The sequence below is a fragment of the Perca flavescens genome, chromosome 11 (assembly GCF_004354835.1).
Source record: "Perca flavescens isolate YP-PL-M2 chromosome 11, PFLA_1.0, whole genome shotgun sequence".
Taxonomy (NCBI): Eukaryota; Metazoa; Chordata; class Actinopteri; order Perciformes; family Percidae; genus Perca; species Perca flavescens.
The window spans coordinates 33,218,814-33,340,709 of NC_041341.1; the positions used below are offsets into that span (position 1 = coordinate 33,218,814).

Below are 121,896 nucleotides of genomic sequence, written 5' to 3' on the forward strand. Positions count from 1 at the left end.
AAATCAGTCCCAGAGCACTAAAGTCAGGGGATCACCAAAGTCAGAGGGATTCATTAACAGGGAACCAAGAACAACATTTGATGCCAATCCATAACATAGATGTTGAGATAATCAATTGTCATCCTCTAGGGACCTTGAATATCTATACTTTTATTTTATTTTTTATCTTACAAATGCCAATCTCATTGTGGCAAGAGGAAAGGTCAAGAGATCACATAAGTCATTGGGCATCATCCTATGGGGACCATGAATGTCTGTATAACACTTCTTAGCAATCCATCCAATAGTAGATATGTTTGTCTGGACCAAAGTGGTGAACTTACAGACAGAACAACATTGCAATCCCTAGAGCCACGCCGTTAGCATGACTGAAAGGACAGTTTCAATACCAGAGTATGTGCAGCATAAAAACAACACGCATATCTCTCATAACATATCTGTCACTATTTAAAAGCCAAGAATACTCAGAATTCATAAAAAACAGATTTGCTAACCCAGAGTATGCACAGATAAAATAACAAAAAGAAAACTTTGCTATAGCGGACATTACTAATGTCATGAGCAACCAGTGAGGTGATAGATTGGAGAAATACTAAAATGTCCAAAACAAAATAACTACATAATAAACAAACTAATTGTGCCACGAACATACCCATCTAATTCAGTCCAATATTTGAAAGGGTTTTAATTTATCTGGTAAACATGTAAAATGTATGCATCCCTCTCTCCTTTCATTAGCACTCTCCTTTTATCAGGACTCCATAAATAGTCCTTGAGATGAGATATTTTTAGCACAAGGCTATTTTTTTATGCGTCCTTGATGTCGGAAAGGTTCCAACTCACTCTAATGCTGTTACCATTCTGTCGTTCGCAGTCTCTAATCTGGATCAGCAGCAAATCTTTATGAACAATCAAGTGCAATCTTTGATGAAGAGCTATTTATTACAGATTTCTTTTATTTATTCAGGGAATGATTCAGCTCTTTCTCAGCCCCACCGTGCTGAACACTCGAATTAGACTTAAACCCATATGATAGAGGCGGTCAGTAGTAATATTGATAGTTTTATAGTAGCTTTATCAGTAGAATATGTTTTGTGCTGGTCTTTTTTGATGCCACAGAATAGCAACATTTTAATATTTCATCAATTGTTCTCTCGTCGTTTTGGGAAGCCTACTAAAACAGTATTTTCTGACCAATAACTTTGAATATTGAATTTTTATAAACTGAATAAATCAAATATGCAAAGAACATTTAAAGTTGCACTAATCAGATGTATTTAAACTAATAGTTAATCTAAGGACACCATTATGTTAATGTGGTCCATCACATTGAAAAACGCACATATTAATCATCCAACTTTGCAGCACTACTGTCCTTTTTAGCCTTTTTTAGCTCATTGTTTTGGTTTTAAAGCCCAGAGATATACAGAATGGTTTAGTCTGAGTTAGTATCAAACAGGCAGCCATTTACAGCCAACAAAGCTGGTTCTATAGCTCACTAGTCCGACGTCCCGCTGGTGGTGAAATTACGAATCCCACTATGGCCACGCCAAGACCCGCCCTACGAGGCAGCTTGATTGGATGGGGTTAAGCATTTGACATCAAGTGTTAAGGTTAGGATAGCCGATTGGTCAGGAGACAGGACCTGTACAAATGGGGTTACGTTAACTTGCGTAAGCATGAACGCCTGGCTAATCAATGCTATTGAAGGGCGGGTCTTGGCGTGGCCATAGTGGGATTCGTAATATCGCTGGTGGACGTCTGACTAGTGGGCTGTAGGACCAAAGGGAATTCTTCAGATTATTGAGAGGTCGGAACAATGGAGCGTGGGAGAAATGACATGGCACCCACTTCTTGCCCAGCACCAACTGAGTAGCTGGTGAAGATGGTGTGGCATATCAGCTAAAGAGATATTTTCTAATTAGGTGGAGAGTTCAAAACTGACCTAAAAGGAGAAGGAAAATTGGACATAGAGAGAGCCAACTCCAAATAAATTAAATGTGTGTTTGTGTTTGCCGTATGTAGCAAGTTTTTGCTTTCTTTCCTCAAGTGGCCTGAAAAACAACAGTTTTTACAACAAACATTTTAACTTGTCATACTGTAGTAAGAAAAGCACAGGTGTTACTAATACCATTAACGATGGCTCTGTTTTATTAATGTGTCCCAGTTAGCCATGACATTGTGACAGTGAGCAGCTTGAACAATACCAAATGTGCTGTTTTAGTTATCATCTGTATATTCAGCAGTTTCTCGCCACTTGGGAGCAGAAAAACATCAAGTAAACACACAGCTAACACATACCTTCTAAAAGTGCTAGCAAACAATTGACCATTTCCATATCAAGCAGACACAGAGCAAATATTAAGAGTGGAATAGTGTTTTTGGTCACCTGACAAATCTAAGTACAAAAGCAATTCTTCTAGCTCTGGTTTGGTCTCCACCAATCTCAGAACCCTTTGGCTGATTCAGCCTCTGGGGGCAACGGCCAGTAGTTTTGAGGTTCCGGTGTAGCCAGCGTAAATCCGAGCCAAGACTCTAATGTGATTGGTCAATACTACTGGGACTACAAATGAAAACCAGAATGCTTCCAATACTAAAACCGTGTCCCATTGCCTACAGATTCTGTATTCATATGCAGATGTCTGTTTATAGAGATTATAACTTTTAGGAAAAATATCTTGGTGTTCATCTTTAAAGATGCTCAACTTCCTTTACCAGCTAGTTGCAAAGGTAGTCTGCCATTTGGTGTTGGCAGTGGGTTTGTCTGAGCTTTTTTTGTTGGAACGGCTATGAAAAAGAGGTTGATAAGAGCTAAGACCATACTGTATATTTGCATACATTAACACCAAAGCAATTAAAGCAGAACTACAAGGCCCCCCTTTGATATCATATGGAGTAATTTGAGTCTATGTTCATTTCAAAATTATTGATTTATACAGGTCTAAGGACTTCTCTACAATGGATTCTGAAAGAGCTCATTACCCACTCTTTAACCCAGTATGGAGACTCCAGCAACAGCCCTCCCTGTCCAAGCCTTTTTATTAACCTTAAGGCTACAACTGACCCCTTTTTATGCGGTTGCACAATGCCATCATCCAGCCTCCCAATCGAATGCATTAGACTATCTGCTTCAATGCACCAAACATGGAATAGATGCAGCAACAGACAATGGTTATCCCCTTGCCCTGAGCTACTGTACATTAACTCCTGTTTAAAGGCCTTTTTCTACATCGAGGTCAGGTCAGCCCCATTGCTACGATACTTGTCAGATGTCCCCTTGAATGAGGCAATTGACTCTTCAATATCTTCGTATGTTGACGAGATAAGTGAGGCTGGATGGAGTAATATAGCTCTCGCAGTGATAACAGAGGCAGGATTATGAGAACCGTTCTTTTTCAAGTTGATTGTCTTGTCAGTGGAGCAATTACAATAATGTGACAGGTCAGATTCTTCTTTGGTAATTATTTGCCAAGAGGGACTGGGCCTAGTTTTTCACTGTAATTCACAGCTCTCTGTTGAGCCACTTCTGTTTTTAACTCTTTCTGCTGGAGTTCTCTGTTGAGCTACAGAACCAGTGATTACCAGTCTGTTACAGCGGTGACCACTGGAACCACTGCTGTTTCTACTACTCTCATTAGAACTACACTTACACAAATTGTTAACTACAGATCTTTTTGTGACTACAGGACGATTCGTAGATGATTTGTAGACCACTTCTTGAGATGCTGTAAGTAAGCATTCTCTAAGTGGAGCTATGTTTGACATGACATGACATGACTGGGGAAGGAATATTTAGAACCAAACAAAAAAACTAATTGGCCCGCTGTGTGGAGGTGAGCAAAGAGCCCGGGTTTGAACATCTCTCTCTAGCAGCCCAGTTTTGTTTGTTTTTTAAATTACGTATCCTATACAACTAAACTGCATTCTTACGTTTGGAGGGGAAAAGTTTTTGAAGTATTGCAAATATGTTTCTTATCAATGTCCGCGTAGGGAGTAGGGGTGGGTGGATGGGTCGAACAAACACAGGACTTTCACCCAGGAGATAGTCTCGCATTACCACAGAGCTGCAGAGGAAGGTCTGGCAACAGGAGCATATACTCCTAGATAGGAGAAAAAAAGGGTCAGGGGTTGTTTGTATTTCTTTAAACCAATCACAATAGTCCTGGGAAGCGCTAAGCTCCGGACATAGCGACAGTGGCTCTGCAAAATTGCTTCGGGAAGGTACATGTTTTGGTGGAACTATTGCACCCCGCAAAAGAAAATGCCTCATACAATATTAACACAATACAGTAACATGAGCTATATAACTTAGCTGGATACATGGTTAAACGTCATTTGCTCTTATGTATCGCCTATGTATTTTGTCCATAGCAAATCCCCACCAATTGGTCCCAAAAAGACCCAGTTACGTTTTTTTTACAATTGCTTACACACTAAAATTAAAATTTCCCCACAATTCGCAAAACCTTACACTCAAGGAGCAAAACACTGGCCTAGATCTGCACAGCTGTAAGCACATTGTCAGCTTCACACTTTTTGCAAAACATCACACACATTGATTTGCAAAACACTAAACACACACTGCATTTGACACAGAAATGTATCATGATCTCATTTCCTTGAAATTTCAAAGCAAAGGCTTTCAAATGAACACACCCATGAACCAATTGGTTAAGACACACCAATCAGGTTTAAGCACTATATAAAATGCAGCAAGTAAGTTCACCTGCCTTCAACCAAAATGGAAGTCAGAAGAAGAAAACTGAGACTGAGAGTAAGAGGGAGAATCCAAAGAGGAGGAGAAGGAGGTAGAGGAAGAGGCCCAGCCAGAGGTAATGGCCGAGGTGGAGGTAGAGGAAGAGGGAGAGGGAGAGGAAGACCTGATGCCGGAGAATATGCTCAAAGAAGAAGAGGACCAAATTTATCAAATTAAAGTCGCGCAAGACATATGGACCATGTTGTGAACCACGGATTGATGCTAAGGGAGACTGGACTAAGAGTTCAGCCAAATCTTAGTAGATATACAGCGGCATCTGTCATAAGGACATTTCGACAAGGAAACAGGTCAAAAAAAATCTGTCTACAGTTACAGTAATCAGCTGCTCATTGGATGCACCATATCAGCACTTTTGATACCCCTCCCTGTGACATTTGAGGATTGAGGGTCGAGAACGACAAGAAGGAAGGGGGCCCATATTCAAACGAGGGTATACAATCTCCGGCCCCAGGCTCAGGTACCCCTCATTGAGGCCCCAGGCTCAGGTACCCCTCATTGAGGCCATGGAGGACACCTGTGACCAAGTCGACGCCGCAGCTGTGCAAGGATGGATTCGACATTCAAGACGGTTGTCTTGCCAATGAGGATATCACCTGTGATGTTGATGAAATTCTCTGGCCAGATCCTGCTAGGCGAAGAGATAATGTCTAGTATTTTCTGTACTTTTTCAGATAATTTTTTTGTTTGTTGTTGTTTTTTTGTGATTGCAACCTGTACCGGATACCGTATTTTATGTTTGTCTGTTGTTTGCTGAGCTAACAGTGTTATGCACACTACTGTAGTAGCATGAAAACTTTTGATTCTCCATGTTGACATGTTGACTGATTTGGGTATATGGAGAGGAATAAATTATATTTTCCTCAGTCTGCAGCATTGGTCTTGTGTAGTGTTTGGTGAACTTATTGTAAATGTGCACTTTCTCTGTGTACTTCATTTACAGTACTGATCACTGAGAAGTAGAGTTGCTAAAAGTGTTTTAGGTTAGCAACAGCAGTGTGTATCTGGTTCAAACATAATTAAGTCAAATGAAACGTGTGTTTCATATGGTAACAAAATATGTTTATTATAAATGAGGGTATAGTTTTTGCAAGAGTGTTTCATTTTGCAAAGGGTCTGAAGTGTTCTGCTGATTGAGTGTGTGGTTGTACTAATTGGGTGTAGTGTTTTGAAAAAGAAGGTCCCTGTTTTCAAAATTGTGCTTAAGCAATTGAAAAAAACTGTAAGAGAGTAAATGCCCTTAAACATATTCTTTGTAAATCTTTACAATCACTCCCAGATTGAACAAAGCAGGCCTGCCTTTTGCACAATCCAAATTTCCTTTAAATCGGTAAATAAACCGTCGTCGATCCAGACTACCCAGGTGACCGCTGTTTGTGTCCCCTGTGAAACCAAAAGTCAACTTATTTTAGCTTACGTCACATACATAATGTCCCTATTTCAACCTAAACCAAACCTTTTCCTCAACCTTATCAACCTAAGTAGTTTTGTATCAATTCACAACCATGTTTAAAACTGCGACCCTTTCACAACTTGCGCCTGTCGCTGGTACAAGCATATGTAAAAATATATTGATGTATAATATCTTTCCTGCAAAACATAATTTGAATGCAATTAAAATGCAGTTTAGTTGTAGGGGAACATAAATCTTTAGGAGACAGGGTTGCTCTAGCTTTCTTTTTTTCAGTCTTAACACAACTACTTCCGTCACATCTCACATGAACAACGAATGAAAATAAGATAAATGTCTATCTTTAAATGCGTGCCGTTATCCCTATATTTATACGGTGCCGCGGCTCTCCCCTCTCAATGACACACAGCTTTTCACCTTTCAGAATGTCGCAGTTTGGAACGACTATAAACACTACTGATTTCTTTTCTAGCATAACACGGCCCTAAGTGTGAACCCACTACTTATGCGCAATACATTACACATAAAACAACCTAACTTCAGCAGATTTACAATCCACTGTGATATATTCAACCTTTATTAGTTACATAACTCCACTGGAATTCTCAAGCTACTAAATCAACATCCAAGGGAAAACGTGAAATATGGAATTGCAAGTAAAAGGACTGAAGTCAGCATCCTACATTCACCATCATAAGACATGTGTAATCTCTAAATGAGATGAGACAGTTGTGCTCTTTGCTAACCTATTGACCTCTGTCTGATCTAAAAAGAGAGACATGCTCATCTGTGATGTGTCTGATTGACTTCTTTAAGGATGCTGGATTCATTTAAAATGGATTAACTGAACTGCACTGACCAGACTGAGGAGGAAGTGAATGGGCTGAATTTGTCATTAGTCAACTGGTTCAGATGTAGTCTCGCTTTGCAAGACCTTTCTCCACAGCGCTGCGGAGGAGGGTATGGCGCGCCACACAGCATTTCGGGATGGGAGGAAAACGTGCTCTGGTTTATTGGCATTTCTTTAAACCAATCACAATCATCTTGGGCGGTGCTAGGCATTGGGAAAAGCCGCAGTGCCTCTGCAAAACAGCCTCAGGAAGGCACTGGTTTTGGTGGAACGTGTACGATCAAAAGTTGTTTTAGTCGTGCCACAGAAAACTCAGATTGGACAGCAGAGCAATCCTGGTAGTAGAACATCAAGGATATAACTTCAAGGATGCAACTTCAGATGGGATCCAGCTGAATGAAATTGCTTTCTCTCTCCCAGTGTGAAGGGACACATTTTTAATGTCCATTTTTCCCTCAGAGCAGAATGAAGCCAAATGCTTTCAAAAACCAAAAGGACTTTAATGAATTTTTTATTCAGGTCCTGTCTGCCTGTGCCATCCTAGCCTATTCCTCTGTACTTTGGGGGAAGAGCAGTTACTTGTTGCTCACCATGTTATCTCCCAGGTCATATATTATAAATGGAGCTATTCTGCATAGTGCATGCATACTATATGGCATTTCAGTTCATCATCACAGCCACACTATGAAACTAGGGCTGAACAATTAATCGCATTTGCAATAATATCGCGATATGCTAAAACACGATTTCCTAATCGCAAAAGGCTGCGATTTGGTCACGCAACTCTCGAGAGCAAAGCAGTCTGCACTCCGCAGAGAAAGCATCAACTTGGCACGCTAACGCTACGCCGTGCCTTGACCTGTTGTACAATGGCCTCAGGCTCGACAGAAACTTTAGTCCCAAATAGGAACACTATGTCACTTGTGTGGGACTATTTTGGTTTAAAAAAAGAAGATGATGCACAGCTTCAGGTATTGTGCAAAACCTGTCTTGCTAACATTGCTACCTCCCGGGGTAACACTACGAACCTGTATCAGCACTTTTAAAAAAAAAAAAAACACAAAGCCATCTACGACAGTCGCATGGCTAAAATGCCGAACACCAGTTTGTCAAGTAAGCAAAATACCACCCGACAGGCATCACTCACCGAAATGTTTGAAAGCGCAACGTTAACTCCATATGAACGTACTTTAAAACGGAACGAGGAAATGACTCAAGCAGTAACGGAGTTTATCGCCAAAGACACAATGCCCCTTAGTAGGGTCACCAAGCCTGGGTACACGGCTACACCACAGAGCGTCTGTTAGCACCAGAGGGAACGCAGGGACTTGCACTCGCTCGTCATCTAAACCAGCAAAAATGGATATGCTGGTTTTCCTAGCAAAACAAAAGTGTGAGCTACTGAGAACAATACAGTAATAATAATAATAATAATAATAATAATAACTTATTTATATAGCACCTTTTAATGAAACCATATGAGGGTTTCTGCCACAGAGTCAGAGAGTGATGGCTGGAGTCTGAAGATGTTTTTAGGGCTGTGCTTGACTAAAGAAATTCTAAGTCGACTAACACTCATTCAATCGTATCGACTAATCAATTAGTTGATTTAATCGACAGATCTGTAAACCTGAGTTTCTCCGCAAAGAGTCATGCAAAAGCACCACTTTAATTCTTGTGTTTACCAGAGATGTGCTCGTATGTTTCTTGGAAATAAGTCATTCAGCATGAAAAAAGCATCAAACATGACTAATGGACTAAAGAAATCTAAGTTGACTAAGACCAAAACGACCGATTAGTCGACTAATCGCTTAAGAGGGAGCAGCCCTAGATGTTTTAAAGATGAAATAAGGCGGATTTGGTGATAGATTTGATGTGAGTATGAAGGACACTGACCGGAGCTGGAGTTGCTAATGGTGAGAAATTGCTTCCTGTGTGATCAGGATCACCATGGATGGTACTGCCGTACTCACTGCACTTTAGTCTGCGTTGTGTGTTGCTGTTACTGACTAGAGATAATCACGATTTATTTTTAAGATTATTATTTTTGGGCATTTTTAAGCCTTTATTTTCACAGGACAGCTGAAAACATGAAAAGGGGAGAGAGAGAGAAGGGGAATGACATGCAACAAAGGGCCGTAGGTCAGAGGTGAACCCGCGGCCGCTGCGTCGAGGAGTAAACCTCTATATATGCGCGCCTGCTCTACCAACTGAGCTAACCTGGCCACAAGACAGTGATTACATTTAACTTTGAGCTACCTTAATATTTTTAAACAGGTACAGGCAGATATTTCTCTCCTTTTATCTTCTGCATTTTGTTTTATATATATATATATATATATATATACACACACACACACACACACACACACTGTATTTTTACTTTTTTAACTGTCTAGTAAAGTTCAAAGACAGTGTTTAAAAAGGGCATTCCACATTAAATAATAATGTAAATACTACTAAGTGTGGTAAAGCCACATATTTTTTTTATATTTCTGCAATCTGCACTTTAGTTTGTGTGATTTGTTTCTGACTTTCACATGAATGTTTACACCAGGCTTGGTCAGTGCTCAATATACTACTGGGACTGAAGTAGTTCAATAAAAGATGTCATTCATATAAATCCATGCATCACCTAATGTCATCATCACATCCAGGCCTGGCCTCCGGTTTGTTTATTCCATCTAATCTTGTGTTGTTCATACTATACAATGATGTATTGCTCGTCTTTGTTAAATAATACAGAAGACAAAGAGCTTAAAAAAAAAATCGCATATTAAATCGCAATCGGTGAAAAAAAAGAAATCGCAATTAAGATTATTTTCCAAAATCGTTCAGCCCTATATGAAACGGTTTTAAACCCTTTGGAAGACGAAGGGGTTTATAATGTATTCATAGAACACACAGGCACGTGCACACACAAAATCCATCAGCCTTGACATTTGAGCGTCAAGGCAATCCAGAGCAGTTTGCATCCTTACCCTGCGTACCCGGCTGTGTGTATCCGCGGAGACAGTTGGTCAGCGGAGGCGGCGGGCTCAGCGGTCTCTGCCGGGGTGTGGAGCATTCCTCGTGCGCATCACATTCACAGACCACCGGAGGAGCAGTGCGCAGTGAAGAGCCACGACTCCACGATCTGGGTCGGCGGCGCAGGAGCCATCCTCATGGGGATAAGAAGGTATACAGCCACAGAGGGGAGTGCAGTCGTCACAGGTCCACAGGGATCCTAGCATCCAGCCGCGGTCGCATCCTCCGTCTGCAGTCGTTCTGGATCCAGATGCAGATGCAATGAATTCCACTGAGACTCAGTTGGGAGCCAATCCATGAGGTTCTCAAATCCACACACACACACACACACACACACACACAAGAGAGCTTTCCGCTACGAGAAAAATAACCTTGTCTGCACCAAGCATCAGCACCTCAGTGAAAGCCTCTGTTTCTCCTCCTCCTCCTCCTCCTCTCTGCCTCTGCCTAATTCACTGCTTTATCGCTCTATTTCTGTCGCTCTCTGATGCTCACACATATTTCCACTTCACTGCTCTCTCTCTCTCCCTCTCTCTCTCTCTCTCTCTCTCTCTCTCTCTCTCTCTCTCTGTCTTTAATTCTCAGCTGTGTCTCAGTGCTGTGCCCAGAGGATGTTGAACATGTGTTCAGGGTGGGGGTTGGGGACTGCTGACTTCATAGGTGGCACACGCTTTTACTTCCCACACTGATAGGTTAGGGAGGACGGCACTGGGCGCTCACATTTCGATAGCAGCAGCGTCTAAGCGACAGTTGCTTAAGATAAAATCAGCTTTTTTTTTCTTGTAAATGTTGCTATTCCTGAATCAAAGATCTGAGCGGGAGTAGAAGGGATTACGGGCTATGATTAACCCGCCACGCTGTAATCGATTGGTGGAAATCTGTGGGCTGGTAAAGTAAGGAAAAAAATAAAATAAAGGAGGAGATGACATGATAAAAATCACTGTCAGCTTACTAAATAGCCCTGCAGAATTGACAGACAGGGGGGGGGGCTCAGAAATGATATGCAGCACATTTTTTTGTTCCCACTTAACACTACGGCCTCTTTCTAGACAGAGAGACACATTCCTGTACATGACAGGAGCAGAGGGGAAAGGAGAATATGTGGGAGGCAGAGAGTGTGTAGGAGAAGAAAGAAAAAATGGACAAACAGAGATAGGGGGGAGAAATGGAGAGGAGGGGGGGGGGCAGAGAAAGCAGCACGAAAGAAAGGAGAAAGAGAGGGAGATGGAGAACAGAGAGCTTTGGAATATTTATAGAAGGCTGGAGACTGATGTAACGAAATAAGCTCCTCTATTTCTGTGCTGTGACACACAGTCACATCTTGGATGGTACGCTGTCAGGCTAAGTCATATCAAAGGCATCCTATGGTGCTTCTGCAGCAAGGATGCACTTAAACTGTAGCAGCATGCAGGGACATCCATTTTGTCTTTCTTGAACGCAGGCAAACACACACACACACACACACATATAGGCTTCAGCGGGAAAGCGTTTCTTGAATGAATTGATCGGCTGTAGAAAGTGCACTTAATGAAGGAAATGATGTTCCTTTGTAACAATCATGAGAGCCATTTAGACTGAGTCACATAACCAACGAGGCTGTTTGGGAGGGAGAGGAAGGAGACGAAAGATGGGGAGGGGATTTGGGGAAAATATGTAATTCACTGGATTTATTTATAGTCTTCTTTTCCTTGGGATGGGAGTCTGTTGCTGTCAAAATGAAAAGCAAAGGCTTTTCACTGTTAGGTGAGGGGAAAATAGTCGAAGCAAAATGGATTTTTATACCCGTGGACCTGAAGAAGTGATTTTGCTTGCAAATTTAACAACGTGTGTGCATACGAGCGCGTGTGTTTGCGGAGACCAGGATACCTCTGGGTTTATGCTGTGACCTAGATTAGGCCTTGATGCTCCCAAGCTTGGCAGGCTGAGTGTATGTGTGTGTGTGTGTGTGTGTGTGTGTGTGTTTGTGCCATACATGGAGGAATTGCATATGCACGTGTGTGTCTACATGCAGAAGAAAGAGGAAGACAGCAGAGAGGAGAGAGAAAGTGTGTGTGTGTGTGTGTGTGTAAAAGGGAGAGAGTTGTGTACGCACGCATGAAATAGGCAAAGCTGCATGGCTGCGTTGCTTGTGTGACTAAGAGCCTCAGCTGGATGACAAAGAGGTGAATGTTCACGCAGTAAGGGAGCTTATACAAAGAAGCGCACACATTGATGAAAATTGCACAGCTTCTGCCTCCAAGGGCAACTTTATGTAACTTCAAATGCAGAACAATTACACAATATAATGAAAGGATGGTAAATTCAGACATTGACGCCAAAGCATACCAACGTCACTGGAAGATTTTTACCTTGGTTTGTGCGTAAAGCTGAACAGATTAGCACCCACTCTGTGCATGTAGATTAGGCAGTTATTGGCTCTGGAATCACTAATGTCTCCTACATATGGCTTAAAATTAAACATCTGCTTTTTTTGGGGGGTGGGGGGGCTTTTAAAACTCCCCCTGTCGAAAATGGATATTTTCATGCAATATCTGTATAAGAATTTTACAATTCTTATTGTATTTCACTCTATTATCATATAATTTATTTTTATTTCTGTTCCTTTTCTCTCTCTCTATGTCAGGGAATGTTCTAAAAAAATAAAAAATAACTCACCCTGCCTTTTCTCTCTCTCTCTCTCAGGTCCAATGTCAGGGAATGTTCTAAAAAAATAACTCACCCTGCCTTTTTGCCACATCCATATAGCCCAATACATTATTACCTAATGACTCAAATCCATACCTCCTTATGAATGTGCTGCTATTCAATGCTTTATACTGGCCTTATGTAAGAAATGAGTGGAATCATCTCGCCCCAGTTAATTCCTGACCTGTCCTCTGGCCAAATTCGCCTCCGTGCTATTAAATGGTTAATCATGTGCGTCACAAGCTTACACTGTGTGTAGAATTGACAAGATGCTTCATTATATGAACTACAACAACAACAAAAAGCATACATTTTCAAATTGGGTTGCACAAGTTGGTAAGTTTAGACTGTAACATGCTGCCAAAGCGCTGGATGGTTCTAGAAGATTCAGTCCGTGACTTGTAATAAAAATAGCTGTTTCACACACAGATGGTGACTCTCCCACAGACTCATGTATGCTAAGGCTGATGGTGGAAAAGGATGGGAAAAGACTCATCAGCAGAGACCCAGCAGTAAACACAAGGGTCCCATTTGCTCCAAACAGGAAATGATGATGATGATGATGATGATATGCTGGGATTCCTGGGTTTGGCTTTGGGTTGGCTAGAGAAGAACTTCCAAAATAAAAACCAAAATCTTTCTGTGTCAGATTAGGAAGACATGGAGCAGGATGTGGGAATATTTGCCCCAGTTTAACTTGATAATAACTTAATATTAGTATAAAATAATTCTAAAAAGTTCTGCTTCTTCAACTCAAGAATTAGGTATAGTTTCAGAGGTTTTTAATTGACCATGAATTCCAAAAGTAAATGTAAAACTATAGTGGTAGTAAGTTGGTGTTAGTGGTGTTTATACATGGTAGTGAAAAGAAGTGTTAAAACGTAAAAAAAAAAAATTGATTTTCAGTTTTGACCCAGAAGCAACACAAGGGTTAATGTAATATTTAGGTATATTACATTAAATACATAAATACACACAATTGCTCATAAAAAAAAGAAATGTCTTAAAACAGTTATTAGTGATCCTACTCAATGCTAGTGATATTAAAGATCAGAAATATGAATCTATATGAGTAAATAAGTAAACCGGTAAATGGTTTTAGTTCAAACTGATTCCCAATTCTGTAAACAACCAAGGAGCATCTCCGCACCTATATCTCCCTGACTTTGGCTGTTAGAGCCAGAGACACACCGGGCCGATTAACGGCCGTTGGACAGTCCGTGACTCGAGTCTGTTCGGTGTGTTCCGGGTCAAATGACCCATCTGATTGGTAGAGTGCTAACCCGGAAACGGGGAGCAGAATGAGCGTGACTAGAGTCTCTCAAAATATGACGAAAATCTTTTAAACTGACTTTTGTCTTATCTGAAATAAAGACAGATTCAGCGACTGCACGGCAATTACAATTACAATGCAATATGAGATCGTATTCTGAACGATGACAGTCTGGCTTTGAATTTCTGGAGAAGCCAGACCCCACGTGACGCGTTCGTCCAATCAGCTGCCATCATCATTCATTTTTGGGCGACAATACAGATTAGCGCCGCCTGCTGTTATGGAGACCAATTACGTCTCGTGGCTTTGGTGTATTCCGCGGCATTTTTTTGACCAACCCGGGGAGACTGATCAGTCCGACTGGCTTTTCTGCCGACAGTCGGCCGTCTTGTCGGTGTGTCTGGGGCTTTAGAGCCAGAGGTGGGAGTGAGTCACGAGCGAGTCTCAAGTCACTGTAGGGAGAATCAAGCAAGTCACAAGTCAAGTCGTACACAATTCTGATGATCCCAGTTTATGATGATCCCACATTTAAATCAGTTTCAAAAGACAGATGTCATGAGAAGTTTTGTTTTATTTTCAATAGTACAACCTCATAAATCAAATACAAACTCTAATTAACTTCAGCGGCCCCTATTATGAGCTAGTTATTTAGCCAGCCGCAGCGCCACGTGTACCCTGTTTAGCATTGCTGGATTAAGACCGTGGTAAAGTTGGGTTTATATTGGACGTTGAATAGTCGAAACATTAGAAAAATCTATTATGCAGCTTGACCTTTTGACCGATTCTTGTCAAACTGCTTTTGGTGAACTCAGTTAACTCCCCTACAAAGCTTATTTTTTCAAAAAAACATCCTTTAATTTTAAAAATATTTTGTACTCTTGTCCAATAACCGGAGTTTCCCGCGACTTCAACCAATCCCAGCAGTCCCATGTGCCAGACTTTGTATCAGTATGCGACTCTGAGAGCCACTGACCAAGCAGAAGTGATAACGGGTTGACGTAACACGTGCGTCACCAAATGAATTTCCTTTTTTCTTCGTGTGTGACTCAAACTAGGGCAAAAAATGAATTTTTTTTCAATGTCGATTGACTCAAACTAGGGCTTGGTTGACTATTGGTGACAAATGGAGAAAATAATCATCAAATATCTAAGTGGGTAAAGGCAAATAATATTTTGAAAATGACCAAATGTAATGCAGCCTTTACAATGATGCCATTTTACGATATTACGCCAAAATCTAGGGATATCTGTCAATATCACAATATCGATATAATATCGATATATTGCCCATAGGGCTGCAACAACGAATCGATAAAATCGATAAAATTTGATTATTAAAAAAGTTGTATTGAGTTGATGTAAATGAATGCTTTTTTGTTTTTTTATCCAATTCATCGAAAAAATAATCGACAGATTAATCGATTATTAAAATATTTGTTAGTTGCAGCCCTAATTGCCCAGTTCTAACTTAAATGTCTCACATTTACCAAGAAAATGTACAGCGTCCTTCCAACCAGTATACATTTTAACAACAATATAAGCTGTGTAACGTTTTTTCACTCTGTCGCTCAAAGCTTCTGCTATTTCAATCCTGTCGGCTATCTGCAGCAGGCGGGGCTGCAGCTCAGATCCCCACACACACACACATAATAGATTTATAGCATTTTATTTACATAAAAAAATATTTAGAAAATCAAAGGATGGTTTGATTTTAAAAAGAAGCTTTGTGCAATGTGGAGGGGAGTTAGCTGAGTTCACCAAAAGTGGTTTGACGTGAATCGGTCAACAGATCAAGCTGCATAATAGATTTTTTGAATGTGTCAAATATTCAACGTCCAATATAAAACCAACTTTACCACATTTGGATTAAGTTAGCTTGCCCGTTCTCACAATTAACGATTAGCATTAGCATTGTTTGATTGAACAATAAACCAAATTTAACTTACATAAACGGTTCAGTTCTTCACGTAATCACACTTTGGACAGGCGTGCTGCATATGATTATAACACAGACAGTAATATTAATGTTAAACTAAATGGTTTTAGTAGTACAGTGCTCGAAAACTCTTACCTCGCGGAACATAAACAGAATCCAATTGTATAACCTCCGGTGGCTGCGGAGGGTCAAAAAGGCTCCACACTACGGCAAGCAAAAGGAGCATAGAAAAAGGGTTCTTAATATAATACAAGATCGCCATCTGCTGGCCAACATATAACACTCCCTTACATGTTGTATGATGATATATACGATACTGTACATTGAAGGACGGAAAGCACAGCAGCAGTTGACAGTAATCAACGGTACAAATCCCGCCCAAAGTGGGGCTTGAAGACATGATCCATACGTAACTTTTAGAACCTGGCTGGTGCTAGAGCAGTCGGTAGAGCATGAGACTCTCAATGTCAGGGTTGTGGGTTCGAGCCCCACGTTGGGTGCTAGTGTTTTTGACCAGCACTTAAATGGATAACACAGAATAATGCAAATATATATAAATGGGTTGGTAATAAAAAAAATGCCAGCTGTTGGTTCGGCGCTGTTACGGCTCTGTGACTAACAACCACACTCTGTCTCTCCATTGCATCTCTATAACTTTTTACACAGACGGCAAGGTGCCTTAAAGGTCCCATGGCATGAAAATTTCACTTTAACATTTTAACGTTTTTTAACATTAATATGCATTCCCCCAGCCTGCCTATGGTCCCCCAGTGGCTAGAAATGGTGATAGGTGTAAACAGAGCCCTGGGTATACTGCTCTGCCTTTGAGAAAATGAAAGCTCAGATGGGCCGATCTGGAATCTTCTCCTTATGAGGTCATAAGGAGCAAGGTTACCTCCTCTTTCTCTGCTTTGCCCGCCCAGAGAATTTGGCCCGCCCATGAGAGAGAGACATCATGGCTTTCAAACAAGCAAAGTGGCAGTTGGTCAAGGGTTGAGTTGGCCGAGCAGTATAAGGCGCCAGACGCAAGGGTTGACTCCTTCCTGAGCAAAAAGGGACTTCAGGTCTCCAAATGGAGGTGTGGGTTCAAATCCCACCTCTGACAAGAGCTTTTTAGGGGCAGGTTTGATGATATAGATACAGTAGTATGACTCCTGTAGAGGCTAAGCTGAGCTTTGAGCCACTGCAACGGTTGACATTTTTTGACACACTTATGGTGTCTGATGCATGTCTGATGAGTCATGAGTCCGAGACAAACTTTTCATTTGAACACTGTCCATTTATTGTTCCTCTTGACTTCTAGTGTCCATTAAGCTCAAACTTATTTTCAACAAAACACAAATAAACAGACCCCAATCCAAAACCACAAGTAACTAGACTACTGCATGGATGGATGTATTAAGGACTACTGCTACAATGAGCTGCCTCAGCGTGTGTGTGTGTGTGTGTGTGTGTGTGTAACTGTTTACCTTCTGGGCAGAACACCTGCCCAGACAAAGATTGGTTCCTCCGTATAGATTGAGTGCTAATTAGCTCCGAAATTTCCTTTTTTTCTGTGCAAAACAACTTCTCCTTGAATATGTACATGTAGCATACAGACTGAACAAAGTCATGATGAACACAGAAAACAGAATTGCTGTAAGGCGTGCAAAATGGACCTAAGTATGAGTTATACGTTTAAAAAATGTACTAAACTTTGTCAGAAGTAAGACATCAAATTAGTGTTGGACCCGTGATGGTTGGACACAGACTGACACCTTTTTGTACACCATGTATGTTATACTGTACCCTCCTCCAAAGCGCGCTGAACATGGACAAAGAAAAAAAAAAAACTCGATACCTGCCCAGGACAGTGATCACCAAATATCAGCCCAGCCCCCACACACCACTTAAAGTGATGGTTCGGAGTAATTTCACCCTAGGGTCCTTTGCACTATGACCTCGAGCCAAACAACCCCCCAGAAGATTTTTTCACCTGGGTCAAACATTGGGTGAGTTAGCGTGATCAGCTGAATAGCTTAGTGCAGGCGCTAATGGATCCAGGTTTGTATCTCGTAAGTTACCCCACTAATAATGCCCGAAATGATACCAAACTTCTACACTTGTACAAATAGGTTATGCACTCATAAAACGATGGATTGGAAAGTTTGTAAGTACACCAGGAGTTTCTTTTAAATAACACTTGCCTTCTGGCTTCTGCTCTCTGCTGCTACTGCTACCGGCAGTAAGACGAGTGGGGACATCTACAAATTACAACACTGAAAAGAGATGCAAAAAAAATATTTATTAATTTAATGATTAAATAAGGTAGTGTCTCCAAACTTACCTCAATTATAACTTGTCTCCTGCTAGTTGTACTACAGCACTTTTAAAAAATAAGTTAAATTAATAAATATTTTTGTTGCATGTCTTTTCGGTGTTGTAATTTGTAGACGTCCCTAAGCGCTCGTCTAACTGCTGGTAGCAGTAGCAGAAGAGAGCAGAAGCTAGCAGGCAAGTGTTATTTAAAATAAACTCCTGGTGTACTTGCAAACTTTGCCATATCGCCCATCCCTAATTTTGCATGAGTTTTCACTGGTTTTGGCAAGCATGCATTTTCACATACGGATCCTGCCCTGCACCTTCCAGAACTCAGCAATCTCTCGGGACAGTGCTAACTCGGCCAGGCCCCTGCACTCACAGGGGGTGAACCCCACCAGCGCCGTGCCCATGGCCCTGACCCCCTGCCTCTCTGCCAGCTCCGCCACCCTCGCTGTGATCAGGGAAGCCGGCGCGTGACAGTACAGCTGGCCGCCGATGCTGAAACACGGCCACGGTTCGCCTGCGCTCGTGTCACCAGTTGGGCTCCCCTTCACACTTTCCACATTACAGGCGATTTCCACGGCACCCTGATGTGGCAAAGCAAGCACCTGCACCCCAGGCAGCCCCCCCGGGGCCGACTCCCTGATGGCCGCGGCGATGCTGCGTCCCATGGCCATGTCCTGGGTGTCGATTGTGACATTGCAGTTCATGACGTATGGACTGGCCCCAACACCTGCAGGACATCAGCCAAAATCAGAACTAAAGAAACATTTTCCAAATGGTAGACATCCTCTGTCTTTTATTTTCTTTGTCAGAACCGGTTCACCTTAGTCTCATCTACTTTTACTTAAGTGAGAGTAAAAGGCCCACCTTAAAATAACCCAATATCAGTTTAAGTGTAGGCAATATTTAGAATATTTTAATCGCTTTACCTTGCTGTCACAAAGCCCTTTCCTCAGGCACTAGATTTGCTCAACCGTAGAACTTCTGCATTCCTATGCACAAGTGCAACTGTGCCTGCACACTGTATTACGCCGCAAATCTGCTGTTTGGGTCTGACTTTCAGTGGTTTATGGAAGAGCCACAAATACATGAAAACTGAGTGATTACACAACAGTGACAGTAACTTTTCCATAGTGAGGTTGAACGGGCCCCAAAAGGGAGAGAGGGGAAACTTCCGTGGAATGGGCTGTCTGACAGCAAGGTAAAGCAGTGAAAATATTCTAAATATAGCATACACTTAAACTGATTATAATTGATTTTTTGGTGGCTAAGTACACTGCCTGTGCTGCCCCTGTCCACAGCAGTACATTGCTCAGCTTCCGTGTCTGTACTCCTGTCTACGACCGCCATACACTGTAGCTAATACACTGTGTGCTAATACAACCCCACCAAAATATCCAACGATCCACAAATTTTTCAACATTGTAAACATTTTCTAGTAGAAACCCAAAATACAAGTATGATGAACCTGACAATGAGCAGAATACAGAATGTCCCCTTTAAAGGTCCCATGGCATGAACATTTCACTTTATGAGGTTTTTTAACATTAATATGAGTTCCCCCAGCCTGCCTATGGTCCCCCAGTGGCTAGAAATGGTGATAGGTGTAAACCGAGCCCTGGGTATCCTGCTCCACCTTTGAGAAAATGAAAGCTCAGATGGGCCGATCTGGAATCTTCTCCTTATGAGCTCATAAGGAGCAAGGTTACCGCCCCTTTCTCTGCTTTGCCCGCCCAGAGAATTTGGCCCACCCATGAGAGAGAGACATCATGGCTTTCAAACAAGAAAAGTGGCAGTTGGTCAAGGCCACCCCCCCACCCTCCACCTTGCCCCAGACTTCAGATACAGTATTAGGGGACCACTAAGGTCTATATAAAAGAGACTTCAGATACAGTATTAGGGGACCACTAAGGTCTATATAAAAGAGACGTCAGATACAGTATTAGGGGACCACTAAGGCTTATATAAAAGAGACTTCAGATAGAGTATTAGGGGACCACTAAGGTCTATATAAAAGAGACTTCAGATACAGTATTAGGGGACTATATAAAAGCCTATATAAAAGGCCTATATAAAAGCATCCAAAAAGCAGCATGTCATAGGACCTCTAAAAGAAGAGTGTTGTGGCCTGGTGGCCTGGGGTTGGGAACAGTTTTGTAAATACTGAGACAAAGTCACCTGCATTGTATAATCCTAGCAAAGAAACATTCTAACCTTCCTTACAGGCTCAAACATTTACCCACGGAAGCATGTCTGCCACATCAAATTTAGCGTAGACTTTCTAACAGCTCTGACTCACCTGTGAGACCGAATTGTTTCTGTGGCTGTGGCCCCATGTCGGGCCTGATTGCCTGCATGTCTGGCGTCTTTTTAAACCAGCCCATCTCCTTCCTTCTCTGTGCCAGCCCCCGCTGAAGGGGGGAGTCCGCCCAGCCAAACAGGAAAGCACTGGTGCCCTGGACCCGCTCTGTGAGTCCCTCAGCCAAAGCTGAGCCTCGGCAAGAACACAGACATGTTAGTTCACCAGCAAATGGAGCACATGTTTTCACATGCCCACAATTTCGGAAACACAAGAGCGATAAGAGTGCGACAGACAAAACACACCTGAGGGTGTGTAATTCAGTCAGAGGAGAATATGCAGACACATGGACCGTTCATTACGCGCATGCATAAATACAGTGCTTGTCCGTGAGTTTGCCAATTATGATTCTGCAATCAACACCACACACATTAGCATGCAGAGTGAACACATCGGGCATGCAGGCACACATGCTGGGTTACTGCTTATTATCAGCGAGACACGTGGCTGCTAAGTCAGCTGGGAAACTGTGAAAGTAACCAACAGCACAGGAAGCTAAAGATGTCCCATCAGCAGCCACGAGGGACATCACTATAAACACTATGGATCAACTCATTACACTATTACAGACATGTACAGATACTCAATTACCGTACTATAACTAAATTACTGTGGTATCATATGTATATATATATATCAACAAATAGCTAAAAAACAGGGTTACGTGTAAATTACAGCCGCCTACTGTAAAGGAGAAATTGCAGTTTCAAGTAGGGCTGCAACTAGTCTCGCATTATCAAAATAGTTGGCGATTATTTTAATGCATTTGCCATCCCTGTGTGCACACACTCTTGATGTCAGTTCTATTTAAGCCTCTGGGCAGAGTCATAACATGCTCATCTCATCCTCAGCAGGTGCTGGACTGAATACAAAGCAAGAGAGACACAAGCAATGACTGTGGCCTGAAAGCTAATAAATACAATACAGGATCAAGACACACACACACGCACACTCGCGGCACCTCACCCCGAGCCTCTGTAGCGCAGTCCTCCACCCCCACGTCCTCCCCCAGGGGGTAGATGGGTATGAGGTCGACAGCACCCATACATGGGTGCACCCCGCTGTGAGCGCGCATGTCGATCAGCCCGCAGGCTTTCTCGCATGCAGACAGAACCGCCTCCCCTGGAGTACGACAACATGACATCAAAAAAATACTACAAAGCTAAGCAGTCCATTTTTAAATTGAAAGATGTGTGTGTCCTTGAGCAAAACTACTGATCCAAGTCTGAAGTATTCAATATGACAAATAATTAGGGATGGAACGATGCATCGCGAGTCGGTTAAAATGGACATAAACGTGTAAAACAACCGGTGAGATAATAAATGAATCAGACTGTCAGACGTTCTTTTTTTCTATTTATTTAGTTATTTTGATGTGTTGGAGTTGTTTTAAAAATCTAATTATTCATTTTTTATTACGTTTTTGTTATTTTAGATCAAATACAATTTCAGTTTGCACTTTTGATAAGAGCGCACATCTGTTGTTTTGCACACTTTATATAGATAAAGGAATATTTGGTAATACTTTACTTGAAGGTATTGACATAATCGTGACATGACACTGTCAGGAACGTGTCATAAACGTTATAAACGAGTCATGAACGTTTAGGACTTCTGTCATTAAGTGTCATTCGGTTTTTGTCATGAGAAGATGACATTGTTGGGGTTGTCTTGATTATGACAACTGGACATTAAATTAGTTTGGGTTGTCTTGATTATGACAAGTTGACATTAAATTTGTTTGGGATGTCTTTGTAATGACAACTTGACATTAACCAGGATGGCATTACCAGAAGATGTCTTTGTCATGACAACTTGACATTACATTTCTTTGGAGTGTCCTTATTAAGACAACTTGACAGTAAACAGGATGCTATTATGTCAAGTTGTCATGACAAAGACATCTTCTGGTAATGTCATCCTGGTAAATGTCAAGCTGTCATTACAAAGACATCCCAAACTAATTTAATGTCAACTTGTCATGACCAAGACTACTTCTGGTAATGTCACTTTGATTAATGTCAAGTAAATAATCAAGACAACCCAAACAATGTCAACTTGTCACGACAAAAACCAAATGACACTTAATGACAGAAGTCATACCTTTATGACACGTTCATGACAGTGTCATGTCATAGTTATGCCAGTGTCATTTCACGATTATGTCAATACCTTCAAGTGTTACCAAATATTTTTTTTCAGTCATTTGTCTGCAGCTCATTCTGTTTAAAAATTAATTGTGAGAAAATCGTACAGTGAACATAAAATCATGACTCGACTCGTGAGTTGAGTGTGCCGTTATAATCATCCCCAATAAAAAACAAAGATTTGGTCAAATGAAGCTGATGTATCTCTCTTTAGGAGTGAGCGTAGGACAAACAACTATAAACCTCGACAGCTTTGGCTGCATTGTCAGAAGGTCATGTTCAGGATAAATATTCAATAAAATGTCACTGTGATCTTTGCCAGAAAAATGTTCATCCTGAATATATTTGTGTTTAAATCCCTGACAAAGCTTATTAAAGGATTTCATCCCCCCTCTCAGAGGATTGGAGTGTAAGTAGCTGACTCTGTTCTTCCCTGGAGTGGAGTAGGAGCATGAATGGAAAACCGTGATATTTCACCACAAATGTAAAGGCTCAACACTTACTGATGGAGTCGATACTGGCCACAATGGTGATGACAGAACGGTTGTAGTCATGGTCATTGAAGATGTTCAGCACTGTGGTCCCCTCGCGTCTAACACCTGGTGTGTAGTTGTATAAAAAATGGATGTTTTAGGTGATGTGCCTGAGTCTTCTCAGCTCACCAAACCAGAAACCATGTCTAACAGCATCACCAAGGACGGCTAGCATTGTGCTGGTGTGAATACGTAAATTCAGTAATGTGAAAAATGATGATGAGTAGCATGATAAGGAAAGCTTTGCCTCCAGACTGAGGTTAGCTGACTTATCATTGGCTTTTAGCCTGCTTTGGGTTGTAACGCAGTTTGAGAATAAACGTTTTTAGGGCTGCAACTAGCGATTATTATTATTATTTTCTCAATCAGTTGTCAGAAAATGGTGAAAAATGGATCGTGGATGGATCAGTGTTTCCCAAAGCCCGAGGTGACGTCTTCAGATGTCTAGTTTTGTCGTCAACTCAAAGATATTCAGTTTACTGTCACAGAGAAGTGAAAAAACTAGATCATATTCACATTTAAAAAGCTGCAATCAGAGAATGTTATTTTTTTTTTCGTAAAAAATGACTCAAGCTGATTAATCGATTATTAAAAAAGTTGGCGATAAATGTTGACAACTAGTAGATTCATCTTCGCAGCTCTGGTTGAGTTGATTCTGATTTGATCAGATTACTGATTATCGCCAGTCTCATTTGATTAAAGATGTGATACAAAACAAAAGCGCACTTGCCTTCAGCATTGTATAAGGCTGCCTTGGCCACAGTCTCCACCAGGTCTTTCCTGCGAGCCTCGGAAACGTTGAGAAGACACGCCACCAGTCTACTGCCCAGGGAAGATAAGGCCATGTTTCTGCCACAGCTGCTGCTGCTGCTTGAAAGTTCAGGACTGAAATATGAAGCAGACTAAAGATGAAGCAAAAACTGAAGAACAGCCAGTCATATACAATATTCCATGCACACCTAAATGATTCTGTACAGAAAACAAGTCAATTTTCAAATGAAAAGTTAAATTCATAAGCAACACAATAGCCTTACTTGTTCTTGTAGCAAACTTCAGATATATGTTGCTATATATATATATAAAAATAACTGTCACTTTGCTAACTTCTATCTAATTGTGCTATTGTTATAATTTTACCATTATCCTATACTGTATATTATTGTCAATTGTGGCCACCGTGGCTCCTGTTCAACAAAACTTAAGAGCTCACTTTCAAATTAATATAATTTTTTTGTTTTTGATGAGACTGCATCTTTAAATGTGTCACTATAAACATTATCTAATAATGTTATTCTTTTATTTATTTGTGTGTTATTTTAGATAGATAAGTGGAGTATTTCTTTCTTTCTCTCATAAACCGCTGAATGTCAACTGTTCCTTCTAGATTGCCTTAAAGACGATGATACCATCTGCACATATGAGCTGCTACGGTAACAATAACTTGTTATAACAAAATACTTGTTTTTGGCTTAAAAACATAAATGGAAAAGTTTACCATGATGACAACAGCTCAAAAAAAAAAACTGTGAGATGTGTTTGAGTCCATCACCTTGGCAATGCGAGACTACCTAAGTCTAGACTGAATATGACAGTTAAATAGTTTATAAAGTCGTCCAGTGCAGCCTGTGGGAATTAAGAAACTGAGTAGTGTTTCTTTATACGAGTGCTGACTGTCAGTAGTTACAGAACATGTTCAAAGTCCACGCTGGAGTAACTTGCTAACTATTGTCTGCAAGTCAAAGAAAAATGTAACGTTAGGCTAATAGTATTTAATTTCAGTCCATAAACTAATGGCATACCTGCGTTACACTGTATTCTCTTTCAGCATTGACATGCAGTCTGGTGTTGCACCACGGGGAAAATAAGCTATTCACTGATTTCTGTACGTAAACACCAACAGAGCACTAACTTTAGAGCAGCTGCTGTCAATCCGTGTAGGTCCACAGCCACCAAAATGTACACAAGTAGACTTTAGCATGTGTAGCTAAAGATGGTTCACTCCTGTTTTCACGCTACTGAAAACCTTGGGTTTCCTGAAGGACGCTAAATTATCAGCATGTGACGTATTTTGCCACATTTTGTAACTACTCTTCCTTGTGCGTGAATTTATTTATGTATGTGTTCCTTTCTGCATTTATTTCTCTATTTTATTTTGCCCATATGTCTTCATCCCCAGCCCTCGACTAAGCGAACGTTCTGGTGTAGTTGACTGACTGACTAGTCAAACGGAAGTAGATAGGAGTACACCATCTCGCTCGCCACACTCTCTGGAGTCAGAAGTGATTTTGGTTTCCTGGCAGCTATGGTAGTATGATAAACAGCGCCCCTACGTGGACAAAAAGACCCATAGCATAACTGTCAGAATTAAATATATGAGTTTATTCTGAAACTGCTACAATGAGATACTGACGACGGATATGTCACCGTGTGTAATGATAAGTATTTCGGCTATAGATCCATGTTTTGTCGTTAGCTGCAGATAATGTGATGCTGTGTTGCTAACAGAGACAGCTCATAGATAGCTACTAGCTAGCTAGGTGACAGCAGCAGTAGCATGGCGCGACTGCGTTGAGAAAGAAAACGCCAAATCATATTCTTATTTTAGAGTCCAGTCGATGCAAGCTGCTCGAGCAGAACTTCACTATAATAGCTGTGGCCAAAACGATGACCTCTGTGGCAGCGACGACATCCTCTGAACCTCCGGGGATGCACGCAGCAGCCAGCCGAGTTGTACGCTCTGGGAGCCCGCGGCAGAGGCTCCAGAAGCTGCTCGCCGTGCCCGGATGCGACCCGAGCCGAGTTAACGACCTGCTGCTCCTCCGGCCTGATACAGACGGTCAGACTGCTGCAGAACCCAAGGAGGAGAGCAGCAACGCGCATGTTGTGTTTTTCCACGGGGATATTCAGGTGAGTGCGATGGACGGTATAAACACGCATATATCATTATATGCGCCTTGTGTGGGGTCTCAGGTTATCCACGGTGTCAACAGAAGATGATTGATGATGACTGACCTAACTAAATGTTTTCAATCACTGGCAGTTGTTACTGTGATAGGGTTTCTATACTATTGCCATTCACTGACACCCAAATAAACACAGATGGGTAAATAAAATCCTGTCTGGGCTCAAAGCCACAATGGCTTTCAGATATATATATATATATATATATATTTTTTAAAGGGGATGTTGTGGAGAGGTGTAGATCACACCCATTTAACTTTTTCAAACTTTACAAAGACACACACTTTAAAAATATAACAAAATACAATGATGGTTTCTTTTATCGGAATCAGAAAAGGTTTTATTGCCACAGTTAGTAAACTTATGTGGAATTTGCCTTGGTGCATGGTGCATACATAAACAAACAAACAAACAAACATTAAACATTCATGAGAAATAAACAATAAATACAGAAAAAAATATATATACATACAACGTAACTGTTGCATGAGAAAAAGGAGGCTGAATGAAATTTGCAAAGAATATATAGTATGTGGAGATGTTAGTCCAGGATGAAGGTTAATGCAAAGTGTAGTGACTAGGGATGGGTGGGTGGGGGGGGGGGGGGTTAATAGTCAGTGTCAGTGGGGATCATGGACCGCAGGAAGTACATCCTGTGCTGGGATTTTGATGAGGGAACTGATGTTCAGCTCCCACTTGAGGTCCTGGGAGATGATGGAGCCCAGGACGCAGACGGACTCCACAATGTTGACCGTGGAGTCACCCAGGGTGATGGGGGTTGGTGGGGCTGCGTCCTTCCTAAAGTCCCCAACCATCTCCACTGTCTTCAGAGAGTTTAGCTCCAAGTTGTTCTAGGGCTGGGCGATATATCAATATTATATCGATATCGTGATATGAGACTAGATATTGTCTTAGATTTTGGATATCGTAATATCGTGATATGTATACCGGTTGGAAGGACGCTTTACATTTTCTTGGTAAATGTGAGACATTTAAGTTAGAACTGGGCAATTAGGGCTGCAACTAACGAATATTTTAATAATCGATTAATCTGTCGATTATTTTTTCGATGAATTGGATAAAAAAACAAAAAAGCATTCATTTACATCAACTCAATACAACTTTTTTAATAATCAAATTTTATTGATTTTATCGATTCGTTGTTGCAGCCCTATGGGCAATATATTGATATTATATCGATATTGTGATATTAGACTAGATATCGTCTTAGATTTTGGATATTGTAATATCGTAATATGGCATCAGTGTCTTTTCCTGGTTTTAAAGGCTGCATTACAGTGAAATGATATACTTTTCTGAACTTACCAGACTGTTCTAGCTGTTTTATTATTAATGATTATTTATCTAAAATCTAAGTGTGAAGATATTTTGCGAGACCACCAACTGTCAACTCTAGAATATCAATATCGAGGTATTTGGTCAAGAATATCATGATATCTGATTTTCTCTATATCGCCCAGCCCTATATCAGAAAATATGGGATGTAGAAATAAGCTCTGAAAATGTGTAGAAGAAAAATTTAACAATTTAAAACGTTGGAAAAAACTAAAACAAACCTTATAGAGCTTTGATTTCAAAAAAGGTACTCCTGTTGTTATACAGTATTTATGTTCACATTTTATTTTTATTTGAACAGCTGAGCATTGAACCAGGTGAAGAAACCTGTTTATTATTTATTCATTTGATTTTGCAATTGTTCACTATAATAGCCGGTTTCTATGAAACTACATGTGACATGTCATATTTGGCTTTGACTTTGACTGAACTGCTCTCACTTTGCGGAAAAAATATCGGGATATATATCGTATATCGATATTCAGCCAAAATATATCGGGATATGACTTTTGGTCCATATCGCCCAGCCCTAAATTGTTCTGACTGCACCAGGTCACCAGGTGGTCTGTAGGCGGTTGGTGAGGGTTTTGAGGTGAGCCAGAACAAGGCGCTCAAAAGACTTCATAACTACAGAGGTCAGGGCAGCGGGTCTGTAGTCAGTAAGTCCTGTGATCCTTGTTTTTTTGGGGACAGGGATGATGGTGGAGGACTTGAAGCAGGCTGGTGCGTGTCATGTCTCCAGTGAGTTGTTAAAGATGTCTGTGAACAACACTGGAGACAGCTGATCAGCGCAGTGCTTCAAGGTGGAGGGAGACACAGAGTCTGGTCCAGCTGCTTTGCGGGGGGTTTTGTTTTTTAAACAGTCTGTTGACTTGTCTTTCCTGAATAGGTTGTTGTTGTGGAGGAAGGGGGGGGGGAGGACTACGGTGGCCCTGAGAGGCCACAGCACGGCAATAAAAGAAAACGCACACAAATAAACCACAGCACGCAAATAAAAGAAAATGCACGCAAATAAAACACAACACGCAACAAAAAGAAAACGCACACAAATAAACCTCAGCACGCAACTAAAAGACAACACACGCAAATAAAACACAGCACGCAACTAAAAGACAAGACACGCAAATAAAACACAGCACGCAACTAAAAGACAACACACGCAAATAAACCACAGCACGCAACTAAAAGACAAGACACGCAAATAAAACACAGCACGCAACTAAAAGACAAGACACGCAAATAAAACACAGCACGCAACTAAAAGACAACACACGCAAATAAAACACAGCACGCAACTAAAAGACAACACACGCAACTAAAACACAGCACGCAACTAAAAGAAAACGCACGCAAATAAAACACAACACACAACTAAAAGACAACGCACGCAAATAAACCACAGCACGCAACTAAAAGACAACACACGCAAATAAACCACAGCACGCAACTTAAAGACAACACACGCAAATAAAACACAACACGCAACTAAAAGACAACACATGCAAATAAAACACAACACGCAACTAAAAGAAAACGCACGCAAATAAAACACAACACGCAACTAAAAGAAAACGCACGCAAATAAAACACAACACACAACACAACAACTAAAAGAAAACACAGCACGCAACTAAAAGAAAACGCACGCAAATAAACCACAGCACGCAACTAAAAGACAACACACGCAAATAAAACACAACACGCAACGCACGCAAATAAAACACAACACGCAACTAAAAGAAAACGCACGCAAATAAAACACAGCACGCAACTAAAAGACAACACACGCAAATAAAACACAACACACAACTAAAAGACAACACACGCAAATAAAACACAACACGCAACTAAAAGAAAACACATGCAAATAAAACACAACACGCAACTAAAAGACAACGCACGCAAATAAACCACAGCACGCAACTAAAAGAAAACATGCAAATAAAACACAGCACAACGGAAGTGTTTCCAGGGGACACATTTAAGTGATGCACACATGCCTCAACCATTGGTGTTTCCAGTACATAGACAGACCAACAACAGGACAATTTTAACCATTTTCTCCAATTTATTCATCACGAAATTCATTTCTGAGAACGTTTTAGGCGAGAAATAAACTGTTTACATTTCCAATATAGGCAGTCTTGTGAAAATCGTTGCCGAATTGACAATTTGCCTCAAAGTTTTCGGAGTTGAGACGCTCCATAAAGTGACGGGACAGCCAGCAGGCGCCTGCCGGGGATGGCAGCTCGTTGCTCGGCCAGGAATGCTCAGAGACCCCGCTCTAAGCTGGAGGTCTCTCAGACCGCTCTCGTAAATAAGAGGCTTTTATTTCGCCGTCGATGGATCGTTTGTTTAAATATCACAACACATGTCCATCATAAGATCAACGGGGACTTGTGGTTAACTGTCTTTTTGGAGTTAAACTTCACAAGCGCCTGCAGGCTTGACAACCTCACTTAAGCATAAGCCTAAGCATTGAACCCTGCCCATTTTAGTAGCAGAATATGTATGTAGCCTAGTTCATTCTGCACAAAGTATTGTTGACTGTCACTGCATAACACAAATCTGTAACTTAAAAAAATCAATCGGAGATTGAAGCTAGTAAATCTGAAAGAGGTTTCTAACAGATGAGGGCAGATATTTGACCCCGTCACACTTGGCTGCTCTTAGCTACATTGATATCAGGTTAAGTTTATTTATACTTAATAGGAGAGACTGTCTAGAGCTCAGTAATAATATTTCACAAAATAACTGAAAGAAGCACTACCAACAGAAAAGAATAGAGTGATTGGAGACTGCACTATCTGCAGAGATATGGTGCACTTCCTGTATTGATGCCACCTTCAGCTGTGAGTTGGATAAGCTTTGTGTAAGACGCACCGGGTGATTTGATAAAATTTAACATGGTTATCTGAGTAGGAGCTGAACCAGAATCCCACTGCGATATAACATCTTGCAGTGATTGTAACATCTTTTAAGTGACGGTATCGGGCATGTAATACAAAAATGATCAGTATATCAAAAAAACCTTTTAAACTAGAAAATGCATTTCCTGTACAAAATGCGTGCTAAAGCTGAAAAGCTAAATTGCTGAAAATGTTTTCGACATGCTATACTATGACTTTTTATACGTTTTTTCGACATATTATATACTATGACTATTTATCACTTTTTTTGACATGCTATACTATGACTTTTTATTATTTTTTCCAACATACTATACTATGACTTTTTATCACTATTCAACATACTATACTATGACTTTTTTAACACTTTTTTCGACATACTATGACTTTTTTATCGAAATGCAATATCACTTTTTTATTACTTTTTTCGACATACTATGACTTTCTTTTTACACTTTTTTTCAACATACTATACTATGACTCTTTTGACATGCTATACTATGATTTTTTTTATCACTTTTTTTGACATGCTATACATGACTTTATCAGTTTTTTCGACATACTATACTAGGGCTTTTTTTCCACATGCTATACTATGACTTTATTACTTTTTTCGACATACTATACATGACTTTATCAGTTTTTCGGCATACTATACTAGGGCTTTTTTCAACATACTATACATGACTTTATCAGTTTTTTCAACATACTATACTATGACTTTTTTTATCACCTTTTTCGACTTGCTATACTATGGCTTTATTTGAACATGTTATACTATGACATTTTTATCACTTTTTTCGACATACTATGACTTTTTTATCACTTTTTTCGACATACAATTACTTTTTATCACTTTTGTCGACCATACAAAATGTATTTTTTTTATCACCTTTCAACATACTATACTATGACGTTATCACTTTTTTGGACACACTATACTATGACTTTTTCTTATTTTTTTTCGACATACTATACTATGACTTTTTATAATTTCTTTTCAATATACTATTTTTTATCACCTTTTTTCGACATGCTATACTATGACTTGTTATCACTTTTCGACATACTATACCATGACTTTTTATCACTTTTTTTCGACATACTATACTATAACTTTTTATTATTTTTTCGACATACTATACTATGGCTTTTTTCAACATGACTTTTTTTATCACCTTTTTCGACATACTATACTATGACTTTATTACTTCTTTCAGCATACTATACTATGACTTTTTATCTTTTTTCGACATACTATACTATGAGTTATCACTTTTTTCGACATACTATGACTTTTTTTATCACTTTTTTCGACATACTGTACTATGACTTTTTATCACTTTTTTCGACATACTATAGTATGACTTTTTTACGACATACTATACTATGACTCTTTCAACATACTATACTATGACTTTTTATCACTTTTTTCGACATACTGTACTATCACTTTTTTATCACCTTTTTCAACTTGCTATACTATGGCTTTATTTGTTATACTATGATGTTTTTATCACTTTTTTCGACATATGACTTTTTTATCACTTTTTTCGACATACTATACTGTGACGTTTTTATCACTTTTTTCGATGGCTTTTTTATCACTTTTTTCAGCATACTATACTTTGACTTTTTATCACTTTTTTCGACATGCTATACTATGACTTTATGACTTTTTTTACGACATACTGTACTATGACTTTTTTCAACATACTATACTATGGCTTTTTTTACATTGTTTTCGACATACTATACTATGGCTTTTTTATCACTTTTTTTGACATACTATAGTATGACTTTTTTTTACGACATACTATACTATGACTTTTTTTGACATACTACACTATGACTCTTTCAACATGCTATACTATGACTTTTTTATCACTTTTTTCAACATAGTGTACTATGACATTATCACTTTTTTCGACCTACTATACTATGACTTTTTATCACTTTTTTTGACATACTATACTATGACTTTTTTATCACTTTTTTCGACATAGTATACTATGACTTCATTACTTTTTTCCACATGCTATACTTTGACTTTTTCGACATGCTATACTATAACTTTTTATCTTTTTTCGACATGCTATACTATGACTTTTTTTTCGAAATGCTATATCACTTTTTTATCACTTTTTTCGACATACTATGACTTTCTTTTTACACTTTTTTTCAACATACTATACTATGACTCTTTCGACATGCTATCCTATGATTTTTTTTATCACTTTTTTTGACATGCTATACATGACTTTATCAGTTTTTTCGACATACTATACTAGGGCTTTTTTCCACATGCTATACTATGACTTTATTACTTTTTTCGACATACTATACATGACTTTATCAGTTTTTCGGCATACTATACTAGGGCTTTTTTCAACATACTATACAAGACTTTTTCAGTTTTTTTGGCATACTATACTATGACTTATCTTTTTTTGACATACTATACTATGACTTTTTTATCACCTTTTTCGACATACTATGACTTTTTTTTATCACTTTTTTCGACATACTATTACTTTTTATCACTTTTGTCGACCATACTATACTATGGATTTTTTTTTATCACTTTTCAACATACTATACTATGACGTTTTTATCACTTTTTTGGACACACTATACTATGACTTTTTCTTATTTTTTTTCGACATACTATACTATGACTTTTTATAATTTCTTTTCAATATACTATGGCTTTTTTATCACCTTTTCGACATACTATACTATGACTTTATCAGTTTTTTCGGCATACTATACTATGGCTTTATTTGAGCATGTTATACTATGACGTTTTTATCACTTTTTTAGACATACTATACTATGAATTTTTTATCACCTTTTCGACATTCTATACTATGACTTCATTACTTTTTTCCACATGCTATACTATGACTCTTTCGACATGCTATACTATAACTTTTTTATCACCTTTTCGACATACTATCCTATGACTTTATCAGTTTTTTCGGCATACTATACTATGGCTTTTTTATCATTTTTCGACATACTATACTATGACTTTTTTTATCACTTTTTTCGACATACTATCTATGGCTTTTTTATCATTTTTTGACATACTATACTATGACTTTTTATCATTTTTCGACATGCTATACTATGACTTTTTTATCACTTTTGGACATACTATACTATGACTTTTTATCACATTTTTCAACATACTATACTATTACTTTTTTATCATTTTTTGACATACTATACTGGGACGTTTTATCACGTTTTTGGCATACTATACTATGACTTCATTACTTTTTTCAACATACTATACTATGACTTTTTATCACTTTTTTCGACATACTATAGTATGACTTTATGACTCTTTTGACATACTATACTATGACTTTTTTTTTCACTTTCCGACATACTATACTATGGCTTTTTTCGACATACTATACGATGACTTTTTTATCACTTTTTTCGACATACTATAGTATGACTTTATGACTCTTTTGACATGCTATACTATGACTTTTTTTCACTTTTTTCGACATACTATACTATGGGTTTTTTCGACATACTATGACTTTTTTATCACTTCTTTTGACATACTATACTATGATTTTTTTATCATTTTTTGACATACTATACTGGGACGTTTTTATCACGTTTTTGGCATACTATACTATGACTTCAATACTTTTTTCGACATACTATACTATGACTTTTTATCACTTTTTTCGACATACTATAGTATGACTTTATGACTCTTTTGACATACTATACTATGACTTTTTTTTTCACTTTCCGACATACTATGCTATGGCTTTTTTCGACATACTATACTATGACTTTTTTATCACTTTTTTCGACATACTATAGTATGACTTTATGACTCTTTTGACATGCTATACTATGACTTTTTTTCACTTTTTTCAACATACTATACTATGGCTTTTTTATCACTTTTTTCGACATACTATACTATTACTTTATCAGTTTTTTCGACATGCTATACTATGGCTTTTTTATCACTTTTTTCGACTTGCTATACTATGGCTTTATTTGAACATGTTATACTATGACTTTTTATCACTTTTTTCGACATACTATACTATGTTTTTTATCACTTTTTTCGACATACTATACTATGGCTTTTTTATAATTTTTCGACATACTATACTATGACTTTATTTGAACATGTTATACTATGACGTTTTTATCACTTTTTTCGACATACTATGACTTTTTTTAATCACTTTTTTCGACATACTATACTATGACTTTTTATCACTTTTTTCGACATACTATACTATGACTTTTTATCTTTTTTTCGACATACTATACTATGATTTTATCACTTTTTTCGACATACTATGACTTTTTTTATCACTTTTTTTGACATGCTATACTATGGCTTTTTTCTTTTTCCGACATACTACACTATGACTCTTTCGACATGCTATACTATGACTTTTTTATCACTTTTTTCAACATAGTATACTATGACTCTTTCGACATACTATACTATGGTTTTTTTTTAATCATTTTTCGACATACTATGACTTTTTTTATCACCTTTTTCGACTTTCTATACTATGGCTTTATTTGAGCATGTTATACTATGACGTTTTTATCACTTTTTTCGACATACTATACTATGGCTTTTTTTTTTTTTTTCGACATACTACACTATGACTCTTTCGACATGCTATACTATGACTTTTTTATCACTTTCCGACACACTATAGTATGGCTTTTTTTCAACATACTATACTATTACTTTTTTATCACCTTTTCGACATTCTATACTATGACTATCAATTTTTCGACATGCTATACTATGACTTTTTTATCACCTTTTTCGACTTGCTATACTATGGCTTTATTTGAACATGTTATACTGTGACTTTTTTATCACTTTTTTCGACATACTATACTATGACTTTTTATCACTTTTTTCAACATACTATACTATGGCTTTTTTATCATTTTTTCGACATACTATACTATGACTTTTTATCATTTTTCGACATACTATACTATGACTTTATCACTTTTTTCGACATACTATACTATGACTTTATCACTTTTTTCGACATACTATACTATGACTTTTTTTATCACCTTTTTCCGACTTGCTATACTATGGCTTAATTTGAACATGTTATACTATGACATTTTTATCACTTTTTTAGACATACTATGACTTTTTTTGACATACTATACTATGACTTTTTTTTCTGACATACTATGACTTTTTTATCACTTTTTTCGACATACTATACTATGACTTTTTATCTTTTTTTGACATACTTTACTATGACTTTTTTTAATCACTTTTTTCAACATCCTATACAATGACTTATTTCGACATGGTATACCATGATTTTTTTTATTACTGTTTTCGACCCAGTCAATCAAAATCACAATAACTTTATTTGTCCCGTGAGGGAACCTCATTTGTGGTCAGGCACATTCAGACACAACATACAACAATACATAGTCAACAGTCATACCAGAGAATATTTTATTTATAACTTTATTTACAGACTCAAGGTCTAGATATAAAAGTACACATAACATATTACGGGAAGGTTACACACAAACATACAAATATACAGACCTACTGTCTACCACATATTACATAAAGGGAACATACAAAACATACAGTACATACATACATATACAGACACAAAGATGGCTATGCACAATACTTAAAACATATACAGATGCGTGTTCCAGTGTTTCCAGAGTTTGGAAGTATATCTGGTATCACTAAAGTGCAGGGTTGGTTAAGGCAGTTCAAATTGTATTCTTTGACTCTTTTAATCAGCACATGAATCTGTACACAAATTCCTCATTCATGGAAGGCGGGAACATTACTCGTCACAAACAAATGACTAGCACTAGTCCATCTTGGACACTTCAACAAAATTCAAAGTGCATCATTGTATGCCGCCTTTATCTTATTTATCTTTGCTTTAATGTAGCTGCACCATAGGTGAGCCGTATAAAGTGGTGTACAGTATGCTCTGAAAAGAGACGTTTTAACTTCTTCAGTACACATATGAAATTTACGTCCCAACATATTTGCTCTTGCCCTGTCAAATAAAAAGACAGAAAGCATAGCTTCTTGTCCTCCTTAGTTCTGACAATCATTACAACACTCTTTTTTGCATTGAATTTGATGAGTTTGAACAGACTCTAAGCAGTTGCTGTAGGCCAGCACTATAACGAGACATAACAATTAAATCATCTGCATACATTAGATGATTAATACACCTATCCCCCACCATACAACCAGTCTTACACACTTCTAATGTCCTAGAAAGATCATCCATATACAAATTAAAAAGAACAGGGGACAATATTCCACCTTGGTAACTGGGAAAGGATCCGATGTAATCTTGCCCCATCTAGCTCGCATAGTTTGATGGGAGTACCAATAATGCAAGATACGTATTAGGTATTAACACGGTCAAAAGTTTTGGATGCATCAAGGAAACATAAATTAGAATAAATAATCCCGTAGCTTAGTTCAGTGATCTGATTACAAACTGATCATGTTGTTAGTAACCAAATACAGATATAGTACACAGTATACTATACTATACTATGCCTTTTTAATCACTTTTTTTGAAATAATGTACTATGACTTTTCATCCTTTTTTTTGGACATACTATAATATGGATTTTTGGACATTCTATACTCTGACTTTTTATCTCTTTTTTTCAACATGCTAAACTATGACTTTTTTTAATTTTTTGGAACATTCTATACTATGACTTTTTATCACTTTTTTCGACATACTATACTATACATTTTTTCGACATACTATTCTATCATTTCTCCTTGAACCATCACCTTATCGTGGTGGAGAGGTTTGTGTGTCTCTGTGAACCTGAGGGCTGTGTTGTCTGGAGCTTTGTGCTCCTGGTAGGGTCTCCCAAGGCAAAGTGGTCTCAGGTGAGGGGCCAGACAAAGAATGGTTCAAAAACCCCAATGAAGAAGCAAGGTAGAGATGGAGTGACCCTGCCCGGAGGAAGCCCGGGGCCCCCGTCTGGAGCCAGGCCCAGACGGCGGGCTCGTCGGCGAGCGCCTGGTGGCCGGGTTTGCCACGGAGCCCGGCCGGGCACAGCCCGAACAAGCTACGTGGCTCCCATCTCTCCAGCCCATGGGCCCACCACCTGTGGGAGGAACCGTTGGGGTCGGGTGCGATGCCACATGGGTGGCAGTGAAGGTCAGGGGCCTCGACGGACCAGACCCGGGCGGCAGACGCTGGCTCTGGGGACGTGGAACGTCACCTCTCTGTGGGGGGAAGGAGCCGGAACTGGTGCGGGAGGTGGAGCGCTACCGGTTAGATCTGGTGGGGCTTACCTCTACGCACAGTCTCGGTTCTGGAACCATACTCCTGGATAGGGGTTGGACTCTTTTCTTCTCCGGAGTTGCCCAGGGTGTGAGGCGCCCGGGCGGGTGTGGGGATACTCACAAGCCCCCGGCTGAGCGCCCGCTGTGTTGGAGTTTACCCGGTGGGACGAGAGGGTCGCCTCCCTCGCCTGCGGGTTGTGGGGGAAAACTCTGACTGTTGTTTGTGCATATGCACCAAACAGGAGTTCGGATATTCGGCCTTCTTGAGACCTTGACTGGAGTCCTGCATGGGGCTCCAGTGGGGGACTCCATTGTTATGCTGGGGACTTCAACGCAAATGGGCAATGATGGAGACACCTGGAGAGGCGTGATTGGGAGGAACGGCCTCCCTGATCTAAACCAGAGTGGTTGTTTGTTGTTGGACTTCTGTGCTAGTCATGGATTGTCTATAACGAACACCATGTTCGAACATAGGGATGCTCATAAGTGTACCTGGTACCAGAGCACCCTAGGCCGAAGGTCAATGATCGATTTCATAATTGTTTCATCTGATCTGAGGCCGTATGTTTTGGACACTCGGGTGAAGAGAGGGGCAGAGCTGTCAACCGATCACCATCTGGTGGTGAGTTGGGTCAGGGGTGGGGGAAGACTCTGGACAGACCTGGTAAGCCCAAACGTGTAGTGCGGGTAAATTGGGAACGCGTCTGGAGGCCCTGTCCGACAGACTTTCAACTCACACCTCCGGGCGGAGCTTTTCGTGCATCCCTGTGGAGGCTGGGGCATTGAACCCGAGTGGACAATGTTCAAAGTTTCCATTGCTGAAGCTGCGGCGAGGAGCTGTGGTCTTAGGATCTTAGGTGCCTCAAGGGGTAACCCACGAACACCGTGGTGGACACCAGTGGTCAGGGAAGCCGTCCGACTGAAGAAGGAGTCCTTCCGGGATATGTTATCTCGGAGGACTCCGGAGGCAGTTGCAGGGTACCGAAGGGCCCGAAGGGCTGCAGCCTCTGCCGTGAAAGAGGCAAAGCAGCGGGTGTGGGAGAAGTTTGGAGAAGACATGGAGAAGGACTTTCGGTCGGCACCAAAGTGTTTCTGGAAAACTGTTCGCCACCTCAGGAGGGGAAGGGAACCATCCAAGCTGTGTACAGTAAGGATGGGACACTGTTGACCTCCACTGAGGAGGTAATAGGGGCGGTGGAGGGAGCACTTTGAGGAACTCCTGAATCCGACTAATCCCTCTATGTTAGAGGCAGAGCTGGAGGATAACGGGGATTGTCGTCGATTTCCCAGGCGGAAGTCACTGATGTAGTCAAACAACTACACAGTGGCAAAGCCCCATTGATGAGATCCGTCCAGAAATGCTCAAGGCTCTGGGTGTGGAGGGGTTGTCCTGGTTGACACGCCTCTTCAACATTGCGTGGAAGTCTGGGACGGTGCCAAAGGAGTGGCAGACTGGGGTGGTGGTTCCTCTTTTTAAAAAGGGGGACCAGAGGGTGTGTGCCAATTATAGGGGTATCACACTTCTCAGCCTCCCTGGTAAAGTCTACTCAAGGTGCTGGAAAGGAGGGTTCGGCCGATAGTCGAACCTCGGGTTGAGGAGGAACAATGCGGATTCCGTCCTGGTCGTGGAACAACGGACCAGCTCTTCACTCTCGCAAGGATCCTGGAGGGAGCCTGGGAGTATGCCCAACCGGGTCTACATGTGTTTTGTGGATTTGGAGAAGGCGTATGACCGGGTCCCCGGAGATACTGTGGGAGGTGCTGGGGAGTATGGGGTGAGGGGGTCTCTCTACTCAGGGCCATCCAATCTCTGTATGACCAAAGTGAGAGCTGTGTCCGGGTTCTCGGTAGTAAGTCGGACTCGTTTCAGGTGAGGGTTGGCCTCCGCCAGGGCTGCGCTTTGTCACCAATCCTGTTTGTAATATTTATGGACAGGATATCGAGGCGTAGTCGGGGTGGGGAGGGGTTGCAGTTTGGTGGGCTGGGGATCTCATCGCTGCTCTTTGCAGATGATGTGGTCCTGATGGCATCATCGGCCTGCGACCTTCAGCACTCACTGGATCGGTTCGCAACCGAGTGTCAAGCGGTTGGGATGAGGATCAGCACCTCTAAATCGGAGGCCATGGTTCTCAGCAGGAAACCGATGGAATGCCTTCTCCAGGTAGGGAATGAGTCCTTACCCCAAGTGAAGGAGTTCAAGTACCTTGGGGTTTTGTTGTTCGCGAGTGAGGGGACAATGGAGCGGGAGATTGGTCGGAGAATAGGCGCAGCGGGTGCGGTGTTGCATTCAATCTATCGCACCGTTGTTTGAGCCAGAAGGCAAAGCTCTCGATCTACCGGTCAGTTTCGTTCCTACCCTCACCTATGGTCATGAAGGCTGGGTCATGACCGAAAGAACGAGATCCAGGGTACAAGCGGCGAAATGGGTTTCCTCAGGAGGGTGGCTGGCGTCTCCCTTAGAGATAGGGTGAGAAGCTCAGTCATCCGTGAGGAGCTTGGAACCGCTGCTCCTTTGCTCGAAAAGGAGCCAGTTGAGGTGGTTCGGGCATCTGGTAAGGATGCCCCTGGGCGCCTCCCTAGGGAGGTGTTCCAGGCACGCCCAGCTGGGAGGAGGCCTCGGGAAGACCCAGGACTAGGTGGAGGGATTATATCTCCAACCTGGCCTGGGAACGCCGATCCCCAGTCGGAGCTGATTAATGTTGCTCGGGAAAGGGAAGTTTGGGGTCCCCTGCTGGAGCTGCTCCCCCCGCGACCCGACACCGGATAAGCGGACGAAGATGGATGGATGGACTATTCTATCACTTTTTTCGACATGCTTATAATATGACTTTTTTATCACTTTTTTGACATACCTGTTTGGCAATGGCGGAGAAGATTTGGCAAATTTTTCATGGGCGTAACCCACATACTCAGCGCTGCTACTCATCCCACAAATGCATGTTCCTTACAAATGGGGCAATTTTTTTGACATACTATACTATGCCTTTTTTAATATACTGTAATATAATATTTTCTATGACCTTTTTTCAACATCTGTACTATGACTTTTTCAACATACTATACTATGACTTTTTTTTTTAAGATCATTTTTGTTGTTGCCTTTATTATGACAGGACTGCTTGGACATGAAAGGGGAGAGAGAGAAGGGAATGACATGCAGGAAAGGGCTGCTGTGTCAAGAACTGAGCCTTTGTATACAGTATAGGGGCGCACGCTCTATCAGGTGAGCTACCCAGGCGCCCATACTTTTTTTTGACATATTATGACTTTTTTTGATAAAAAAAAAAGAAGTCATAGTATACTATGACTTTTTTTTTAATCACTTTTTTCGACAGGGGCTGCATTAAATGTAGAAGTTATACAGTAATTGTGCAATATGTTTCAGTTTTAGTTTTCCCCTGAGATGTCAGTGTACTGTATGTTTGAATCTGCAGAGCTGACCAGCAGTGAAGCAGTGTGTGTGTGTTTGGGAACATGTGTGTGCAGTTGTGATTAAACCGCTTTGGGGAATAGGTAGGACATGGTAAGGTCTCTCCAGCCTGTGCCAAACATCTAATTGCTGCAGCTGTCAGATTATGCAAAACTGTCTCATCAGAGGCATATTGTTTCTTTTTTTTAAGTAAGTGGAAGGGACACTTACTAATCAAGTGTAAAAAAAAAATTGAAAAAATTTAAGATTAAACATCACCCATTTGTTTTCCTATTCTAATTGCTATCACGAATTCAAGAACTGGCCTCATGTCCTGAAGCTTTTCTTGTGCCCCATCCATCTATCTATTCAGTGTCCTCATTTGCAATTCAGTAGGCAAGTGTTAATATTCCCACAGTGTGCTGGTATTTGCCAGGAGACGTTTGTATGTGCAGGATGCTGTCACATGTTAATAAAATGAATGAAGTCATTGTGTTCAGGACCTCACAGTGTGACGGCAGACTGAAGAGATGCTGCTGATGGAACTAATTATGTGCGTCAAAGAGAGACTGGTGTGTGTGTGTGTGTGTGTGTGTGTGTGTGTGTGTGTGTGTGTGTGTGTGTGTGTGTGTGTGTGTGTGTGTGTGTGTGTGTGAGTGTGTGTGTGAGATGTTTTCAGTCAGGCTCACTGAAGAGGATGATTGGCTCACCGATCGAAGCTAACATTTGTCAGAGAAACAAATTAATAATTTTTGCAAACATCTTTGACTTTTAGAGTATTTTTTGAAAGATGTTTTTTTTTTTGCATTGTTCTCTCTGAATTTCATGTGTTTAAAGGCCCAATAACCCGGCCTAAGTCACCCCCTACTCCTTAGCAAGACACGTTTATGTTCCAACACATGGACTAAAAAGCTAATTTTAGTCAAAGTGGAATTTACCGAGAACAGATGCAGAGCGACAATAGGTATATGTCATATATTTCATGTTGTTCAAGTGCAAAGTGACATCATGACTTTGAGTAAACATACACGCCCACTTTCCTAAGCCATCTATACGCATTTATCTGTACGCATTTTGAGCTATCCGCGTGTATGTCTACAGCGGACGTAAACATACATTTCTACATTTTGACCACCGTATACAGCGGAGCAGTTGGGTTTAGGAAAAGAAGAACCGGTTGGGTTTAGGAAAATAACAACAGGGTTGGGTTTAGTAAAAAAGTTTATGGAAACGTGACACGCTGGACACGATACCCGCTCTCCTGGGTGAAAGTCCTGTGTTTGACCCATCCTCCACCCTGACCAACCTTCCTACGTGGATTTTCGCCCTTTCATACTACTCGCTACGGCGTAAATTCACACACAATCGCAAGGTAATTTAAGTCAATGGAGGCCAAACTGCATTAATAAACACGCTAAAAAGCAAGTATGCAATTCAATCAATAATGGCATACGAATTGGCGTGTCATACATACGCCACTTCATGAGATCAGTCTGTCCAGTGTGTAAAAGTAGTGTACTGCAGCTTTAAACAACCTCTGTGTGTGTGTGTGTGTGTGTGTGTGTGTGTGTGTGTGTGTGTGTTGTTGTTGTTGTCTGTGCAGAACTTTGAGGAGGAGATGGCCCTGCAGCCAGAAGGAGCCCAGTGGCTCTCCTGGAGTCTGGAGCAGGTGGCCCTCACCCTGGGCCGACGCTTCCCTCACCAACATGTTTGGGTGGTCCGAGCCTCCCGCATGTATCTCCACAAGTTCAGCTGCTACCAAAACTTTGTGGAGAGCAACATGTTCGGGGCCCCGGAGCACTCGCCCTACTCACCTGACACTGGAGTGTTCCACCAACTCAGGTTTCTTGTTGTTGTTTTTTTAACTCTTTTTCTTCCATGATCAGTTCATCCAACGTATAGCATCTGAATGATTGTTGTATGGGTTAAATCCCATTTAGTCACTTGGGGGCAGCAAACAAGCTTTGAACTCAGCACTTCTTACAGACATGTAACTTATATGGTGTAAGTCCAATATTCGTTCCTCCTGTAGCTCTGCTTTGGTCCCCACCACCTCTTGAGGGAAATATTTGACTAAATGCTCCACTATGTTCACCAGCTAGTCGCTAACTTTGTCCGTCTGCTGAGCAGGTAGTGTACAGCGTGTTCTAAAGGCACCAGATCCAACCACCCAAGGAGCGGGCCCAAAGCACGGTTATCGCAGCGGCGCGACAACAGAGGAGCGGGAATCCTCCAACCCGAGGTGTAGGACCCATTAAATAACTGTGTTACGGTTAAGTGGAGGCTGACACCTTTTTGTGGGCAATTTGAAGGTGCAGATGTCACCAGGCCTGGACTCTTATCCAGCATGTGAAATTTGAACTAATTGGGGGGCTGTTACGAGGCTAGCGGTTTGCCTTTTGCATTAACAGTCGGGTTTACTACAGCACTTTTACTAACACCGTTAACATAGAACTAGCCCAGAGGGACAAAGATTGGAGAATGATGAGGAATAAGCTGCTGCCAACATTAAGCCTTGGTGTAGACTCGCGACACAGGAAGTTAAATAGCCCAGCTTCCTAATCAGCCAATCAGCAGGGAGTGCATCAGTGGACACAGGACCAATCCGCGCTGCCATCTGTCAAAAGAAAGATGTTTGAGGACAAGAGACCTCTCACTTTCACATGATTACAAAATATGGCTAGGGACGCTATAGGGGTGTCGAGATAAGAGCTCCCACTACATTTTGTGAACATCAAAGGAACTTTATCCCAGCCCTGGGGCCTTATTTATAAAACTGAAAAACAAAATTCAGATTTATAACACATTTGTGGTGCACACCGGTACGCACTCTTCTCGTTATAAATACGGACGTGCGTTACCTTATGCGGTCCTGCACGAGCCTCACGCTCCTCCCAAGATCGTCCCATATTTTTCCTAATAAAGTCCATGTTAATCAGTCAGTGAATATTCCAGCCTTGAAAGGAGCCCTTGATCACCAATAACGAAACGGAAAAATGGGGAAAAAACACGATTCAGTGATTGTGAGATCGAGGTGCTCCTAACAGAGGTAGGACTGCGAAACTAAATCCTGTTTGGAAGCCTTAACTCTTGTGTGGTGTTTATATTTTTACACAGCCTTAATACTTGATCATATGATCATTTTTGTGAGAAAACAAGGAAATTCAATTATTAAAAAGGTAAAAAATAGAAACAAGATTTTTGATCATTATTGGTATTTATTTCTTAGAACTTAATCAAAACAGGTGAACGTGTTTGAAATGTAACAAGTTTATAACTTTGTGTGGGAATAGCAGGTGCAGAAAGACAGCATTCCCACACACAGATACCTACAATCAGACACGACAACATAAAGACACACACACACACACACATCAAACAAACAGCGTATTTCACGGGGAGAGCACGGTGTGGGAGGATCCCCAGCCTCTCCCCGTTGCTGGCAGCGCCTCGCCGGGCACCTGGGCTCTGGGTCGGCTTAGAAAGAACGGGATTGTTGGGTTCAGGAAAACAAAAACTGGGTTAGGTTCGGAAAACGGGCATACCATCAGAGTTCACTAAAACGCAGTCTACAAAACCTTGGGAGCATTACGCACGATCACACGCATGGTCAAAAGGTTGTGGAAAACTGGGAACATTTTTACGCATGGAAATTCTTTATAAATCCCGACTATTGCGAGGAATGTTGCGACGACAAATTTCACCCTGCTTCACGCAACCTTTTCAGGCGCAACAGGTTTTATAAATGAGGCCCCTGGTGTGCGTTTGGAGGCCGCTGGCCACGTCCGAGCCCAGTCTCTACAGAACTTTGCAATTTTCACTAGGTCTGACAAGTGTGCCAATTCTTGTGAGTTTTTGATTTAAAGCCGATTTAAAAAAAAAAAAAAAAAAAAAAAAAAAAAGTGATTGCGCAGCAGAAAAACAAAAGGTTCCTCGCATTTTCCCCAAACGATGGTGATAGTAGCTAGGTAGTCGTTGCTGAATTCTTAGTACATCAGTTGTAAAGACCTCTGCATTGCCAAAGTCTCAGGAATCCCACTACAGTATGAGCTTGAGCTGCGTTACAGTTGGTTGTCTAAAGCCTTTCTGCTCACAGGGCCCTGCTGAGCCACGGCATGGAGCGAGCCAACTTACCAAACCGCCTTCAGCCACAAGGAGGCGCCGACAGCGTCCCCCCAGGGTTTTCCCTGACCCTGGTGGGCTTCAGCAAAGGCTGCGTGGTGCTGAACCAGATGGTGCACGAGCTGGCCGGCGCCCGCGCAGACCTGCAGATGTCGCACTTTGTCAGCCGCGTCTCGGACATTTACTGGCTGGACGGTGGGCACCCGGGGGGCAGCGAGACCTGGGTGACCAGCAAGCAGGCGTTAAAGGAACTGGCTTCCTGCGGAGTGTCGATCCACGCCCACGTGACCCCGTACGAGGTGTGCGACCCGATGCGGGCCTGGGTGGGCCGTGAGCACGGACACTTCATTAAGACCCTGGAGGAGTTTGGGGCCTGTCCAAGAAAGAAGCTGCACTTTGAGGACGAGCCCCCCTCCATCGAAAACCACTTCAGGGTCATTCAGGAGTTTTGAGTTTGGTTTCGGTTGGTCCCAAGCACTTACCATTGAGTGTCTCGTTCGCTGGTCTTACCTCATGTGGTTTTTTTAAATGATTTAAGGGCTCAGACTTTAGAACATGCTGATGATGTAAAAGATGCTGGTGTGTTGCACGTCCTACTGCTAAATGAACTTGTCCTGAGTTTGATGACAATCTTGAAGATCTCGTTTTCGATGCCGATCGCAGGTGTGTTTTTGAATCTCACTTTCACTAGTTTCGCTCTTTTCTTTCTTTCTTTGGCCATAGTAACCGTTTACTCACAACGCCAGCAGAGACCGGGAAAAAAAAAAAAAAAACGCTGCTTTACACAAAAGTGAGTTGAAGGGTGAGTCTGTTGGGTTAAGCTCCGCCTACCGTCTCTGGACCAACCACTGCTGGCTGATGGGAAACGTGTCTCTGACTGTGCGCCGCTTGTGATTTTACCCGGGAATGTCGCCACAGATACGCCGTTCATAATACTGCAAACCCAAGGCCATAGGCTCCGTCACCATCGTGTTATCTCTCATTCAGCAATAGATAGTAACAGGCTTTTATTTCAGTGGAAATCTTCGAGATTACTTTATTCTATGTTCGGCTGAAGCAGAACAGCTTATTACATTGTGTTTACATGTGCACTACTTTAAGACATCTGAATGTCTGATGCTGAATTCTCGATTGTTTTCAAATGTTTGGCTAATTTACTTGGTTAACAACATAAAAAACCAACAAAAAAAAACGGGTCCTTTATTTTGATCCCAACAAAATCTCACCTCAAGGTTAATTTAATAGCTGTTCCGGAGCTTTCGGTCATATCACAAGTTCTTTTTCAGCAAATTGAGTTGATTAGCTTTGAATTTCATCTGCTGATGAAGATCATGTGGACCCTGAGGAGAGATTTTGTCATGCGCTGTTAAGAATATAACGTTGCTTTGACATACCGGCCCATTTCATAACATCATTTTTAAAATATTAACTGAGCATGTTAACTTTGGAGTAGTCCCTTTTGGTTGGCTCTTTTCCTCACGTTTTACAGTTTTAACACTATATCAAATTACCTTTATAGATAAACAATTGTTATAACTAGACAAACTGTAATGTTATGAGACAAGGCACATTTAAACTCTCGTGGTTTTTTTCCCCTCATGGTGGCAGAAATACTTTATATATACTGAACTTTTTGTTTATTGCAATATGTGAAAAATACACATGCCTGCTAGTTTTGTGCGAATGTATCAGCATGTGTTAATTTCTATATGATGAACTCCAGTCTGTATATCTCTATGTAAGCATCTTTGCACTATGCTGATGGCTGCAACTCACTTTGCTGAATGTAACTTTAAATCATTCCATTAAGTTAACTTCTTGTATGCTATGCTGATTAAAGATGACTTGCCTAATTTAAAATCCATCTGCCTGCTAATTGGTATACGTTGTCACCATGCTGTTTAGGCAATGAGAGAATGCAACAGAGACATTAGTTTGTACAACAGAGCGCTCTTGAATCAGCAGGTGGCAGCAAAAGATGCTGACCTACACTGGATCGAGTCAAGGCAACAAATAAAGACATGCAACACTCAGACGCATATTTTCTACAACCTTTAATGAGCTTTTTCAGTTTGCTTTATGATGCCTACATATTAGCCTGCAGTTGATCAGAATAAGATAAGGATTATGTCTTTTTTTGTCATTTCAGCTGCAATCAGAATGCTCATACATTAAAAAAACAAAACAAAAAAATAACAATATAAAATGCAATATAAACATACATCTCTGGAACATTTATTTGCTCGTGGCTGGTTTGACTGTAACCTACAGTATCCTTCAGTCTCGCTGTGCTCACACAGAACTAACAGGAATGTTGGGTGACATCAGTGGTGCTCCACCTTGTGAGGATGACGGCCTGACTGCCAGCTGAGCTCCGCTCAGACAATACGCACACACAAGGCTATGAGTGACTAGCTGATGAAAATAACGAAATCAACACCACAGCACAAGTCCTGTTCGAGTGGCGGACAGACAATGCCAGCTAACAGGAGCCACTCTGTCCGACCCATTTGAGCGTTCCGTCATCCTGCAAAGTGAGATCCCTGACATCACTGCACTGCAAAACCAGTCCAATGTGCTCTCAAGATCACGCTGCTCGTCAAGTCCTAAAATTGCCTTTTGAGAGACGCAACAGGAAAGCTTTACTCGTTTCTGTACAACTGAGCCAAGTCGCATCATCTCAGCCTGAATCGAGATTATTTCAAGACACCGCCACCTGTTTGGAGAGGTATTAGAAAAAGCAGAGTAGACTGACTGGAACGTACTTTACTCTTGAGATTCAAGCTTATTTCCTTATACAGTAGCAAAAGAGATGCTGGGACTTCTCTGGCTATACTTTCCTGCTGTTTAGAAGAAGAAAAAAAAAACATCTTACAACAAGCTCAAGTAGAATGTGCTAACTCGGTGAGATGAAATCACTCGTTGAGATGAAAAGCGTTTCCAGCGTGGTGTTCCAGTTTTTCTAAGTATGACAGCATGGCCGTGGCTGGAGACGCCCATCTCCCACACAAAGGCCATTGTACCAGCTGGTGACAACAACAAACAAACAACACAATGTGGTCTTATTTTCGGGTTTGGCACCTCAGAAACTTGTTTTGTTTTACTCGTTCAAGCGAACAAAAGATGGCAGATCCTGTGAATCAATAGCACCTCTATATTTCACATTATACAGTGGCTCGCTTCTCGGGACAAACATCCGTTTCTTTTTCAAAACCACACAAAAAAACAAAAAATCATCATTTCTACTTTCTCATCACCCAAAAAGCCTTTGACGCCTACATATCTTAACGCTCAACTTAAAAAAGGACTAGTTCGACATTTTCCTTTAAACGCTTCTTTCGAGACTGACAGATTTCCGACTCCACATTTTGCGGAGTAGTATTTCATCGTCTCCCTCCTGACCCCAAACCATCGGACTCCTCTCTGGCTCTACTTCCCGGTACCATCCATAAACTGCTCTTTGCTTTCATCTTCCCGATCCGCTGCAGTCAGACCTTCCCATTTCATAGTCCTTACACTAGAACCACACCAGCTGGTTTAAATAACACCGGAATCATCCTCTCCCACCGTCATCAACACTTCCTTATAATAAGACACATGAGCAAATTATTTACATAAAAATATAAAGTATAAGTCCAGCACATAAATAATAATAATAATAATAATAATAATAGGCCTTTAAGAATAACATTAGGAATACAATACAAAGTGAGCAGAGAGTGAGCAGCATGCCCTGAGATGAGAACACAGTATATATATATATATATATATATATATATATATATATATATATATATATATTTTATAGTTTGGGCACCCTGAGCCAACAGGACTGGAGGAGCGTTTAGAGAAAGGACAGTGAATGGCTTTGGAGAGGCCACCTCTCAGGAACAAGCACACAGACACTTTCATCAACAGCTCCCCCCTTTTTTTGCCTAGCGGTTCAACACGCGGGCTGATAGTAAGTGCTAAAGTTGTGTTTCTCTCTTTGTTCCGGCCAACAGAAGAGGAACTTTCAGCTCGGTGAGGAAATCATTTGAGTAAGCGTAGGTGTGGCATGTGAACGACTGCATGAGTCAACTTGGGTTGTGTTTTTTCTTCTTTTTTTTCAGCCGGTGGACAGTTTTAAGTTTCTATGAAGGGGATACAAGAACGCCGGAAAATACTGTGATTTGTTGCTCATGTTGGCATTGAAAAAATTCATAAGAAATGTGGGAGATGTTGAATTGTTTGGAAGGGGACTACACTAAGGTTGGAATTAATAAAATTAGTTTTATCTATATATAAAATCCTGAGCTGAATAGAAACCCTGGTGCTATTGCAGACATGGAGACACACATATAAGGAATGTTTTAGGCTTTCAGCCTCTCTGCTGGGTGTCTTCATGTCCACGTGCAGCTTGGATGTGAAATCCAGCCATGTTGCAGGTAGATAAGAGATAGAGCTGAGGCATAGGCAGCAGCCATGTTTTAGGAAATTTCCATGAAATGGTGACTGAATGACATGTACCCACGCACCGTGACGCGGCTGTCCAGCTGTCCCTCGGTCTCTTCTGCATGCAAATGAGGACATTTATCACACTTCCTCTTATCTCGATTCTCACACTCACACGTTTCCGCTGAAGCACAAGAACACTTAACTTCCGAGCTTAAGGCAGAGCGCTGCTAAACTTCTTTAAGGTTTTAGGAAAATAGATTTAAAATGTACAAGAGAAGCATTGCATAGATTTCCCCAGAAATACTCCACACTAGCCCTCTTCAGTACAGGATCAACGATGCCCGCCCCCCCCCCAAACACAGAGTGGATGAAAGGTATTGAACACTTCAGGTTAAACACACTGCATTCATTAAGACATACTGTACAATTTCCACACTTCTTAACAGCGCTGGATCACAGAAAGATCTCTAAATTTTAGCTGGTTATCTTTGGTCTGGAAGGTCGATCTTGGAATTTTGAAAAATTAGTGAAATATAAACACAACCTAAGTACTTTTGAGTGGTGACAGCGGACTGCTGGTTTTCTGGAGGCTTAAAAGAATTTAAAAGCTCACAGGAAGGAGTGAGCATCCCCTGCCCTTAAACTCCTCCCGTGTTTTTTATTTTTTTATTTTATTTTTTTAAACGTTTTCAAAAGTCACCGTCTCCAGCAGTGGGCCTCTCCTCGTCGAAGCGAAACCTTTTTGCGTGAGAGTGGGGCGAGTCCAGGAAGTTCTCCTTGTCTTCGGGGTCCTCGGGGGGGGCTGCCCACTTGGTGCCGCAGCTCCTGTCGCGGAAGGTGCGGGTGGCGGTGGCGTGGTCGGGGCTGAGGCACAGCTGCCACAGCCAGGGGTGGCTCATGCACTCTGCAGCGCTGGGCCGGTCCCTGTGGGCCGAGCACAGCGTTAAAACACTCCCACTCCGCCGCTAACAAACACTAGCATTCATGATTAGCAGTAGGGCCGCACCATATGAGGAACATATCTTAATTGCGATTATTTTGGCTGATACTGCGGTTGCGATATGATTCGTATCATTTCATATTGGAGGGAATGATCCTTTTGGTATCATTCTCATTTTCATTGAAAATTATTAAAATAAAAAACAAATGAAAATGATTATAGTGTGATTTTTGATGTTTCCTCTAGTCTGTAGGGAAGGATTTCTATATTGCACTAGTCCATATTTCAAAAAGATTCCAACTCTAATTCACATGCAGGTTATTTTGGCGACTATTCCATGAATTATTCAGTCTATAAAACAGCAGGAAATGTTCCTAGAGCCCAAGGTGAGCAGACTTACTAGTATATAGATTACGCCCTAAAATCTGATAAGAAAGGGAATAACTTAATATGACTGTTGGTGCCGTCTCGTGGAAACTCCTTTGGACCGGCTCCGTGCTATTGTTTGGAAATAAAAATAATCACTTGAGCGCGCTTCTGTTCTGGGCTGAATGGAGTCGGGGGTGTGTCTACTCACTCGGGGGTCTTGACCAGCAGCTTGCGGATGAAGTCCACAGCCAGCTCAGACACCCTGGAGAAGGCCTCCCTGCTGTAGTCCACGTTGACCTGGGACACGTTCAGATACGTCTCCTGCTTGTCGTCCCCGACAAACGGAGACTCGCCCGTCACCAGCATGTAGGCTATAACACCCACGCTCCTGAAGAACACACACACACACACACACACACACACGAGAACAGTCACAACATGTACAGGAGCCGAGTGGGCTGAGCTTATTTAGTCGATCATTCTGTGAAAACTAAATCCTATTTCCATAATTTTGACCACTACAAAAGTCAGAACAAAGGGGACCATTTAAATGATTAGCCAAACTGTAAACAGCTATTAGCTTTAGCAGGAGCTACTTTGTGGTCTGTGGCATCGCAACGGATCCCCTTCATTTTCATTTACAAAGGATTTAGTTTAGAGTAGAGATGATAGAAGTGACCACGTCCAAGCGACACATTTTACCGTCGCTGCCAGTTTCGCCAGATCGGACTCACCATAGGTCAGTGGCTGTCGTGATTGGCTCATAATTCAGGATCTCAGGAGCTGAGTGAAGAGAGACATGAGAGAAAAAAAAGTCTGTTGTCATTCGATATTGCAAGAATGCCTTCATGTAATTTCCTGCTGTAGCCTTTCACACCGCACCGCTGCTAAATTTCACCACTGCTGACGTTTTGCATTTCTGTTTGGGGCTCGGTTATTGTTGTGTTGAGTCATCCACTTATCTGTTTCAGGGAGAAGGTACAAAACATGGGAAGTGTGGGACAGCAGGGTTGCATTGATATCCATAAGTGTAGTGAGATCATGCTAATAATAATAATAATAATAATAATAATAATAATAATAATAACAGCCTAACGCTAAGGATTTCTCAATAACCATAAATGACCCACAAAGGCATTTCTATTAGCATTACACAAGAGCGGTTGGAGGATGTTTCCGGACTGAATGTGGGTATGCTGGTGACGGCGTCTCAACGTTGGATGTTTTGGAGTAATCAAAGCGCGTTTCATGAACACCACCTTACCCACATATTCAGGCGTGCCAAGAATCTCTCGGAGCTCTCCGACCGCGCCCAGTCTGCGTGCCAGGCCAAAGTCCACGATCTTGATGTCTCCTGGAGGACACAGGCTGGTCAGGAGAATATTCTGGGGCTGAGAGAGAAGCAAAAGCGGAAACACGGGCTGAACATCGTGCCGAGAGCAGAAGTACCTACTTCAAAAACTTATTACACAACACGAGTCAGGTTCTCTTTGAATACTTAGTCAGTAATAATAATAATTATTATCTTTGCCCTCCAAGGGAGAGGTGTTTACCTTCCTGTAAAATGATGATTTGTGTGCTGAAAAACACCCTGACCACCTGACACTGTTTAAACATTGCTGTAGTTAAACTATTGCAACATTCTCTACAAGAGAAGTTACTGTACATACAGTACAGCACAGCATGAGCTCCTTTTGTGTACACCAAAACACACACGTTTATTTGGTGTTTTTGAAAGCCGATCAGCATCTACTGTTTGTTGAAATACCACACAGTGGAATGTAACATTCTGGGGACGCCCGGTAACAAAGCCCTCATTTCACAGCCTTTTGTTAATGCTGCAGGAGTGTAAAAATCTTAAAATGTGTGTGTTTTTACACTGTGCTGTTGAGCTTTCCCACTTTACCCTGGCCAAAGGGTTCGGTTACCAACTAGAATCCTACTCCTGGGCTTGACTGTGTCATGAAAATGGGAAATTGGGGTTTTGAGTCCACAACTTCAAAAAAATTAAAAGGGAACACACAGCCAAGCACTTAAGTGGGTAGTTTGCGGTGAAGCGAGTGAACGTGTAAAAATAGATTCCCTCGACTCCAGCTACACTCATGCATGTGTGTGTGCGTGCTTGTACGGACCTTGAGGTCTAAGTGCACCAGGCTGCTCTGGTGGAGATGGTGGACTCCCTCCAGTGTTTGCCTGATCAGACGAGTGATCTGGGCCTCTGGCAGCAGCTCCTCAGACACGCAGTGGTCAAATATCTCTCCACCGGCCGCACTGGGCACAGAGAAAACACACAGTTAATACACAGTTAATACACAGTTAATACACAGGCACACACACACACACTGCATCAACCGCTCATCTACTGGAATGTCCAAGGAAGATTAAAATACCAGGCGGCCTTTATGACATTTAAATGCAGTTTTGTATGTGATGCACTTTCAACAAGAGGAACGGAAATATACTGTAGTCGTGGATTGCAGGGTGGCCTCGTGGTTTCAGTGGCCAACCCATCGCCAGAGGGCCACTGGTTTGATCCTACATGTCCTGGCAAAAATGGTAATCAGCAAAAAAATAAATAAATAAATAAAAAAAACTCAATCCTGCTCACTCACTGTAAAGCACTGCAAGTAAGAGTGTCAGCCAAAGCCTGATTTTACAACATTTCAAGTTATTCAGGTTCCTAATTTGTTATTTTCCTTAGCCCTTTAGGAGCTGTCCAGACAGTCTTAGATCAACTAAGTGGTGTCCTTGCTCTCGGGGAAGGGATTAACATGTCTCCAACAACAACACCAACAACACGTAATAGAGGTGTGGTTGGATAATCATAGCGATTCACTCAAGACAACCCCTGTGTATTCTTCTTTCTAATGCAGGCCTGACATCTAGTTTCTGTTTTGATGGTACACAGAAACAAGATGGATATCAGGCAGGGAAGGACGGTTCATTTGAAAACACGATTGAACGTGAAAGGTCAAGAGGTCAGAAGAACGTGATACCTAAGACCGTGTTCATTCAGGAGTTTCAGCTCTGAGCTGAACGGTAATTTAGCTATCCTGACAAACCTGTTAGGGAGAATGAGCATGTTTTTACTTGTTTGTGGAAGAATAATTTAGCCTAGTGTTAAGACAGGTTCAGAGATTGCTAAATATGATGTGCCACCATTATTAAATGGGAAAAAAGGTAAAAGAATATGCCACTGGTGCTGTTGGGAACTCACTATTCCAGCAGTAGGACGATGTCGTGATCGGTCTCGTAAGCCGCGTGCAGGTTGACCACTCGGGCGTTGTTACGGGCCGCCTCCAGGACGGCCATCTCGTGGATGACTTCGGCCCGGCTGTCACGGCCTCGCCTCCTCTTCCGTAGGAACTTGGCAGCAAACACTTTCCCCGTGGCCTTCTCCACACAGCGCTTGACCACCGCAAACTTCCCCCTAGGAAGCAGAAAGTCGGCATACGGTTTAGGTCATATTCATTTTAATATAGCCCAATATCACAAATCACAAGTTTGCCTCGGAGGGCTTTGCAATCTGCACGGCAAACGACACACTCTGTGCTTTGACCCCTCACATGAGATAACTAGAAAGTCTCCCATAAAAAACTAGTTCAGATGGAATTCATTTCATCCATTAAAAGATCGTTCGAACATTCTTCAATTAGTGAAGTTACAGGGCTTTGATTTCTAATGTCTTACACATCAGGTTAAGTGATATGAAATTTAAGAAAAAGTCCCATTTCAATATGGATCACAATACATGTTAAGGGTGGGAAATCACAGGCCAACTTGTCCAGCTGATGTCCCTCACATTACAGTGGATGGTAATGAGGAAAGCTAAAGGCAGTTTGGTGAAAATGATGTTCAGCATTTACTGAATTGTATCTCTTTAGAATGGTAACTTACACCACGACATGTTTCCACAACCCTTTTAAAAGAAAACCATACATGATATTAATGAATATATACTGGATATATTCTCAGGCTTAATGACATATGGCTAGTTGTAAATGATTGCAGCATTGGGACAATGGTGCTATTGGCATTAGATAACACCTGTGTGTTATCTAATTCCATGTCTTGATCACTGGGGCAATTGTTGACGTTACTCAAGACTGGGAAGATACAAGTGTCTATCTGCTTCTAGATGGGAGGGGAAAGCATTCATCACGTCCGAGCAACCTGAAAAGCAACAATCCAACAATACCGAATCATCCAAAACATGCCGTGCTTATTTGGTATTCATGAAACATAATAATAATAATATTCATTGGAGAGAAAAGTAGACTTTCCTTCCTCTAACTAAACAAACATTTGGCATTTAGCGGATACACTATTTTATGCCATTAGTGGAACCACTTCTCCCCATGGCCATGGAAAAGCTATTTCAATCCAAAAATAACTGCAATACACAAACCCAAGGGCAGTGACTGAAGGTCTCAGACCCACAAGGACTTTGACAGAACAATAGCGCTAAACTATGCTATTTCTCCTTTTACAAATCATGTTTTCATGCAGTTTTAGCATTTCATACACAACATTTTCAAAGTTGATAGTACAGCAGTGATACTCCATGCCATGTTATAAAGCCCTGCTTTCCTGTAGTATCTGGCAACCATTTATGAACTAAGCTGAAGAAATGTTGGACTCTTATCACACTAAATGAGCAATTTAAGACATGTGATGGCCATTTGTCATTATCCTTGACTTTTAATGATACAGTAGTAGTATACGGTTATAAAAGACGTTCAGTATTACACTTCAGTAAAGTCCTGGGACTCTACGCACCGATGATGTCATCAGGGGTATTTTCTCCTGACTAAACTTGTTGCTATTGTACAATATATAGCCTAACTTGCACTCCTCATGAAAAGGTAAACTCATCTTCATGTACATACAGTTGGTCGTACATTGAATTTCTCATTTTGGCTTGTGGTGTACTCAGTTCTGCATTTCTGCGGCTTTCAGTATTCTGCTTTAATACAAAAATTGCTTGTTGAATTTAAAACAAATGAAAAGAAATCATTTTCAACATTCTTGTATTGAACAAACTGAACATTGAATTGAATATAAAAGGCACTACTAAATTACATTATAATAAAGTGTCATCGGTGATGTGTCGCAGCCTTTCCCGATGTGTATGTTGCGATGACGATAAAAAATATATATATTGTGCAGCCCTAATAGATACACAGCCACCATGTGGTCTACACCAAACATTGATTAACTCTATAGCTTGCTGGATGCTATTCTAACCTGCTAGTCACTAACTTTGACAGTTGATGCTGCGCAGGTAACAGATTTTTATCAGGGCTTTAACTCAGCTGTGTACCATAGGCTGCCTACACGGGTTGAGAAGAACGCGCTTGCGGGCTGTAAAACCAAAACAATGCGCTAAAACAAAGCTGCAGACTGGGTTTTATAATTATTTCTGTCATTGTCTTTTACCCTTCTCACATTACACAACATACAATGGGAATAGAGAAAATACTGATTAATGCACAACCAATTCCAAAAAGAAATCTTGACAGATTGACAATGAAAGTTTCAACCTGACAAAGAAATACGTAAACGCGGTGAAACGGAATTGTTCCACTGTTAAATGTCACTGTTTATTAATTAAAGACTTTGCTGTACCGAAGCTGAGAATAAACATTCCTTAAAAGGACAAAAGCAGAACTAGAATTGCCCTTATGTTCTTAAAAAAAATATTGCACCTCAGAACTTCCTGGTTTGACAAATTGCACACACATAAGTGAACAGAAGTGGCCTGTACCATTTCTTCTTTCTAACGTCTGGTTTCCACATGTGCACGTTCCCCCCCGCTGTTTTGAAATCAGAATTATACAGTACATGCTTGCATGACACATCACTTTAAACACACCTCAGAGATCTTAGGGCACAATCATCCACCCTCAGCTGTTGCCATGGCTCACACACAGTGCCAAACACATGACAAAGGTCTACTGTAGCACCATCAGTCAGGTCATCTCTGGCACTGCTAGGCTTGTGTATTTACAGTGGTTAAGGCGCACAGTCCAAAGTCCAAATGCAGTTAAAGTTTCAATTACTTGATCTGTGCTATTCATGTATGAAAATACAGAAATTACAGACAATGCAGACTTGAATATATTATTATAATTGGTCAGATAAAATGCTTCTGTTGTCCATATGTGATAAGTGGCAGTTATTGCGTGTTTATTCTCATGTTTAAAGTTGTCTTCAATCTGTATGGACAGTATAACTTAGTTTAGTGACACAGTTTAGTCTCAATACTCGATTTCTAGAATACAGAAACCAGGGCCAGGACGATATGTCCCGATTGGATTATTTCACGATACGTGGGTACCGATTTGTATTGCAATTTTCATTTATTGCGAGTCTAGAGGTATTTCGATTCGATAGTATTGAGTATTGGGATTTTCTTTTTCTTCTTGAACAAAAACAAAAGTCGAATAATACACTTCTCGAGACAGTATATCATGAGACATTTCTAAAAACGGATTGTTTTCTAAAAAGAATGAAGTTCACATGTCAGTCAGTCAGTGTCTGACATTGATTTCATTTGTAAAGAAGTATAAAACGTGGATTTTCTGCATTTTCGGTACCGTATAAACACAAAATATTTAGGTGAATCATTGGTAAACAAATAAAAAGTATCCATTCTGGGGAAAAGAACTGATTTTAAAAGTCGGCGCAAAACAAATTATGATACATACGATTTTCTATTTTTTCTCATTTCTAACAATGTAATCATAAATTTTATGGTACTAGCACAAGTATCGATTATAAATAGTCATCAACATTAGAATACTTCACTGAGTTGAATGAAAATGGAAATGTATGACAGGCTCAGGCTCTCCTTGCTGTTGCATTGATAAGGCTTTCCTAAGCAGTGTCAGTCAATAGTTTCCAAAGTTTATGTTATACAATTGTAAACTGTGGTCTATATAGCTATACTGTGGTTATGAGCTTGTCAGAATGTTGTACTGCAATGATTATGTCTATACCAATTGGACTTCCTATTAACAATCCAGATCCATTTCAAATGCAAATTGTACAATTGATATACCTATGACAGCCTAGCATACTAGTGCATAACGGAACAACTTTTAACATTCTGCCCGGAGGAGACCCTCCGAACCTCCCTCAGGGACCCTGATAGTCCCGGGACAACAGTCATATAAAGTTGGACTCACCTTCCAAGCTCTCCAGTGATTTCATACACACTTTCCATCGGCTCCGTGCTGATTGGGGTCAGAATTTCGCCGAGCAGACCAGCTGCGAGCCCGCTGCGACTGTCCAGCCGCCTCCGAGACATCTTTCTCTCCGTAGGTCAGTCCTGCTTGCCAGCTGGATACGTTAACGTCACCGCGCTGAAAGCTAAATGAGAGACGAACGACCAAACTAACCAAAGTGGCTATTTTAACGTTTACACTGCCAGTTTCACATTAACTACATGGCAATGTTAAATAAGCCGGTTAACGGTACCATGCTAGCTACTGTTTAGTTTGGCTACTTCACCGAGTCCGGTTAGCTCGACTGTCGCTAACTAAGTTAGCTCGACGGTCAATGTCGCGGGTCCAAAAGTGAGTTAAACCTATTTCCTCAGTTCAACTGAAGAGGAGTGGTTAGTCTATCACATTTACAGCTACGGCTGACTCCAGGGGTTAAGTTATCCAAACTGCCGCTGTGGGCGACTACTAAATATCTTAGTAAGTTTATCTCGAGTGTTTTCAATCATTTTTACATCCTTCTGTTTGACACTTTCGCGACACGTCACGGCTTGGCGCATGCGCATTATTGTTGTGTTTGAAAAAAGCAATGAAAAAAAACGATGTCAGAGGATCTTTGATATTTCTTTTCCTAGGATGTCAAAGGCATGTCCCGCCCTACTCTGCCTCTGATTGGTTTACACTGGTGACCGGCTTTGCCCTGACCAAACCAAACTCCTTAATGCTTAAACCCAGAGTGATAGAGAAAGACATGGCTCTGCTTAAACCATTGACATATATAAAAGGCTTAAACCTAACCAATCCAAGCCAATCAGAAGCAGAGTAGGGCGGGTCATGCCGTCAACATCCATGGAAACGCACATTGAGTGATACGATCTTTATGAGTGTTTATCAGACCTTTCATTTAATCCGACCGCAGACTGAAATTAAACAATTCATATTTTCATTGTATTTCTTTTCCTTTTTTTGATTTATTTATTCTTTTTTTTTGTTATGGCTTTCATTGTATCTTCTTCACTTTCGTTTATATTGCACTGTTTCAAATTGTATCAATGTGAGAAATGTTGGCCATAAGATTTGTATTCTGAAATATTGTATAATAAAAAAAAAAAAAAAAAAATGGCGCTACATAGAATCGTTGACCATCTAAGTAATAAATATGACAAACTAAATAAAAGTTTGACTTATTATTCAAAGTTTTACTTTTAATCTCACACGACACTTAAGACTTATATTTTACTTTTTACATAGTGTTAGTTTCTCATCATTTTAACATACGCTACTATCTAAAAATGTGTCAAAACAAAAACAAGTCATAATTTTGAGATAGCACGTCCAAAATATGAGATATACTGCCTCAAATGTGTGAGATCAAAAGTCTAAATTATGAGATTGTCAAAAAAGCTCATATTCTATGTAGAAAGTCAAACATACTTAGTATGTTTTGATTTTAGCTTACCATTAGTTTTTATTTTTGTCTTTTCTGACGTGAGTTTCCACATACATTTGTCTAATGTGTAAATTCAATAGCATCTGGCAAATTATCTGCAGGGCACTGGCTCCATGCAGTTACACATGTATGAAGAATGTATAGGGATAGTTTTATTTTATATTTTTAAAATATACTTTTCTTCATATTGTCTTTAAGATTTTAATTTATTTAATTGCCCTTATTTTACTTTTCTATTCCTTTTAAGGACATATCTGTCTGGACAACTTTGGGTTTAGGAGAGGATTATTCAATCAAGGAGAGGTAGTGGTTACCTGATGATGAAGTGTTTTTCTAATTTCCTAACAGATCAAGTTTGTACTATAAAGATAATACATTTAGTTATTGTACTTGTTCAATTGGTACAAAACTCTTGTAAAAGATAAATAATCATCATGTATCATTAATCAAAATTTGCCATTTGTTCTCTTTTATTACAATCATTGGGGTGAAATGGAGACACACATACAGGAGCTTTGCATAGAGTGGAATTCTGAAAACCGGAGCCTGTCTTTATTTGGATGTGAAGCAAGCACTCAATCTTACCAATCTTCTGCAGCAGAAAAGCCTCATTATGGAAAACGTTAAAACTGTACTGTACTGTATATCCTAACGTGACGCGTTGTTGCCCATGCCACAAATCTGCCCCTCAAGCAAACATGAGGTGATGCTCTGTAAGGATTTGGCAGAAGCCAGAAGTGGGATGTGTTTGTTAGACAGAAATAGAGAGCAGGCCTAATGGTTGACTTTGCAAGCCCCAAACCTTTGGTACATTCGGTGCAAAATATATATTTATACACACACAACAGGACAGACATACATATACATTTATATACAAAGAGACAAACAGGACCACACACATGGTACACGCACATGTGCTCTCACGTTTCACAAAATCAAAACAGCCCTATTGATTCATGAGCAATGAACCATAACCATCGACCTATTACTAAGATAGGCAGACACGCACATGTGAAAGTAACATTTTTTTGAAACATGCTGCCGAGATACTCTTCATTACACTGTCATAGAGAAAACAAACTATTGCATTTGCACATTGTCCATTCCCAGAGTGTTCCCATGAGCTTAACACTCAAGGTATGACAGTGCCAGGTAAGCATAAGGCTGCATGCCTCAAGTGAGCACCACAACCAAAGTCACACAACCTAATTGTCTCCCTCACACCTTTTTCTGAATGGATAGCAATATCCTCATGCAAAAAAAGCTAGTAAGGACAGTGTGTTGCACTATTTCAGCATGCAATATCGAGCTATAACACAACGCCATCTAGGGGGGTTTCTGCTCCAGCACAGCTCACAGAGCTGACCGGGAGGATCCCGCATGCAGTATTGGACTGGGAGAGGGGGGGCTGGGATATGAAAGTCTGCCTCCACATCTCGCCGTCACATGTGGGGCTCACTAGCACTATTCCAGCCCCTGTGGTGTAGCTCCAACAGGACTCTGTACAGTAGGTGTAATCGTGCATGCACCCCATAGAAAACGAGTATGTGTGTATTTTCGTGTGCATGTAAGAAAGTGTGTGAGAGACTGAGTGAAAGGGTCCTCAGGGTTTGGGTCGTGCGCTTAAGAGTTAGAGAAATGTTTTATCACATGCTTTATAGACAGAACTATTGCCTGGCATGGACTTGTATGCCAAACGTTCTAAAGTATAATATCCATACAGCACTAAAGGCTGCTGCTTGTTCCTGACAACATCATCTTCATCACACCTGGTCAGGTCATTCACAAAGGAGGAAATCCCTGGCTCTTTGCTTTGAAGGTGCCAGAGTAATGACAGCACACCTTACTGCCCCCTTGTGTTGATATCTGTCTGGGGAATTTAAACCGCTATCTTTTTTACAAGGAAATAAAATCACTTCCCTTATGAAATTTCACTTTATGGTCAGGGGAACCCAAGAGGCACTAAAGAGATCCCAACACTGCTCCCTGACCAGGTATCTGGGTGACACCAGGCCAGTGTCTTTCAGTTTACAAGGCCTAATCCGGTGCCAACATCGAATGAAGCGCGTCCTCGTTCCTCAAGCTACCGTGTCACGTTTGATTTCCCTCCACCTCCAACTCTCCACTTTGTGTTTCCCTGGAATCTTCTTCAGGGCCCACGAACAGAGTTGCTTGAGGTCCATACATTCAGTCACTTATTTGGTACATTCATCACTTTCATAGGATGGAAAGAGGATTACATCAGTGATAAAGGACCTTGTGGGTCATACTTATAAGCTGATGTCATCGGCCTGTGTGAGAAAGTGCATCTATTGTCCATGATTAATGTGTGGAACAGTTTGGAAGACAGGGACCCTGCACATCCATCTGACTGAAGTGTGTCTGTAAATCTATCTGTATTAGTGGAGTGAGTGCATCTGTTACACTGTAAGAAAGTGCACCCACAGCATCAAGGCTAATGTTATAATATTGTGTGTGTGTGTGTGTGTGTGTGTGTGTGATACTGGATACCTTGTTGAGTGTATGCAGAAACAGGGCTGCATGTCTCAGATATGTCTTTACCTTTCGTGCTCATGTAAGAGCTCTGATGTCGCAATATTGAAGGTAACAGTCCTGACCAGAACCTGCCATCATTATCACGATGGGTCCGTAAGTGTCACTGATGAGTTGTGATTCATTGTCCAGCTTTTTCAGGAAACACAACTGTGAAAACAAGTGTATTTTCAGTCCTAGAACAACTTGTATTATGCATTTGTGTATAGTGTATCCCCTGTATAGTGTATCCCCTGTTCTCAGACAGACAAGGAGGACCAGCCAACATCCAGTTTCTAAGTCTAAAATCTCACATCTTTCCATGCTGATAAAAAAAAAATCTTGGGGGAAACACTGGTTTGCACCATCAATAAAAACAAAATGTGTCATGTTTGTGTGTGTTTTGTGCAAAGGTGATTGGTGTGTGTGTGTGTGTGTGTGTATGTATTATAGTTCATAATGTTGCAGCCCCAGTGCAGAAAGGACACAGTTTAGAGGTCCAGAGAGGGAGGGGGGGGGGACTTTGTGGTTTTTGAGTAGCTGTCTCTGAGGTGCAGGTTGGAGGAGGAGGACTGGGAGGGGGAGATGCTAGTAAGCCAGTACACAAAGGCCATAACTGAAGAAATAAGCACACACTTGGCTCAATGAGCAAAGGTAACCATGAAAACAAGAAATGGTACTGTGCAGCTTTCCAAGCCGTACTCTGATTCTCCGCCTTTCTTCCAGAAGATGTTTACTCGACTGACCTCTAGTAGACATGTGACAGAAAGGCAGAGAATCGGAACGAAGCCTGAGCACTGAGTGACTGAAAAGCCAGTCGAAAAAAACAGCAGAGTTGTTAGGGGGTGGGTGGGGAGGGGGTGTTAGTTGCCATTTGAGGATATTAGTTATTATTTTCCATGTCTCTCTTAAGTGAGAAAGGTGGATTTCCAGATGGTTCTGTCTCCCAAGTTAAACCTGGCCGTTTTGAGGCTACTCCAAACCGAACGTGCTGGTTTCTTCTACGGCGGTGACCAGCTTCTCGTACAGCATGGAGAAGGACGGGTACGGTGGAAGGTCCAGACGGTTAAAGCAAGTGTGAGCCCTATGGAAAGACAGAGACAGAGACAGAGACACACACACACACACACACACACACACACACACACACACACACACACACACACACACACACACACACACACACACACACACACACACACACACACACACACACACACGTCAGTGGGTAAACTGACACAATCCATTAGGATTAAAGGTTAACTATGTGTTCAGTTTGACTGATGATGGTAATGGAGGTGTTGGATGTGAGCAAAGCTACAGAGAGAGAGAGAGAGAGAGAAAGGGAAAATGAGGGAGAGAGATGGAGAGAAAGAGACCGAGAAAAGGAGGGAGGGAGAGAGAGAAAGGAAGAGAGAGAGAGAGACACACATCAAAACTATTATCAGATGGATGTATTAAAAAATATATTTTTAATAAATAATATATTTTTCAAAAGAAAAATTGGTTTAAATGGATCCCCTGCACCTTTATGCCAGCAGGGCTCTGTTGTTGTTGTTGTACACAAATGATTGCAATGGGAAGGGGGGGTCTAAATCTATGTAAGGTATTGTATTAATTCGTATGCTGAAGGGAGGATGGGCCTTTTATTTTCCTTCCTCAGCCCACATTTATATTTAAATCAATACTAGTGGATAACAAAGCAGTGTGCAGTATTTTGCGCATTCAAACACCATAGCAACATGTCCACAAATAAAAGATGGACAGTACTGTGTGTAGTACAAACATTAGACAGAAGAGCTTATAAGCAGTATATTCATACAGCTTAACTACTGTTGATGCCTGGAGTATTTAAGTTGGATTGGGATGTTGGGGTTGAAGAGGTTCTCCCCACTTTCGGAGTTGGAAATCCAACTTCAGGGGGGCCGTTTGAGTTTCCAAAATTTCCCAGTTCAACTGGAACGCACCATTAACCACCCCCGTAGCTGCCCATAACTCCTCAAATGCAAACGCATTAATTGAAGCCTGACAAGATGGACTTCCGCGTGGTCTTGTGATCCTACCATTCCGGGAATCCAGCTGCCGTGCAAGTTAGTTGGTTGTAATGGAAAAATACTAAAGCCCTGGGTGAGAGAAAGGATAGTTGTGCATTATGCAAAACACACCTTTATACTCTACTGTGCACACTGAGGCCACATTCATAACTGTTCAATCTTGTGTAATAATCCAAATTTAATATAGCAAGGGAAACCCGATATAAAATATAAATGTGGGGTAAGAATAGAAAAAGAAAGGTCAAACCTCATTTCAGCAAAAAAGAAAAAATACAGGCCCTCCACCTTTTGCATAGTTAATCATGTCTGTGCGGTCCCTAAAGGCTGCATGGTCATCCCATTAGGCATCGTACCTGGGTAAGGAGGTGATTTTCCCCCACTTCTCCACACAGAATCTGCGGGGTCCATTGCTGCCGCGTAGAGAGGCGAATCCCTCGTAGGGAATACTGGAGGTGCCTGTAACAAACTAGAGAAAAGAAGGCCACAAAAGTCACACAAAGTATAAAAACTCATTTACTGATGTAAATGACTCATTTGAGTTCTATTCAATATGAATTCAAACTAGTCTCTTTTAAACAGAGGATTTTCCAACTTCAATGAAAACAGAACATTTGCATGGAAATTGTTTAATCTAGCCTCAAACACATTAGCAAGCTACAAGTGAAACCACCATCATACACTAAAGTACATCTGTGCAACGCATTCTCGTGAATAGGTTTGTTAGCCTAGAAATCTAGACGCACCCTAGTGGCAGCGAGCTGGAAAAACCAAACTCTGGTCAGGCCAATCACATCGTGTATAGAGTCGGTGGGCGGGCTTAACATAATGACGGCAGAGTTGCGACGGTTCGGCGTGAATTCCCTGCTACTTGAAAACAAAGAAGATGGCTGCTGCTGCTGGGAACAGCGGCCTTTGGAATCGGCTTTGGCCGCGACTCTGGAAGACTCGGAGTTCAGCTTTTCTTTGAGAAAAGAACAAAGAACAGCACTGAAGTCATTCTTAAAAAAGGAAGATGTGTTAGGAGTTTTGCCGACCGGACACGGCAAAAGTTTAATCTATCAACTAGAGTTGCTCTGGTTGGCTATGAGTGCAGAGGGAATTTGAAAGACAACCGTTTATCCCGCCCCTCAGATTGAGCCCTGCCAATGGTGAGTTCCCAGACCCAACATCTTGATGTGGGTCTGGCTTGTCAGGCTACGAGTTTGTATCATATCCTACGAAAACATATGCACAACAATTTGTATGATATCCTACAAAATTGGGCTGGTGACAACTAGTCACATGACTAGCGGTCTTTACAGTTACATTTAGATAACAAAAAGGTGACTGGGAGCCGGCTGTAGAGCACCGTGAGGTGCCGGTTGTTTCAGGGGCCGTTACTAATTGAGTTTAGCCAACAAAAAGTGAGCGTCATGCGGCGACGACAGTTAAAGTTGACTCTAGTTAAGATTAGCAATAAGATTGTGGTTTGGATTAAAACACTCCCGGGACACGAACACGCGTTTCCTGGCTGAGTGGGTTTTGCAAACTCTGCTCCCTGGGCTTGACAGCCCTGTGTTTTAGGACCCGCCCGTCCTCCCCAACCTCCTCCCTACGCGGACCTGAGCGGTGCATACAGCGATACATACGTGGAATACGTGCAAACTACAGTGCTTTACTTTTCGGAGCTATATGTACGAATGGTTCATGAGAACAACCTGGTCTGTGATGTGTGGCGCCTGCACTGCACCCAGCCTCCACATGAGGGCAGCCTGTGTGCATGCGGTCCCCCCCATGCTGTACCTGCAGTAGTCTCAGCCTCTGCTCATTGTTGAACCTCTCCACAGCGGCCCAGAACCAGCGAATCACTATGTGGTTGTCATGGTAACCTGAAGGGAGATTGAGGATGACGATGATGAGTCAGATGAATAACAAATAAGGCCTCTGTAACCTGGTCCTCCCTCTGCTCCTCCTTCCACTATTTCCCCTGTGTGATCATTGAATGGGCTCTGCTGTTTAATGTTTAATGGCCGGAGCTGTTTGGTCCGTCTCAGTCGATTCCTCTATTAAAAGAGCCTCCCACTGAGTCATGGCCGATTGCCGTTGGACTTCTCTTGTCTCCCTGCTGCTGGCCGCTTTTCAACTGTATTGGCCAGACCCTCAAAAAGCCGTTTAATGTGATCTCTTATAAAGGGTTCGGACACTGGCGCTCGCATGCTCGTACTGTACACGATATGTATTACAATAATGAAATAGCAAGTGCTCATTATACAGTAATTTACAGTAGAGACTAATAAATAGGTAATGAAAATATTTCTCAAACCCAATAATCACTATTTATTGTATAGTAAGCAGTTACACATGATTACAGCAACGATGGCAGGAAGTAATATATAATTGACCTTTTAAGATTAAGTAACAGAAATCAGATTCAAATGAATTGATTTCAATTTTAAAATCCAGGTAGTTAGTTTGAACCCTTTGTGAAATTAACATAAAAATAATACGAAATGTTTGACATCTTTGTCACTGATCAGACATCGTCATGAGAAACATAAAAAATTCACTTATGCTACATTTAGGACTACATGTTGTACATATGTTGTAGTAAGTTATCTTACTATCTATCTATCTATCTATCTATCTATCTATCTATCTATCTATCTATCTAACTCGTCTTTCTGTTTGCACTTTTATTTAATAAATGGCAGTTTGCTAATACTAAGTTTGCTGAGCATCTCCCTCTCTTTTTGTTGTGGCCTGTGAGCCGGTTGTAACACATGCTCATGCATCCAGTGGAAATTGGCACATTAGCTGGAATGGCAGGGGATCACAGTTGTGATGGACCTTATTATGCGTGTACATTGGGTGTAGCTGTTTTAGCCAATGTAAAGTTGGTTTTGTCATTTCTTCCTAGTGGCCAGGTCAGATTTCTGGGTTCTGGCTCCTCATACTTTTACCCACTGTAGCAATAACTTACCGCTAGGCCCTTACGCAAGCCATCTACATATCTAATCCCCCCACTGCTCAAAACAGAGGGTTAGTGGTTGCAGCTTCCAAGTCGTTGGATAAATATGTCACTTGGAAATGAGCCAACGCTGACTTGGCAAGTTTTCTCACCTTGCTGTCAGTGTGCCCTCCCTCCAGCTTTACATACCTCCTCTGTACTCGGTGTTGTTTCTCCAGTCGGCCAGGTCGATCTCCGCAGTGCCTGCAATCACCAGCTCCAGCTCCCTGGCATCAAACACTGACACCAGTCGCACATCCACCACCTAACACACACACATTCACACACACACACACATTCACACACACACACACACACACACACACACACACACACACACACACACACACACACACACACACACACACACACACACACAGATGAACAAATTGTATCCATACTGTATGGTACAGCCTATTTATTTATCACAGTCTTCCCCACATACATCAGATAGTTTGAGGAATTTCAAATCAATCGATTAGTCGTCAACTTTTAAATCAAGCGCAAACTATTTCGATAATTGATTAATCGGTTTGAGTCATTCTTTTATGAAAAAATTGTAACAATTCTCTGATTTCAGCTTGTTAAATGTGAATATTTTCTGGTTTCTTCTCTCCTCTGTGACATTAAAGTGAATATCTATGAGTTGTGGACAAATCAAGACATCTGAGGACATCGTCTTGGGCTTTGAGGAACACTGATCCACATTTTTCACCCTTTTCTGACATTTTATAGACCAAACAACTAATGTATTTGCAGCCCTACACAGATGGCGGTAGGATAAACTGTATTGTGGGAAAGGTTTCCATCAGCTTGTTTACACTAGATGTTGGATTTGATTTGTTTAGAAAACCGAGGCCTGTAAACTGTGTGTACCAGTTATGAAGAAAACACACGAGAAAAAGCTGAATATGAGGACCAATCCAGATTACAGTCTACTCTTGGTTTACTTTGTCATACTGAGCTTCCACAGCTTGTAGGAATGTGTCAACATCCACCTTCTTACAGTTCTAAACTGGAATAAGTTCTTTCTTGTACAAATATTATATCTATATTGTAGAGAAATACACAGGTTTATCATTATCCAGAGTTTGAACAGACCACTCACACTTCACATCCCAACTGAGGTGCGCACAAAATCTATCCATTCTCTCTGTTACAAAAGTATAGAAACTATCTACTGTAGTGTAGGCTCTACCCACTGGAGTCACAAAAAGCATAACACAGGTCGGGCTAGGAATCGCTCAAAAATGTGCTGAGTGAGACCGAAGCAGAGGGAGAGAATTCATTAACTCTATCGGTTATCAGGCAAATAAAACACAGATACAGATCATCGGCAAACTGCCAAAAAAACTGCCAGATAATCGGCCAGGGCTGATAATTGGTCTATCCGTAGTAAGCTACAGTACATTCCCATGGTGATAGGTAATCTATATTTCCACGGTGATAGGTAAGCTAACTAACACAAGCAAATATCGAACACATGTCTGGTGAAGAGCTAATATGTCAAGATGTAGTTCACTGTGATGCTGCTTTGTCATTTGTTCGTTAGGCTGGATTTTAGCCTTCTAGTTAAAACATATTGTGACACCAGTTAGCTTGCTCAAAGCATACCCATCCAGCCCTGAATCAGTCCCAGATGTCAGAGGGTGGGTGTGAGTGGAAGGATGCTCCTGGGGTTTTTGAGTTTACACTGATAAAAAAAAGAAGCAATTCTCAGATTCTAAGGAACCAATGCAATGACGTCACCACTCTGCGTCTTTGGTATTGATCAACAATCCTGTCACAGAGTGTATTAGCCAATTGTGTGCTATAGAGAAGAACATCTTACTTATTGCCCTTTCAAGTGAAGCTCAAAGCCTCATTAATACCTCTAACGCTGATATTAAGTACTGTACCTCATAGAAGCCTCGGACCAGGCTCTCCGTCTGCTGGGCCACTCCTCGCTCTATACGCCACTTGACCATACGCTCGATGTACTCCTTTTTGTTCTTCTCGGACACGGGGATACCAGCCCCGCCTGGCTTCAGCTCCCTCTCTGTAATCTGCAGAAGCACATGCACACGTGGAAACGTCAATCTCAAAAGTAGATGTAGTTTTACCAGGCTGCAGTCACACATTGAACAAATGCATTTGGTGGAATGTAAAAACTAAGTACTTAGATACAAATTTTAGATACTTTAGGTACTTGACTAGAGTCTTTTCTTTTCATGCCACTTTCTACTTCTACTCCGCTACATGTCAGAGAGAAATACTGTACTTTTTACTCCACTACATTCATCTGACAGCTTTAGTTACTAGTTACTTTACACATGAAGATTTTTGCACACAAAACACATGTAGTTTATAAAATACAATGTTCAGCTGAAAGGATAAGACCATTAAACACTTAGTTGATTGACAGAACTGTTTGGATCGTTTCCAGTTTCTACAATGTGAGGATTTCTCTGTATTGAGTACTTTTACTTTGAATACTTTTACATTTTCCTGATGATTCTTACATATTTTTACTTAAGTAGCATTTTCAATGCAGGGCTTTTACTGTTAACAGAGTTATTTTAGTGTGGCATTAGTACTTTTGCTGAAGAATACTTCTTCCACCACTGAACAGATGCAGGAAGAGTCATGTTATCCAATCTCACACACACACACACACACACACACACACACACACACACACACACACACACACACACACACACACACACACACACACACACACACACACACACACACACACACACACACACACACACACACACACACACACACACACACACACACACACACACACACACACACACACACACACACACACACACACCTGTCCAAAGACCTCCTCATTGACAGTGAAGGTGAGGTCCAGCATGTCTTCGATGTCGTTGTCCTTCATCCACTGCAGGCTCTGGTGGAACTCCTCGTCCAGAAACTCCAGGTCGCTCAGGTCACAGGGGCTGCACGAGCACAGGCAGAGCTTAAACCACGGCCCATCGCAAGCAGGGAGGTTAAAGGTTAATTAGCTGATGTACAATAGCATAAGACAGCGTTCCTCAAAGATAGTAAAATACAAGACACAGCGTGATGCATGGCAGGATAATATGTTTGCTCAAATGTATTAGGTCTCAGGATAAACCCCTGGAGCATTTTAGCAATTTTTTCCCATTGCTAAAATGACAGTGGGCACAACTGAAGCCACATGTGCAAAACTCTGACTAGAGTCTGCCACAGCAGCAGTTCATGTGGACCAAACTCCTTGTTTTTCATTGCTTGAACACAGTTTTCAAAACTCTACACACTTATCCCATGGCTTTAACCACAACGTGCACAACACTGTGGATCTACAGCACTTTGTTCAAATGCTAACACACTGCTGTCAAAAGTGTAAACCACACATTCAAAAAATAATGGATTTCTGGGGCGCCCGGATAGCTCAGTTGGTAGAGCGGGCCGGGCGCCCATATATAGAGGTTTACTCCTCGATGCAGCAGGCCCAAAAAAAATGCCCAAAAATAATCTTAAGAAAAAGAAAAAAGAAAGAAACAATAGATTTCAGTCTGGTGCCTATCAAACACTGCTGATTGGAATTTTAGCTGAAAGCCTAAGCAGGTGTCTTGTTTCAGACTAGTTAGTGAACATATATGGTATTTATACAGAGAAAGCTCACAAAGCCTTTTTTGTATACAAACACCAAATAAGAATGAAACAATTATACCCTGTACTGTTTGAGAGAAACAGGTAAAAGAGCAAAGATACCAACATGTCAAGGTAAGATGTCTGAGGTTATATACACAGCTATAAAAAAAGAAAAACACTATATCTTTACTATAGTAAAACTGCGTTCTTACTATTTTTCAGAAAGTAACGGAGGTGAAAGCAATGGAAACACAACATTCATTTGTATTTAGAGATGATGCAGACATCCAATATGATGAAGAAAACATGATGCTGGAGAGAGGCAGGATTAGTCACACTATTCTTTGTTACTGTTACGTATGCACCTTTAGTTTTTTTCCCAGTAATTCCATAAATTACTAGAGACAAAACACTATATTGAAGCAAACTGCTGATTTTCATTCCTTCTTGTTTACCTTACGTAAAAGTGGTATATTTTAAAATCTATATCTTTTCTTTAAAGGTCCAGTGTGTAACGTGTTTATTTGTTCATTATCAAAATCTGTTGCCCGTTCAGTTTTGCACATGTGGCTTCAGTTGTGCCCAGTGTCCTTTAGCAATCAGAAAAAAAAGCTGTAAGGGAACATCTTGAACACCTTGGTCTGACTTTTACCTTTCATTTTCCAAATGTATGCCCTAAATGTACCTTCAACCCTTCATTTTATTTGGTTTTCAACACAATAAAGTATATAATAAAAGCACTATCCTAGTATTTTTTTGTTATATACTATCCCCATCATGCATTGACTAATGTAAACAGGAAGTATAGTGTTGCCATGGCGACAGTGAGTTAGCTATTTATAGCCATTTTATAGCTCATATTTATTAAGTGAACAGTCATGTGGATATTTTTTTATACTGAAAACAAAAAACATGAAAAATATGTTTTTTTTATACTTCACCATTACAACAAATACAAAATTCAAGGTATCTTTTTTTCCCTGTAATGCAGCATGAAATATTTGATGTCATTAGAAAATAGAAATTAGATTTTTACGCTCCGGAGGTTACACCTGATCCTGAATCAAACACAAAAGGTTTTTTGAAGAGCCACACACTTAACCTAAAGAGAGACTTCCCGTTCTGAGTAACAGGCTTTATTCCTTACATTTTTATCTAAATCGATGATCATTAAAGAGCACACCCCCCCAACAAAGCTCTTTGAGTAGAAATGGATAAAGAAAAAGGTCTTGTGTATGTCAAGTTGAGTTTCAAAGCCCTTCCAGATGGTTCTCTCCACGAGACTGAAGTTATTTGCGTGTACTGTCGATGTGAATTGAGTCACCACCGGAGTACGTCCAGTCTCAACTACAACTTGAGCATTAAAAACTTGAAAAATATCGCTTTTAAAGTGCATTTAGAACAGATAAAAAAGGTGTGATTTATTTGCGATTAATTGCAAGTTAACTAGGGACAATCATGTGATTAATTAGGATTAAATATTTGAATCGATTGACAGCCGTAGTAAACATCTGTCTTTAGTGCAGACATTTGGCAGGGTTTGAGGTTGTTTGGACAGAGCTATTAATAAGGATGCTGCTCCTACTGCCAGCTGCTGGCTGAGAGGACCTGACTCAAACACTTAGATTCTCAGCACGCTCTCATAGAGTTACTGAGGGGGATCTGATTGGAAGTGCTGGTGCCCTGCAGGCTGGCATGGAACGGGAAGTCAGAGGAAAGCAGGCTGAGGGTTAGGGTCTTACATGCGAAGAAGCCCCTTGTAGAAAGGTCGGGTAAAGAAGGCATCCAGCAGGTACTGATGGACCAGGGCCAGGCCCAGGATACGCCCACTGAAGCGAAACCTACAACAGAGAACATATACAGGTGAATCCAGGCATCAGAATTGAATTGAACAGTCCTTTGAAATTATTTTTTCAGATCCTCAGAAGCAACCATTTTCATAGTTTCCTATCAGGTCCCACAATTACACCTTTCTGGACTCATATCTTTAAAAACATCTCAGATATTATAAACACTCCATTAGAACCACAACCTTTACTGATTTGTCCCAACAACAATTCCTTTCTCACTGTCATGGAAAGGAACAACCGTTCCTACACCCAAAATGTTGCATCTGGAAAGGAAAGAATATGAATGAAAGGACAAACTAGCACAATGCTGTAAGATTTGGCAGCCCTTTATATCATACCTGACGCACTGTTGTATTTTGTTGGTGAGCTGAATGAGTAAGAGTAGTAAGTTGAGGAACGGGGGAAGGGTAATGGGGAAATGAGGGTCTCGTCTTGTGTTTTTTTTTATTTTTTTATTCTGTATTTTTGTTCCAAATGTTCTTTATATAGATTGATGATTGTACTCTTTTACTTTCCAACAAAAATGAGCTTCAATTACTGTTACTGTACAATAATCTTCAGCACAATAAAAACAGTCTGAAATGAAGGGTTTAGTAAGGCCAGCTCTGAGTACCAGATGGAGGGGGGGGGGGTTACTCTTTCAGATGTTGACAGTAGGAGCATAATTTAGCAGATTTTAAATTTCATTTTGTTAGTTAGTTGGCTGGTGTGTACTAGATTCTTCCATGAAGTGTTTCATGTAGTATTTAACGGGCTTAAAGGAACAGGCCACCATTTTTTAAAATAGGTTTATTCACCGTCTCCTCTATATTTTTATATAGGTGGGCAAATGTGTCTCTGTGCATGCATTGTCTTAGTCCGGTGGCGCCGCCGCTAGTGTAGCTTAGCATAGTGAATGGAATCCTTTGTTGCCGGATAGCATGTCGTGAGTAAAAGTGAGCCAACAACAACAACAAAAACAACCTAATTACTTCTTGTGGCCTGCGTATTCACAACAAGTAAAAATAGCAATGCAGATCAAGACTAGACGATTTCCTAGGCAGATATTGACTTGGGACTATATTGGGGCGAAGCACTGCTACTTGGGCGCAGAGATATCCCACAACACCAAAACAAAAAATGCGTTTGCCCACCTATCTTAATCTAGGGGAGACTGTGAATTACCCCTATTTCAAAAAACTGTGGCGTGTTCCTTTAAGTGAAATTTGAAGTCCACTTTCCAACTGAGGACGCACCAGATGGTGACATTGTTTATGACAATACATACAAAAACGGAGTCAGAACAGTGCTGAAGTGTGTAGAACAGGGCCCAGCAGAATCAGCAGGGCCGATGATTCAGACGATCTGTCTGGTTGTCAGACACATCTGTCTCTACGAGAACACAAGGATTGACTTGACATTCTTCAATTTATGCCACTAGATTTGTCCCGTGTGATAAACAAACCCCTGAAGACTTGAGTTTATCTTATGAGTCTTTCATCCATCCCTCCATCCATCCATCCATGCATAATGCGTCAATCCAATCACTGTCACTGACTGGTGAGCCAGAAATTGCTGTTCCAAATTTCCACACAGCAACCCGCAAATGACTTCTATTTTGGGGATCAGCACACAGCAGTAAGAGCATACGAGATAGACACTTTACAGTCAGCACAGCAGCAGACCGCCTTCAAACAAACAAACGTACATTAGACCGACGGACTGATACTGTAGATACACAGATATATAGAAACCTCACCATTCATGGTGGTTGTCGACAAAGGCAGACATGGGGCTGATCTGGACAGTGTATGTGTCGTTGGCCGAGTACTCAAACAGGCCGTAGTACGGGTTGAACAGTTCTCTGGACACCAGGAAGAAAAACTCTCTGGAGGGTCCGCTGTAGTCCAGCCTGCAATCATCACATGGTGAAATACACACACACACATCAGTCGGAAAAGTCATTTGGTGAATGTTGTCTTTGTTAGAATCATTTTATTAACAAATGATAGACAGAGACCACTGAAGATATATTAAAGTTCATTTTACTTGAGAACACGACAAGGAGGCCTTCTCCGCACAACAGAATAGTACAGACAATGACCTAACGAAAAGCTCTCTAGAGCTGCTTTTTATAATAAATGTAATAAATCATGATACACAGTAGATGTCGTCAATTGTTATCTTGTCAGAGTCTATGGCGTCTCCCCTATCTGGTCTGGGAGGGCACGTATGCCATCCGGAACACACCGTGCTCAGACAAGGACACGCAATGGCTCCATGTGATCTTGTTTAGAGTATTCAGTGTAATATTATTCTATGCAAACAGTTTAATAATAACAACAGGGAAAGTAAGCATCATAATTTCCCCAACAGTCTTGTTCTTCTGCAATTACCGGGGCCACGCGGAATCTGCGGACGCAAAGGATTTACCGCAGATTTCTGCAAATTTCCCGCAGATTCTAAACAAATTAAAATAATTCAATTAAACCTCAGAATGTTAACACATCTCCACCCAATGCAAAAAAAACATTACGCTAAATTCCGTAGATTTCTATTCTGGATCAACGCTGAAAACTAAAAATCTGCAGATTTCATTTGGGTCTGGCAATTACTGGTGTGGACAACAATCTACGCAAAAACCAAAGAACTGGCGGTTATTTCAGCAAAGATACAGTCCTAGGGCCCTATTTTAACGATCTAAGCGCACGGTGTGAAGCGCATGGCACAGGTGCATTAAGGGTCTGTGCGCCGGGCGCATGGTTCTAAAGGGTTGTACTTAGTGTCATTAATCATAGGTATGTTTTTGGCGTAACATGCAATCAACCAATCAGAGTGTCATCTCCCATTCCCTTTAAAAGCCAGGCGCGTTTGGATCTTGGAGCATTGCTATTATGATGGAGGATTTGCACCGTATTATTTTTATTTGTAATCTTCTGCATTTGTGTGCTGCTGCGCTTCCCTGTGTGTGTGTAACAAGCAGAGTGTGTGCGTGCTGTGCACGAGCCTAGGAGCATTTTACTAATGCGCTGTTAAAAGAACAATGAAATGCTGCGTTATTGACTTTTGACCAGCTTTTTGTTGGTCAATGGCGCGATCACTTCCCGCTGCCTCAAGATAGCAATATGCCCAGAATGCACCTGAACACACCTCCCTGTAAGACCAGCACGCCCATGGGCGCACAGATGGGCGCAGGTGCATTTGCTATTTAAACGATGTGGGCGCTGGACGGGAAATTGACAACTGCGTCGGTCTTAAAGGGGTGATAGAATGTAAAACAGATTTTACCTTGTTATAGTTGAATAACGAGAGTTTGGAGGGTAAATAGGACATACATAGAACCTCAAAATCCCATTGACACCTCTTTCCTCTGCAAATCTCACGATTTGAAACTGCCTCTGAAAACAAATCTCAACTAACCTCCTCATTTGGCTCTAGTCTCTACCTTTGTCACGCCCCAATATTTACATAGGCTACACCACTGACCTGAGATCAGGTAGTCTTCTGAATCTAGGTCACGCTCTGAAATGATCTCAGAAATGTTATACATTGTTTGTCCGCTTTTAAATTACTAAATTCACTTCTGAGACTGTTTTATGCGAGAAATCAACTATGTAGAGGTCAAATATGTGTGTCGCAGTTCAGCAGGAGCTCAGCAGGCTAACATGACAGCGGCCGGTGTTGCCTCGCCGCCCGGCGTGTCCTCCTTCACAGACCCCGGCTTGCTGTGAGCTAGATGGATCTCCGTCACGGCCGGAAGCCTGCGGCGCTCCGTACCCGCGCAAAGTCACCGTTTCTGGGTTACTGGACTACCAAATGCCAAGGCCCTGATGGAGCTCCAGGGCCTGCAGCCGGCCAGCTCCGCGGAGCCCCGAGCCCCGCTGTCTCGTCAGACAGTGTGGACCTCCTGAAGTCCGACACGTCTTACCAAATTTGAAATTAGACATCAATTTTTGTGAAACGGCCCATATTTGAGCTTTATAATAGTTGATTTCTCGCATAAAAAAAGTCTCAGAAGTTAATTTAGTAACGAAACCTTGCAGTGTCTGAAATATGAGACCTGCTGTCTCATCTCCAATGTATGTATGTCAACCAATCAGCACACAGCTCATCTAAATATTCATGAGCATACCATATTTGGAAGAAAAGCTCTCGTTCTAAATAGGGCCAAAACATAGGGATGCATAAGGGCCCATAAAATAGCAACCGGGCAATTTTCAGCCCAATCAATGTTACATACCCCATTAGGAGACCTTAAGGAACAGTGTGAAATACCCTACATAATCATTCTATCACCCTTTTAAACTAGCAAAGACACTTGCATTGGGCTGTGTGCTGCGCTGCGCTGGGTGCAAGATAGGGCCCCTACAATCATCGGCCCTTTTGCATTTGCAAAAAGAAAAAGATAATACAATTAACTGAGACCAACAGATATAATAGTCATTCAAAAACAGTGTAGATGCTGCCAATCAGCTATGTAATGAGCCTGATCTGTTTACAATAACAACCTATTGATGTTAAAATACTCCATGTAATTCTTTTCCCACCCACTTGCTCCAGCTGCTCATTCACCAGAAGACAGTGGATTTGCTGGGATGTTATCAGATATGTGTGTGTGTAATTGTACATGTTGAAACTAAAGATAAATTAATATCTATAATAAAATAAAATGAATGCTCATCAAAACTACCTTGAATCAATTACAGTTAGCAAATACACACACTTCACACTTGCACTGGTCTGAAGCATGATGAGGAAATCTCACCCGTCCTCGCCCACGAAGCTGACGTAAAGTTTACTCCGCTGCAGGTCTTTACGGGAGTAACACATGATCTGGTTAAAGGCGTCCTCCAGGAGGTGGTCTCTGCGTATGATGAGCCTGGGAGCACACACACACACACACGCACACACAACCACACACACACACACACACACACACACACACACACACACACACACACACACACATACATATAAGGCCAATGAAAGTGACTACACTGTAAAACCCAGCTGAGAGTTGAAACTTAAGCAAGAAGGATTATTCTAGAAATTTCCAACCAATAATGCCTTAGTCCGTCTCCCAATTCCCTACTCTGTCTGTGACACTTAACCCAAAAATGTCTTGGTTCCTACTAGTGATGGCCAAACGTAGCTTCATGAAGCATTTTCTTTATTTTCTAAACCCACTAGATGCAGCTCTCTGTTCAAAAAAAGGGTTGAAAGCACACCGAATTGCCATTCCATGAGCCTTTTTCTCAAGAGTTTCCATCTAGTGGGCTCAGAAAATAAAGAAAATGCTTCACTAAGCCCCATTTGGCCATGACTAGTTCCTACTGACCTGATCTTTACAGAATCACAAATGTGTTTGTTTAAAAGCCTCAGTAATTCCACAAAACAGCTAGTCACTGTAGCAAACGTTACTCAAACAGGAATAAATAGTGCATTTGTTGGGGACTATTTTCAGCTGCGGATTGATAGTGTGTACTCTAGTGAGTATTTCCAGCAGCAGGACAGTGTGTATAGGATTCAGTCTAAATAAACTACAGTGTGTGTGTGTGTGTGTGTGTGTGTCATGGTGATGAAGGACCATGTCAGCCTAGTACGTATCCTTTAACACCGGAAAGCCCAAATGAAGTGTCTTCCATCGTCAACATATTCATAAGATATTCATAATGTATTCATCATGTAACTCCATTTTTTTTGTATTACTGTTACTTGTACCTTTCAGAGAAACTAATCTCCCTTAAGTATGTCAATGTAATGACATGTTCTCAGTATGAGATGATGCTATAGATAAAGGAATTAGCACTGTTGCTCTCCCATCTCCCAACCCACTCCTGAAAAGACATCTCTTAGAACAGTAAATGCAGAAACCTTCATGAACTGGCCATAATGACTAGTTATTTTAGATGTTTATATAAATCAGTGCTACATTTAGACAATCCTTTACACAAATCTATTTCAACTGCTGGGTTTAAACCTACTTGACTTTTCCGGGTCCCTGTCCATAGCCCTTGGTCTCCAGCTTTCGATAGAAGTTTCTCAGTTTAGCCTCAAAATCTCGCTTATAGGGAGCAGGAGCGCGGGCATTAGCTCGCTGGGTGCCTGAGACATAAGAGAGAGAAAGAAGGCACGGGAAAAAAGACAGAGAAAATGGACAATGAAAGTGGGTAAACCAACAAAGAAAAGGTGGACAGAGATGGGTAAAAAAAGAAAAAGAAAATGGAAAACAGATGCAGGGATATTGAGATGAAATGAGATTTTAAATAGGCTTTAGCCTGAACGGGTGAGAAAGAACTGAAATCTGAGAGTCAGAGTAGTGCATGCAGGTCATTCCTGGATTGTGATTTCGTATCAGACTGTTGTGTCATTCATTTGAGAGACACCCAATGCACAGAGACACATCTCTTCATCCGTCTGTGTTCTGGTTCAACAGTTTAAGACTCCAGGTCGGCTCAGTGTAGAGAGAGAACAGACTAAACACCGACAGATGAGTGTGTGTTGGCATGTCAACTACTTAAACTACTACTACCACTACTTAAAAACTCACTGTTCCAGAAGACTTAATCATTTATTTTTATAAATTTTGTTATTGAATTAAAACGTATTAATATATGGCGACTTGATATGCACGTTCTGAATTAGGCAACTACTGGTTGTAGTTAATTGTACTAATTTAACTGTCAATCAATCAACAGGTAGTATTAAGTCTGTTGTACAACCTGTAGACTAGAGCCGAAGATCTTTGCCAGAACCCGACAGGACCCGGATTTCTATCATTTTACACGGGCTCGGGCCGGGCTCGGGCTTGCGCTCCGGGTTGTGTGGTAAATGAGCGGTCAGGTGAGGAGTTTCGATTAGCGCAAAAATGGATGCTGAGGAGGTGAAATGGAGGCTGGCCCGAGCCTCTGGCGATTACGTTTTGGTTGCACCGGCAAAGAAAGAAAAGTGTGAGGTGTGGAAAATGTTTGACCATGTGCATAATGAGAAATGACTCATTCTTAACAAAAGGCAAAAGAGCTGTGTGCGTAAACAGCTCTTCAGCTTGGGCCGACTTCTGTCGGGCTCGGGCATTGTCGGGCCGAACTTTTAAGGCCCGACTACAGCTCTACTGTAGACGTTTGATCATTCATTTATTAATGAGATTGTTTATGTCCATCAGATTATTATGGAAATGTTTAGGAATAAAAGACAGAAAACTAAGCATGCATGTATGTGTGTGTACAGGTTGGGGGGTTAAGAGGGAATGTGAGTGCACATGTAAAGTATGTTTTATTTTTTATTTTAAGATTATTTTTTGGGCATTTTAGGCCTTTATTTTTTGAAGGACAGCTGATGACGTGAAAGGGGAGAGAGAGGGGGAATGACATGCAGCAAAGGGCCGCAGGTCGGAGTCAAAGTCGCGGCCGCTGCGTCGAGGAGTAAACCTCCACATATGGGCGCGTGCTCTACAAGGTGAGCTACCCAGACCAAGTATGTTTTATATTAGCCTGACATCAGCCGGTGTTATATACAAAAACACTTTGAAATTGAGCCTTTTTATTTATTAAAACAGGGTGAACCAAACCTCACGGTGGTAGGCGTGAAATTTTAATCAAAAGAAAGTATTTAATAAAAGAGGAAAAGTTGTATGGTGCCAATAAAGTAGATGCAGACGCAGGGTGAGACAGACACTCACCAGGGGAGCTCTGAGGAGATGAGAGGCAGTGGCTCGGGTGGAGTAACGGCGGCACATACGACATCACCTCCTCCTTCAAACAAGCTGCAGACAAGAGAGAAGGGCACGCACACAGACACAGTCGGGAGGGGATAAGATAAGACTTCATTGAACAAAAAACACATAATAGGAAATAGAAAGTATTAGTAGAGAGTATTAACGGTGAATATGTACACTATAAACACTTCTTTTATATAAAGGTGGGAAGAATATATATAGATATACAGATGAATATGATACAGATGAATAGGGAACGCCATATTGCACAGTGGGCGGTGACACGGAGTAATAAATAAATAACTAGTGCAGAATATTGTTAAGTGATGGCTCATGTTACAAGGAAACATACATCTTAGAAGAGCATTGGCATTAGCATGCCGTAGGTGGATAAAGTGGCAATTACAGTAGACTTGTATTCCTGGAAGTGATGGAGCCAGCTGGTTATAATTTTCGCCCACCCCGACCCACAAACACACATGTACAGCTCTCACCTCAGCAGCATGACCAGGTCAGCATCGCTGGAGAGGCGAGCCAGCCCTGTGACTCCCTCGCTGCGAATAAACTGCACCTTCTCCCTGCACACGCACGCACGCACGCACACACACACACACACACACACACACACACACACACACACACACACACACACACACACACACACACACACACACACACACACACACACACACACACACACACACACACACACACACACAGACGTCAGGGGGTAAACTGACACAATCCATTAGGATTAAAGGTTAACTGTGTGTTCAGTTTGACTGATGATGATAATGGAGGTGTTGGATGTGAGCAAAGCTACAGAGAGAGAGAGAGAGAGAGAGAGAGAGAGAGAGAGAGAGAGAGAGAGAGAGAGAGAGAGAGGGGAAACTGTGAGCCAAAGATAGATGGAGGAAGTGAGAGGAAGACAGAGGAGTGAGAGGCGTACTTGAGCGAGTGATTCCTGGCGAGCTCCGGCTGCCTTTCCTGCAGGATCTCGACGATGTTGGGTTGCCGTAGAAACGCCACTATCTTGTCATTGTAGGCTGCAGAAAACGAGGAATGTGCATTTATATCTGTGTCTCTTTGTGTGTGTGTGTGTTTTTACACGTCATGCATGCTGACATTTGCTGGTGCCTGACCTACCCACAGGAACCACGTCGTGGTACTGACTTCGACTGGAGCCGCTGAAGGTGCTGGACGGTCGGGGCAGGATGGGCGGGTTGGCTTGGCGAGAGTCGTCCACCACCTGTGACAGGAGGAAGCACTAGGGTTCAGATCATATCCTAGTTCTGAGGCCGATCCACCTGCCAGTCAGCAGCCTGGCAGTTCTGCATGTTCTGGCCCACTGACTACAAATCTCGTATTTCTTATGTTTCTGCCAACCTTTCTCCATAGCATAACACTAGCATAGATCTACAATCTCCCAGTCAGTTCATTCCGCTATTGTATAAAATCAACTTAGCAGAGCAGTCAAAGCAGAGATTTGAATTGGTTTGAAAAAAGTAAAAATCACAGTAGGAATGTAGTCAGCCTTTCAGATAGCTGCTGTGTAAAATCAGAAAGCCAAACCTAGAAGACAAACTTGGTAATCCTAGACAGTTTCCTGTCAGCCTCTCAGATATCAGATATTCCACAAAGCCCTTGAATGCATCAGGTGAAAGATTTCTTTTTTTAAACATTCCCTGCTGCATCAGTATACAACGCACAGATTCTTTCCTAAAGGAACCGGTAAGGCCTATCCAAAATTCTTAGCTCAACCAGGTAATGTTGTAACTTCTATGGACTTAAAAGGCAACTAAGTGATGCTGTCCTATTCCTACATACAGCTGAGCTTTGGAAGAGATGAGTGGCAACAAGATGGGAGCAACCTGCCTCTCTTCCTTATTAAATCTACATATGTTTATGAAGATTCTTTTAGTTATTCCTGGGATAGATGTTAGCAATATTACACAGGAGGGTGTGATGTAACTATATTATTAGCAACACTGTGATGTGGCACTCGCCTCGGTACGTAAGCATCACTGAAGTGCCATTAACATGACGTCATATCACACCTTCGGGTGTAATAATGCGATTATATTTTTTATTAACGGTTACCAACAAAATGAAATTTATAATCACTGTTTTTGTATTGTGGGGCAATTCGCTCTCAAAATAAAATAAAGAAAATCAACAGAGACGATTTGTAGTCCCTCCTTCTTTCCCTCTAACACTAGCTTTGTAGAGATCGGGGGATTTCCCAAAATGAATAATTACTACACATATAAAAACAAAACTTTGAGCTCGTTCTGAATGTCTAGTTGACCAATCAGATGGCCTGGTCCGATCTACTCGTTGTATAATAGAATATCTAGAAAGACCAAGTCAAAGACAACAACATTTGATGATTTTAAAATGAGGTGATGTTTCACTGTACTAGGGATTGGGTCAAATTACTGCAATTAACTTTCTACTCTCTACATGACCTGACTGATGTCCTTGCTGGATGGCTCCACCCCCGGGACTACAGTAGCAGGAGAACTTCCCTGCCTGCGCCCACAGTGCAGAGACTCACAGAGCATTTCTCTCCTTCTTACTGGCATCTATAAACGTCTCTCCTAGCCTTGAGTTGACTCCAGGTGACAAGTGGTGCAGTGGCGGCTACTCTCTCACCTCCCCAGCACTGTGGCTGCGCTGGCGGCTCAGGTGCTGGCGGTGGGCCAGCAGCCCCGTGGAGCGAGAACTCTGGAGGGGTAGCCGAGGGTCGATGAAGGTTGTGGAGCGACAGTTGTGGTCCACAAAGAAGGGCTGAGGATTGAGATGCAAATAGCCACGGTCATGCATGGATAAACTCCACTACAGAGACACATCTTCACATACAGCGTGCTGAGACTACGGATTATAAAGAAGCAGCAGTAAAGACTACTGGACAGCTGAGCAGAGATTACAATCCCTTCATACACAGCAGTTTCAGGGTTGGGCTAATCCCAGGTCAAAAGTCAAAGGTTTGGGGTCAAAAAACACACTAGTCCGGATCAACACAAGTTCATTACCAGAATAAAGCCTGACATCTGGTGCGTGGCTCACACTCTCTGTGTGTCGCCGTTCTCAAACTCTGTTCTCTTCGGGAAACAACAACAAACTTTGAGCTAGCAACAAAAAATGGCAAGTTTTGAAGACAATTTGGATGGTGCAAAAAAGCAGGCCTGCTTGATTCTTTCTGGGAATGATTGTGAAGATTTACAAATATGTTTACGGCATTTCCTCTCTAACTGGGACGTTTTGGGACCGATTGGTGGGATTGCTGTGGACGAAGCACACACGGAGATACACTGTATGTATGTGGATTAACCATGTATCCAGTTAATTTAAATAGCTCACGTTACTGTATAGTGTCAACAGTTAACATCATTTAATATTGTATGTTTTCTTTGCGTTTGTGTGTTTTCTTTTGCAGGGTGCAAATGTTCCACAAAAACAAGTTCCTTCCCGAGACTATTTAGCAGAGCCACCGTCGTTGGAGCGTGCGGAGCTGATTGTGATTGGTTTAAAGAAATGCAAACAACCTAGAGCATTTTTTTTCTCCTATCCTGTATCCTGTACGTGTGTGTGTACGCACTGGAGGAGAGTCTGGCTAGTCCACGTAGCATTCGGGGATGGCAGGAAAACGTGCTCTGGTTTATTGCCATTTCTTTAAACCAATCACAATCGTCTTGGGCGGTGCTAAGAGCCCGAGAAAAGCCACGGTGCCGCTACAAAATAGTCTCAAGAAGGAACTTGTTTTGGGATAACATGTGTATGTTCAAAAGTAGTTTTAGTTGTGCAAAAGAAAACTCAGATTGGACAGATAGTCTAGCTAGCTGTCTGGATTTACCCTGCAGAGATCTGAGGAGCAGTTAACCATAGTCCTCACAAATCCACCGGAGGTTAGAATTACAACGCAAAGGAAGCCCAAGGCAACGGATCCCCAGCCTAAATGAGTGAAATCCGGTGGATTTTCCGGCGGGAACGGAGCAATCCTGGTAGTGGAACATCGAGGATATAGACTAGGTGTATCCAGACCTTCCTCCGCCGCGCTGTGGGAGAGAGGTCTGGCAACGCGAGACTCCGAACACACCCACCTTCCCAGTGTGGTCGTGCTTCATCTCCCAGCCGCGGGGAAGCTCCAGCTGCTTGTTGGAGAACATGTTGAGGAAGGTGACGAGGTCGCGGTTGTGCTGGTAGCGCTCAAAGTAATGAGCGTCCCGACGCACCTTACTGATCATGTGCTTCAGGCAGGTGTTGCTCGTAAACATGCGGTAGGCACTCTGGGCAGAGAGGGCAGAGAGGTGAGGTCATCAAAGAGGGACACGAGGCAGACTAGAGAACAGCTGGGAAGACATTTCATCACTTCATTTACATAAGATGGAAGACGATGTTAATAAGACTTCTCTAATGAGCCACGGAATGTCCTTAAATGAGCAAAGTAGAATTTAACTATGCAGTACTACGGGTCCTGCATAGTTAGTGCAGGATCAGTACTGCGTGTAGCATGGTGTCAGACCTCTGTTCAGAGACTTCAAATGTCACTTTGTTTTCCTAACTAAATTGAATACATTTTATTTTCAGTTACGAAAGCAAAGTGACATTTGAACTATTTTCATATGCTATCAAGATATCTTTTTATGTTTGCAGTTTTGGAAAAAAAACACTACTGCATCATACATCAAAATGCATCTCTTATTGATCTCATCCATAATTTCCATATGGCATATGGAGCTGGAGACTGAGATTTGATCAAACTAAGATTTGAAAGGGCAACTGCATATCACTGAAGCTGCAAATTATGAATCCAATTAGGCTATAGATTAATTTGTCTTCCATCAAATTATGTATTGCTTAGTCCAAAAGAATTCACAAATGGAGCAATGTCTTAATGGATAAAGTCACCAAATTTACAAAAAAAAACCAAATGTATAACTATATTTTAACATGTTTTAACACCCTATACTGCAACATATTTTGGCATTAAATGTCCAAAATGCTGAGTTTGAGTTTAAGAATACAGTATGTCTGCTTGTATGTAGCCAGATCTCTGTAAGAGGAATAGGGCTGTGCCATTAATTGAATTATGATTTTGATTCAATCTTGAATTGTGATTTTGGTTTCCGCTCCAAACGATTACGAAAACATTTTTTTAATCAAGAAACAAATATTTTGCACATTATATTTTGCAAGTAAACTCTTATTTTGTGTTGCGTTCTGAATGAAATAAATTCAATAAATGCAACATCTTTCCAAAAGACAATGAGACAATGTAATCATGATTATGATTTTTTCTTCATTATCGAGCAGCCTTAAAAAGGAGTGCAGAGTGAGAGGTGACAGAGGCGGTGAAGCCTGTAGGACTGACGGGGTTAGAATGCAGCACGGTGAAGAAGTCGGGGCTGCACAGGAACTTGGCGCTGGGCGACTGGAGCAGCAGGGAGAGACGCGAGCGACCACTGGAGTGAGCCACTGCACTGTCTCGCCGGTATTCTGCAACACAATCAACCCAGACGAGTCAAACCTTGAGACAGGGAGACACTGATGGAAGCAGTTTAGTCAGGAAACAAACAAAAATGCATCATCTCCACAGCACGGACCATCGCTATTCTGAGACATTTGTGTATAAAATAAAAGCTTTTTCAGACACGTGGCTTAACATAGTATTTCAAGAGATGAATCATCTTCAAGAGGTGAGTCATGTAATTGGGTGAAAATCGAGTACCGAGCTCTTGTGAATGAAACCTCTAATCCTTCTATTTGTGTGTTTTTTTTCTGTAATCGGTCTGTTGAAACCAACCCGAAATGGAGTGAGGCATCAGTTCACTTTCTGGTTCAGGAATCAGGTCAACGGGGGTTTCCTCTGAGCGGTCACTGTTGGTAATGGTCCTCCTGATGCTCTGGTACCTGGGATCAAGAGTAAACATTTTCACATTTTTCTCTCTTCATATTTGTAGTACCTTGTTTTCTATGATCATTTTAACGTATGTAAAGTGTCTTAGAGTACCTTCAAAAGTGCTCTATAAATAACATGTATTATTATTAAGATAAAGTTACTGTAGTGAAAGTATAGTTTACTCCTCGGGTCCCTCATGTGGTATTTCCCTTTAGTCAAGAGTGACAGAAGATAGACAGGAACGGGGGAGAGAAAGAGAGGGGATGACACGCAGCAAAGGGCCGCAGGTTGGATTAGAACCCGGGCCGCTGCAAAGGACAGCCTACATGGGGCGCACGCTCTTACTGGGTGAGCTAGAGGCCGCCCCTTTGTTTGTGATTTTCATGGACAGAATTTCAAGGGGCGGCCGGGGGGGCGGAGAGCGTCCGGTTTGGGGACCTCAGAATTGCTTCCCTCTAATTTTGTGGATGATGTGGTTCTGGGACTGGGAATTGGAGGTCTTCCAGGCACGTCTAACTGGGAGGAGACCCCGGGGGTAGACCCAGAACACGCTGGTGGGATAATGTAGCTCAACTGGCCTGGGAACGCCTTGGGAGGGACATCTGGGCTACCTGACCTGTTGCCACCGTGACCCCCAACCCGGATGACAATGGATGGATGGATGGATGGAATAAGTTCTCTGTCAAATCAAAGACTAAAAGGGAAGGCATTTTGAGCAAAGAGACAACATGTTGCATTAGTTCAAAAACCTCAAGATAAAGAGAAACAAAGATGAACCAAAAGGCAATGTCCCATTAAAGAGAATTCATAACAAGACAAATTGGAGAGGGGACAATTCAGTAAGCATCTTTCACACCTAACTATACTTCTCAATAAAGGCATTTACTGGTGAGACAATACATGTGTGGTCCCAAAGCCCACCTGCGGTTGAGTTGCTCCATCTGCTGGATGGAGCTGGAGCGGGTCAGACCCTGCGGCGCCGGGGGTCCGGTGGGACGCTGCCATGTGGTGGTCCTGTTCACGTGGTCCACGAAGAAGATCCTCCCGTGGCTGTCGATCCGAGCCTCCCAGTCTGAAAGGCAATTCATAATTAATACACAGTAGGTGGGTAATGCCTCAGAGGAGCATAACTGTATCGATAAATGCTAGCAAACAATAAATGACAGATAATAACATCAACAACTGAATATAAAGCATTCTGTTAAAAGACCTACTCCAGTTGTGAAGAGAGAGATAAAGAATCCTTTATTATGTATCTCTTTTACAATATACTGTATTTGTGCGTTTTGGGTCAACAGACATGTTAGTAACTCTGTGAGCCTAATGCTAACATCAGCATGCTAACATCCTCAAAATGACAATGTTAACATGCTGATGTTTAGCGAGTTTAATGTTTGCCATGGTAACCATCTCAGTTTGGCGTGTTAGCATGTTAAGGTATGCTAATTTGCACTAAACACAAAGTACAGCTGAGGCGGATAGGAATGCCATTACTTTTGTTCAGATATTAAGTTACTGAGTTATGAACCAACGTTTTGGACAGTTATTAGAGTTCATCCTGTGGGGAAACATGAATATCTGTACCAGATTTAATGGCAATCAATATGATAATTAGCCAGATATTTTACTCAAAGGCCTCCTGGTGGGACTAGATGAAAAGTCAACAGATAGAATAGACAAACAATACGGTGCATGCAGACACACACACTCACTGGGAGGAAGAGGCTCGTCAACACGTTGGTATCGGTGGATGTCGTGACGCACAGAAGGAAGTGAGCGAACAGGATGGCCGTTAACGTGAGTGCCTGAACACAGAAAACATACGACAGAGGAAATTTGTTTTAATGTGATAAGGGTCAAATATAAAAACATATTGTTTGAAATGGCACTGTTTTAAAGGTCCCATGACATGGTGCTCTTTGGATGCTTTTATATAGGCCTTAGTGGTCCCCTAATACTGTATCTGAAGTCTCTTTTATATAGGCCTTAGTGGTCCCCTAATACTGTATCTGAAGTCTCTTTTATATAGGCCTTAGTGGTCCCCTAATACTGTATCTGAAGTCTCTTTTATATAGACCTTAGTGGTCCCCTAATACTGTATCTGAAGTCTCTTTTATATAGACCTTAGTGGTCCCCTAATACTGTATCCGAAGTCTCTTTTATATAGACCTTAGTGGTCCCCTAATACTGTATCTGAAGTCTCTTTTATATAGGCCTTAGTGGTCCCCTAATACTGTATCTGAAGTCTCTTTTATATAGACCTTAGTGGTCCCCTAATACTGTATCTGAAGTCTCTTTCCCAAAATTCAGCTTTGGTGCAGAATTACAGCCACTAGAGCCAGTCCCACAATGAGCTTTCCTCAGGATGTGCCATTTCTGTGTCTGTAGCTGTTGAGGAGCCACTTTGCTCGTTTGAAACCATGTCTCTCTCTCATGGGTGGGCCAAATTCTCTGGGCGGGCAAAGCAGAGAAAGAGGAGGTAATCTTGCTCCTTATGACCTCATAAGGAGAAGATTCCTGATTGGTCCATCTGTGCTTTCATTTTCTCAAAATCAGAGCAGGATACCTAGGGCTCGGTTTACACCTATCACCATTTCTAGCCACTGGGGGACCATAGGCAGGCCAGGTGAACTCATATTAATGTTAAAAAACCTCATTAAGTGAAATGTTCATGCCATGGGACCTTTAAGCAAGTGGGACCCTTCCAAATCCAAACAAACTTTTTCATTTCAAAAAATGCATTTCTTGAAAAATGTGGCTTAAAAAAGTAATTCAAAGTCGAGTACCTTCCTCTCCATCTGTTTCTGTGGTGGCTTGCTCTGACTCAGCGGAGCCCGCCTCCTCGTGGGGCTTTGTCCCCGCCCCTTCCTGTTCTGCAGCCCCGCCCCCGGCAGCCTGCAGGCTCAGCCTCCTCACCGTGATCTCTGCGACCACCACCACTTGCTCGCTGGCTGGGGGAGCTTGTCCTGCGGCCTCAGTCACAGCCACCTGCCCTCCCCCTTCATCGTCTACGGCTTGATTAGTTGGTGGGGTTCCGGAGACTACGTCTCCCCCTGGATCTATGGCCGCCTCCGCTCCCTCCTCCGCTTCCTACAAAATATCCCACAAAATAAAACATGAGTGAAAACAATAGACAAAATGATAACCATTAAAGATGAGGATCTATAAAAAAAAAAATTACATGAAGTCGGTTAAAGGCCGATTTATGCTCCTGCGTTAAATCAACGCCCTGGGTATGTACATAGGTGCGTGTAGATACGGACCCTATGCCGTTGCCTGCCGTGCACCTCTCAAAAGATTTTACTACACCTCGCGGTGACGCAGATCGCAACAACTGTGATTGGTCCCCTTGGCCGTGGCTTGGTAGCTTCACATCCCCCCCCCGACTCATTTCCTGGTTCTCCTTCTCCATAAACAACATGAAATCAAGGGTTAACTTTTCCTGCTCCAGATTTCCCACTGTGTTCAGAAAACACAGGGGAGACTCACTATGACTCTAGAAGCTCCGAAGCTAATCGCTGTCACTCTCTCACTCGCTCTACCACACACTCCTCACGCGCACACACATGCCGGCCCTGCTGTTCTCTTCTCGCTCTGCGTGGTAGCCTCCACAGAAGCAAAAATCACGCTTAACACCCATGGCAGCTCTTAACATAAGGTAGCATTGGCTCCATCAGCAAGACAAACCAAAAAAAACCTGAGAAATGTTTGACCTCATGGAAACGTGCATTGGTGTGTAGCGCGACAGCTAAAAGGAAACAATTATTGATCTTTTGTCTAACAATCCCATTAAAGAAGGAGACACAGAACACTGGGTTCCACTCATGCTCTGTTCCTAGAAAATCTACTGGGTCAAGACAAGTCAGACAGAATGATCTTTCAATAACTCCTTGAGAATATGCATTTAACATCCTGTATTGAACGTGGAATTAACAGACTATCTATAAAGATGGACGACACGTCAACACTTCCTCCCGCGTGTTCAAGAGTGAAGCCAAAATCTCGCTCATACACCCGCCAGACAAATCGCGAGTCAATCCCAGCTGTCAATCATGACGTTTCATACCTTTCTTTATAGCATCAAATAACTAATAAAAACCAAACTCATCAGAAAAAATGAACACTTGAACATACATCAGCGTGATCAGAGCTACCTAAAATGGCAGAAACCATCTTTAGGAAAAATGTATTTGACCTGTTTTTTTATTATTTAGTTTGGCCCATAGCTCATCTGCTAACATTGAGGGGGGCGGGTTTTATGACCTAAACTGCAGGGGCGATCCAGTCAATGTGGCTACAGCAGTGTGATATAGTGCAGTGTCACAGGAATCCAGCTGGGACTAGGACCCAGTGGAGACTGCTGCTAAGTACAATGTGTGCACTGTGGGGACAGTAATGGCACTCAGCAGAGTGGACTGTGGCTACACATCCACTCAAACATAAAGAAGTTAAAGAAATGGCACAAAAGCAAAATATACAAAAGAAAAGATACATGACGCGAACCCAGAATTGAATCTTGGGTTCGTGACCGTAGAACACGTGTCAAACTAAAGGCTCGCAGTCCAACTCTGGTCCCTCGCAAGTTGTGATCCGGCCCGCATATCAATTTAAGTACACAATCAATTTTGGCCCGCCTGGTTGTGCGCCAAACCAAAAGCGGTCTTTGACACTCAGAACCAGAGAGTTTTCATATTCAGGCTGTGAAACAGGTTACTGTAAAATATGTAATCATTGTTTTGCCTGATTTGCAATACTCTATGACGGATAAGGAACATTTATGCTGACTTTTTAGGGCTTTATGTCGACCAAACTTTAAGTGAGAGAGCTATATGAGACATGGAATAATACAGTCAAAAATAATTTACTTTTTGATTAAATAAAAGCATGTCAATAAACATATACATGTTGGCCCTTAATGTGATTCTTATTTTACCCCTGCTGTAGAAGGATAATGAACTCACCACAGCAGCTGTCACTGTGATTGGACAGCTCTCTGATGACGAGAAGACTGTCTGCGGGGCTGTTGCCATGGAACAGGTGTCAATCTCTGAGGAGGGGTCCTCGCCAGGCTGCCTTCCTTCCTCAAGCACCTCACCCTCTGGCAAAGCATTATGGGACAACGCCTCTGTGAAAGGAGCCTCATCCACTTCGGAGAAGACGTCCAGCTCCAAAACATCCTCCAAGTCCAGACCTGCCCCCATCTCCAGGGCCACCTCTGCCTCAGGGGGCGCGTCTTCTGTCCCACGGCCTGCACCCTCGGCCTCCTCCTCCAGCTGCTCCGGCTCCTGGTGGAGCTCGGGAAACGGGTCGTCTTCATCTGGGCCGCCCACATCTGAAGGTTTGCCATTCATCAGCAGCGGTGACAGCGGCACCGGAACAATGTCATTTGCACCGGACCTTTCATCGTCCTCGTCCGAATCAATGTGCAACATGGCGCTGAGCCTTGTGTGTGTGGGAAAGCTGGAGCGCAGTTTCGGTGAGGCCGCTCCCAAGGGTCTCTCACCGGGGCCTTTGGGGGCCTCGATAGCAGCCAGGCCCTCACTGAGGGACCTCTGGAGCATTTCATGGCAAGACAGACTTTCATGCTCCACAAATCTGCCCTGGGCTCCAACGAGAGGCAGGTCCTTTTCTGGGTAGGCCATGGCCCCGCCTTCCCACATGCCTTGGGAGCCCTGGGAGCCGGTAGGAGAAGGGCCTGAAGAGACCACTCCTGGAAGATGATGGGGCAGGTCTTCATCATCGGATGGAGTCCCTGGAGCTCCGTTCAAGGATGAAATGCCAATGATAGACTCAGGAGAGGCACCTGCAGTGGGCAGAGCAAGTTGCATTTCGATGTTGAGAAAGACAAACGTAAAGAAAATAAATTCAGAAATACTGGCAATTACAATGAAGGACTTACCATCAGGCCCGGTCGAAGTGAGCTCCAATTTGAACTGCAAATGGCCGCTAACGTGTTCAGTAGGCAGGCGCCGACACAGGGGGAAGCTCACAGGCTGGACTCTGGACAGCAAAGAGAAAAACAGATGTACTAACACCATGATATCAGTGACATTGCACACATCAAGTTTAAAGGTGCCCTGCCACGTGTATTTCATGACTTTATGGTAATGTCTGAAGTTCTACCGTGGACTCTGTAACATTTTTTGTAGAAAAAATGCCTTGGTTACCTTGTTTAAAGCCATTCTAGCGTGGTATAGAAAGCCTACAGGAAGACTCAGCTCAATTTCTGCCAGTTCTCATTAATATTCAACAAGCTAAGCTGTTTGAATCTGATTGGCTAACAGCTAGCCAATGAGAGCCTGGCTGTCAGAATCCTTTACCCAGCCCAACTGGGCGAGCTAATGAATAGTAATAAGCTCAGGCAATATGATGTCAGACTGACCAGCTTTTGTAATTGGCCTGATTTCTCAGAGGTAGCAGTTCATTTTAACATTCACCACATAACACAATCATATATGGACCTAACATATTTCCAAAAATGCAAGTAAAAACGGTTTTGTATGGCAGGGCACCTTTAAGTAATAAAGTCATGAACTCTCTCTCATAATCACTGTCCTTCTGACTGAACTGAAGCTGACTTTTGTCACATGGAGCACACATAGAGTATGTTCTGTGTGTGTGTGAGCATGTTTTTTTACCCACCCGGGTATTTTCTCAATAAGTCGCTGCACAGGGATAGTGAGCTGACCGAGGAAGCGTTTGATGATCGGTCGGCTTTTCGCAAACTTGTCCTTTACCTCGATGTACAGGATGTCTGTCATTAGCGCTACAAACGTGTATTTCTGCAGAGAAGCAGACGAACATTTACAGTCAATACATTCTTGTGTAATTGTGCACTGATAATGTGTTGATCGAAAGAGAATGCATGCCAATGTGTGTTTGGATACATTCTCTGAGTATATTTGTATGTGAAAGATGCATGCTCAGTGGATAGACTGTAAATACTGTAAAGATGGACGATGCGTTTCCACTTCCTCCCACTGTACAAAATATATATATAATATGAAATGTATAATATATTTACAGAAGCCAAAATATCTCTTGGAGCCAGAGTCTGCAGTAATGATCGGGCGGTGGAGCCGTGGTATCAAAGTCCCACCCATACACCCGCCAGACCAATCGCGAGTCAATCACAGCTGTCAATCATGACGTTTCACCCCAGTTTTAATAGCATCAAATAACTAATAAAAAAACAACTTGGGCTCATGTCCCATCAGCTAACATGGGCCTATACCAGCCACCAGGGAGCGATCCAGATGTTTTGGCTTCACTTACAGTATACAGTCTATGCATGAACCCCTGGCTCAGTGTAGTGGTGTAGTGCAGTGTATAAAAGCCCTATAGAAAGGACCTCTCCATGCCAGACGGGGTTCGTGGTGTTAGCGATGATGGCTGATCGGCGTTCCTGTCCGTGGTGGCTGAAGATGGGGAAGACGCTCCTCTTCCCTGGGTGGATGGACATCTTCAGGTATGGGTCCGGATTGAAAAACATGCCCTTCTTTAGGCCAGTGGCACGCAGATCTGTGGCAAAGCGTTAGTGACAGCAGGCTTGTGAACAAGAGAGGGTTAAATACTAGGGGAAGTAAAAGACCAATGCACCTTCTCCCTAAACAAGATTTAAAGTCTACAGCCATGCCAGCAACTCTTTAAGACTGCACTTAGCCATGGACTTAGCCTTGCACTGACATGATTAACATGGTGATATTTGAGACCATGTTCACCATCTTAGTTTTGCATGTTAGCATGCTTACATTTGCTAATTAGCACTAAACACAAAGTACAGCTGAGGCGGAAGGGTCTGTCACTAGTTTTGCAGATAGATTATTTGGTCATAAACCAACTTTGACCTGATGATGGCACTAAATGAATTGTCAGGTGACCACCAACATGGTTACAATTCACCACGTGAGGATCACTGATGTCTGTGCCAAATGTCATGGTCATCTATCCAATAGCTGTTGTGACATTTGATTCTAATCTTCTGCAGATCCTTTGGGAACCATGAATATTTCTCCCAAGTGTTGTGGAAATCCATACAATATTTGTTGTAATGATCTTTCAGTTAGGACCAATGTGATGGACCAACCAACTGAGTGACTGATTACCATCTCTAGAGCCACACTAAACTATTCTAAAGTCGCCTGTTAGTTTAAAACTTCAGCTGTGGATGCATACACACACACACACACTTTTTACAGTCCAAAAACTAATGTTAACGTTATATTAAAAAACAGGAGAAAGTGTAAGCACTAGGACCACGTGGAAACAACGCCCAGCCCCCTCTCACAGCCATTTTGCTCATGAGCAAAAATGCTGAAAATATGATTATTAGCTGATTGTGATTTATGTTGATTTTTTTGCTAAGGAGTTGGAAGACACGCTGCATTTATTTTGGTATTGCCCGGCTGTTGTATGTTTTTGGCAGCAAGTGGCTGACTGGCTGACTGATCAAGGCATCTTTTTTTATTCAACACCGATTAATATAATTTGGGGTTTGCAGGATTATAATATATTACTTAATACTGTCGTTTTAATTGGAAAAAACTTTTATTTTCAACAATACAAAGACAATATTATTGAACCAATTTCTTTCTTATTTTAAGCATTATTTTTTACAGGAAAGAATTATTTTGATAGGTAGAGCTAAAGAATTTGATCTAAACAAATGGAAAACTATGGTAATAACAAAGACATGGGATTCTGAGCTGTAAACTGTTCTTTAGTATGATTAACTGGCCTTATATATATATATATATATATATATATATATATATATATATATATATATATTCCTTTCATGAATTACTTAATTTGTTTTTGGGTAAATTTGATTTTGTTCTAAAGATTCTGTAAATTCATGTATGCATGTTATGTCTTTATGTATGTATATGTGTGTTATGTTATGTTTAAATAAAAAAAAACAAAAAAACATTCCCTCTCTTTCTCTGTGTGGAAAGCACATTTTTTAAATAGCAAGACCACTGTGTTCCCTGGACACAGCTTTTAAAGTTAACTCTAGCTTCCCCCCCAAGGGACTGGAAGACAAACACGAGGAGCAGATTGCATCATTCAGCTAAAAACCAATACAGCATAGTATCGTGATATTTTCCGTGGCAATACTGTACGATACACGGACGCCAAGTATCAATCTATTATTATATATGGGTTGGTCAGTGTGTCTGTTTGACGACCCCATGTTGCAGCAATACGACTGAAGTGAGATGAACAAACAGAGAAATGTATCTTTTTAACCCATGTGTTGTCTTCCCGTCGACCGTGCAACTTTTTATTTTTCTGGGTCAAAATTTACTTATTTTTTAACGTTACAACTTTTTAGACACTCCTGTTGCTTTTCCCCAAAGGTTTTTAATACGTTTTTTTGTTACTTCTTACCGATGTTTTTGTCACATTTGACACGTTTTTTTTGTTTTTTTCTTCACGTTATTGAAGCTATTTCTGACATTTTTGTCACTCTTTAACGTTCTTTAATCATTTGTTTTCTCCAAATACTATAAAATTAAATAAAACACCCAAATTCAATGAAAGTACTGAGCTTGATCTTTTATTATACTTGTGAAGAGTAATGGTTGTATGGTATGGAACCATCCACGTTAATTTGGTTGAAAGAAACCCACATTTTCAGATATAGAAACATTTTGAATATGGGTCAGATATGACCCGAGGACAACAGGAGGGTTAAATAAAACAGATGTTGACAAAAATTTCCTTTTGGGGACATCATTTGAAATCGGGAAACATTTGAAGTTGGAAAAAAGGTAATGAATGGCAATATATCGCAGAATATTGCAATATGTTTCAAATTGCATATAGTACGGTATTGTGACATAAGTAGCATGAGGCTTACCTACAACTCACCTGTCAACGTGAAGCTGATCAGTTTCCGTGGATGTTCGATGCCTACCTGCTCTGACAGGCCCTCCACCTAAGAGGGAACACACAGCGTCACACTCCACACCACAGAGAGAAACACACACACTCTCACACCTGTGTTAGTCCTACTACAGTCACAGACATCTGAATGCTAATGCAGGAGAAAACCTGGCAGGTGGAGGATGTCCTGCTCACACATAGTCAAACCACTGGGGCTCCATGACTACTGACCATTTTTCAAAGAATACAATAAGATGATCTTAAAATAAGTGTAATCTATCATAATTATTTGATGTCATCTTTAGGGCTGCAAAGATATATCGATAAGTTGTCAACTATTAATTTAATGGCCCACAAATTTGATAATAGTTTAATCACTTTGAGTAATTACATTTTTTATTTTTTATAAATTTTTATATAAAGATTCTCCTATTCCAGCTTCTCGACTGGGAATATCTTGTAGTTTCTTCTCTCCACTGTGACAGTAAAGTGAATATCTTTGAGTTGTGGACAAAACAAGACATCTCAAGACTTCATCTTAGGCTTTGGGAAACACTGATTGACATTGTTCACCTTTTTCTGACATTTTATAGACCAAACTACTTATCAGTTAATGGAGAAAATAATCAACAGATTAATTGACTATGAAAATAATTGTTAGTTGCGGCCCTAGTAGCCCACATTTTAACCATAATGACAAAGCTAAGGCTGAGACTCAGAGTGTCTCAAACAGATTGACACACACACACACACACACACACAAAACACAAAAACAGACAGACACACAGACACAAAAACAGACAGACCAGGACTGCGGGATTCTTCACAGTGATGCAGGGGGTCGTGGCTCTCAGGGCTCCGCTCACTCCATGGTAGTATTTGAAACAGATCTTAGTCTCAGCTGCAGAGGAAGCAGCAAAGAGTTATGGGATGTGGAAGTAGTGCAAACATTATAACATTATCTGCCTGTTGTTGGCCACACAACTGTAAAGTTGTACTGTAGACCGTGATGACGTGTCATTTGTATATTTAATATGGTCTTAATTATAAACACATATATTTCTATAACATATATGCAGTTCATGTACATGAAACCTTTGATTAATAATAGGACTGTCAAAATGAACATGATTACAACGAGTTAACGCAAATTCCTTTTTTCGCTAGTTTGGGAAATCAGGAAGCGATGCAGCAGTAACGCTGTGGATGGTTAGCAGAAACAAAGCTCTTTGAGCAGAAATGGATAAATAAAAGAGTCTAAATGGAAAGTTGAGTTTCAAAGCTCTTCCAGATGGTTCTCTCCACAAGACTAAAGTTATCTGCATGTACTGTCGATGTGAACTGAGTTACCACTGGACTACGTCCAGTCTCAAATACCAGTTGAGCATTACAAACATGAAAAATATCCTTTTTGAAGTACATTTAGAACAGGGTTAGGGGGTTATTTGCAAATTTGAATTAATTTGCCACTAATTAGGTTAAAGGTTAAATATTTTCTTGATTGAGAGCCCTAATTATTAAATATTTTTGACTTGTACTAAGTGATAGCATGCAAAGAAAAACGTTCTCAAAGAAGTGAATGAAACTCTTCTCAGCTGCGACTGAGTTACTATGGTAACTTACGCTCCATAAAGTAGGCCCCGGCCTCCAGCCTCCAAACGATCTGACCCTTCTGGGTGCCATTCACCCCTCGGTTCTTACAGTCCCATACGTTGGACGGACTGGTTTCATCTGCAGAAGAGAACTGTTAGTAAGATGCGAGTGTGTGTGTGTGTGTGTGTGTGTGTGTGTGTTCATTCTTGGGGTTAGACAAATCCCGCTCATGCTGTGTTGACATTCCCCCTGATTTCAAACCAAAGAATGTTAAACACAACAGACAACAATGACAAAGTGCCCAAGCTCTGGATCCCATCTGTTCCGCCTTTCAGTATGTTTAGTCTGCAGACTCTGTCTCCCAAAAAAACAAGTTTGCCTTTAATCAGTGAAATCCATTCCCAAAATAGACTCCCTACAACCTCTAACCAGAAGGACAAACACCAAACTTCCTCGGAGTTAAAAACAGGGAGGGGGGGAATTCCGCTGTACGTAGCACTTTCACACACAGATTAATGAAGCACCCAACTCAGCTGACTGCTGGAGAGTCGAGAGAGGAGTGTTTGCTGAATGTGTGTGTGTGTGTGTGTTTGAAGGGGAGTGTGTGTGTGTTGTGTGTGTGTGTGTGTGTGTGTGTGTGTGGGGGGGGGGGGCAAGTTGCTTATCATTGAATGTCTGCTTAGTCGAGGAAAGCGGCAGCCCCTCGGGGGTATAAGACCCTGGAGCAGGTAATGAAGTCCTGGCGACCTTCTGATCGATAGCAAGTGACCTGATGCCCTGCCAGGCACCAGCACTTTCCACTATCTCTCTCCACCATACAGCACTCTCACCTACAAAGGGAAAGGTTGGGAACATGTAATTGACTCATCCAGTCCTGGAGGCAGGGTTTAAAATGTACTTTTTCGTCCGCCAACCAAATGGCGAGTGAATGTTAAATTTTTTACCAGCCACATAATAGATTACTTGTGTAGAGCTGTAGGCACCCACCATGTTTCTGTCCGTCATCAATATGGCCCGAAATAACCACTACTGCTGCTTTGTACTTGTTGTAAAAGTCCCCGATAAGTCGGAAAATAACGGCGTTACGTCTGGATTGACAACATCATGTGGAGGAGCAAAAAGCACGGTCATGTTTTGTAAAATAATGGCGTGAGGTTAAGCATCGGTTTGCTGTCTGCTGTACTGCAGGTTGGTCTGACCTCTCTGAAGTCAAAGACACCCACTGCTTTCAGAAATCCATTATCCATTACTGACACAATGCATCATGGTGAACAGCTTTCCTCCAGATGTCACTGCCATTATAGCACTAATTATCTGGTGTAAAGGGACAACCTTTGGTTACACTTTACTTGAAGGTATCTACATAAGAGTGACATGACACTGTCATGAACATGTCATAAACATTAGAAACAAGTCATAAATGTTCATGACATAACGCTTCTTTTAGTAAATGTCATTCGGTTTTTGACAAGTTCTGGTTAGGGTTAGAGTTCATGTCACTCTTATGTAGATACCTTCAAGTAAGTAAGTTTATTTGATTAGGACAACGTTTCAACATTTCTGTAAATGTGCCAGTGTTAGCCAGTCGGCTAATTTTCAACTGTAGTCCTAATATGCATGTCTTTATGGTGGGAAGAAACCGGAGGAAACCCACGCAAACACTGGGAAAACATGCAAACTCCACACAGAAAGGCCCAGAACGACCTGGACTCGAACCCAGAACCTTCTTGCTGTGAGGCAGAAGTGCTAACCATTGAGCCACCGTGCTTTTTTGGTTCACCGTATAATGTAATCCATATATGTTATGTACCCATCGTGACAGGTTATATGTAAGTTAACAATTACAGTGATTACTTTGACTGACAGGAACAACACTGATAGTACAGTTAAACAATCATACTATGAAAAATTATACTACGTTTTTTTTCTTTTGATCATTAATTATATTCTTCAGGGCAGCAGTATGTCTCCAGGAGCAAGTTTCAATATGTATTATGAAACTAGTGGAGGCATTAGAAATTTAGTAGGTCTGGTTTTTATCAACATGATTAGATCAAATGAAATGGAGAGCTCAAGTAAAACTCCTGTTCCAGTAGTAAGAAAACCTCATAAAATAAAATCACAATGCTGTATCCACGTTTGATCCACGTCGATTTTAACTCGAGTGATAAATCCGCACTACGCTGTGACGTGAAAGCCTATCAGTGTTTAGATCTTCCTGATGTCTTGACATTGTTGAATCAGAAATGGAGGAACAAATGATTGTAGCTGTATGTGGCACCCAGAGCTCTACAGTACTTCATTATTTGTACAGAGACCGGATGAAAAAGTAAGAGGGGATGTTGGACTACCTAGTAAGTTCTGAAATAGTCTATATCCGTGACGTTCCGCTTCCGGGATTGCTCCGGTGCCGCAAGAAATTCCTTCCTCTTTCTTTGTATTGGAATTTTAACCTCCGGTGGATTTCTGAGGACTATGGTTAACTGCTCCTCAGATCTCTGCAGGGTAAATCCAGACAGCTAGCTAGACTATCTGTCCAATCTGAGTTTTCTGTCGCACGACTAGGTTGCAGCGGCTCTGTGCGGAGTTTAGCACCGCCCATGTAGTGTTTACCACCCCCGTTTCTGATTGGTTTAAAGAAATGCCATTAAACCAGAGCACGTTTTCCTCCCATCCCGGAATGCTATGTGAAGTAGCCAGACCCTCCTTCAGCGCACTTTGGAGGAGGGTCTGGCAAAGCGAGGCTAGTTCTGAAATGATGGGTTATTGTGTTAATGGAGCAGCTACCATGTTACACAGCCCTGATGGATCCAAACTTCATTCAGAAAACACCCATTTCAAAAGTTGTTTCCTTGTCGTCTTGCGGACAGACATGAGGAAGTATGAATTCAGACTTTTTACAAAGCGGCATCATGATGTTATTTTGGCTTACTTTTTTCCCCCCGTTCACTGCAATTAAAAAACAGCTAAATCTGTACCTAAAGTAGCGCTGGCTAATCCAGACCTAACGTTTACTTCCCGGACAAGGCAGTAAACATGACCGTGCTTTTCGCTCCTCCAGATAATGTTATTAATCCACACATGACGCCGTTATTTTCCGATTTATCGGGGACTTTTACAACAGGTACAAAGCAGCAGTAGTGGTTATTTCGGCCATATTGATGACGGACAGAAACATGGTTGGTGCCTACAGCTCTACTCCGGCGGGTAACGCGAGAAGCGCGAGTAACGCGATTAAACACAAATGATCCTATGCTCCTATGATCCAACTCACGGGATTAAATCAACACAAATATTTGCTCTGCCTCAGTCTGAACACGCTATAGGAATGCTATTAATAATTCTGTTTATTTAAACGGTTACTCTAGTGATTTACAGTAGTATTACACATCCAAAAAATTAGAGACTCTCAAGTGACAGATAAAAAAAAAGGACTGGTCAAAATCAAAGCAACATAGGTCGAGGTATCCTGACTTTTGGTCCCTTGTATCAGTCAATCTCCAACAACCCTGGATTTTATACTATTCTGCCATGACGCCACCAATAGCATCATTTACCAAACCACTTATGTCTTTCATGCTACCTTTGTATGTTAAAGGTGCTGTAGATAGGATTGTGAAGATCCAGGACTTAGCCAAAAATTTTAACATTGACAACTTCTACGTCCCTCCCCCCTTTCTGCTAAAGCCCAAAACGGTTTCCTGAGCCCCTCCGCCCACAAGGGAGAATGAATGTGTGTCCATGAGCAGTGACTGACACGCAGTTACACACCCCCCCTGGCCCTGATTGGTGCATCTGAACAGGGAGCTGTGGATTTTTGCAAATCCCACTACAGGCTGTAGGTGGAGCCAGAGGAGCTGGATTTTTTTTATAAATGACCTGCTTCATGTAGTTCTACTGGAACATAGGGTCAGTTTCAGCAAATATGACATTGTTTAACTTTGTTAAGATCGCAAAGGTTTCAACTTGTTGTGTTGTGCTAGATACCCATGTCTTAGAATTTGGAGAGTGCACCACAGAAACACGCGTCCTTTTTTCAGAAAGGCAATGAAAGAAATGCTGAATGGAAGACGGAGTTACACAAACAGCGGCTAGCCCAGAGGAAACGTCTGGACTTCAGCTCTTTATTATGAGAGCAAAGCAGCACAGAAGTCAGAGATTCTTAATAACAAGTGTGCTGGCTGTACACTATTGCTCCTGTATTACTTTTCACCTGGATGGACAGATCTGTCTGACAGATAGCCATCCTCAGCACACAGGTCAATGCATTCCCCCCCTGTCAAATTCCTGTCTCTAAGCAGGATTAGCACACATTATTGGAGACCACCCTATTCGCCTCAGAGATGTGAAGCTTTCTGATGGTGTGTATGTTATTGTATACCGAGGCAGAGCTGTTAACATGTCGACTCAGCCTCCACTCCTGTGTAAAGTTGCAACAGCTCCTGTTGCAGTATTGACTCGGGAGTTGGAAGCCCCTGCACAAGACTCTACGTGGCTATTCTCAGCTCCCGATAAGAAAAGACCTGGATCAGCTGAAAAGCTTTGAGGACAGGTAGGGTCAAGTCAGCTCGGGTCCTGCATGCCTGCAGGTTTACCAAATAGTTCAGCCAAAAGATTCTGCGGAACTGCACGCATAGCCTAACTGTTCAGAGACAGACAGAGAAAACCATTCAAACTGGCTTCTGTTTCTCTTTGTTTGGCTGATTCTGATTATGTGTGTGCAAAAAGCAATCATCCCTATTAAAAGAGTGAAAAAGATCTGTCCTCTGTATCTGCTGTAATCATGCAGAAACGCCTGCCAATCACTGCCTTGCGGTCTGCTCGGAAAGAACCAATGAAATGCCTCCTTGCATCTGCTGCACGTACTCTACCTCTAGCTCATCAGCATTACCAACCCTGCCTTTAAGGCTCTGATACACTGACAATAGCTGACAATCATTGGAGAACATGGTGAATTATGTGGTCATGAATCTTATCTACCGGTATTATTAGTAACACGTGTGCGTTTACTACCATAACAAGTCCAACTCTCTGCTGGGAAAAAGGTCTGTGACACTGGCCAAACACACTGCAGGTCAACGTGACATCATGACTTTGCGTAAACATACACGCCACTTTCTCGAGTGGCGTGTTATCTGTACGCATTTTGAGCTATCCGCGTGTATGTCTATGCCGTATACAGCACGCCGTATACGCACGTTGCACTTTGAGCTATCCACGTGTATGTCTACGCCGTATACAGCAGACGGGTTGCAGACTGATCTCAATAAGTGGCGTATGTATGACACGCCAATTCGTATGCCATTTTGGCGTGTTATCAATAGGGATGTTAACCGATGACCGTTTGACCGGTGGTTGACCGTTTCAACGTTAACCGGTCCAAATTATTGTTAGTCGGTTAAAAAAAAAAAAAAATGATCTCTAAATTAGGCAATTATAGATATTGGAATAAACGCTACTACAGTTAGCCATCTCATTCCAATATTTTTTTTTCTGTGAAGTGAAATAATAAATTTTTCATAAGGCATAAAAAAAAAAAAATTGTTTGGTTCTGGTTTGTTGTCTGTTGAGGTCATGGGTCGATAGGGAATTTATTTTATTTTTTATTTTTATTTTTTTCCCAGTGGCAGCAAGGGATAAGTAGGACTTTTGTTTTGCCTTTACAGTAGCGATGGATACTCAATATTTTCATAACATAGCCTACCTGTTACTACATGTAGAGTTGTCGCTTAATAAATTGAAAACATGTAATTCACGTGCATATTAAGTAGCCACATGTATTTGTTTTGGTCTTATAATACAGCCACAGGTTTACCGCTCCAGCGGAGAGGATGGTTCGTTTAGACAGCAGCTACGTTTACAAGAGTTTGTCCAAAACTCGAGATTCGTTGCAAACTAAGAAACAGACTACAAACTGACATCTTTCATTTTAGCTTGTTTGTAAAGTCGCTATTTGCAGAGTAGAGCTTTGTTTGCACAGCGCGGTGAACAAGAGTGGACAGCACATGAAGAGCAGACTGAAATATCGGTTTCTACATGTTTAAATTTGCCTGTAGAACAGGTAGGTGGGTATTGATAAATATTGACTCTTTAATCATGGAGGGTTTATTGTAGGCTTCTTACAGTTAACAAGCGTACCGTTAGTTCATCTGCGCCAGCGGAAGTAAATAATGTATAAGCTGTAGCTAACGTTTCCAGCCAGTTACATGTGCTGCGTGAAGTAACGCAGACACCTCGGCTTTGCTGTGTGTGTGTGTGTGTGTGTGTGTGTGTGTGTGTGTGTGTGTGTGTGTGTGTGTGTGCGCGCGTGTGTGTGTCACACATTAATTGACAGGGTCGGTCGGAAACTGGAACCAAACAATTAATTTTGTTAGGCCTAATCGCCTGTTTTACGCATTCTGAAGGTGCCTGTTTTATCCATTGGTTGTATCCTGTTGCAGTCTATAAGGCAATATTCCGCATAAGATGGGCTTATATTTGGAAACACATTACATTTTCTCAAATGAGCCGCGGCAATGTTTCTAATGAGCTTCTAACGCTAGACAAAGGACTTTATTTTAAACGCGATCACCAGGCTTGTACCCAAACTTTTTCGAAAATAAGGAGCCATTTGTCCTCCAATTACATACAAGCTCCTCTGTGCCGCATTTGTGGGACTTGTTTCGCGCTGTAGGGGATTTAAAAAACGTGACGTGAGTGGAAGGGCGGTGCCGGGGCAGTGTGTGTGTGTGTGTGTGTGTGTGTGTGTGTGTGTGTGTGTGAGAGAGATGCGACAGAGTTCAGAAATTGCCGGCGCGGCTCGAAATGGCTGTTATTTCAAATAGCGTAGCATATTTTAAACTAAACGGTTAACCGGTTTCAACCGGTTAATGAGGCTCAGTGACCGGTCAAGAAAATTTTTAGTTTTCGCCCTAGTTATCAAGACGCATAATCGCTTTTCGGACAGTTGGGTTTAGGAAAACAATAATGGGGTTGGGTTTAAGAAAAGAAGAGCGGGACGGTTGGGTTTAGGAAAAGAAGAGCAGGACAGTTGGGTTTAGGAAAAGAAGTTGGGTTTAGGAAAAGAAGAGCAGGACAGTTAATGAAAAGAAGAGCTCAGTTGGGTTTAGGAAAAGAAGAGCAGGACAGTTGGGTTAAGGAAAAGAAAATTTTTTAGTTTGGGTTTAGGTAAAGAAGAATGGGACGGTTGGGTTTAAGAAAAGAAGAATGGGACGGTTGGGTTAAGGAAAAGAAGAGCGGGACAGTTGGGTTTAGGAAAAGAAGAGCAGGACAGTTGGGTTTAGGAAAAGAAGAACGGGACGGTTGGGTTTAGGAAAAGAAGAGCAGGACAGTTGGGTTTAGGAAAAGTTGGGTTTGGGTTTAAAAGAAGAATGGGACGGTTGGGTTTAGGAAGAATGGGACGGTTGGGTTAAGAAGAAAAGGTTAAGGAAAAGAAGAGCGGGACAGTTGGGTTTAGGAAAAGAAGAGCAGGACAGTTGGGTTTAGGAAAAGAATAACGGGACGGTTGGGTTTAGGAAAAGAAGAGCAGGACAGTTGGGTTTAGGAAAAGAAGAACGGGGGAAAAGAAGAGCGGGACAGTTGGGTTTAGGAAAAGAAGAGCAGGACGGTTGGGTTTAGGAAAAGAAGAACGGGACGGTTGGGTTTAGGAAAAGAAGAGCGGGACGGTTGGGTTTAGGAAAAGAAGGGCAGGACAGTTGGGTTTAGGAAAAGAAGAGCGGGACAATTGGGTTTAGGAAAAGAAGAGCGGGACGGTTGGGTTTAGGAAAAGAAGAGCGGGACGGTTGGGTTTAGGAAAAGAAGAGCGGGACGGTTGGGTTTAGGAAAAGAAGAGCGGGACGGTTGGGTTTAGGAAAAGAAGAGCGGGACGGTTGGGTTTAGGAAAAGAAGAGCGGGACGGTTGGGTTTCATCCACCACCCCAACCAACCTCCCTAAGTTAATTCTTGACCATGACAGCAGTTTGACAAAATGATCCCAACTTGATCCAGCGTTTTCAACTGTTTAACCGGATCGATTTTGCCCAGTTGTCATGGAGATGGATCTATTGCCATCTACTGCGAACACAGTAGTTGTTATGACATTTAGAATCAAATATATAATACTATATTTTTGATATTATAATATATAAATAGATTATGTTTAATACTATTTCCAAGGTCAAGACTGATATTTTATACTGAACTCTCAGCCAAGGCAGGTTAGAATTCCTAACACCTGCTTTGGCATGACAACAGAAGCGTCTGTAATGACAACAGAGTAAACTCTGTTCACTAATGAAGACCATGTCATACCATTAAAGGAGAAAGACCTTTGTGTGATTTCCATTATTGGGAATGTTTTGTCAAAGCTCTCAGTTAATTACGTTTTCCTGCTTGCATATTCATAACGCTACAGTTCTTTATAGGCATTTATCGCACAATCTGACATGCCCCAAAATGTATAGATTTTATTCCAACCATCTTGCACAGTGTGACAGGTGCAACAAACCTGCAAAAGTGCTGTTACAGCAATTTGCTGTAAAGGACTTTACTTGTGATTGACTTCAGACTTGAAAGCAAAAACATTCAGGTCTCAAGTTCTGACCTATTAAAATCCCAGAACATTAAAAAAAATGAATAGGACAGCAACAGGAAGGCCTTGCATAGCTGCATACTTTGCATATTTATAATTAGGACTATGCATGACTATGCATAGATTTCACTTATCACTAAACACTATTAACACAGCTTTGAGAGAAAACTGTTCAACCGCTGTGTGTGAATTTTATGATCAGCATTTAGACCTAAAGAATTTCATCTTGACTTGCAATTTGCTGATGGAGACTTGAGACTTGACCCGAACCTGTCCTCAAGTCCTTGAGACTTGGCTAGCAACTACGTATGTTAAAGTGCCCATATTATGAAAAAAACACTTTTTCTGGGATTTGGGGTGTTCTTTTGTGTCTCTGGTGCTTCCACACCCATACAAACTTTGAAATGTGTTTTTTGAAAATTAAACCATGTAAACCTATTCTGGTACAACCTTAAAATACAGTTATGAACCTGAAAATGAGCATAATATGGGCGCTGATTCTCACCAATGTGGTACAGCCCGATCCAGTCGGTAGCATCCACTTCCTCCTTAATGTCCCAGGATATGACCAGGTTCTGGCCGCGGTTCAGCGTGTACTCCAGAGTGGACGCCGTTAGTGAGGACCGGCTCTGGGAGGTCACCAGGTCTGTGTCACTGTTGGCCCGCGGCAGCCCGATTGGACTGCTGATAACGGAGACGGTGTCGGCGGCAGCCCCGCCCCTCTCCGCCAGGGTCCGCAGGTTCTCCGGGCTGAGCGTGTGACGGAGGTGGGGGCTGCGCCTACGTGGCGCTGCCACGTGTTCACGGCCCCCGACTGCGAGGGTTGGGGGATTGTGGGAACGGGTCCTGGGCGGTAGGACTGCCGTGGCGAGGGAAGGACGCATGTTGTCCGACTGGTAAAGAGACAACTACAAGGAATAAAAAACTTTTGATGAGAAGGGCCGAGAAGAGGCAGAGATGGGTAGGAGCTTCTTATCGATTGGGCTGGTCGTCAAAGTGAAGACACATTTTAGCCTACTGATTTATCCCTGTCGGCTCAATGAGAGTTGGTCTGAAGAGGCTGTCTTGGCTGGAAACATATGGGGGCTTCAGAAATATCGTCTTGATTGCTTCTCCACAGAGGCTCTTATTTCCGGCCCTTCCGGTCCTTGCATCCTAACACAACTACTGAAGTAGAAGATATCCAACAACAGTCCCAATCTTTGCCACTCTTATTTCATGTTATCCAATGGCAATGAGAGCCTAAAGATGGGGGAAGAGGAAAAAGACAAGAAAAAAAGAGTAAGCTAAAATTGCTCGCACACAACAAAAGCAATGCACGCAGTTGAGTTGCAATCGACAGATGACTGAACAAGCATTACACCAGGGGGGGCTGTGGGCTATCAAAGACCCTGTCAGCATCACAAATAACCCGGCACAACCATGTCACTCCATCCTTTATATCATGACAGCCCTTCTAATGAAAGGGGGAAATGGATGTGAGGAGGGCTTCAACTGTGCACAATTCCTTTTGTTTGTATGACTCAGTTTTACTGATTTATTGCTTACTTGTGTCAGAATGGTAAGGATTAAACACTACGCACTCTTTACTTCTTTGAATGATTAATGTAACACTTAATAAGAGTGTATATGTTCTTCTTGGTGGTACAAACAAGCCACTGTGGAGAAGTAGACTGAAATGATCCAATTCAAAATCCATTATCTGTACGTGACCATTGGAAAAAGAAGTCATTATATCATCCTAATAATCCTCAAACACACACACACACACACACACACACACACACACACACACACACACACACACACACACACACACACACACACACACACACACACACACACACACACACACACACACACACACACACACACATCAATTGGGTTTCTATGGTTTCCGTCAGTATAAAGTGCCTTAATAAAAACAGAGAAAGTAGACAGCCAGATGTATCTGCCTCCCAGGAGGCTCTTCAATCAGTGTATGCCAGTTTGGGAACTGTCTGGGGAGGGTTGTCAGAGTCTCAACGAGAGCCATTTTGTTTTGAAAGGAAAGGGTTAGCTTGTGACTTTAGAATCTAGCCAAAGGCAGCTGGTTTTAGACAGGCATAGGAGGGGAGTTATTTTTTCCCCCTATTGGTAATATTCAGCTAATATGTTCCTGGTGCAGTCACTGGAAAAGCACGTGGGCTCTAGTCTGAGCTAAGCCCTGATATCGTGCCTATGCGTCTCAAAAGCTGAGCTGTTCAGTGATGCGTTGAAACCATTGCTTCCTCTGCCAGCCTCAGCGCGGGGTCTACGCCGTATGCATTACTGTATTTAATAAAAACATTTGGATTGCAAAGTTATTAGCCTTCAAAAAAGCTAAAGTGAAAACCCAAGCTAGACTCACTCCAGTTCAAATGACAGAACCGTCACTGACAGTTGATGCTCTCTCTGACAGTATATTTTGATATTTAAGGAACAGTTAGACATTTTGGGAAATATGCTTATTCTCTTTAGATGAGAGTTAGAGCATGATATACCACTCTCATATCAGTATGGTAATTATGAAGTTAACTCCAGCTGCCAGTTAGCTTAGCGTAGCAGTTAGCTGGCTCCGTCCAAAGTTAGAAAAAAAGAAATCTGATATCCACTACCTCTAAAGCTCATACGTTACTGTATAGCTGCTTTTTTTTTAAATCTGGACAAAAATAAAAATGTTGAGAACAACTATGTGTGGGTGGAGGGACTTTTCTTTGTTTACATTTTGGCATATTAGCACCATTAAAAGAATGCCGAATTAGCTATTAGCACTTTCTGTTTGTAATGTACCCATACAGACAACTATCAACGGATTACTTTGATACTAAAGAAAACTTAAAATCATGATGATTCTCAGGCCAGTTCTGGAGTTATAAGGAGCATCCCTCTTCCATGGTTTCTAGGCAGACTAATGGGATGTTTATTCGAGATGAAGGAGATAATGATATCTTTGTAAAGTGTAAGTCACACTGAATCTAAATATATGTGTATGTATAATGTCAGTGTGTTGAGATTTGACTGGGTGAGGACTCCAAAAGGAGTGCCATGTTTTATGCTAATTGCACCAATCGGGTAGCCTAGAAATCTAGACGCACCCTAGCGGCAGCAAATGTAATCTGCAGCCAGGGGGGTCCAGGCACTCTCCGTTGGCTTGCAAGCTGGAAAAACCAAACTCTGGTCAGGCCAATCACATCGTGTATAGAGTCGGTGGGCGGGCTTATGGCTGCTGCTGCTGGGAACAGCGGTCTTCTGGAAGACTTGGAGTTCAGCTTTTCTTTGAGAGAATAACAGCACTGAAGTCATTCTTCAAAAAGGAAGATGTGTTCAGAGTTTTGCCGACCGGATACGGCAACAGTTTAATCTATCAACCAGCGTTGCTCTGCCTGGTTGTAGCGCTATCCTATTGCGTGCAGAGGGAATTTGAAAGACAACCGTTTATCCCGCCCCTCGGATTGAGCCCTGCCAATGGTGAGTTCCCAGACCCAACATCTTAGTGTGGGTCTGGCTTGTCAGACTACCAATCGGGCACTAAGGGTTTTAATGTACCTTTTAGTTGCCTCCATAGTCTGTGTCAAAGGCCCTGCTGCTGCTGCAACTGTTGAACATGTCAAATCAGTGAGCCAAAGTAAAATACCTAACCTCCTGTCAGACAATCCCTTTCATTCAAGCTGTATTTTGCTTTAATGTGTACTTTGGTAGTTATTTCTGTTCTTTATTCGTTAATATGCTTCCCTCCACTGCACCCTCTAACAACTTAGTCTGCATCATCTATCAAAGTCACAAAAATAATGAATTTGAGGCTGCCGTAAATGCTTCACGGTTGGAAAAAAATAAATAATAAAAAAATAAAAAACTGGATGTCTCCTCCAGTCATTTATTTCATCCGTTTGCACTAACTTTCAGAGAGCTAACAGGTAGATTGTTTGCGAGTGTGAGCGGGGGAAATTCTCGACCATGCAAAGAATGGGATATAATTTCAAAAGCCATTGGTATGCTGTAACTTGTATGACAAATTGTTTAATATGCTGTATATATTGCCCCTGAGCTTCTGAATCAATTCACTTTGCATTTTGAACCAACTGTTTAGAAATGATGAACTGGCCTCTAGGCTGATGTATGTGGATTGGCTGAGTTTCTGGATAAGCCAGGGCCTTATACTGAAATAAGATCTGCTGCATTTGACATGGTGGGGGGGAAGCCTGGACGTCCCTGACTCGACAAGATTACCAGAGCGCGGCTCCGGCACGCACACACGCACGCACCGCATACAGGGATTTATGACGGAATAAAACCTTCATCACAGATGCAGGAATACGTAAATCCCGCTCACGTGTGCTCATGGCCTCATACAGAGTCATGTAGCACAATCAGGGAGGGGCCATTTCCATAAACAAGCAGAAGCTCACTCTGTTAAAGAAGAAACCTAAATAAGTAACTGCTGAGTTGTTATGTAAGTGTTCCCTGGTTTGCCAGGCATTGTCTAACCCTGACGTGGAGTGGGAGACGCTGCGGCTGCACCCGTCCCACTTAAAGCAGAGGGGACGAGGACTGTGTCTACCGGCTACAAGCAGCACAGACCACAACATGACCTCAGGAGGGGCCATCGCACATCTGGACTCACTCCAGTGCTTTTCCTTATAAAAGATTGCCATGCCCGTCCCATTATAATCCCAATTCGACTGCTCTGCACAGCTTTGACCTGATGTGGGATTAGCGATTGATTCTCAGAAAATGGAATATAGGTATTATATAAGTGCCCAAAAATCTAATTGTGTTTCTATTTCTAACCATTCTCTGGGATGACGTTACATTTGATACCTGTCTAGCAGAGTCATCGGAGTACTGTTCTTGTTTTTAGACAGCAAATGCTTTGATCTCTGCACCACTGTGCAGCGAATACTGAAAAGAAGGACAGTCTGTTGATTGACAGACAACTAAATAATAGAACTAGACAATTCATCATTTTGGTTAATCATATACGATACACTATTCAAACTTGATAAACTACACATCAACGAGCCACAGTGTAGCCCTGGGTGATATGTTCCTTTATTAAACACACACACACACACACGCATGCTGTAGTCAATCCCATGTACAGTGAAACATCCTGCTGCAAGAAATACTCAGTGGAACACCAATTGTATATTAATTTGGTACAAAGAAGAACAAATATTGCTTTGATTTAAGGGTTTACAACCCAAAAAGATATTTTTCTTAAGTCTGTAGAATACCACTTGTAGGGTGGGATACCTATGCAGCACCGCGATACCTAATTCAGAATGGTATTTTAACAATAACAATGAAAGAAATTCATCAAAAGATTGACCAATAATAATTTATCCTTAGTTCAACCCCAGTGTTTTGCCAACTGGATATGTGAGCTGTAGGTTCTGTGATGTCAGGAAAGGGATTCCTCCTGCTCTCACCCGCTTTGTCTCTGTTTCTCACCAACTGTGTGTGTGTGTGTGTGTGTGTGTGTGTGTGTGTGTGTGTGTGTGTGTGTGTGTGTGTCAGAGAGACCCCTCTGTGCCCCTGTGGAGGTGGTGACTGCTGCTCTTTACAGCCTGAAAGAACGGGCACCTTAGGGAACTGGCACACGCACGCACGCACGCACGCACACACAAACAAACACGCACAAACGCACGCACACAAAAGTGGCACTGAGGTCTTACTGTGCCTCGCTGACACATAATGTTGTGAACAAAACACAAACCAGCACAAAAACGCATCACACACTAAACTAAATGCACTGCAAGTACAGTATGTCTGACTCAGAGGATGAAAATACATCCCGTCACAAACTACCTCCTCACTGAGCCCCGACAAAAAAAAGGTGGATGAAGACTGAGCGGGCCCCCTGGCTACAACTCAGTGCAGCGAGGCCTCAGTGGAGGGTGCAGCTTTGAGAGTCATTCTGAGAAAACACAGGCTACAAGGTTGGTGTCAAGAGTCTTTCCACCTCCCAGAAAATGCGCAGGCCTGACCCGCTCGGGGTATTTCTGTAAACACACCGCCCTGGGAGGACATGTCCAGGATGACTCACTCCTCGGGAGATATCCCTCCGTGACAGGCTTCAGCGAGTTGAAAATTGCATTTACGCCTGAATACTGATTAATATCGCCCTCTCCAGAAGAACGCTAACCTTTCAATAAATGGGAAAGTGGGTTTTGTATGGATTTATGAAAGGCATAAATACTACAGACATATATACAGATGATACAGATGGATCTGGGAGAGGCATTTGAGCTGCTGAACAGACTCTTCTCTTTTCTTCAACCCATATTTAAGAAGCAGTGTGGGGTCAGTTCAGGTTGTGCAGCAAGTGCACATTGTACAAAAACACATAACTAGATTTCAGAGTTTCCAAAAATATCTAAATATCACTGGCTAAATTTTAGGGAAATATATATCAAGTGATGCATAATATATGTAGAATTTAGTTTGTAGTGCCTTGGTTGGAATGGTTACAGCACATAACCACAATTAATCAAAAATCGATCTATTTCTCACCCCATCATACACTAAGCCAGGGGGCCCAAATTCTTTCATATGAAGGGCCAAAATGTGTCTGGATGGAAGCCCACAGGCCAAAAACATGTTATGTGAAAATGTCTTTTGTCTTATAGAAAATTAAAATTCGAAAACATAACATTTTGGAATAATAACACTGCTCTTTAATCTGCATATATCTCCCATATTACAGACCTTGTGTTACATTCTTCAAAGCCTTGTACAGTCATTTAGCACTTGCAATATCAGCGGGGGGCATGAGGCCTGTCTTTGTTTTTCAAAAGTCTTTCAACATTAGGCGCCAGGCTGACATACTAAATGGTCATTTTATCAGTGTGTCACTGCCTCAACCTTCATCATGACTGGCTGACTCAAAGCCGGTGACGTAAGCACGGCTCGCGGCACAGGAGGGAGAGCGGGAGAGAAAGAATATCATATCTCTTGTTATTCTTCGCAGATAAAACTTTAAAGGGGAAGTTTACCAGCACTGTGCTTTACAATGCCATAAAACTCAGTCGGAGTACCTTTTAGCCGCACAAAATGTACGTTTCGTTGTCATTCTGGTTAGGATTTCACAGCACTTTTAAAAAATAAAAAGGGATGATAAGCATGAGTGTGTCGCTTGCCCTGAGGGGCCAAAACAAAGGGCCCGGTGGGCCTGGTGTTGGTGAATTAAGGGCGCAAAAGGGCTGGGTATGATTTGAAATGTTTTGATAGTATAGTTCTGAGACTAAGCCTTAGTTTCCGTCTCAATAGCAAAATAAAAAGGGCTGTGTCTCAAAGCGCCTACTACACACTTCAAACACTTAGTTTTAGCCCAGTGTGGAACGATGGACACTACTCGCACTAAATGGGCGCCATCTTGACTACAAAGCAGAAAGGGGAGGGAACACCGGCAGCTGATTGGACGAACGCATCACGTGGGTCTGGCTGCTACCGAATTTCAAAGCCGACCATAATGGCGTCTCGTTCGGAATACGATCTTGTATTTTACGAAAATAGTTCACCGAAACGTGTTTCTGAAAGCATTTTAAGCGAGAAATAGGCCGTACAGTTGCTGAATCAGTCTGCTTTTTTTTTTAAATCGACAAAAGTCAGTTTAAGAGATTTTCGTCCGAATTTGCGTTCACGTGTTGCGTTCATCGCGTTAGTCAGGCTCATCCCGCTCGTCATTTCCGGTATGTGTTTAAACACGTGTTCCTTTTGGTACAATACTAATCATCGAAAGTTGGCACTAACCCTAACCCTAGTAAGTGGTCAGCGCACATTAGCAGTGTACTGACGGAAGGATGCCGAATGAGACACAGCCACGTTGTCTAAACACAAGCAGCCAGCAGGAACTAATTAATCCGTAATAAAATGCAGGGTAAAGGTGGAGAAAAAAAATATCTTGGAATATTTATTTGGAGCTTTCCCTCGGATGTGTAGTGGAGTACAAGTATACAGTAGAATAAAATGGAAATACTCCAGTAAAGTACAAGTACTTCAAATCTGTTCTTAAGCACAGTACTTGAGTAAAGGTACTTTGTTACAATCACACCAGAGCCGGGCGATATGAAGAAAATCAATTATCACAATATTTTTTTTTACCAAATACATCGATATGGACATTGTGGCAATATTGTATGGTTGACTATCAGTGATTTCACAAATATTTACATAATATGATTTGAGATAAATAATCATGTATGTGTCGTAACACACATCCTCCAGAAAACGTCCGATCAGGTTAAATGACCTTTGTGGGAGGACGGGCCTAGGGGCTTCAACAACTAGTCCCGTTTTTAAAAAGAACAGCCCCCATCGTGATTTCCTCAGCAGTCGGACACATCAAACATCTCTTCTTCTAAAGTCAGCCGCAGGTTAATTACAGGACAGCAGGTTCTCATGTTAGGAGAGCTGGTGATGGATTCTCAGTGACCCTTCACACTGCTTTAATCCGCCACTTTGATCACTTTAGTATGGGAACTGAGTTGGGATGTGTGGGGGGGCGCAGGGCTAAGGTATAGTCGCTGATGTCATTAGAATGCGTGAAGCTGCTTTGAAACATGTAGCACATAAGCAGACATGTATGTGTGTAGGCCTGTTCGGTGTAGTCTATATCAACGACGATTCATATAGAGGATCGCTCCGGTGCCGCAGGGCCGGAAGATCTGCTGGATGTCAACTCTTTTTGCCCAGATGTCCGTCACCTTCCTCTTTCTTTGTGTTGGCGTTCTAAACTCCGGTGGATTTATGAGGACTATGGTTAACTGCACCTCAGATTAGAGTTGAAGATCTTTGCCCAAACCCGACGGGACCCGACGGGTTCGGTCTTAATTTCTATCATTGTACACGGGCTCGGGCCGGGCTTGCGCTTGCGCTCCAGGTTGCGGGGTAAATGGATGCTGAGGAGGTGAAACAGAGGCTGTTGTGGATCTTGTTTTATTTCTTTGTTCCAACTTCCAAGTGGCCTATAGCCTACGTTAGTCATGAATAAATTATGTTAAAAAATTTATAAATTATTCATTCTTGACAAAAGGCAAAAGAGCCGTGTGCGCGCACACATTTGAATAATGTCGGGCTGTAAAGGGGTTCGGGCCTAAAAAGCTGTCAATCAAAATGTACTTGTCAGGCTCGGGCCTTTTCGGGCCAAACTTTTAATGCCAGATTACAGCTCTACCTCAGATCTCTGCAGGGTAAATCCAGACAGCTAGCTAGACTATCTGTCCAATCTGAGCTTTCTGTTGCTCGACTAAAACTACTTTTGAAAGTACACATGTTCCACCAAAACAAGTGGCTCCGTCCGCCGCTTAGCGCCACCCAAGACGATTGTGATTGGTTTAAAGAAATGCCAATAAACCAGAGCACGTTTTTCTCCCATCCCGGAATGCTGTGTGGACTAGCCAGACCCTCCTCAGCAGCGCTGTGAAAGAAGGTCTGGCAATGCGAGACTTGGGTGTGTACAGCCAGCTCTTCTTCTGCATGTTGTGTAGATTCTGCATTTTTTTTTATATTAAATGGTGAAAGGGTCAAAGAGGATGTCTGCATCTTCTTACCCACGTCCTTTAATTCAGGGGTGTAGCAAGTCATCACAGGCTGGACTCCCTTCATTTTTCTCTCACCCTCTACTCTGTCATGATATCATCTACCCATCCACAACTCAGAAACTTCACATATTTACACATCTGCAACTGACATTATAGGTCCTGCGCTCAATCTGGACAGTTGTCAGAGCCAAGCACTCACAGGTTTTCCCCTTGTCAAATTCTGTCAAGTGAGGAAATTTGTTTTTTTTGTGATGATGTGCAGGGACAAAAATCTTTCTGCTTGTTCCAGTTGGTCTCAGATTACATATTTGCTTATCACATTTTGAGAAAGCTGTGCAGTTTTGCAGATTTCAGCCGAACCCCTTAAAAGAAACAGTTGGCAAAAAATAAAAAATAAAAGTACAAGCAATTTCTGCACTGCAAGATCTCAAAGGGAAATTCAGCAAAGACACTGCAGGCCCATATGAAAGATTATAGCATAACCCAATCTTAATTATGACCATAAGATTATTTCATTATAGATAAATGCCAGGGCATGGTTTTGTGAGCTGAATGATAACCGTTCATATGAATGTAAACACAGGCCACTAGCTCATCATCTCAGAGTAAAAGAGACGTGAAGGTAACCCCCGCTTACAGCAAATCACGTTACATAACAGTTTGTCTCCAACTTTAATCATTTCAAATCAATGTGTGCGCTGGCGAGGCCGCGCGCGGCCGCTCAGCGCTCATGACTGGAGGCTGCAGGCCATATAGGGACCGCACTGGCGGAATGTGCAGGTGTCACCGCTCGCTATTGGATTACTGTGGGAATTCCCTACGTCATTTTTCTTTTTATGCATCTCTTTCGCAAGACGCATGCATGAAACCAAAATCGATCGATTATCACCTATGTGCAAAACCACAAGAGCAGCAGCAGTAGCGGAACACGTTACGCATAAATAAGACGACGCTGCGGTTGTTTAATGACAGATTCAACTGCTTTAGCATCATCATCCTCATCATCATCATCATCATCATCGTTATCACCATCACTGCTGTAAGCCATTTATAAACACCTATATACGGCCCCTTCATTCTGACTGGCACACTGGGTGGCAGAGCTTACCTTTGGCGCAGAGGTGCGGGTAGAAGAGAGCGGTGTACGGAGGATGACAGCGCCGCCACCAACACCTGCTCAGTGGTTCATGCGCGGGGGATATCACGGTTTAGGTCGTTATCCCTGCAGTCCAAATGAGGCAGGACGGGCGGGGTGCCGCCTTAGGGCCCCCCCCCCCCCCCACCCCCTCCCCTCCCTCTCAGATTCCGAGCCTCGGCAGCTTTGGGCTCGCGGTCACGTATCGAGGCGGTATCCCTCTGAAAAGCTGCGTCGCTGCAGAGACACCTCGGCCCTCTCCGGTAGCAGTGGTCCAGAAACTCCACCGGCACCTCCCTGCACTCTGTCCACCCAGGAGGCTCCTGCTGCGGCGGGCTTCAGGCGTGCGGCTCCTTATTATTCTTTATCGCGTTCTTATTCTCCCTCTCTGCATCGCAATGCTGCAGTCAGTGCAGACTGGCCGACGTCCTCCCACCACCAGTCCCGGCAGATGCACAAATCTGACTGGGCAGAGCATGTAACCGCTGTCAGTCCCAAAAAAAAATAGTAGCCTACCGGAGGATGGCGTAATGTTTGGTTATTTGCAGTGGAGTAGACTCTTATTGCTGGTGGGGGCGGAGGTTTTTATTCAGTAGATAGTCGTGCCTGAGATGTTTTTTTGTTGTTGCCGTTGATAACATATATTACACACACTGCATATTGATGTGGGAAAATGCAAGAGTGGGAGGTGACTCGAGACAGAGAGAGAGAGAGAGAGAGAGAGAGAGAGAGAGAGAGAGAGAGAGAGTGAGAGTGAGAGAGCGAGTGAGAGTCAGAGAGAGAGAGCACACCGACTGTAGTCAACCTGTAGAATAATTACACTGCACAGATACAGCTAAGTGTCAAGTGCAGTTATTCAAGTAGGCCTAACGTCACCTCACATTGCATCTACAAGCCTACATTTGAGTGATAAACAGTGTATTCTCAACTACAGTACATTCATTTGAGAGCTAAAGTTGTTGAATGTTAAAAAGCTAGCAAGATTTGAAAGTAGCATCTCCTCCCTAGCTCCGTTACCTTTGGGGCTCCAACCCACACACACACACACAGATGTGCACGAGCGCCACTGATTCAGAGCAAAGCGGAGAAAGGACCGCAATTTGACTCGCCAAAATTACTAACGTTAAGTTACCAAGTAACCGGCAGTGTCCATTTTTGCTCCATTGTCCAGTAGACTTGCAGTAACTTCGGTGGCAACATGCGCCACGAGCTGAGGGGCAGCCAGCGGGGCGAGGAGGCATTTCATTGGATCTTTCCAAGAAGACCGCGCGGCAGTGATTGGTGGGCGTTTTTACAGGATTCCAGAATAAGCTACATATAAAGGATCATTTTCACATCAAAGCCCATAAGTTATTTATTGCTGTCGGGGTGTAAAGACGATTTCAAACGATATATTAAAAAGTGTAAGTCTAAATTGTAAATAGTAACCAACCCTGCCTTATCGCAGAGGCTTAGTGTAGTTTCTGCTTAGTGTAGTAGTGCTGAAGCACCCCTAAAACTCATCTCAGCACCCCTGAAAAATAAAGTCCTTATCATTGCGATTTTGTGAAATCGTTTAGTGCTCAAACGTTATTACTTCTGCAAACCTGATTTTAGCGATGGAAAAGAATAGGATAAATTACGACAGGCTCAGCTCAGTTGGAAAGTCAACAGTATATCTGCGATTCCCTGAACGAGGGCGCCTCAGTCAGCCTAGGGAATTCGGTCGTCCGAGTATGGCTACTCAACCACTGAAAAGGTACGGCTAGAGTGAAAATTAAATATAATCGAATGAACATGTTAAGTAGGCTACAGGTGTAGTATTTGTGGAACCAATCTGTGATTCCCTGATCACAATGATGGCAATTATATCTGAATTAGCCTAGCTTATTCACCACGGAGTCCAATTTTGTTGGGCAATGTTGGATAAAATTGCTAACTGTAGTCAAATGTACTAGCTTAGGAGTAGCTAGCCTACAACGAGTTTTTAAAGTGTGCTATTAATAGCCTGCCGTAACGGTTTGAGCACCGCTAAAAATAGCCTAGCGCCGCCGCCTATGCTGCACTCCCTACCAGACACTTTATTTTTAACAGTCAATGCCAATGAAAAATAAATAATTCGACCTGACGGATCATCAGACTCATTCATATCAGAACTGAAACACTGGAACAACAAACCCTGACCCACTGTCTGTTTCCCCATAGATGGATACGTGTCTTTTTTAAAGAAAACAGCAGGTTCAGGTGAGAAAGTATAAGATACAGTAAGTCTTTAACATTATCCCACTGCACTGAACAGCAACCCCATATTCACATATGTTATAGATAGGGGAATGTACTAACCTTTGGTAGCCTACACCATACATTCTCTGTTGATTCTGGTTGACAGCACAAAGGAGTGAGGAGAATAGAGAGGGAGAAGGGCAGACAGAGCAAGATGAACAAGGTGAGAAAATGGCTAGGTAGTGTGTGTGTGTGTGTGTGTGTGTGTGTGTGTGTGTGTGTATATATATATATATACACACACACACACACACACACACACACACACATATATATATATATACACACACACATACATACATATACACACATATATACACACACACACACACACACACACACACACACACACACACACACACACATACATAAATATACACACACACACACACATATATGTATATATATATACAGTGAGGAAAATAAGTATTTGAACACCCTGCTGTTTTGCAAGTTCTCCCACTTAGAAATCATGGAGGGGTCTGAAATTGTCATCGTAGGTGCATGTCCACTGTGAGAGACAATCTAAAAAAAAAAAATCCAGAAATCACAATGTATGAATTTTTAAACTATTTGTATGATACAGCTGCAAATAAGTATTTGAACACCTGAGAAAATCAATGTTAATATTTGGTACAGTAGCCTTTGTTTGCAAGTACAGAGGTCAAACGTTTCCTGTAGTTTTTCACCAGGTTTGCACACACTGCAGGAGGGATTTTGGCCCACTCCTCCACACAGATCTTCTCTAGATCAGTCAGGTTTCTGGGCTGTCGCTGAGAAACACGGAGTTTGAGCTCCCTCCAAAGATTCTCTATTGGGTTTAGGTCTGGAGACTGGCTAGGCCACGCCAGAACCTTGATGTGCTTCTTACAGAGCCACTCCTTGGTTATCCTGGCTGTGTGCTTCGGGTCATTGTCATGTTGGAAGACCCAGCCTCGACCCATCTTCAATGCTCTAACTGAGGGAAGGAGGTTGTTCCCCAAAATCTCGCAATACATGGCCCCGGTCATCCTTTCCTTAATACAGTGCAGTCACCCTGTCCCATGTGCAGAAAAACCCTCCCAAAGCATGATGCTACCACCCCCATGCTTCACAGTAGGGATGGTGTTCTTGGGATGGTACTCATCATTCTTCTTCCTCCAAACACGGTTAGTGGAATTATGACCAAAAAGTTCCATTTTGGTCTCATCTGACCACATGACTTTCTCCCATGACTCCTCTGGATCATCCAAATGGTCATTGGCAAACTTAAGACAGGCCTTGACATGTGCTGGTTTAAGCAGGGGAACCTTCCGTGCCATGCATGATTTCAAACCATGACGTCTTAGTGTATTACCAACAGTGACCTTGGAAACGGTGGTCCCAGCTCTTTTCAGGTCATTGACCAGCTCCTCCCGTGTAGTTCTGGGCTGATTTCTCACCTTTCTTAGGATCATTGAGACCCCACGAGGTGAGATCTTGCATGGAGCCCCAGTCCGAGGGAGATTGACAGTCATGTTTAGCTTCTTCTAATGATTGCTCCAACAGTGGACCTTTTTTCACCAAGCTGCTTGGCAATTTCCCCGTAGCCCTTTCCAGCCTTGTGGAGGTGTACAATTTTGTCTCTAGTGTCTTTGGACAGCTCTTTGGTCTTGGCCATGTTAGTAGTTGGATTCTTACTGATTGTATGGGGTGGACAGGTGTCTTTATGCAGCTAACAACCTCAAACAGGTGCATCTAATTTAGGATAATAAATGGAGTGGAGGTGGACATTTTAAAGGCAGACTAACAGGTCTTTGAGGGTCAGAATTCTAGCTGATAGACAGGTGTTCAAATACTTATTTGCAGCTGTATCATACAAATAAATAGTTAAAAAATCATATATTGTGATTTCTGGATTTTTTTTTTTAGATTATGTCTCTCACAGTGGACATACACCTACAATGACAATTTCAGACCCCTCCATGATTTCCAAGTGGGAGAACTTGGAAAACAGCAGGGTGTTCAAATACTTATTTTCCTCACTGTATACACACACACACACACACACACACACACACACACACACACACACACACACACACACACACACACACACACACATACATATATATATATATAAAAAAGTGGACATATATTGTATGGGCATAAACACTTCAAATATTCCATTCCCATTATATTTACTTATGCATTTCATGGAGGACTAGGCTCGTAAGAAAAAGAGATGTTGGATCTTCCCCATCTGGTTCAGAGGCATTATTAGATTAGATTATTCATCATTTAGCTGTATAACCATATCAGTTTCTATCAATGATGTAAATGAAAAAGTTGAAAATAAACAGCAGAAACAAACATGAATAATCCTGTCTAAAAATATGTTAACGCTTATTTTACCAGTTTAAGGTACAGTATGTGCAGGGGCGTAGCTCAAAAT

At 41.9% G+C, this 121,896-nt stretch overlaps 4 protein-coding genes and 1 long non-coding RNA gene across 10 annotated transcripts; 1 reads left to right on the plus strand and 4 right to left on the minus strand.

Moving 5' to 3' along the window:
- Positions 1-18,451: 18,451 nt before the first annotated feature.
- On the minus strand, positions 18,452-26,185 carry ftcdnl1 (formiminotransferase cyclodeaminase N-terminal like 1). 4 transcript variants are annotated; one of them, XM_028591327.1, is made up of 6 exons: positions 25,209-26,185; positions 24,030-24,184; positions 23,270-23,365; positions 21,586-21,741; positions 20,560-20,748; positions 18,452-18,990 (listed from the first exon to the last, which is right to left on the minus strand). In XM_028591327.1, the coding sequence occupies exons 2-6, from the start codon at positions 24,142-24,144 to the stop codon at positions 18,554-18,556; spliced, it is 993 nt and encodes a 330-aa protein (XP_028447128.1). In that variant the 5' UTR covers positions 24,145-24,184; positions 25,209-26,185; the 3' UTR covers positions 18,452-18,553. The 4 variants fall into 4 exon arrangements, with proteins under 4 accessions (XP_028447128.1, XP_028447127.1, XP_028447130.1 ...); XM_028591326.1 differs by having other exon boundaries at positions 25,099-26,185; XM_028591329.1 differs by lacking the exon at positions 21,586-21,741 and having other exon boundaries at positions 25,099-26,185.
- Positions 25,495-47,252, plus strand: c11h2orf69 (chromosome 11 C2orf69 homolog). Of its 3 annotated transcripts, XM_028591323.1 has the most exons (5): positions 25,495-26,206; positions 40,981-41,090; positions 42,880-43,118; positions 43,407-43,518; positions 45,373-47,252. In XM_028591323.1, exons 1-5 carry the CDS (start codon positions 25,964-25,966, stop codon positions 45,848-45,850), a joined length of 1,182 nt encoding a protein of 393 aa, XP_028447124.1. In that variant the 5' UTR covers positions 25,495-25,963; the 3' UTR covers positions 45,851-47,252. The 3 variants fall into 3 exon arrangements, with proteins under 3 accessions (XP_028447124.1, XP_028447126.1, XP_028447125.1); XM_028591325.1 differs by lacking the exon at positions 40,981-41,090; XM_028591324.1 differs by lacking the exons at positions 40,981-41,090; positions 43,407-43,518 and having other exon boundaries at positions 25,496-26,206.
- A 2,934-nt stretch (positions 47,253-50,186) lies between these two features.
- On the minus strand, positions 50,187-58,938 carry stk17b (serine/threonine kinase 17b (apoptosis-inducing)). The gene is made up of 7 exons (XM_028591794.1): positions 58,335-58,938; positions 54,362-54,574; positions 53,277-53,415; positions 52,409-52,535; positions 51,879-51,927; positions 51,353-51,532; positions 50,187-50,759 (listed from the first exon to the last, which is right to left on the minus strand). The coding sequence occupies exons 1-7, from the start codon at positions 58,454-58,456 to the stop codon at positions 50,525-50,527; spliced, it is 1,065 nt and encodes a 354-aa protein (XP_028447595.1). The 5' UTR covers positions 58,457-58,938; the 3' UTR covers positions 50,187-50,524.
- Positions 58,939-60,350: 1,412 nt separating this feature from the next.
- Positions 60,351-62,857, minus strand: LOC114564166 (uncharacterized). The gene is made up of 2 exons (XR_003693729.1): positions 62,383-62,857; positions 60,351-62,034 (listed from the first exon to the last, which is right to left on the minus strand). It is a non-coding gene; the product is annotated as an uncharacterized LOC114564166 (long non-coding RNA).
- Positions 62,858-62,864: 7 nt separating this feature from the next.
- Positions 62,865-117,353, minus strand: hecw2a (HECT, C2 and WW domain containing E3 ubiquitin protein ligase 2a). Its single transcript, XM_028590484.1, has 31 exons — positions 117,195-117,353; positions 107,029-107,765; positions 97,985-98,092; positions 97,168-97,262; positions 96,347-96,413; positions 93,822-93,991; positions 93,113-93,252; positions 92,370-92,470; positions 91,432-92,273; positions 89,257-89,560; positions 88,183-88,275; positions 87,392-87,542; positions 86,375-86,481; positions 85,943-86,067; positions 84,672-84,857; positions 83,224-83,358; positions 81,715-81,817; positions 81,518-81,614; positions 81,063-81,146; positions 80,909-80,922; positions 80,533-80,616; positions 78,839-78,959; positions 77,620-77,733; positions 74,614-74,766; positions 72,768-72,866; positions 70,217-70,346; positions 69,291-69,437; positions 67,543-67,657; positions 66,189-66,274; positions 64,760-64,872; positions 62,865-63,436 (listed from the first exon to the last, which is right to left on the minus strand). The coding sequence occupies exons 2-31, from the start codon at positions 107,405-107,407 to the stop codon at positions 63,325-63,327; spliced, it is 4,575 nt and encodes a 1,524-aa protein (XP_028446285.1). The 5' UTR covers positions 107,408-107,765; positions 117,195-117,353; the 3' UTR covers positions 62,865-63,324.
- Positions 117,354-121,896: the final 4,543 nt, after the last annotated feature.

Coding starts and splice junctions, on each gene's coding strand:
- ftcdnl1 (XM_028591327.1), bottom strand. CDS start 24,144: ATGGCCTTATCTTCCCTGGGCAGTAGACTGGTGGCGTGTCTTCTCAAC. Junction 23,366..24,029: donor AGCCTTATACAATGCTGAAG/GCAAGTGCGCTT, acceptor ACTACACACCAG/GTGTTAGACGCGAGGGGACC. Junction 18,991..20,559: donor GAAACAATTCGGTCTCACAG/GTGAGTCAGAGC, acceptor GATGTCCTGCAG/GTGTTGGGGCCAGTCCATAC.
- c11h2orf69 (XM_028591323.1), top strand. CDS start 25,964: ATGACCTCTGTGGCAGCGACGACATCCTCTGAACCTCCGGGGATGCAC. Junction 41,091..42,879: donor AGGGGCGCACGCTCTATCAG/GTGAGCTACCCA, acceptor TTGTCTGTGCAG/AACTTTGAGGAGGAGATGGC. Junction 43,119..43,406: donor GGAGTGTTCCACCAACTCAG/GTTTCTTGTTGT, acceptor TCTGCTGAGCAG/GTAGTGTACAGCGTGTTCTA.
- stk17b (XM_028591794.1), bottom strand. CDS start 58,456: ATGTCTCGGAGGCGGCTGGACAGTCGCAGCGGGCTCGCAGCTGGTCTG. Junction 54,575..58,334: donor ATCACTGGAGAGCTTGGAAG/GTGAGTCCAACT, acceptor TCTGCTTCCTAG/GGGGAAGTTTGCGGTGGTCA. Junction 52,536..53,276: donor TGGTGCACTTAGACCTCAAG/GTCCGTACAAGC, acceptor CTTCTCTCTCAG/CCCCAGAATATTCTCCTGAC.
- hecw2a (XM_028590484.1), bottom strand. CDS start 107,407: ATGCGTCCTTCCCTCGCCACGGCAGTCCTACCGCCCAGGACCCGTTCC. Junction 74,767..77,619: donor AGCTTCGTGGGCGAGGACGG/GTGAGATTTCCT, acceptor TGATGATTGCAG/GCTGGACTACAGCGGACCCT. Junction 69,438..70,216: donor ATGAGGAGGTCTTTGGACAG/GTGTGTGTGTGT, acceptor GTGCTTCTGCAG/ATTACAGAGAGGGAGCTGAA.